The 140,835-nt window shown below is 43.6% G+C and overlaps 2 protein-coding genes and 1 pseudogene across 2 annotated transcripts; 2 read left to right on the forward strand and 1 right to left on the reverse strand.

Moving 5' to 3' along the window:
* The first annotated feature begins 1,166 nt into the window (after positions 1-1,166).
* On the forward strand, positions 1,167-50,095 carry LOC124047676 (annotated as a pseudogene).
* Positions 30,768-41,887, reverse strand: LOC124048831 (zinc-binding protein A33-like). The gene is made up of 6 exons (XM_046369947.1): positions 41,102-41,887; positions 40,600-40,695; positions 40,285-40,518; positions 39,787-39,809; positions 39,562-39,677; positions 30,768-31,812 (listed from the first exon to the last, which is right to left on the reverse strand). The coding sequence occupies exons 1-6, from the start codon at positions 41,732-41,734 to the stop codon at positions 31,268-31,270; spliced, it is 1,647 nt and encodes a 548-aa protein (XP_046225903.1). The 5' UTR covers positions 41,735-41,887; the 3' UTR covers positions 30,768-31,267.
* A 7,636-nt stretch (positions 50,096-57,731) lies between the features above and the next one.
* LOC124048836 (calsenilin-like) lies at positions 57,732-85,493 on the forward strand. The gene is made up of 10 exons (XM_046369953.1): positions 57,732-57,862; positions 76,897-77,077; positions 78,816-78,818; positions 82,772-82,896; positions 83,212-83,281; positions 83,639-83,709; positions 83,875-83,982; positions 84,271-84,375; positions 84,742-84,804; positions 85,096-85,493. The coding sequence occupies exons 1-10, from the start codon at positions 57,740-57,742 to the stop codon at positions 85,141-85,143; spliced, it is 897 nt and encodes a 298-aa protein (XP_046225909.1). The 5' UTR covers positions 57,732-57,739; the 3' UTR covers positions 85,144-85,493.
* Positions 85,494-140,835: the final 55,342 nt, after the last annotated feature.

The raw sequence follows: 140,835 nt of genomic DNA on the forward strand, positions 1-140,835 counted from the left end.
GGGGGAACGTCGCTGCATAGTTATTTTCAGGTGAACCTTCGCCCCCAGTCCGAGGTCCTGAGTGCTCTGGAGCAGGTTTTCATCAGGGATATTTCTGTACTTGTCCCCGTTCGTCTGTAAATTGCATGATATTATTCAATAGGATTTGATATAATTTTTGCCCCCAAAAATGTATTTTTCTGTGGCAGTAAATGTTTATGAATGACTCCTAAGTGTGTAATTACAATGTCAATTGATTCCCTGAGGGACAGTTGAAGATTACTTGCACTTTGGCTAATATATACAGTACCAGTCAAAAGTTTGGACACGCCTTCTCAAGGGTTTTTCTTTATATTTACTATTTTCTACATTGTGGAATAATAGTGAAAACATCAAAACTATGAAATAACACATATGGAATGACGTAGTAACCAAAAAGTGTTAAACATATCAAAATAGATTTTAGATGCTTCAAAATAGCCGTCCTTTGCCTTGATGACAGCTTTGCACACTCTTGGCAAAGCTGGACAGTACCAAAATATATTATCTCATGATTGGATTTCTTCACAGCAAAATCTGCAGAGCTGGGATGGTTGTATCCCCCCATACAGTATATATAACATTATATTTGTTGCAAGAATTTTGTATAATAATGTAAATTGAACATTTTTAAGTTTTGAATCTGATGTTGTTTTGCTTATCAGTTAATAAACTATGTGCCATGGAATTGGTACATCGGAAAACTATTTTGCAATCTATATAGCACAGATGTAATTTTTTTGGTCTTTAAGGGAAATTCCACGAAAACGTAATTATGCTGAGATTTCAAAATGTTACCAAACAAACCTAGTGACTAATTTTAACAATTTCCACTGAACATTTGACAAAAAAAAAACACACATTTACTGGAAGAACTATGCAGATGCAAGGTTTGGTAACAGAATTTAGGTAAAAACATTTTTTTTTTTATGTGACCACATATGTGACCACACACGGCAGACACATTTTCCAAAAACTCTGTTAAATATCTGTTCTGAATTAAGATTCATTTACATCTGCCGAAAGAAATGTGCCATCAGCTATGACTTGACATCTTGACTTTGACAAAAATTGATTTTGGTTATTGAACTATAGTAAGTTAAATGGGTTTACATCCGGTAACAGATTTACTGTAACGGAATTACATCATGGGTACATGATCTGTACCATACAGAAACGCATAATTATGGATATGAATATAATTCTCTTCATGATGTATCCTGAATAGGTAAACAAAGGCAGAAATAAGCAATATATACCATTGAATATTTAGATATTATTATACAAACTGGCTATTATTCTAATGTGCTCTGCCCCCAAACAAAACCACATTTGGTTGGTCTGTACCAAACCAAATCTGAACCAGTCATAGACATGTATGTTTCACAAGTTTTGACATTACAGGTTACACAGCAGGGAACAGTAGAGTTCAGTAGAGTACAGCACAGTAGAGTTCAGAACAGTAAAGTATTATGTTCAGTACAATACAATACAGTACAGTACAGTACATCATACTGTACTCTAATCTAGTATGCTATGTTGTACTGTACTGAACTCTACTGTACTATACTGTGCTGTCCAAACTTGTGAAACATCACCAACGGGTGTGGCTGAAATAGCCAAATCCACTAATTTGAAGGGGTTTTGTATATATAGTGTATTTACACATTAAATATCACACTTCTGTCTACTTCAAGTGTACAGTGTCTACTGTCTACTTCAACTTGTTCCTATATAACTACTGTAAAATTGATAAATACACTGCTCAAAAAAATAAAGGGAACACTAAAATAACACATCCTAGATCTGAATGAATGAAATATTCTTATTAAATACTTTTTTCTTTACATAGTTGAATGTGCTGACAACAAAATCACACAAAAATGATCAACGGAAATCAAATTTATCAACACATGGAGGTCTGGATTTGGAGTCACTCAAAATTAAAGTGGAAAACCACACTACAGGCTGATCCAACTTTGATGTAAGTCCTTAAAACAAGTCAAAATGAGGCTCAGTAGTGTGTGTGGCCTCCACGTGCCTGTATGACCTCCCTACAACGCCTGGGCATGCTTCTGATGAGGTGGCGTATGTTCTCCTGAGGGATCGCCTCCCAGACCTGGACTAAAGCATCCGCCAACTCCTGGACAGTCTGTGGTGCAACGTGGCGTTGGTGGATGGAGCGAGACAGATGTGCTCAATTGGATTCAGGTCTGGGGAACGGGCGGGCCAGTCCATAGCATCAATGCCTTCCTCTTGCAGGAACTGCTGACACAGTCCAGCCACATGAGGTCTAGCATTGTCTTGCATTTGGAGAAACCCAGGGCCAACCGCACCAGCATATGGTCTCACAAGAGGTCTGAGGATCTCATCTCGGTACCTAATGGCAGTCAGGCTACCTCTGGCGAGCACATGGAGGGCTGTGCGGCCCCCCGAAGAAATGCCACCCCACACCATGACTGACCCACCGGCAAACCGGTCATGCTTTTTTCTGTCCAAGAAGGTGTAGCAGTCAGACGTCTTGTCCTGTCGTGTCCCTTGTATATATTCGTTTTTACATATTTGTCTTCGCATATCTTTTAAAATATTTTGATAAACCTCAACATCTAAATACTCTCCTGCAACCCGCCTCACCCAATGTAGCGTGGATCTGCTTTTTTTCTTCTAAAGTATTTATATTTACTTCAGATCTGGAACCCCTCAACTGAAGCTAGCCAGCTAACTACCAGCTATCAGTCAGCAAACCATTGCTAGCGGTCATCAGCTAACCTTTAGCTCGGAAAGCTCTCGCCAGTCGAACAAGGCGACTTTAACCAGAGCATAACGGACCTATTATTTTTATCCCCGGATTCCCACAGCAAACGGAACCGGAACCGCTACCCCGGATGACTACTCCTTGCTAGCGTTTCCATCCACTTAGCTTGAAGCTAGCCCGGCCAGAGCTCCTGTGCTACCACCGAAGCATACTCCTGGGCTACAATATCCGGACCCACACCTGGTCTATCGATGTCACCGCATGAAGAGGCATAAACAGACTTAACCCCATCGTGACGTCCCCCAAAGGCTAACTTTCTAGCCCTTGCTATCTGCTTGCTTGCTAATTAGGCCTGCTAACTGCTAGCCTGCCCCGGTCTACTAACCTCTAGCTTGTTTAGCCCCGGTCTGCTAACTGCTAGCTTGTTTAGCCCCGGCCTACTAACTGTTAGCTTGTTAGCACAGGCCTGCTAACTGTCTGAATCGCTGTGTCCCCAGCTAGCCCAACCACTCACCGGACCCATATTTATTTTCAATCTCTTTTAGATTTTTAATTCGATTATACCTTCCGGTAACCTGCCTCACCCAATGCGATACGGAATAGCTATTATTTTTAATTTTTAGAACACATTCAAGAACCTCCAGAAGCTAACCAGCTAACTAGCTACAATATATTTAGTCATTGTTAGCCACTGCTAGCGGCTTTACCTTCTGCACAGCCAGCCAGTTTTTTTTAGCCTGGATAACTGTCTCTCCACAACAATGCCGGATTCCTGCAGTAATCCCTGGACCACTTCTTCTGATCTTCACAGCTAGCTTGCACGCAGTACTGAAGCTATCCCTGAGGCCCACTTCCCGGCCTACTTAGCTGTTCACCCGAACCACACTCATACACGGCTAGAGCCCAATACTCCACCGGATCCTTGCTGTAAACTTGGCTACATAGCTGATGCCTGCTGGACTGTCCATTAATCACAGTACTCCATTCTGTTTGTTTATGTTTTTATCTGTCAGCCCCAGCCGCACTCAGGCTCTGTGTGTAGTTAATCCAACCCTCTCTGCCTAGTCAACACCATTTTACCTGCTGTTGTTGTGCTAGCTGATTAGCTGTTGTTGTCTCACCTGCTGTTTTAGCTAGCTCTCCCAATCAACACCTGTGATTACTGTATGCCTCGCTGTATGTCTCTCTCAAATGTCAATATGCCTTGTATACTGTTGTTCAGGTTAGTTATCATTGTTTTAGTTTACAATGGAGCCCCTAGTTCCACTCTTCATACCTCTGATACCCTTTGTCCCACCTCCCACACATGCAGTGACCTCACCCATTACAACCAGCATGTCCAGAGATACAGATACAACCTCTCTTATCATCACCCAGTGCCTGGGCTTACCTCCGCTGTACCCGCACCCCACCATACCCCTGTCTGCGCATTATGCCCTGAATATATTCTACCATGCCCAGAAATCTGCTCCTTTTATTCTTTGTCCCCAAACGCTCTAGGCGACCAGTTTTGATAGCCTTTAGCTGCACCTTCATACTACTCCTCCTCTGTTCCGCGGGTGATGTGGAGGTAAACCCAGGCCCTGCATGTCCCCAGGCACCCTCATTCGTTGACTTCTGTGATCGAAAAAGCCTCCTCATTTCCGGTCACAACTTGCAGACTTGTTTACGTGTTGCTGTGCGTTTTGTTGCCAACCAATTTTGCTACCTGACAACTTTATGGTTTTTACTTTTTAATTACCGTTTATATTTTTGTTTTTTCCCTCAACTTTTTCACTCCGGACGCTTTATCTGGACATGGTTGTCAGGACCTCCAACAGCCGAAGCTAAGTAGTAACATTAGCATGATGCCTTCTAATTGCAGTCGCTGTACTCATAATATACAGGAGAACAATCGCCTTACGGCGAGGATAGCTGTGCTACAAGCCCAGCTTCAGACGCAATCGTTAGGCAAGGGTAATTTCAGTGTAGGAAAGGATGAAACAGTGTTTGTGCCACCAGTAAGTACAGATAGTAGTATAAATCCCCTGGCACAGTCCCCGCAGCCGGACAACTTTCTCACGGTTTCTGGAAGGAAATGCTGTAGGAATGCTCAACCGGTGTCGCTCATTCAGCCGACAGACACTTTCAACCGGTTTTCCCCATTAAGCAGCGAGTCGGAGTCAGATGCTTGTTCTAGGTCCCAAGAAACAAAGAGATCTTCTGTTGAATCTGACAATTAATCTTAATGGTTGTACAGTCGTCTCAAATAAAACTGTGAAGGACCTCGGCTTTACTCTGGACCCTGATCTCTCTTTTGAAGAACATATCAAGACCATTTCAAGGACAGCTTTTTTCCATCTACGTAACATTGCATAAATCAGAAACTTTCTGTCCAAAAATGATGCAAAAAAATGAATCCATATTCATGGTGTCCTGTCGTACATACCTACACGTACGCTACGGTCACAAGACGCAGGCCTCCTAATTGTCCCTAGAATTTCTAAGCAAACAGCTGGAGGCAGGGCTTTCTCCTATAGAGCTCCATTTTTATGGAACGGTCTGCCTACCCATAACAGAGACGCAACTCGGCCTCAACCTTTAAGTCTTTACTGAAGACTCATCTCTTCAGTGGGTCATATGATTGAGTGTAGTCTGGCCCAGGAGTGGGAAGGTGAACGGAAAGGCTCTGGAGCAACGAACCGCCCTTGCTGTCTCTGCCTCCTTCCCCTCTTTCCACTGGGATTCTCTGCCTCTAACCCTATTACAGGGGCTGAGTCACTGGCTTACTGGGGCGCTCTCATACCGTCCCTGGGAGGGGGTGCGTCACCTGAGTGGGTTGAGTTACTGATGTGATCATCCTGTCTGGGTTGGCGCCCCCCCCCCCCCCTTGGGTTGTGCCGTGGCGGAGATCTTTGTGAGCTATACTCAGCCTTGTCTCAGGATGGTAAGTTGGTGGTTGAAGATATCCCTCTAGTGGTGTGGGGGCTGTGCTTTGGCAAAGTGGGTGGGGTTATATCCTTCCTGTTTGGCCCTGTCCAGGGGTGTCCTCGGATGGGGCCACAGTGTCTCCTGACCCCTCCTGTCTCAGCCTCCAGTATTTATGCTGCAGTAGTTTATGTGTCGGGGGCTAGGGTCAGTTTGTTATATCTGGAGTACTTCTCCTGTCCTATTCGGTGTCCTGTGTGAATTTAAGTTTGCTCTCTCTAATTCTCTCTTTCTCTCTTTCTTTCTCTCTCTCGGAGGACCTGAGCCCTAGGACCATGCCTCAGGACTAATTGACATGATGACTCCTTGCTGTCCCCAGTCCACCTGGCCGTGCTGCTGCTCCAGTTTCAACTGTTCTGCCTTATTATTATTGGACCATGCTGGTCATTTATGAACATTTGAACATCTTGGCCATGTTCTGTTATAATCTCCACCCGGCACAGCTAGAAAAGGACTGGCCACCCCCCATAGCCTGGTTTCTCTCTAGGTTTCTTCCTAGGTTTTGGCCTTTCTATGGAGTTTTTCCAAGCCACCGTGCTTCTACACCTGCATTGCTTGCTGTTTGGGGTTTTAGGCTGGATTTCTATACAGCACTTTGAGATATCAGCTGATGTACGAAGGGCTATATAAATACATTTGATTTGATTTGGTTTCATGCATGTCAACATCAGAATCCTCCTCCCTAAGTTTGTTTTACTCACTGCTTTAGCACACTCTGCTAACCCTAATGTCCTTGCCGTGTCTGAATCCTGGCTTAGGAAGGCCACCAACTAAAATTCTGAGATTTCCATACCCAACTAAAACATTTTCCATGTCCATCAAGATAAAGAACTCCCAAAATAAGGGGAGGAGATTTGCAGGCTACTTTGTTTTTCACCTGACATGATAGCCTGCAAAGCATCAAATCTTCTAATTGTCATACTTTCCATGTCCATACCCAAAGAAAACAGTTTTCTGATTGTGATTAGAAACAGAAGACTAATTTTGCAAAAATTACTCTTTCTCCCAAAATAAGTCTCTCACTGTTGCTCCACTAAGCCTGGCACAGCATAAAGCCCTCGTTCAGACTGCTCCCCCCTCATTTGTACATTTGATTTAGTCTAACCTTCAGTTGAGTATTGGAACTGTTGTTAATGATGGTGATGTCTAGGATGAATGGTTATTTTCCAGTATTGGAACTGTTGTTAATGATGGTGATGTCTAGGATGAATGGTTATTTTCCAGTATTGGAACTGTTGTTAATGATGGTGATGTCTAGGATGAATGGTTATTTTCCAGTGCTGGAACTGGTGTTAATGATGGTGATGTCTAGGATGAATGGTTATTTTCCAGTATTGGAACTGTTTTTAATGATGGTGATGTCTAGGATGAATGGTTATTTTCTAGTGCTGGAACTGTTGTTAATGATCTAGGATGAATGGTTATTTTCCAGTATTGGAACTGTTGTTAATGATGGTGATGTCTAGGATGAATGGTTATTTTCTAGTGCTGGAACTGTTGTTAATGATCTAGGATGAATGGTTATTTTCCAGTATTGGAACTGTTGTTAATGATGGTGATGTCTAGGATGAATGGTTATTTTCCAGTGATGGAACTGTTGTTAATGATCTAGGATGAATGGTTATTTTCCAGTGATGGAACTGTTGTTAATGATCTAGGATGAACGGTTATTTTCCAGTGATGGAACTGTTGTTAATGATCTAGGATGAACGGTTATTTTCCAGTATTGGAACTGTTGTTAATGATGGTGATGTCTAGGATGAATGGTTATTTTCTAGTGCTGGAACTGTTGTTAATGATCTAGGATGAATGGTTATTTTCCAGTATTGGAACTGTTGTTAATGATGGTGATGTCTAGGATGAATGGTTATTTTCTAGTGCTGGAACTGTTGTTAATGATCTAGGATGAATGGTTATTTTCCAGTGATGGAACTGTTGTTAATGATCTAGGATGAATGGTTATTTTCTAGTGATGGAACTGTTGTTAATGATCTAGGATGAATGGTTATTTTCTAGTGATGGAACTGTTGTTAATGATGGTGATGTCTAGGATGAACGGTTATTTTCCAGTGCTGGAACTGTTGTTAATGATCTAGGATGAACGGTTATTTTCCAGTATTGGAACTGTTGTTAATGATGGTGATGTCTAGGATGAACGGTTATTTTCCAGTGCTGGAACTGTTGTTAATGATCTAGGATGAATGGTTATTTTCCAGTATTGGAACTGTTGTTAATGATGGTGATGTCTAGGATGAACGGTTATTTTCCAGTGCTGGAACTGGTGTTAATGATGGTGATGTCTAGGATGAATGGTTATTTTCCAGTGCTGGAACTGGTGTTAATGATGGTGATATCTAGGATGAATGGTTATTTTCTAGTGATGGAACTGTTGTTAATGATCTAGGATGAATGGTTATTTTCTAGTGATGGAACGGTTGTTAATGATGGTGATGTCTAGGATGAATGGTTGCGTTTTGACAGTACAAAAATGGCTTAAAAATCAGCTGAATACAAATTAAACATTTTGTTTTGCAAAGAGAGAATAGGGAGAGGTCTCTCTTAAAGCTGGATCCGTAATGGCGAATCTACCACATCCATATTACAACAACAAAGAAGTTACTTCAAACAACATACACTTTTTTCCCCTCATTTTTGCACATGTGATAGAACAGCGGAGTACTCTAATTTGCTTTTTTTTACCACGATGCTGGATGCTCCTCTACCTTTCATCAAGTAAACAAAAACCAGAACAAATGCACTGGGGCGACGAGTGGCGCTGTTTCCCTTAATGCAGATTTCAACTTCAGAGGCATCTTCTTAGACACCATTCTGCCTGTTATGATGTCAATGGAGTCAGGCCACCCATTGGGCAGAGGACAAGGCTGAGCAAAGGGGACATCGCACAAGCTCACAAACTCTACAAGTGTACAAGACATATCCAACTTCACAGACCCCCTGACTCATGTAGGCTTTTCACCCCTTGAAATGTCCGAGAGAACATGAGAATAAACCCTGCACAAGATCTGACTACTACCCATTCAAAGGAGATGGATTGATTCTTTAGTTTCCAAAAATTTGAATTCAGTTTATTGTTGTAATCTGGAGAACTCAAGCCCCAGGAACGGGCCACAGTTGTTACAATTCAACAACCAATCAATCAGCAACCATCAAGTGCTTGGTATTGTGCCTCCTTTTTAAGGCTAAGGGAAATCTTAGTTGAGACAGCTGAAACAAAAACTTGTCTTTTGTATCCCAGCAAAGTTTCTCTATTGTAGCTTACTGTATCCATTTCTGTGGTGTGTTTAGAGTGTGTTTCTTTTTCACTGTGTGCTGTGTTGTGTATCGTGGGCAGGGTGTGGGGACCGCTTACAGGACAGTAGTGAAAACTTCTCCTCTCCTGGTTATCCCAATGGATATGCAGCCTATGTCCACTGTATCTGGAGGATCTCTGTCACACCTGAAGAGAAAGTAGGTTGAAAACAGCCACGGGCTAGCCGTCAAACTCAGTTCATATCTGTGCAGTGAGTTTCTCAGTGAGTTCTGTCAGTTCACTTGACAACAAACAAATCGTATCCTACAACCAAAGGAGATGATAGTTCTGGTTGAATTTTCTTGAAGTGCATTGGCTTCAGTCTTCCCTGTTTAGAATTGTTCAGAAATAGCCTCTTAATAGCCTCAGGAGTCTGTGGCTCTGGAGTTGAATCCCTGCCTTGCAGCCAATGGGTTGTAGGTTTAAATCACCATTTTTTTGTGGATTTCTTGGGAGCATCAGGTTTCCTAGCGGTTAAAACCCCTTAGGGCTGAAATCCCGTTAACGGGATCGATATGACAACAGCCAGTGAAAGTGCAGGTCACCAAATTCAAAACAACAGAAATCTCATAATTAAAAATCCTCAAGCATACAAGTATCTTATACCATTTGAAAGGTAATCTTGTTGTTAATCCCATCACAGTGTCCGATTTCAAATAGGCTTTACAGCGAAAGCACCACAAACGATTATGTTAGGTCAGAGCCAAGCCACAGAAAACACAGCCATTTTTCCAGCCAAAGAGAGGAGTCACAAAAAGCACAAATAGAGATAAAATGAATCACTAACCTTTGATGATCTTCATCAGATGACACTCATAGGACTTCATGTTACACAATACATGTATGTTTTGTTCAGTAAAGTTAATATTTATATTTAAAAAATCTCAGTATACATTGGGAGCGTTATGTTCAGCAGTTCCAAAAACATCCAGTGATTTTGCAGAGAGCCACATCAATTTACAGAAATACTTATCATAAATGTTGATGAAAATACAAGTGTTATACATGGAATTAAAGATATACTTCTCCTTAATGCAACTGCTGTGTCAGATTTCAAAAAAGCTTTACGGAAAAAGAAAACCATGCTATAATCTGAGAACAGCGCTCAGAGAACAAATATATGTATCCGCCATGTTGGAGTCAGCAGAAGTCAGAAATAACATTATAAATATTCACTTACCTTTGATGATCTTCATCAGAATGCACTCCCAGGAATCCCCGGTACACAATATATGTTTGATTTGTTCGATAAAATCTTTAATAATATTCCAACCGGAGAATTCCTTTGTCTTCAGAAAAGCAAAGGAACAGGAGATACCTCTCATGTGAAATGCGCGTGACCATGGCGTGACTGCTGCCAGACCTCTGACTCATTCGACTCTCATTCGGCCTCACTTCACAGTAGAAGCCTCAAACAAGTTTCTAAAGGCGGTTGACATCTAGTGGAAGCCTTAGGAAGTGCAAGATGACCAATATCCCACTGTAACTTCAAAAGGGGCTGAGTTGAAATCAACCAATCTCAGATTTCCCACTTCCTGGTTTGATTTTCTCTCAGGTTTTTGCCTGCCATATGAGTTATGTAATACTCACAGACATCATTCAAACTTCAGAGTGTTTTCTATCGAAATATACTAATAATATGTATATATTAGCAACTGGCACTGCGGAGCAGGCAGTTTACTCTGGGAACGTCTGGGCACCTTATTCATCCAAGCTACTCAATACTGCCCCAAAGGCCATAAGAAGTTTTAAGAGCATTGGGCCAGTAACCAAAAAGGTCGCTTGTTTGATTCCCGACTAGCCAAATTGGTGAGAAATCTGTCAATGTGCCCTTCAGCAAGGCACTTAACCCTAATTGCTCCTGTAAGTCGCTCTGGTTGCATCACTACCTGGTACGGAAATTGCTCTACCACCGACCGCAAGGAACTACAGAGTGTAGTGTGTACGGCCCAGCACATCACTGGGTCTAAGCTGCCTGCCATCCAGGACCTCTACACCAGGCAGTGTCAGAGGAAGGCCCTAAAAATTGTCAAAGACCCCAGCCACCCCAGTTATAGACTGTTCTCTCTACTACCGCATGGCAAGCGGTACCGGAGTACCAAGTCTAGGACAAAAAGGCTTCTCAACAGTTTTTACCCCCAAGCCATAAGACTCCTGAACAGGTAATCAAATGGCTACCTGGACTATTTGCATTGTGTGCCACCCCAACCCCTCTTTTTACACTGCTGCTACTCTCTGTTTATCATATATGCATAGTCAATTTAATTATACATTCATGTACATACAACCTCAATTGGGCCGACCAACCAGTGCTCCGGCACATTGGCTACCCGGGCTATCTGCATTGTGTCCCGCCACCCACCACCCGCCAACCCCTCTTTACGCTACTGCTACTCTCTGTTTATCATATATGCATAGTCACTTTAACCACATCTACATGTTCATACTACCTCAATCAGCCTGACTAACCGGTGTCTGTATGTAGTCTCGCTACTTTTATAGCCTCGCTACTGTATATAGCCTGTCATTTTACTGTGATTTTATTTCTTTACTTACCTATTGTTCACTTAATACCTTTTTACACTATTGGTTAGAGCCTGTAAGTAAGCATTTCACTGTAAGGTCTACATCTGTTATATTCGACGCATGTGACAAATAAACTGTCTGTCTGTCTGTCTGTCTGTCTGTCTGTCTGTCTGTCTGTCTGTCTGTCTGTCTGTCTGTCTGTCTGTCTGTCTGTCTGTCTGTCTGTCTGTCTGTCTGTCTGTCTGTCTGTCTGTCTGTCTGTCTGTCTGTCTGTCTGTCTGTCTGTCTGTCTGTCTGTCTGTCTGTCTGTCTGTCTGTCTCTCACAGATCCTTTTGAACCTTACCTCCATGGACCTCTACAGGACTCACTTGTATTGGTATGACCATGTGGAGGACGGAAATGAGTTCTGGAGAAAAACCTCTCTGAAAGGTCTTTACATGGATGAAGATTTAGAGTGGAACCCATCCACAGGGAACTCTTCAGAGAGTCCTGCTGTCTACATCTGCCAATAAGTAATTTAGAAAACATCTGTGCCTAATTTAATGTTCACCTGAGATTTTGAATTCCTAGAGCTGAACAGTTTATGAAAATGTAGAGAATTTCAATAGAATGTACAATATGTTCAGAATAATACACTGATGCATAAAGATCAGACTTCGCCAGCTGTCTGTGTAACTGAGATTAACTAAGACCTGCCCGCCTCAGTGTTGTTATTAGTCATTATCCTGGAGTTGTTGTTGTTGTGTTTTTATTTGTTTATCATTCATATCAGGACGTTACTGTGGGGACAGTCTACCTGGCCTCATTGTTTCCACGGACTGTCGGCTATGGATAGATTCCAGGAGCAGCAGCAACTGGGTGGGCAAGGGTTTCTCAGCCATGTATGAAGGTAACATCAGCCATTTCACCATTGACCATATTGTCTATATATTGTCTAAATGTCCTTCTTTTAGTGTCTGAAAAGCCTTAGTTTTCTGCAATATTCAAATGACGTAAGCGCTATAAACACTAAACACACAACTCATGTTTTGCCACTATATTCCCTTGATTTAAAAAAAGAGGGAAGTTGATATTGTTGTTAGAAGAATTCATGGAAGGTGTACCCCCCCCCCCCCCCCTTCCTCTCTCACCAGCCATCTGTGGGGGAGAGGTGAAGAGGAACAATGGCCAGATCCAGTCACCTAACCATCCGGATGGCTACCGGCCCAGCAAAGAGTGTGTGTGAAAGATCACAGTAGCACAGGATTTCCATGTGGGCCTCTCCTTCCTGTCATTTGAGGTAAAGATTATGATGCAGAAAGGGAGGTGGAATGTCATTTTCACTCAATCATGTACTTGTATGCAGTGCTTGACTTGGACTGAAATAGATGCCGGAAATTATTTTGGGTGACTGTACTGTTTATATTTAGGTTTCCGGTTTATATTTAGGTACTTTTGAGCTAATATTTTAAACTCAGCAAAAAAATAAATGTTCTCTCACTGTCAACTGCGTTTATTTTCAGCAAATATGAGATTTTTATGATGCTTTATTATAAATAACTACACAATTGGTGACTTGTTTTTTAATAAATGGTATTGTATTAAATCATTAATATATGTTTCAGATTAAATCATTTATTGCCAATTCTTATAAACAAGGCTAACCCTCTTCTGCCCTATGCATAATCCCTAAATATGTGCCTAAATAACATATCCATTTTTTTTTTTATCCTGAACTATATGGACTGCGGCATCAATGTGGTACCGACAGAGAACAAGCATATGTGAAACTGCAACTGTAGTGTCAAGACATTATGTGGGCATTCCTGAGTAAGTTCAACAGGAGATAAACCATGGCAGAAAATACTCTGAAACAGTATTTTGCCCATCCCCGGGCAGGCTTGGGTAGAACAGGTTAAGGCAGTTGTCCTTGTGTTTGTTCCCTGTAAACAAAACTCAGAGGTTACACTGCCCCAAGAGCCCAGTGTCGAGCCTTCTTGTGAGCAAACCCATTTATAATGTCTTTCAAGTTTCATTTTCTAGCTAACTGGTTTTCAATTGAAGGATGGCAGGCTGTTCAACCTGTTTTGGCACATTGTAGATCTCCGATAGTTCTTTATAAGTTTCAGCTTACTGAAGGCACGTTCACCTCCAGCAACTGTTACAGGCATTGTACAGAAGATTCACAGTGCAATGCACACCTCTCCATAAATGCTCTGCAGCTGCATCTTGTGGATGTCATTTAGGATCTCTACAGGAGAAAGACCATCCGAAAAAGTGCCACCATATATCGCCTTTAGATGTCACACTTCATTTTCAAATCCATCTGTGAGATCTTTGGAGTACTTGTTTCTCAATTTGTGGCAAGATACACACATTTTGTTTTCAGTAATTTTCCTAAATGTAAGTTTTGGTGAAAACTCCTCGCATATAGTTGCAATCGTGTGGAACCGCATGTCCAAATGATTGTTCATACTATCCAGAGCCACATAAAACACTGTGTTGCGAAATCCAGTGTCTGACTTCTGTTCATCTGCTATGTCATCTTCAGTTTCATCAGGGAAACATTTTCTTTTTTTCTGGCGGCTCCTCTGTTCACTGTGAAACGGAGTTAATTTGCCACCTTGGAGGCTTCTGCCAGAAGAGCGTCCCATTGATTACACAGAGCCTGTATTTCTTCCTGTAGTGCCTTAATGTGAGCTGCTTCAGTGTCCAGAGAAATATTTCCTGACAGAAGAATTAGGCTTCATTCTCAATGCACTGCAAAAACTTTACCCAGATTTGGCTTCGTTTGTCAGGCAGCAGGTAGCAAGAGGCATGTCTAGGGCCTTGATGATAGACGGTAAATGAGTTACCACTGGTTGGACCACAGCAGTATGCTCACTCCATCGCGTGTCTGAAAGGCGTTTAAGACAGGAGCCAGTCTTTTCCTTGTGAATGGCCCAACGTTCTGGGCTAGCACCTGATAGATTGTAAAGACGATTCACACAGCCAAAAAAGACTGATACTTCTGGGCACGACTGAGATGCATGTAATCCCGCAAGATTAAGAGTTGAGAGAGGGGGAGGCACAAGGTGAGTATGTGGACAGTGGATTATTTTGCAGTGTGTTTGCTTGAATTCCCTTCACTTTCCCTGACATATTTGCACCATTATCATAGCCTTTACCACAGCAATCTGCTATGTCAATACCATGCCCTTCCAATATTTCACTGCCTGTCTTTCTAGCAAAATCTTTAAATTCAAGAAAACGTTCAATTATTTCCCAGTCACCTGTTCCCTGAACTTTATCTTTCTGTACATATCTCACCAATAATACATTTTGCTCAGTACGAGAAATGTCGGGAGTTGCATCACATATAACCAAGTAATAGATTACATCTTCTCTTTCATAAAGTATTGTTTACAAAACCCTTTGACCACATATTCCTGAGAACTCGTTTTGGCTCTCAGGGCTGAGGTAATGAGACAGTCGTGCTCCTTTCTTTTTGTCCCTGACTTTCTGTAAGTGCTCACGTAATAGCAGGTCATAATTGGACAACAGTTCGAGTAAGCCTAGGCAATGCCCATGAAGTAAATCAAGATATTTTCTGCCTGGATTTGTTTCTGCAGCTGACTGTCTATACCTGTAGCTGTTGTTACGGTATGCGGCAGATCTTTCCATTTCCAGTAACAGCTCTTGTGAAACACACCCTCCTCATGCTCTGGTAGTTTGTCATACATGACTCTGCCATTACACTGATGATATCTTATAGTCATCTTTACTATTCAGAACTGGGTGATGGTTTACTTTGCTCATGAGAAAAAAAGAACATACGGAATGCAATATAATGCCTTTACACTCTTACTATAAATAAGCCAGTTTCTCTTCTGTTTGCTGACTTACTGTACTGTTAATAGTTGAGGAATGGCTTGCCTTCTGAGTCTGGGGGCATGATTTTATACAGTTTTGTCTCCTCGCCACACCTGTTGGCTTGTCTGTGAACACTTGCTTCTCTTTCATGGTATTGTACTTTCTCTGGCCACAGTGCTGGATCATCTAAAACCTCATCTTCCTCACTTCGAATCTGTCCATACTCTTCCTTTCCATTATTACTTGCTTGTTCAATCTCTTCTGTCACTCCTTCACTGGCACTGCTGCTACGCCTATGTAGATATTCCATAAAAAAGCAGCCGTTTCCAGCTACAATAGTCATTTACAACATTAACAATGTCTACACTGCATTTCTGGTCAATTTGATGTTATTTTAATGGACAAAATGTTTTGCTTTTCTTTCAAAAACAAGGACATTTCTTGGTGACCTCAAACTTTTGAATGATAGTGTATTTACATTTACATTTACATTTAAGTCATTTAGCAGACGCTCTTATCCAGAGCGACTTACGCCAGGACTGTGCAAATGCTGGCCCGGGGGTCGTATGCGACCCGCGACCTGATTCAATATGGCCCGCGGAATCATGCTAAGATCACATAAAGATTTTGTGATAGTAAAGTTTTGAAAAACATATTTGTTATTCAAATTAAAAGCCCAATGAATACTCGCCTATGTGTAATGATTGAACTCCTACCGCTTGTGGGACATTTATTTTCAAGGCACGTATAAATAACTGCACGAGGACAGGCAGTGACTGACAGGTTGATATACACGTCACAGTTACAAATAGTAGCTAGCTAGAAATTGTGCCAACATTAGTTTTTCAAAGATTTCAAAGAAAAGGAAAGTAGACAATTGAATGTAGGGTGTTCCAGCAAGAGTGGACATCAAAATATTTATTTATTGAGGTATCAGGGAAAGCTGTGTGCTTAGTGTGCAAAGAGAGCATCGCTGTCTTGAAAGACTACAACTTGTCCCAACACTTCCAGGCGAAGCATGCAGAGAAATATAGAAATATGTCTTCTGAGCAGAGTGCAAGGACATCGACATAGTTGCATTCTCAATTGAAAAAGCAGCAATGACTTTTCACAATACAATAACGACAAAATTGTGAGAGCTAGCTATGTACTGCCCCACAAAATTGCTAAACATAGCAAGCCATTCGCTGAGGGCGAATTCATGAAAGAATGTTTAATTGACTCTGCAGCAATACTTTGCACCAACAAGAAAGAGCTGTTTGAAAATGTTTCCATGTCAAGACAAACAGTGACATGGTGTGTTGAGGACATTGCAGAGAATATAGAACAACAGTTGAAAGACAAGGTAAAAGATTTCACCTATTTCTCCTTGGCCCTGGATGAGAGCAATGATGCACATGACACGGTGCAGTTGTTGATATTCTTACGAGGCGTAAACCCAGACTTTGACATTACAGAGGAGCTTGCTTCAGTGCAGTCAATGAAGAGCACAACCGCAGGGAAACATTTATTGGAGGAGGTTTTGATGGGTGCCCAAACTTGACAGGAAAAACCGTTGGCCTCTTGAAAAGGATACAAGATCAAGTAGCTGAGCTGATCCCAGATCAGAATTGTTTTTTTTTCCTGCGTTACATTATTCATCAGGAGGTGCTCTGTAAATGTGTTCTGAAAATGAGTCATGTTGTGGATACAGTCACAAAAGTGGTAAACTTCATAAGAGCAAAATCTTTAAACCACAGGCAGTTAAACCACAGGTCATGCAGATCTCCCCTACCACACAAACATGAGATGGCTGCGTTTGGGAAAGGTGCTTAAAAGGGTGTGGGACCTGATGTTATGCAGGTGAATGAGGACCCAAAAGCGACTTGGCGAAAACAGAGTTTTTAATCCAGTAAAGTTACTTTACAAACAAAAGGCATAATACTACTCGTAATGACGAGAACAGACTGGAGACTTGATCAAGAACTGCAGGTTGCCTCGGGAAGGCACTTGAACGTAGCAGACTCAGACACCTGCTCACCACGCAGCATCTGAGGGAAACACGACACGACAGGGCAATACATAGACACAGCACGGTGAACAATAGACAAGGATCCGACAGGACAGGAACGGAAAACAAGGGAAGAAATAGGGACTCTAATCAGGGGAAAAGATAAGGAACAGGTGTGGGAAGACTAAATGATGATTAGGGGAATAGGAACAGCTGGGAGCAGGAACGGAACGATAGAGAGAGGAGAGAGAGGGAGGGGGAGAGAGAGGGATAGAAAAAGGGAACGAACCTAATAAGACCAGCAGGGGGAAACGAACAGAAGGGAAAGCATAATGACAAGACAATCTAAGACAAAACATGACAGTACCCCCCACTCACCGAGCGCCTCCTGGCGCACTCGAGGAGGAATCCTGGCGGCAACGGAGGAAATCATCAATAAGTGAACGGTCCAGCACGTCCCGAGACGGAACCCAACTCCTCTCCTCAGGACCGTAACCCTCCCAATCCACTAAGTATTGGTGACCCCGTCCCCGAGAACGCATGTCCATGATCTTACGTACCTTGTAAATAGGTGCGCTCTCGACAAGGACGGGAGGGGGAGGGAAGACGAACGGGGGTGCGAAGAAAGGGCTTGACACAGGAGACATGGAAGACAGGATGGACGCGACGAAGATGTCGCGGAAGAAGCAGTCGCACAGCGACAGGATTGACGACCTGGGAGACACGGAACGGACCAATGAACCGCGGAGTCAACTTACGAGAAGCTGTCGTAAGAGGAAGGTTGCGAGTGGAAAGCCACACTCTCTGGCCGCAACAATACCTTGGACTCTTAATCCTGCGTTTATTGGCGGCTCTCACAGTCTGTGCCCTGTAACGGCAAAGTGCAGACCTCACCCTCCTCCAGGTGCGCTCACAACGTTGGACAAACGCTTGAGCGGAGGGAACGCTGGACTCGGCAAGCTGGGATGAGAACAGAGGAGGCTGGTAACCCAGACTACTCTGAAACGGAGATAACCCGGTAGCAGACGAAGGAAGCGAGTTGTGAGCGTATTCTGCCCAGGGAGCTGTTCTGCCCAAGACGCAGGGTTTCTGAAAGAAAGGCTGCGTAGTATGCGACCAATCGTCTGATTGGCCCTCTCTGCTTGACCGTTAGACTGGGGATGAAACCCGGAAGAGAGACTGACGGACGCACCAATCAAACGACAGAACTCCCTCCAAAACTGTGACGTGAATTGCGGGCCTCTGTCTGAAACGGCGTCTAACGGGAGGCCATGAATTCTGAACACATTCTCGATGATGATTTGTGCCGTCTCCTTAGCGGAAGGAAGTTTAGCGAGGGGAATGAAATGTGCCGCCTTAGAGAACCTATCGACAACCGTAAGAATCACAGTCTTCCCCGCAGACAAAGGCAGACCGGTAATGAAGTCTAGGGCGATGTGAGACCATGGTCGAGAAGGAATGGGGAGCGGTCTGAGACGACCGGCAGGAGGAGAGTTACCCGACTTAGTCTGCGCACAGTCCGAACAAGCAGCCACGAAACGGCGCGTGTCACGCTCCTGAGTCGGCCACCAAAAGCGCTGGCGAATAGACGCAAGAGTGCTCGAACACCGGGATGACCAGCTAACTTGGCAGAGTGAGCCCACTGAAGAACAGCCAGACGAGTGGAAACAGGAACGAAAAGGAGGTTACTAGGACAAGCGCGCGGCGACGCAGTGTGCGTGAGTGCTTGCTTAACCTGTCTTTCAATTCCCCAGACTGTCAACCCGACAACACGCCCATAAGGAAGAATCCCCTCGGGATCAGTAGAAGCCACAGAAGAACTAAACAGACGGGATAAGGCATCAGGCTTGGTGTTTTTGCTACCCGGACGGTAAGAAATCACAAACTCGAAACGAGCGAAAAACAACGCCCAACGAGCTTGACGGGCATTAAGTCGTTTGGCAGAACGGATGTACTCAAGGTTCTTATGGTCTGTCCAAACGACAAAAGGAACGGTCGCCCCCTCCAACCACTGTCGCCATTCGCCTAGGGCTAAGCGGATGGCGAGCAGTTCACGGTTACCCACATCATAGTTGCGCTCAGATGGCGACAGGCGATGAGAAAAATAAGCGCAAGGATGAACCTTATCGTCAGACTGGAAGCGCTGGGATAGAATGGCTCCCACGCCTACCTCTGAAGCGCCAACCTCGACAATGAATTGTCTAGTGACGTCAGGAGTAACGAGGATAGGAGCGGACGTAAAACGTTCTTTTAGAAGATCAAAAGCTCCCTGGGCGGAACCGGACCACTTAAAACACGTCTTGACAGAAGTAAGAGCTGTGAGAGGGGCAGCAACTTGACCGAAATTACGAATGAAACGCCGATAGAAATTAGCAAAACCTAAAAAGCGCTGCAACTCGACACGTGACCTTGGAACGGGCCAATCACTGACAGCTTGGACCTTAGCGGAATCCATCTGAATGCCTTCAGCGGAAATAACGGAACCGAGAAAAGTAACGGAGGAGACATGAAAAGAGCACTTCTCAGCCTTTACGTAGAGACAATTCTCTAAAAGGCGCTGTAGAACACGTCGAACGTGCTGAACATGAATCTCGAGTGACGGTGAAAAAATCAGGATATCGTCAAGATAGACAAAAACAAAGATGTTCAGCATGTCTCTCAGAACATCATTAACTAATGCCTGAAAAACAGCTGGCGCATTGGCGAGACCAAACGGCAGAACCCGGTACTCAAAATGCCCTAACGGAGTGTTAAACGCCGTTTTCCACTCGTCCCCCTCTCTGATGCGCACGAGATGGTAAGCGTTACGAAGGTCCAACTTAGTAAAGCACCTGGCTCCCTGCAGAATCTCGAAGGCTGATGACATAAGGGGAAGCGGATAACGATTCTTAACCGTTATGTCATTCAGCCTCGATAATCCACGCAGGGGCGCAGAGTACCGTCCTTCTTCTTAACAAAAAGAACCCCGCCCCGGCCGGAGAGGAAGAAGGCACTATGGTACCGGCGTCAAGAGACACAGATAAATAATCCTCGAGAGCCTTACGTTCGGGAGCCGACAGAGAGTATAGTCTACCCCGAGGAGGAGTGGTCCCCGGAAGGAGATCAATACTACAATCATACGACCGGTGAGGAGGAAGGGAGTTGGCTCGGGACCGACTGAAGACCGTGCGCAGATCATGATATTCCTCCGGCACTCCTGTCAAATCGCCAGGTTCCTCCTGAGAAGTAGGGACAGAAGAAACGGGAGGGATGGCAGACATTAAACACTTCACATGACAAGAAACGTTCCAGGATAGGATAGAATTACTAGACCAATTAATAGAAGGATTATGACATACTAGCCAGGGATGACCCAAAACAACAGGTGTAAAAGGTGAACGAAAAATCAAAAAAGAAATAGTCTCACTGTGGTTACCAGATACTGTGAGAGTTAAAGGTAGTGTCTCAAATCTGATACTGGGAAGATGACTACCATCTAAGGCAAACATGGGCGTAGGCTTGTCTAACTGTCTGAAAGGAATGTCATGTTTCCGAGCCCATGCTTCGTCCATGAAACAACCCTCAGCCCCAGAGTCAATCAAGGCACTGCATGTAGCACCCGAACCGGTCCAGCGTAGATGGACCGACATAGTAGTACAGGATCTAGATGAAGAGACCTGAGTAGTAGCGCTCACCAGTAGCCCTCCGCTTACTGATGAGCTCTGGCCTTTTACTGGACATGAATTGACAAAATGTCCATCAAATCCGCAATAGAGGCACAGGCGGTTGGTAATCCTCCGTTCCCTCTCCTTGGTCGAGATGCGAATACCTCCCAGCTGCATGGGCTCAGTCTCTGAGCCAGAGGAGGGAGATGGTTGCGATGCGGAGCAGGGAAACACCGTTGACGCGAGCTCTCTTCCACGAGCTTGGTGACGAAGATCTACCCGTCGTTCTATGCGGATGGCGAGAGCAATCAAAGAGTCCACACTGGAAGGAACCTCCCGAGAGAGAATCTCATCTTTGACCACTGCGTGGAGTCCCTCCAGAAAACGAGCGAGCAGCGCCGGCTCGTTCCAGTCACTAGAGGCAGCAAGAGTGCGAAACTCTATAGAGTAATCCGTTATGGATCGATCACCTTGGCATAGGGAAGCCAGGGCCCTAGAAGCCTCCCTACCAAAAACTGAACGGTCAAAAACCCGAATCATCTCCTCTTTAAAGTTCTGGTAATTGTTAGAACAATCAGCCCTTGCCTCCCAGATAGCTGTGCCCCACTCTCGAGCCCGGCCAGTAAGGAGTGAAATGACGTAAGCAACCCGAGCTCTCTCGCTAGAGTATGTGTTGGGTTGAGAGAGAACACAATATCACACTGGGTGAGAAAGGAGCGGCACTCCGTGGGCTGCCCGGAGTAGCAAGGTGGGTTATTAACCCTAGGTTCCGGAGGCTCGGCAGGCCAGGAAGTAACAGGTGGCACGAGACGAAGACTCTGGAACTGTCCAGAGAGGTCGGAAACCTGAGCGGCCAGGTTCTCCACGGCATGGCGAGCAGCAGACAATTCCTGCTCGTGTCTGCCGAGCATGGCTCCTTGGATCTCGACGGCAGTGTTACGAGCATCTGTAGTCGCTGGGTCCATTCCTTGGTCGGATCCTTCTGTTATGCAGGTGAATGAGGACCCAAAAGCGACTTGGCGAAAACAGAGTTTTTAATCCAGTAAAGTTACTTTACAAACAAAAGGCATAATACTACTCGTAATGACGAGAACAGACTGGAGACTTGATCAAGAACTGCAGGTTGCCTCGGGAAGGCACTTGAACGTAGCAGACTCAGACACCTGCTCACCACGCAGCATCTGAGGGAAACACGACACGACAGGGCAATACATAGACACAGCACGGTGAACAATAGACAAGGATCCGACAGGACAGGAACGGAAAACAAGGGAAGAAATAGGGACTCTAATCAGGGGAAAAGATAAGGAACAGGTGTGGGAAGACTAAATGATGATTAGGGGAATAGGAACAGCTGGGAGCAGGAACGGAACGATAGAGAGAGGAGAGAGAGGGAGGGGGAGAGAGAGGGATAGAAAAAGGGAACGAACCTAATAAGACCAGCAGGGGGAAACGAACAGAAGGGAAAGCATAATGACAAGACAATCTAAGACAAAACATGACACCTGAAGTCAGAGATTGCTGAGTTTTTGCAAATGAAAGGAAAATATGTGGATTTCCCTCAACTGCAAGACAAAGAATGGTTGGCTGACTTTGCCTTCACCATGTACATCATGGCCCTCATGAATGAACTGAATTCCAAACTGCAAGGGAAGGGCCTTTTTGCACATCAGATGTACAGCCTTGTCAAAGCTTTCAAGGGTAAATTACTCCTCCTGACCCGTCAAGTAGAAGCCAATAAATATCACCCACCTTCCCATACTAGTCTGTTCCCTATCAGATGACCAGCAAGTACACATCGCTGCTGTGTGCTTTGAACGGTGAGTTTTCTCGTTGTTTTGAGGATTTCAAAGTGTTGGAAAATGACATGCTGTTGGTTTCCTCTCCTTTCACCTTCAATGTGGATAACGCTCCCAGTGACCTGCAACATGTGCATATTGATGTACAGTCTGATGCAGTGATTGGAGAACTATTCAAAACAATGTCACTGACGAGGTTCTATGCATCTCTCGATTAACAACATTTCCAAAGATTGGGATGTTTGTACATTTTTGGGTCAACCAATGTATGTGAACAGACATTTTCAGTGATGAAATGTAACAAGTCAAGGCACAGATCATCTCTTTCTGACTCTCACCTCTCAGCAATCCGACGCATAGCGACGTCAGACACTATACCTGACTTCGCTGCTCTAGTCAATGCCCATCAGAGACTTCACTCCTCACACTGATTGAATAGTTTACATGTAATGTTGAGCTCTCTCTCTTTCTTGTGTTTTTGTGCATACCCGTTAACAAGAGTTCTGTCCGTGGTGCTGAATGCGCAGTGTACTTTTCCCTGCTGCTACTCACTGCTACTCACGGTTTATTACCTATGCATATTAACTTTACAAATTACGTCGACTAAACTGTACCCACGCACATTGACTCCGCATTGTACCGGTACCCCATGTATATAGTCTCGTTATTATGTCATTTTCTTGTGTTGCTTTTTTATTATTATAATTTTCGATTAAAAAAAAAAACTTTAGTTTATATTAGTAAATATTTTCTTAACTCTATTTATTGAACTGCATTATTGGTTAAGGGCTTTTAAGTAAGCATTTCACATGGTGTATCCGACGCATGTGACAAATACAATTTGATTTGACTTGTGATGGAGACTTCTATGTCAGTTTGAAATAATCATATTTATAACCGACATAGCAGAGTAGATGTGAATTTGTAGGACAGTTGAGCATCCTGTGTCAACATTCTCCATAGTGACTTGCCTGTCTCTACCACAGATTGAGAGGCATGACCGCTGTGCCTATGACTACCTGGAGGGGAGAAACCGGAAGTCAGAGAGCATTCCACTGCTGGGCTGCTTTTGTGACTAAGACAAACCAGATGACATCAAGACCAGCTCCAACCAGCTCTGGATGAAGTATGTGTCTGATGGGTCAGTGAACAAGGCTGGATTTGCTGCAAACTACTTCAAATATCGGAGATCAAGAATAGTGTCCATCTGTGACTAGTGTTAGTGATGATGATGAGATGCCACAGGATTGGGTCATTTTGCACCAAAATCCTTTACAACATTTACTACCAGTGAAGGATTTGTCATAATATATTAGTTCACATGAACATCTGTGGAACCATCTTCTAACATGGCTTACTTATGGAATGAAAGAGTTACGTCTTCCTCCGCATATCAGTTCAGTTGATATTCTTAGTATTTGTGGGCTTTAGATGGAAGGCAGGATGTCCACCTGTGTGTACACAATAAAAGTTTCAATCATTTTACTTTGGCAATTTGCATTATGATTTTGTGGTTAGTGTGCACTCCTTCAATGGGAGGGAAGTCTGAGGGTTTCTTAGAAATGTTAACTCCGTTTTCTCTTTTTCCTTCATGTGATTTCACAACGGCCTTTCTGGATGAAAGAGATGGAGTATATTATGAACTCTTTATTTCCGTCGACTGGAAATACTATGTGAAGGGAGTGAAAGTATTAATACAATGTGCAGCAGAAGTGATGGCTTCCTCTGGTTCCTTTCTTCTTAATGGTATATCCTGACAGCTTCTGTGGGTGGTGGAGATGGACGAGTGTTCCACGTCTGAAATTGGGCTCTGTGAGCAGCGCTGTGTGAATACCCTGGGCAGCTGCCGATGCGCCTCTGGCCCTGGCTTTGAGCTCGCCTCAGACAGGCACAGCTGTGAGGGTGAGTGCAAGGGGTGCTTACTTATCCATCTCCTAAAAACACCGCCAACGTAGTATGAATCACACAACTTCATCATCACTGGACAGTCTCATGGTGATAAACAACTCAAGCCACAGTCTAACATCACCAAATAACCATCTGAGCAATTGTCCTAATGAAATAATGAGCTTCTCAGGAGATAAATATCCCAATAGTGACATCATTGTAGTTTAAAAAAAAACACTAATCAGTCCCTGTCTTCTGACTAAATGTTGATGTTCTTTATCACTTGGACATCAATTAGACAGAAACTTATTCAGGAACTCAGTGTCTGCCACCTCAACGATCCTCCTTTATCCGAGGGAACAGTGTGTTTTTAGAACAGTCATAGCACTTCATCACAGTTGTATTATCAACGATGCACTAAATGGATTTTGTAAAAAGCTAGGATACATGCAAAGAGCCTTTTCACATATTCCAGAGCAACAAGACCTGATTCAAAGTCAATTATGAAAAGTATTCCATCAAGCTTTGATTGGCATCTGAGGATACATTCGTTTTTAATTTTTTAACTTTATTTTGCATCAAGAGGACATAATTGCACTTTGCGTAGTATACATTTTCCATTGCTAGCGCTAAAGTTATTTTTCTTTCCTAATGCCACTCAAAATATGGTATTCAAAATTACTCTACTTAACGATAATGGATGCTTATTTATTTTGTAGAGCTGTAGTCTACACCCTAGTGCATATTGATTAACTGAACAACACACAGTTCCAGTCAAAAGTTTGGAGACACCTACTCATTCAAGGGTTTTCCTTTATTGTTGCTATTTTCTACATTGTAGAATAATAGTGAAGACATCAAAACTATGAAATAACACATTTGTAATCATGTAACCAAAAAAGTGTTAAACAAATCAAAATACATTTTATATTTGAGATTCTTCAAAGTAGCTACCCTTTGCCTTGATGACAGCTTTGCACACTCTTGGCATTCTCTCAACCGGCTTCATGATGTAGTCACCTGGAATGCATTTCCATTAACAGGTGTGCCTTGTTATAAGTTAATTTGTGGAATTTCTTTCCTTCTTAAATGTGTTTGAGCCAATCAGTTGTGTTGTGTCAAAGTAGAGGTGGTATACAGAAGATAGCCCTATTTGGTAGAAGACCAAGTCCATATTATGGCAAGAACAGCTCAAATAAATAAAGAGAAATGACAGTCCATCATTACTTTTAAGACATGAAGGTCAGTCACTACTAAAGGACACCAATAATGCCTGGGCCAAGAAACACGAGCAATGGACATTAGACTGGTGGAAATCTGTCCTTTGGTTTGACGTGTCCAAATTTGAGATTTTTGGTTCCAACCACCTTGTCTTTGTGAGACGCAGAGTAGGTAAACGGATGATCTCCATATGTCTGGTTCCCACCGTGAAGTATGGAGGAGGAGGAGGAGGTGTGATGATGTGGGTGTGCTTTGCTGGTGACACTGTCTGTCTAACCAGAATGGCTACCACAGCATTCTTCAGAGATACGCCATCATATCAGGTTTGCGCTTAGTGGGACTATCATTTGTTTTTCAATGGGACAATGACCCAACACAGCTCTCGGTTGTGTAAGGGCTATTTTACCAACAAGGAGTGTGATGGAGTGCTGCATCAGATGACCTGGCATCCACAATCACCCGGCATCAACCCAATTGAGATAGTTTGGGATGAGTTGGACCGCAGAGTGAAGGAAAAGCAGCAAACAAGTGCTCAGCATATGTGAGAACTCCTTCAAGACTGTTGGAAAAGCATTCCAGATGAAGCTGGTTGAGAGAATGTCTAGAGTGTGCAAAGTTGTTATCAAGGCAAAGGGTGGCTACTTTGAAGAATAAAAAAAAAATGAATTAATAAGTACCACTTTTGACTGGTACTGTAGGTGGGGCCTGACGTTCTCATTAACTTCACTTACTGTAGCAGTTTGCAAAGAGTAGTAAAGAATATCAACATTTTATTAGAAGTCAATGATTGATGACAGCTTTTTAAATACAATGGTCTCAATATTGGGATACTTATTTCCTGAGAAGCTCATTATTCAATGAAAAACCTTGAGACTGTCCTGTGAGTGGGATGGTGAAGTTGTGATTCATTCCACATTGATGGTGTTTTAGGAGAACTAGGGTCAGATGCATATTGGTAGCTGTCCAGGGTATTCACACAGCGCTGCTCACAACGCCCAATATCAGGCTTGATATTGAAAGGCCGTATCACCCAGAAAGGCTGTATCACCCAGAAAGGCCGTATCCATCCATCCAGGAATTACATAAAGCCCTTGACATCCTACTTTACATGGCTCATGAAATCAAAGAGCTGGGGATATGATCTGTCCTCTTGGATTACTGAGCTGTTTGGCGATGTTTCTTTTCCAGCCGGTTGTGATCATGTGGTAAGGAGTGTGTCCAGGCCTCTCCGCCAGCCCCAACTGGCCTGAAAAGTACCCCAGCAAGAAGGTCTGTACCTGGGCCCTCTCTACCACCCCAGGCCACATCATCAAACTTCTATGTTTACTGCTAGTATCATGACAAGATTGGCATTGTTTTAATAGCACCTATTATTTCATGCTTGTAATTTACATTGTAACAGTACATAGACATGATCAGAATAAGGTTAATGTAGATTCTTACCACCTACCTCGCTGAATCTTCATACAATTTTCAGGTTTTCAAAGAGATCGACATGGAGGCTCATTCTGAGTGAACCACCTGGCGATCTACAATGGGAGTGACGGTTGGGCCCCCAGTCTAGGATGCTTCCGTGGCACCAAGAAACCCTCGCCAGTCATCTCCAGCGGCAACAAGATGTTCCTGAGCTTCTTCTCTGACAACTTTGTCCAGAAGAGAGGCTTTGAGACAGTGCAGGTGGGTGACACGTACACTGGCATTTGGATTTTGTGACACCAGAAAGGAAAGGACTGAAATGGATCCTTCTTATTTGTGCACGGGGAGATGTGCGAACTTCTATCATGGTTTTTTTGATTTCAGAGAAATTTGAATAATCAACTAATATTGATTGTATAATCATTTATTCAACCTTTTTCATTTAGGTCTGGTCAATCCACTGCCATAGCCTATTTAAAATATTGATAATAATAATAAATAATCCATCAATCTCAGCCGACCAGTTAAGAGGTATTCATTGATCTTAGCAAGGCCTTTGATCCAGGTGGGTTCATTTTGTCTCTCAAATGAATCAAAAAGGCGTTATCCCAAAGACAACTCCAATTACGGGTGGTTGAAAAGGATGGGCCACAAGGATTTGATCCTGGGACCATTGTTAACCTCCTTCATCATTAATGATCGGCTTTGTGTCCACTGATGCAAATTTCTTCTTGTATGCTGATGGCAATATTTCTGTTTTTTGTTTTGTTTGTATTATATTATCACTAAAGTACAGTACATTATGTTAGTAATGCATGAACAACATATGTGGTTTTGTCAGGACCCCTGAATAATGAGAGGATTCATCTCAAGGAATTAATCCTGCATAAATTGAGCGTTACAATGTCCATGTTGCCATCTGGTTCTGTGATTAGTGGTCTCTTTCAACTCACGCGTATAAAGTTACACAATACCACAGGGAATGTAGTGGAATTTTTTGGGGGAAAATAACTGGCTCTCAGAGAATTATGTGTTGCTAAATTGTACATTCCATATCTGAATGAGTTCCTTCTCTAAGCCTCAGTCTCTCATTTTGTGGCTGTGCGTTCTCAGAGTGTGGAGGAAGCATTAAAGCTGAGGTCAAGACCAAAGATCTTTACTCCCACGCCCAGTTTGGGGATAACAACTACCCAAGGGTGTCTGACTGTCAATGGGTGGTCTCTGCTGAGAAGGGCTACAGAGTAGAGCTCATATTCCAAACCTTTGAGATTGAGGAAAAGGCAGGCTGCGGCTACGACTACGTGGAGCTATTTGACAGTGCTGATATCAAGGCCCCAAGGCTTGGCTGTTACTGTGGATCTGGGGTAAGGACGACCAAAGGTTTCAGTACACCTACTAGACTGTAACAGCTACTGTACATATTTTCACAAAATGCCAGGGGTGTTTGATACTTTTAAAATGTAGAAGTGTAAGATTATTTCTCTCTCTCTGAGTCTCTCTCCTCTCCCTCTCCAACTCTCTCTCTCTCTCTCCGACTCTCCCCGACTCTCTCTGACTCTCTTTCTCCTCCCTCTCTCTCCTCTCTCTCTCTGACTCACTTTCTCCTCTCTCTCTGACTCTTTCTTCTCTCTCTCTGACTCTCTCTCCTCTCTCTCTCTCTCTGACTCTCTCTTTCTCGCTCACTTTCTTTCATCCCCCTGGGGAGATCCTACTCTGTTGGGGATGCCATCGTTATATAGTTCTGATGTCACCAGCCATAAGAAGGGATTCCAGGTACGGTACACCAGTGCAAGGTTCAAAGACCCTTTGCACATGAACCCCTCTTCCCCAGACTTACGAGGAGAATGTGCACCCCAATGTTTTGATACACCCAGTTCCCTACGAGCAGAAGGGGCTTGGATAGCTGTCCCCCCACACTCCACCCGCCACCCACCGCCCAAAGCCTTACCCTCCAATCACAACTGTAAGGAGTGAAGTCATGCAGCAATAGACCGTGTTTTCAAGTTTGTATCATTTAGATTAGGGAGGGTGGATGACAGGGTGGATATGTGGGGGAGACTTTAATTTAATTCCCCCCAAAGATTTTCATTTTCTCAACTAAAAAGATCCCATAGGCCTGTAAGGAACAGTGGGGTGGTGGTATTACTGTACAGGATACACAATGGTCAGGGTACATATCTGACTCAGTTGGTAGAGCATGGCAATGTTAAACACCAGGGTTGTTGGTTTGACACCCACAGGGGACCAGTATCGGTTAAAAAAATTTGATCCGCTCAATACTGTAAGTCGCTCTGGATAAGACTGTCTGCTAAATGACTCAAATGTAACATGTTATAGGGACTAGGCCCCAGTTCCCCGGCCACCTCCTAACTTGAAGCTCAGCTGAGCGTGATCTTCTTGGGTAGCTAACCTTGCCTTGGTGTGGCTTTGATAAAAGGTTGATTCCTAAATATGACAATTGACTCTTGACTTTCATTCTTGGCACTGAAATTACTGTATATCATTTCGGGTGCACGTGAATGATAAGGAAAGACAGAGAGAACCAGGGAAATGTGTTTTGAGCACACAGTTGTAATTTGTATGGTCCTCCACTGCAGAACAGGGATGATCCTCCCCCCCCCCCAACAAGAAAAACAAACATTTGTTGTTCTTTTCAAGGGCTAAGTTAATAAACATAGTGTAAGCTGGTGGTCTGTTCTTTTCCATTTGTTTCGATGATTTGGCCCAAATATATACTTCACAGTAGGACCAACATATTCATAAGTCCCATACTGTCCTCAATAACTGTTCCTAATGTTTGTTTCACTGTTCAGTTTTTAACCCAGTGTTCTTCTCTTTCTCTCTCTCTCCCTCTCTCTCTCCCTCTCTCCTCCCTCGCTCTCTCTCTCTTTATTAATCCAATTACTGATTTATGTTTTTGTGTCAGCCTGCATGTTGGAATGACAATACTTTCCTTAAAGTGCTACTAATGGAATACAACATTTCCATGTGCTTGTTTGAACTGCTCGCTCTCTCTCTCTCTCTCTCGTTCCACTGATAATAGCTTAGGCCTATGCCATTACGTTGAGTGCAGTTACCTTCCGAAAATAACTTTCGAATAATACCGTTTTTTTTTTTAAATTAGGTAAAGGCAAAGGGAATGGGAGGGAAGAAAAAGCGTATGAAATGTACTTTTGTGGAGATTGTACAGACATGTAACTTCAAAGGATCTTAATAACTTTGACCCATTACTCAGCTCAGTAAGAAAAGGACACAATCACACAGAAAACTATTCAAATGACATCTTAATGAGCTTTTTCTTTCCTGTGCTCTGATATTCACAAACAGAAGTGTGTTCATGCTTGTTGCTGTTTTTTGCTAAGACTGTTCATATCAAAAAATTGTTATATTTTAACACTGAGACACAAAACAAGTTAGTGTTTATTTTGAACGATATCTTGCAGTGTACTGACGATATCCAACATTTACATGAAAAGTATAATCATGCATTGAAAATTACTCATCCAAATCATTGGCGCACCTTTGTCTCAAAATACTGAACTGCCGTACATTGTAGACAATAAGGCAATTTTGTATTCATCGTTCAGTTAACACCAGGCCCGTACAAATTAACGCTGTAATATTGCAAAAGGTTATTGTGGATTAATAATAATGATGACAAAAACATTAAACAAACCTTGATGCTGAAGCTCACTGACCCCCATCAAGATGACTTCAGTAAGATATTGAGACATTTCTGAAGTTGAACAGTTGGCCTACTTACTCGTTAACATCTCAAAACAATATGGTAGTATTTTGTGTCCGTTTTGTAATGTTGCATATTATCTGACGGTTATACTCTGAGGGAGGTTTAGCACCAGTATAAGGCTCGCCTCAGGCTTTGCGATGTGTAGATGCGGCTGTCAGATTTTGGGAAGGAAAACTTTGAGGGGCTCGTTCTCATGCACTTTATCCAGGAATCCCAGATTGAAGTAGGGGTACAACGTCTCTGTGAAGGTTTCACGGAACGTATAGAGATGAGTCATGCTCTCTGCATTGTAGAAGGACACCAGACCCCTCTTATAATCCAGATACACCCCTATCCTAGCCAGAGGCTCCTCCAGTGACAGGACAGTAGGGGGCGATGTACAGGCCATGTACTGTATTCCATAGGACAAGGACAGGGTCCAGAAGCCATTGGCTGGCAGGGCTTTGATGACCCCCTTCCTGGATACAGACTCTCTGGCTACCCCCACGGTCCACACAGTGCTGCTGTAGACCTCTATCTCCCAGTAGTGGCGGCCATGGGTGAAGCCCTGACTGCCCAGTAGAGACAGGGCAGCGTTGAAGCGGTGAGGGTTGTCCTGGACAGAGTGGTTGAAGGTCTGGTAGCGGACACAGGTGAGGGATGAGGTCAGGCTGAGCCACGGGTTGGCCGTGCTTGAGTTTAAGGTGATGGCAGCTGGAACTGAGAGCAAGGAAACCAAGTATAACATTCCATAATACAGATAAAAGTGGTACAGCAGTATCATTCTCAATGAAACAGTTTAACCTTCTGTCTAAAATAAGTAAACAACAATTAAATTGTCAATTCTGTGTAGTAAAGTAGTGCATTCTGTGAAAATCACCAGTGTTGTGTTGGAGACCAGCTGAAGCGAGACCGATTCAAGCACAAGATCGGAGCAAATCGAATCCGAGTCAAGACTAAGACCAGAGGGGGGAGGGTGAGACCGAGTCATGACCGAGACCAGAGGGGGGAGGGTGAGACCGAGTCATGACCGAGACCAGAGGGGGAGGGTGAGACCGAGTCATGACCGAGACCAGAGGGGGAGGGTGAGACCGAGTCAAGACCGAGACCAGAGGGGGAGGGTGAGACCGAGTCATGACCGAGACCAGAGGGGGAGGGTGAGACCGAGTCATGACCGAGACCAGAGGGGGAGGGTGAGGTCAAGACCGAGACCAGAGGGGGAGGGTCAAGACCGAGACCAGAGGGGGAGGGTGAGACCGAGTCATGACCGAGACCAGAGGGGGAGGGTGAGACCGAGTCATGACCGAGACCAGAGGGGGGAGGGTGAGACCGAGTCAAGACCGAGACCAGAGGGGGGAGGGTGAGACCGAGTCATGACCGAGACCAGAGGGGGGAGGGTGAGACCGAGTCATGACCGAGACCAGAGGGGGGAGGGTGAGACCGAGTCATGACCGAGACCAGAGGGGGGAGGGTGAGACCGAGTCATGACCAAGACTAGCAAAATAAGAGTCCAATTAAAGACCATGATTGTAATTTTGTCATATCACCACAACAATAAGAGTTGAAAATGTCCAGTATTTCTGTGTTCATATTACAGGACAACATATGGAATCTTTAGCCATTCAGAATAGTAAATAATTCATGCTGAGGGAAAATAGAGCCACTCCACCAATGATTACTAACCCAAACACAGTGGGGAACAATTGGCCTTCTACGCCTTCAGAGAAGGTTTAAGGATTTATAAAATAATGATTATAATAATAATAATAATTATATTATTATTTTCAAAGACAGTTCTGATTTAATCTCTTCAGTTTTTGTAAAGGAAAGAGTTAACACTGAAGAGAATTCCAGATGTTTTTGCTGGTCTCTGGGGGAGATAAATCTAGATAGCTAAGTCAGCCGTTGGCTAGGACATCAGAAGCTGGCTAAAGGCATCTGCCATTTAACTGTATTAAGGCAACATTTTGGAGTGACAGTGGAATAGACCAATCACATTTTGACTTAATGACTGGGACCGTTTTTACAACAGTCCCACTCATTAAAGTCCAACAGGTCACTGCGCAATAGCGAGCAGTTGTTTCCCCACAGTCTAGCTGACTAGGTTTTGCTGTCGGCTAGTTTGCGGCGGTTGCAGCAGGTGTTATCAAAGAGGATGTTGTTGATCATTCGTTAGCTCCTCCCTTTTCAAAAATAACTTTTAACAAGAAGTTAAGTTTTAAATTATCATTATCTTGTGAGTGGAACTGTTGTTAGCCACCTATTTGAAAATAATTTATGTGTGTGAAACATTGTTGTACTTAAAGTGGAACAGACAGCATTTTAGAAACATGAAATCTTATTCAAATCTGTTCATATACACCCCCAGGAATAATTAAAAAATAAACATTCAAGCGACCACTTAGATATGTTCATGTTTTCATCAATTCTTAGAATGTTTGGGAAAATATAGAGCGGGAAAGTATAAGTGCGTTTGGGTAATTTGGGTTCCCGAGTGGCGCAGTGGTCTAAGATCACAGCTGCATCACATCTGGCTGTGATTGGGAGTCCCATAGGGACGGCACACAATTGGCCCAGCATCGTCCGGGTTTGGCTGGGGTTGGTCGTCATTGTAAATAAGAATTTCTTCTTGACTGGCTTTCCGAGTTAAATGAAGGTACTAACATTTTTAAAAAAGCATAGACACTGCAGTATATAAAAACATCTGTTTTGTCCATACAGAGTCTACACAGACCGGTGCGACGTAGCCAATCAGAGCTGAGGTTGACCTTTATACAAACAAGCCATTTACCACACCGGCCGCCATCATTCACGTTGAACTGGACTGTGCGTTCACAGGCAGTTGCAACAGCCCGACTTTAGATCATTAGAACCCATTCGCCAAAAGCCACAAAATACACCCGAATGGGTTTCTGGATTTGGGAACTGTTGATCAAACAACCATGAAAATGTAGGCTCTCTCTCACTCAGTTATGTGCATGAACAACAACAACAACAAGATCAACAACTATTGCTAGCCAAAGCAAAATTAGCTCATACTTTTTCAGCAAGTTGGCTGTCAAAATTGCACTCATAAACAATGGGGAATGTCTAGCCTCCTCGTCCTTCTGCAGCTTGCCTGCCAATTCATGCTTGTTGACTAGCTTTCTAGCTAACTACTTCCAGACATAAATGTATCTCACTCTGACCATTTTACTCACCGTAGCAGAGCTGGTTAGGCTGTTTACATGTTATCTAGAGCATTCTTCACTAAATATTACTTGTTTTGCCTATGTTTATTCAGCAGGTGTTGCGCGTTTGTAAATTCATCAGTTGTTTTGAATTTGTGAACGCAAGGGATATGTTCATTTTATAACAGTCGCTCAAGTTCTTGCGAGCTAACAAAATGACACCTGCATCTCTAGCTGTGTACGGTGCATACGGAAAGTATTCAGACCCCTTGACTTTTTCTCCATTTTGTTATGTTACAGCCTTATTCTAAAATTGATTAAATATATTTTTTCCTTCATCAATCTACACACAAAACAGGTTTCAGACATGTTTGCAAATGTATTTAAAAAAAATTAAATATCAACATGGTTTACTCCAGACGTGACGCTTGGCCTTCAGGCCAAAGAGTTCAATCTTGGTTTCATCAGACCAGAGAATCTTGTTTCTAATGGTCTGATAGTCTTTAGGTGCCTTTTGACAAACTCCAAGCGGGCTGTCATGTGCCTTTTACTGAGGAGTGGCTTCTGTCTGGCCACTCTACCATAAAGGCCTGATTGGTGGAGTGCTGCAGAGATGGTTGCCCTTCTAGAAAGTTCTCCCATCTCTACAGAGGAACTCTGGAGCTCTGTTAGAGTGACCATCGGATTCTTCCTCACCTCCCTGACCAAAGACCTTCTCCCCCAATTGCTCAATTTGGCTGGGCGGCCAGCTCTAGAAAGAGTCTTGGTGGTTGCAAACTTCTTCCATTTTAGAATGATGGAGGCCACTGTGTTCTTGGGGACCTTCAGTACTGCAGAAACATCTCAAGGATGATCAATGGAAACAGGATGCACCTGAGCTCAATTTAGAGTCTCATAGCAAAGGGTCTGAATACTTATGTGAATAAGATATTTCTCTTTTTATTTTTAATAAATTAGCAAAAATGTCAACAAAAAATGTGCTTTGTCATTATGGCGTGTTGTGTGTAGATTGATGTTTTTATTTAATACATTTTAGAATAATGCTGTAACGTAACAAATGTGGAAAAAGTCAAGGAGCCTGAATCCTTTCCGAATGTACCGTATAACCCCTGAAAAACGATATGAGGGGAAAAAGTCAGTCACTCACCCACTTATGACTGACTTGTGATCGTTGCCCTTGCTAGTTTGATTGTATTGACATTCCCAGCCTTAGTTACATTTGTCAGTTTTTGTCCAGAATATTGAGTAATCGAAACTGAAACAGTGGACCCAGAATGGAGCAAACAATGTACATCGCCAGCTGTGATTTAAAACCTGATAGCAATATTTTTGGGACTGTCAAGAAATGTATTTGTGTTATATTAATCATTCCTTTTAACTGCATCCGTCTATTCTGCCAACAATGCCTTAATGTACATCATGGAATGTTGAGTCAAATATAAATAATTTATATATATATATATATATTTTTTTTTTGACAGATATATGATTGTTATGATCAAATATAACCTATTTTTTATATATATATTTTTGACAGATATTATGATTGATTTCATATCTCCAAAGTAGTTAAAACACTCAGTTCCAATATAAACTTTATTTTACCGGTTATATGATGTGTTAAAAATGCGATGGGAAGTAATAGTTGTACATTTCGATTGGGAAATGCTTAATGGTTGTGTTTTTGTATTTTTATGATTGGGACCTACTAGCTTACTGTGTCCTAGTTTATGGACGGCTTATCCTTTAATATCATTCTGTGTGTGACTGCTGTCTTTCCATCGGCCCTATGCAGTGGTGTAGTTGTGCCTTGAGAAGTGGGTATACTCTAATTTTGCCAAAAAGTTCCTAAATGGCCCGCCCAGAGAAGGAAAGGCACCCTGTTTGAAAAATCCTGTTTTCCTTCGTTTTTTAATGAGTTTTCAAATAGATTTGTCTGATTTTTACACTCAAAATCACAGAAAAAAAAATAGAAAAAAAATAAATTCCCACTACAATCCTCCCTCCTTTAAAAATGTTTGCTCCATCAGTCAGCCTAATAATAAGTAGACTTATACAGAACAGGATGAGGTATAAACAAACAATATTCATTGAATATAATATTTTCTATAGAATCTTAAGATAAGTGAATATTAACATTAACATAAAGAAGAAATTATAGAAAATATAAAATGTAAAAAATAATAAAATGTAACATTGAGCTTTGGCTCTGCTGCCTGGTAATGAGTCCAGTCCTCACAATATTATACAATTAGCTTTGTCTATACAATGTAAACATAAGCCTGTAGGCTATGGCTGCAGCTATATGTCTCAAAATAGTCAAATAAAACCTATACAGCTGTGTGATTAGCTTTGGCTCCCTCTACAGCCTGGGCATTTTCAGCATCAGCATGGACACCAGTCTATCTGGGCACCAGTCTGTCTGGGCACCAGTCTATCTGGGCACCAGTCTGTCTGGGCACCAGTCTATCTGGGCACCAGTCTGTCTGGGCACCAGTCTATCTGGGCACCAGTCTATCTGGGCACCAGTCTATCTGGACTGTCTGGAAGAAATTGAGAAAGTGTGTCACATAGTTAAGCAGTAATTTACACAAATGCACTTCTGCCACACAATCTTAAATGTTACTAAGTGTGTAAATATTTGATGTTTGAATTGACGTCTTACCGTCAAAATATTCCTTCTCTGCACTTTCTTGAGGAAGAATCATCAATGATGTCATCATAGGACATGTGTTTCTCCACGTCATGTTTTATGCTCATGATGGACAGACCACTCAAACCTTCCTGTGACATGGAAGACCTCAGGTAGCTTTTGATGAGCTTTCATTTTGAAAAGCTCCTTTCTGCCGATGTTACTGGTAGGATGACTGTAATTCCTAGGGCTGCCCAACGGTTAGGATAGAATTCCTTCAGGTTTTTCTCACAGAGAAATGAAAGCAGCTCAAAGGCAGTCATTTTATCTGATGGCAGATCAGGTCAATTCTAAATCCCCTGTGCCAGATCCATTCCACTGATGTCACAGTCATTTCTGAAGGTTAGTGTTTTCAACTTTCATGCAGTGAGCCTTTAAATATTCACTGGACACCTGGATGAGTGTTTCAAATCTTTCATCCATGGATATCACAGCAGAGTCGACCACAATGTTGAAGCAGTTGACTTCAAGGTTTTTCATTGCATCAGTCACTGGTTCATCACGAGCCTCCTAGCTGAAATGCCTTTTGCTGTTTCTCAGTCTCTTCTCTTTCAGAACAGCCTCCACATTAATTTCTTCACAAATGCTTTTGGATGTTTTCTGGGCCTCAGAGAATCCAGTTTCCCGGTATGTAGTGAGGGAGGCCTTTGCATTTGAGATTAAATTCACTGCGATATCCAACTGCATTGAGGCGGATTGGAGGAGCTTGTTCACCTTGTTTTGCCAATGTATCTGATGCTGGCTGTACACCTCTGGTTGTACTAGTACTGGCTGAGGCTGCCTATCCTTCACCTGGGTCTGTGTTAGTACTTGTTGAAGCCAGCTGTATTGGGTCTGTGTTAGTACTTGCTGAAGATGCCAGTACTGGGGTCTGTGTTAGTTATCTTTTCTGAGCTGCAGTTTATAAACACCGTTGGCTTTTATCAAACGTAATACATTGTTTTATATCAGTCTCACTTTTGTCAGGCACAAAGTCACAGAACACAGCCCTAGAAGTGGCTGGCAAGCAAGCAAGACACAAACAGACCAAGAAATGCACTGCCCAGCTAGGTTAGCAAGACAGACAGACTAGAGAGAGATGCACTGCCCAGCTAGGTTAGCAAGACAGACAGACTAGAGAGAGATGCACTGCACAGCTAGGTTAGCAAGACAGACAGACTAGAGAGAGATGCACTGCCCAGCTAGGTTAGCAAGACAGACAGACTAGAGAGAGATGCACTGCACAGCTAGGTTAGCAAGACAGACAGACTAGAGAGATGCACTGCCCAGCTAGATTAGCAAGACAGACAGACTAGAGAGAGATGCACTGCACAGCTAGGTTAGCAAGACAGACAGACTAGAGAGAGATACACTGCGAGCTAGCACATCAACTTAACTTTACTGTTATTTGCTGGCATCAAACTTGGAGAGGAGAGAACACAAGTTTACCTGATTTTGTAACCAGAAGGATAGTTCCGCTTCATCCTCTCATACAAGTTGTAAACATTGACACCTGCTTTGACACAAGGGGGAAGCGGGGCCCTTGCGTAATTTGCAGGGCCCTACGCAACTTGCGTTGTGAGCGTATAGGGCCGCCCGGCTCTGACCACATTAATCTGTCAGGGTCAGCCTCCCCAGTGGGTGGCCTCTATCCACCCAGGCTTAGCCGTGTCTACACCCCTGATGCAAATAGTGCATGATGACAATTGCCATCACAAATAGACTACTAACCAAAACTTCGGACTAAACATTTTCAATACCTGGTTTGCGTACCCATTGTTGCTTTAGTTAAGCATTTACTGGTAGATATCATGATTTGAAAGGTCTTTCCTACCCTACAGGGTACCGATGTCATTCTTCTGTGAGCTGCTCCATTCCAAAACCAGATGACAGCTGCTACACTCTTGCTGCCTGCAGATGATCTTCCTCTGAAACTGGGCTGGGTGTGCTGCGAGCATGTGAATATATTTCATGTGCCTTGCGAATGTGTAGGCTACTTTGTGCAATGATTTCTCTATTATACTACATAATCGATAAGTCGTATACCTCCACTACACTACTTTGATATGCATCAGTAGGGTTTAAAAAGTGAGTATAAGCAATGCCAACTGAAACAAAACGGCATATATTCTCCACTACACCACTGGCCCTTTGTGTTTTACCAAAAGTCTTCTCTCCTACATGAGTGCGCTGGTATTATGGTTGCTGTCCTTTCAGAATCATGAACCTGTCACACACTGAAGGCCTATAGGTTTGCCACTGCGCAAACATGTCTATAATAGATATAAGGGCTGATAAGATATTGTTTCAAAAAAGGAGTGTATATATTTGGCATGGAAAAACGGTTTTATGCGCTGACTGAATGGAAGCTGATAATTGAGATTTTTTTACTCCATTGGTCTCAAGAAGAAATTGTGAGTCCTCGCTGTCCGAGACCAAGTCAAGACCTAGTACAAATGTATCAGACACAGAGACAAGACCTAGACCAAGTCTGGAGACCGTACTACAACACTGCAAATCACATACATTGCAGAGCAAGAATAGTAGCTGAAAGCTCCTGAATTGCAACTCCTGCATGCTGTAATTGACATTCACTCTATTCAAGATGAGTTATTTAAATTACAGTACCTGGGTAGATGCTTCCTTTCAGTGATTTCCACACTCGGTACTGCAGGGGCCCTGCGAACCGCCCCTCACACAGACTGGGAGCCGTGAGGGTAGGCTTCTCAAACTTCGGAGAAGGCCTGCCAAAGACAACACAAGCTTTAGACAATACATATCAGAAACAGGAAAACCCCATTATGGAATAACATGGTGAAAGCTAAAACGGCCCACGTCACGCCATGCTCTCACCTCTGGAGCAGGGTCTTGATATTCTGGGACGAGACAGGAAAAACAGAGGGGAGAGAGAGATAATCAGCTTTGGCAGTGGTTAACAAGTGGAAAAGCAGTGTTCCATATGACATCATATGAGTCTGAGCTAATGCTGTCCCACCCTTTGGGATCTCCCCGTAGTTGGGGGAAAGTCCCTGGGTCTGAGCCTGTCCCTATAATCTCCTTATCCTCACCATCGACCAGGAGTGAGGTCATGGGCCCACATTCTGCCTGTGTTCCACCCTAAAGTGTTCCTCCCTCACTCTGGGGTCCTTCTGTAGAATGTCTAGAATAGATACTTACTACATTATTATAGCAGATATAAATGTCTAGAAGTGTGCAAGCTAGGTTTGTCCTCACATCCATATTTTTGTTCAAACAGCACATGCAAATAATCCAAATCTAACCGAAACATTGTTCAGTGTAGTCGTTCAAGAATAACTCCAGTAGGTAAACAGTAGCCCTGTCCTGTCTCACCCGCAGCAGTGTAAAGGGGTCCTGCACCCTCAGATTGTCCTCGATCTCGTTCAGGGCCCTCTGCAGACGGCAGACCTCCACACAGAGCAGGGCCTTGTGTTCGTCTAGTCTGATCAGCTCCATGCGCTCCACTGTCTTCAGCTTCACCTGCAGCAGCTTCTCCTCCTGGTAAAGGAACTGGTGCAGGTCGCTGAACTGGGCCTCGATGCGCTGCTTCAGGTCCGCTGTGTGCTCCTAGTTTGAGAAGATCAAGGTTTAAGCGCAATATATAGATTGTTATCAGGTGTAGGTATGAGATACTATAGTTTTTCTTACCTTGAGCTTCTTGACCTCCTCCTCAGTCTCTCTCTCACACTGCAGGGCCATGTTCAGTTCCCCTTTCAGAGAGTCCATGGAGCTGTTGAGAGAAGCCTGCATAGCCAGAACAAAGCAGCAGCATTACTGTAAGTAGTCATCAGCCTTGTGTTCTCTACAGTTCACCAGAGCTCATCCACGGTAAATACAGTAATCTGCCCTGGGAGTGAGGCTGGCACAAACAATGTTACGGGAAAAGAGCCGGATGCAACTTGAAAACAGACGAACAGCAGAGGATAATGAGCGGTTTACAAAAATAAAGGGGCACCTGAAGTGGTATGACAAATCATTGACATTTTAGTTGTTGATGCCAAGGCACTTTTTCTGTGCTATATTTCCCCTGCATCTGTGACCCTTTGGCTTATTGCACATATTTTGCCCTGTACTAAGCCTTTTACAAGCATTCTTTGTGAAATTTAGCAGTGTAAAAAGGCAACAGAAATCCATTTGAATTTGGATTTACCCTGTATCTCTGCTGTGCCTCCTGGACACACACCATGGTGTGGTTCCTGTGCTCCTGAGAGAGTCCACACACCAGACACACCAGCTCCTGGTCCTCCTCACAGTAGAGCTTCAGTTCCTCTCGGTGCCGGCCACAGCGTGGGGCAGGAGCAGGGCCAGAGCTCCTCTCTGGTACCCCCATGTCCCCCAGCAGCCCCCCGCTCTCCTCCAGGCCCTGGCAGTAGCTCTCCACTATGTTGGCCACAATGCGATTGGGCCGGTAGCTCTGGCCAGGGAATACCTTCCTGCACTGTGGACAGGATCCAGACCCCCCCTGGACCTGGCCTCTGGGGCCCCCCCAGTAGCCAGCGATGCATGCCTGGCAGAAGGTATGGTCGCAGGGCAGAAAGACAGGCTGCTTGAAGAGATCCAGGCAGATAGAACAGGTCAGGTCTCGGCTGAGTCGCTGTGCTGAGCTCTTGGATACTTGCCCAGCCATAGTAGACTGCCTAGGCTTTTCCTTTGTCGTTTGCTTTGAATGCTCCCCCTCTCTATATTTAAAACTTTTCTTAGCGGATTTCTCCACCTCAAAGGTGTATTGAGACGTTAACTGGAGTTTCTCCACCTCTCTGTGATTCTTACTCCGTATGTTCATTCCTTTTGTCAGACTTCTCTTTTGTTTATGCTGGATTTGCAGCTATTTAGACATCCTCCTTCTCCTGAGTGTTTGGCTCCTCTCTCTGGTCTCCGGTCTGACTTGGCTCAGTCTTCCTGTTTACTGTGGGAAAGGAAGGGGCTGGTGAGGAGGCGGCCTCTGTCTCTTGTTCCATCCCAAAAAGGCAGGGGTGATTTTTGTGCCCCCTTCTAAACTCCCACTCCGACGTCAGAAGTTAGGGTGGTGTGGGTGTGTGTCTGGTGTTGTGTGTGTGTTTAGGCCTACGTTGTGCAAATTGTGAGTCAAAACAGATGTGCCCTATTTTCTCTTTAGCTGTCTGGAAAAACTCAATGGTTGAAAAAGAAACTAGCAATACACCAATTACTGCAAATGGTTATTGACAGGGCTCGGACAATGGCAAGATAACAGGGCTGGGTAACTTCCTGGAGAATGCAGCTACAGCCAACTCCTGCACAATGAGATTGTAGAGAAAACAGCCATCACTGTTCCAGGAAAAATATGAAGAAGTTTTAAGTCTGGATTGCCCTCTAGCAAACAGGTTTCCGTAATGTACGTTTCCAATAGAAGTGTATGACATTATTAGTCTAGTTCAAGCAATTATGTTCATTATAGTACCAGTACAGTGTCAGCCTGTGCCAGCTACTACTTTCTATTAAAGGCCCAATGCAGCCATTTATACTGTAAGTAACTTATTTCTCAAGCGGGAATTTAGCTAGGACTGTTTGTTGGGAGTGGTGAGGGGAAACAGAAAACTAGCTGTTATTGACAGAGGTCTGAAACTCTTAATCAATTTACATTTGGACATTTGGTGATGTCAAGATGGAATGCAGTGAGCGTCTGCTAAATGACTTAAATGTAAATGTGTATGTGCAAAGTTTTAGACTGATCCAATGAGCCATTGTATTTCTGTTTAAAATGTATCAAGACTGCCCAAATGTGCCTAAATGTTTTATTAATTCATTTTCAAGTTCATAACGGTGCACTCTTCTCAAACAATAGCATGGTATTATTTCACTGTAAAAGCAACTGTAAATTAGACAGTGCAGTTAGATTAACAAGAATGTAAGCTTTCTGCCCATATCAGATCTGTTTATGTCCTGGGAAATGCTCTTGTTACTTACAACCTCATGCTAATCACATTAGCCTATGACAACTGGGGGGGACGTCCCGCGGGGGGGACACTCTACATCCTGTAGAGGTTTTAAACTGAGTGTCTGACTCTTAACCCTTAAACTGTCAGTTAGTGTTACATTGCGTGTTCATACTGGTCTCTCTGGGGCTGACATAATAACGTAATAACAATGCGGGACCTGACCATACAGACTACTGTGTACTTACATACTAGGTCACTCACTGCGTACTAGTTCACTCTCTGTGGCTGACGTGATGAAAATGATAGACTATAGTGTGTACTGGTCTTGCATACCAGGTCACTGCAGTTAAAGAAGAACAAATATGTCAGCAACCTTAGGAGACAGTGTAAACAGTTTTGGACAGTTTCAACTCAGTTTTACTCTGTTATAGGTCCTTTACTGTCGATGACACTGGAGAAACGCAAGAGTTCAGGTTGGCAGTGCATTCATGCAAGTTATTGTCCTACATTGCAGAGGCATGCAGCCATCTCATAGGCTTTATGGTTGAGGACTCCACTGCTGATGCCTCTGTTGCCGAGGAGAACCAGAAGGAGATAGCGTGTCCGGCGTACGGCCACACCCCGGCTGGGCCTCTGTTTGGTGCGTAGCTCCATGGACCTCTCCCCTGGGGTGACCAATGTTGTTCCTCACCAGAGCACAGCGCAGCCCCCCTGGCTTATCCCCAGGGTCTGGATGGCCTCTCTCTCTCCCTGGCCAGCAGCCTCCTAATCTCACACTGGGTCAGATGTTCCAGTGATCCCCTGTGGTGGCCGCCATCACCTTGCGGGTACAGACTTTCATCAACCCATAGTCTGCACACTGGCCCTCGAACATCACTCTGTCCACATAGTGCTGCAAGTGCAGCAATGCCATTCTGGAGAGGGGGTTGTGGGATGTGTCCTTGAAAATAAATTTTTATTTTAGCCTGAGATGAAAGTAGGGACTGCAGAATGGTGATAAAGTATGGAGATAATTGATTATCTACCAATTATGAGTTCATATTGGGAAAGTGCTATACAGGAACCCAGCCTAAAACCCCAAACAGCAAGCAATACAGATGTAGAAGCACGGTGGCTAGGAAAAACTCCCTAGAAAGGCAGGAACCTAAGAAGAAACCTAGAGAGAAACCAGGCTCGGAAGGGTGGCCAGTCCTCTTCTGGCTGTGCCTGTGGAGATTTTTAAGAGTACATGGCCATTTAAGGTCAGATTGTTCTTCAAGATATTCAAATGTTCATAGATGACCAGCAGAGAGAGAGAGAATTAGAGGGAGCATACTTAAATTCACACAAGACACCAGATAAGACAGGAGAATTACTCCAGATAAAACAGACTGACCCTAGCCCCCCGGCACGTAGACAATTGCAACGTAGATACTGCGTCAACTGAAGTGTGTCAGCCTTGTCTCAGCCTTGTCACAAAGGATAACTTAGGTGCATTCGTAAATTCCCTCTGGCTATCTACTCCGATTTCAGAGCACTCTTGTCTGTGTGCCAGAGCGCAGAATAACTGATGAATTTACGAACACGCAACACCCGTTGAGTATGACCGGTGTCAGTAAACTTTGCCAATTTAGAAAATAAATGACATTTTTGCCAGCAGCACAGTTAGTCAAGAACACTGGAGATACATTGAAAACAGCATAATCAGCTCTGCTAGGGCAAGTAAAATGGTCAGTGAGGTGTTCTCTTATTTGTGTCTGAATGTAGCTAGCAAGCTAGCCAACTTTAGCCAGTTAGCTTGGGTGCTTGACTGACGTTGTGAGGTCCGAAGGCTAGGATCAACCCTACTCCTTGGCCTGAACGTCCAGTTTGCGCTCTGAACGCTCCGAGAGCGAAACTCTCTGAATTTATGAACAGACAATCTGACAAGAGTCTGACTTTTTAACACCCAGAGTGCACTCTGAGCACACTCTGGCTTCCCAGAGTGAATTTAAAACACACCCTCCATCCCTTTTGTTCCGCGTAGCCTACCACTGAAATAGCCTACCACTGAATCAGAAGCAGAATACCGACATCTAGTGGTCAACGTGCATGTTATCATGTAGTGCACACACAGGACCCAGGAATGGAAGGAGATGGACATTTACTACACATGGAAATACTGAACTGGGGTGGAGAGAATAAGAAAATAAATAAATCCAGAATTAATTTAAATCCAGAACGTGTTTATGTTTGATTCAATTCATAATTTCAGGAACAACCCGTCAAACAAAATGTTAGTTTTAAACAAAATATCTGATTTATTGCTGAAAACAAAATTATCCAGTACCATACAATTATGAATTGTAATCAACACAAGACCTCTCACACATCACTGTACCTTCTATCAGTTGGCAGGATGGCCATCCTTAACTGTAAGTCGACAGACTCGCTGGTACATGGTTGTCTATAAATAATAATAATAATAATAATAATATATGCCATTTAGCAGACGCTTTTATCCAAAGTGACTTACAGCCATGTGTGCATACATTCTACGTATGAAGCCATCTAATGGCAGCTGCCAATAAATTGAAGCACTTTACTCACCCTACAGAGTAATTGACATTACCATCTAAGATCACAGAACTGTATTTTATATCATGTTCCCAACACAATACCTTAGTTTGGTAAAAAGCCTTTAGCTTTGCTGCCCCATCATCTTGGAACACTTCGCAAAAGGACATAAAACTAGATCATTTTATTCTGCTTGATGATTTGAAATCCCAGATTGGATGGCTGTTGACCACAGATTGCACATGTTTTAAACCTTTTAAATGATCGTATGCACTGTTTTAACTTGCATTCATTGTTGTGTTGTCTCATGTGTAACTTAATGTATGCTGCTTTCTTGGCTAGGGCTCACTTGAAAAATATATTTAAATCTCATTGTGACTTCTATGATTAAATAAAGGATAAATAAATACAATTAAAAACAATTCTTACACCAAGTACCTCACATCATGCCAGAATATTCATGTGGTTTTACTTGTGCAACAGGACTGCTTTGTAGACGGTCTGGAACGCGGCCTACATTTAATTGTGGGAATAACATTAGGAGGGCTCCTTACGCATTATCTCTACACAGGGAGAGCAGAGACATTGGGTTAGTAGTAAATTATTTAACCGGTGGTGGACGGTGTGGGAAGGCTTGTGAACTATACTGCCATTGATTCGGAGTGGAGGAGAGACAGTTTAAAACCTATGATGTCATTTTTAGTTTTTAACCTGTTGTGAATTGTACCATGACCAGTACTCCCGAATAAACGCTGGTGATTGATTTTGAGACTGGTCTCTGTCTATTTTATGCAAATAAGTATCTTACAAATCCTTTAGAAATGGGCAGAGTGTTTTAATTGAATTGGTTGATGAACATATAGGTATCAAATTCCTTTGACACTCTCTCTCTATGAATTCAAATTGTCATCGATAAAATACGTTAGTTAGTTGTTAGTTGTCCGTAGCTTAAGCCTGCCCATACTGTAACCCCACCGCCACCATGGGGAACACTGTTAACAACAGTCAACAGCAAACCACTCACCCACACGACGCCATACAAACCAAATCAAATCAAATCAAATTGTATTTGTCACATACACATGGTTAGCAGATGTTAATGCGAGTGTAGCGAAATGCTTGTGCTTCTAGTTCCGACAATGCAGTGATAACCAACAAGTAATCTAACTAATATTCAAAAACTACTGTCTTATACACAGTGTAAGGGGATAAAGAATATGTACATAAGGATATATGAATGAGTGATGGTACAGAGCAGCATACAGTAGATGGTATCGAGTACAGTATATACATATTAGATGAGTATGTAGACAAAGTAAACAAAGTGGCATAGTTAAAGTGGCTAGTGATACATGTATTACATAAGGATGCAGTCGATGATGTAGAGTACAGGGTAAGTAACATTATATAAGGTAGCATTGTTTAAAGTGGCTAGTGATATATTTACATCATTTCCCATCAATTCCCATTATTAGAGTGGCTGGAGTTGGGTCAGTGTCAATGACAGTGTGTTGGCAGCAGCCACTCAATGTTAGTGGTGGCTGTTTAACAGTCTGATGGCCTTGAGATAGAAGCTGTTTTTCAGTCTCTCGGTCCCAGCTTTGATGCACCTGTACTGACCTCGCCTTCTGGATGATAGCGGGGTGAACAGGCAGTGGCTCGGGTGGTTGATGTCCTTGATGATCTTTATGGCCTTCCTGTAACATCGGGTGGTGTAGGTGTCCTGGAGGGCAAGTAGTTTGCACCCGGTGATGCGTTGTGCAGACCTCACTACCCTCTGGAGAGCTTTATGGTTGAGGGCGGAGCAGTTGCCGTACCAGGCGGTGATACAGCCCGCCAGGATGCTCTCGATTGTGCATCTGTAGAAGTTTGTGAGTGCTTTTGGTGACAAGCCGAATTTCTTCAGCCTCCTGAGGTTGAAGAGGCGCTGCTGCGCCTTCTTCACGACGCTGTCAGTGTGAGTGGACCAATTCAGTTTGTCTGTGATGTGTATGCCGAGGAACTTAAAACTTGCTACCCTCTCCACTACTGTTCCATCGAAGTGGTTGTTAGGCCGGTTGAACATGCTGTCAAAATCTCTAACACGACTTTGGAGGCGGCTTTTGGTAGAGAAATTAACATTCAATTGTCTGGCAACAGCTCTGGTCAACATTCCTGCAGTCAGCATGCCAATTGCATGACATTTGTGGCATTGTGTTGTGTGACAAAACGGCACATTTTTAGAGTGGCCTTTTATTGTCCCCAGCACAAGGTGCACCTGTGTTATGATCATGCTTTTTAATAAGCTTCTTAATATGCCACACCTGTCAGGTGGATGGATTATTTTGGCAAAGGAGAAAGGCTAACTAACAGGGATGTAAACAAATTTGTGCACAACATTTGAGAGAAATATTATTTTGTGTACATATGGACAATTTCTGGGAAATGTTATTTCAGCTCATGAAACATGGGACCAGCACTTTACATCTTGTGTTTGTATTTTTGTTCAGTGTAGTATGATATGTCATGTTTCGTATGGTATATATTGTGGACGTCCATCACCCATTTCGTATGATATGTTACAAATTACAATTGGTATTACATGTTACGAATTTGCTAAACGTACAGTATGTTATGAATTAGCAAAACATACAATGTTACAAATCTGCTAAACTTATGAATTGTTACGAATTCTAGCTAGGTGGCTAATGTTAGCTAGGCTAGGGGTTAGGGTTAAGTTTAGAAGTAAGGTTAAATGGTTAGGGTTAGGGGAAGGGTTTGCTAAAATGGTTATGGTTAGGGGAAGTGTTAGCTAAAAGGGTTAGGGGAAGGGTTAGTCAAAAGGGTTATGGTTAGGGAAAGGGTTAGCTAAAAGGGTTATGGTTAGGGGAAGGGTTAGCTAAAAGGGTTATGGTTAGGGGAAGGGTTAGCTAAAAGGGTTATGGTTAGGGAAGGGTTAGCTAAAAGGGTTATGGTTAGGGGAAGGGTTAAAAGGGTTATGGTTAGGGGAAGGGTTAGCTAAAGGGTTAAAAGGGGGTTAGGGGAAGGGTTAGCTAAAAGGGTTAAAAGGGTTATGGTTAGGGGAAGGGTTAGCTAAAAGGGTTATGGTTAGGGGAAGGGTTAGCTCAAATGGTTATGGTTAGGGGAAGGGTTAGCTAAAAGGGTTATGGGGGAAGGGTTAGCTAAAAGGGTTATGGTTAGGGGAAGGGTTAGCTAAAAGGGTTATGGTTAGGGGAAGGGTTAGCTAAAATGGTTATGGTTAGGGGAAGGGTTAGCTAAAAGGGTTAGGGGAAGGGTAGGTTATGAAACTTGGTCCAGGGCCCCCCGGGTGCAGATTTAGTTTTTTTGCCCTAGCACTACACAGCAGATTCAAATAATCAAAGCTTGAGGATGACTTGGTTATTTGAATCAGCTGTGTATTGCTAGGGCAAAAGCCAAAACGTGCACCCGGGTGTGAGAGTGCCCAGGACCTGGGTTAGGGGAAGGGTTAGCTAACATTATAAGTAGCTAAAAAGTAGTAAGTAGTTGAAAAGTTGCTAATTAGTTCAAATACTAAAGTTGTACGTGATGAGATTCGGGTTGCTAGATGTTCGTGTTATATGCCTACCCACCCACCCCGGCCAACCACTCCTACTTTTGTTTTTGCCTCAGCCCTTTGCTGCAGTCAATGACAAAAAGCATCGTCTTTGGCCTCTTGGGTGGAATGTTATTCATATTTTTCATAATACTTATTTTTTATTTACAATGAAAACTCGGTTTCTACGGTATGTCAAACAGTTTTGATATACTTCAGTCTTCTGTGATGAATATAAAGTGTAATATTGGGATGCAAACTCAAGATTGAATACATTTCAACTCTATATCTAACATGCTACATAAGCCCATAACCATGTGTGTGAGGTGGATGCTTTTGTTTCAAAGTAGATTTGTTCAAGACTACCAAGAATCACTCTGTGTGACCCTGATTTAGCCCGCTGCAGTAAAAAGGATATTAAGTAACTGTCTTATGTAACCATACCAAACTTAACAAATAATTTGTCCCCGATTTACATTTACTATGTTATGTTTAGTCTATGAGACCAGGCTGGCCACATACACACACTCTTTGTAAACACCTGCTGAGTGACCTGTTCCAAGTATGAAGGTCATATATTTTCTGGGGCATGTCCTAATGTATAACCTTGTGTCTGTGTTGTTAGCTCAGGAGAAAGTCTCTGACTATGAGACTAAGTTGATGGACTTGGATGTGGAACAGCTCCGTATTCCAGTAGCAATCTTTATTCCTTATTCACAATCGGTTCAGTGCAATTTAGATGTGATCTTTTCAATGTCCATTGATGTACAGTGAAAGTGGAGGAGCTGGCAAAATGTTTAGCTCGCACCATATCCTGTTCTCTCTTTAGGAACAAGAGCACAATTGTGTGGTGAAAATGCCGTCTGGCAAATTCTCACGGATTTGTAGAAACCTGTCCCAAATCAGGGATGCTGTCATGATCACTTGTGCGGAAGGCGGGGTCCAGTTCTCAGCCAGTGGGGAGTTGGGCACTGGCAACATCAAGCTGTCCCAGACCAACATTGTGGACAATGAGGATGAGTCAGTGAGAGAGGCCTGACTGCCTCCACACACATACTCACACGCCCTGACAATCAAATCAACAGACACAGGACATAATTTGTAGTCAGGCAACTAACCACTAGGCCGACCACTTCAATAGCAATTACTGTAGTTGTTTGGATTGTTGACTTGAGCCAAGTGCACTGCACACTTAATAATTAGATGGGTGCTTACATTTATTTCACATGTACAAGTGTGTATTATACACATGTGTGAACTGGAAATGTGTTTTTTGCATATCCCACTCCCCTTGAAAGCGGGATCAGGGCCAGGGATCATCCATTATTATCCAGTGACCCTGAAGCAATTAAGGCTAAGTGCCTTGCTCAAGATCACATCAACATATTTTTCACCGAGTTGACTCGGGAATTCGAACCAGCGACTTTTCGGTTACTGGCCTAAGACTCTTAATTGCGAGGCTACCTGTTACCCCGACTTACATGACCTTTTAAATCAATCTCTCAAAAGGCTCAGCACAAGTACTATTTTAACAGAGAACTTTGCATAATAAAACCATTTTGCAGAAAAATGCCTAATTCCTCATTTTGCTCCACCCTCTGGGTTATTTGAGGCTGATTACATTTAAATGGGTCAAGCTGAAGAAAGCGAGAGCCATAATTCCAAAGTGACCCATTTTTGATTCTGTCTCCTACAGGTGAACATTGAGATCAAAGAACCAGTACGGCTGATCTTTACCCTCAACTACCTGAACTTCTTCTCCAGAGCTACTCCTCTCTCTCCAACACGGTCACCCTCTGCATGTCAGCTGGCGTCCCTCTAGGTACACTACATGCCCAGAGACTACAGAGGGAAGACTTCACAGAGAGTCACACCACTTACTTATTCCTTTTTAATTGCAACTCTCAAAGCCAACCAAGGCCGTCCTTTACTCACGCTGCCTATGAGTAAGTAGCGGTACAGAACGGATTGAAGTGGTAATAGTATGGTAACAAGTTAGCTGTTGATAACTTCCATGATCACTGTTGGCCCTGAAAACTCAGGTTTCTGTTCAAGGGTAACGTGTGTAAGACCGTCTCAACCTGTTTGCTCTTTCCCTCCAGTGATGGAGTACAGGATTGCAGACATCGGCCACATCAAGTACTACCTGGCACCTAAAAATTGACGAGGATGCATCCTAATCGTCAACCTGACCTAAAGCACGTCTGACAACACCTGGACTGAACCCTTTTAAGAAGACTGTCTGGTGCTAGTGGAAGGTTACCTCTAAAGACGTTTGGCGGTTCTGCACTTCCCAATATGTTACAGATGTCAGTTAAATCCTGTAGGAATGGTGTGTACTATATCATGGTTAATGACAACATAACTAGAGCGAGGTTTTATGTGTTATGTAAGAAACAAAGTTGTCTGGTGGATACAGTATGTTTGCCACGGATTGTTTATCCTCATCATACTGCTCTTCTCAATAATGTACTCTAGGCTAACTGTTTATTTCTATTTTACCCACATACTTAGTAAATATACTGTTTTGTTACACACAAATAAAGTTCTATAGAAGCTTAATTCATTATGGAACAGTGTTATATCCCTCATGTTGTTCATCAGAGTATTGAACTAGAGACACTGTGCTATTGCCATGTATGGCCACTTGATGGCAGTCAAGACCAAGCAAAAATTGTCTAATACATGTAAAATTGACTCCAGTCCAACTTTTCTCTGCTTTCTATCCTCTGAGGTTATCTGGTAAATTGAAGTGAGCACAGTCACACTCTTGGTATTAAGAGTAATTAAGCTGTAAGCTTTGTTAATGTCTGATTAAAAACCACAACATAGCCTGCTGCTTAACTGCTCAGTGCTCAGCCCTCAAGTATTTAACTACTTAGGATGGAGTTCATTAGAGTGAAATGGCATTTCAGTATTACTCTGTCTACTCTATGGGTCAAGTGTTTTAAAGAGGAACTCCAGCACAATTTATTCCTACCTGGTCCTTTACTTTCTGATGAAAACCTGAAATCAGTTGCTCAATATTAGTTGCTCATTTTTGGCTGTGTAAATTTTGCAAATACATACAAATAGGCTATATTGTTTTGACATACTCATACAATGCCTTCAGAAAGTATTCACACAGCTTAACTTTTTCAACATTTTGTTGTGTTATCAAATTGGGATTCAAATGGATTTAACTGTCATGTGTTTGTCAATGATCTACACAAAATGCTCTGTAATGTAAAAGTGGAAGAAAAAAAGATATATCTTGATGACATAAGTATTCAACCCCCTGAGTCAATACATGTCAGAATCTCCTTAGGCATTGATTACAGCTGTGAGTCTTTCTGGCCAGGTCCAAGAGCTTTGCACACCTAGATTGTACAGTATTTGCACATTATTATTATTATTTAATTCTTCAAGCTTTGTCAAGTTGGTAGCTGATCATTGCTAAACAGCCATTTTCAAGTCTTGCCATAGATATTCAAACCGTAAGTCAAAACGGTAACTAGGCCACTCACAAACATTCAGTGTTGTCTTGGTAAGCAAAAGCAACTCCGGTGTATATTTGGCCTTGTGTTTTAGGTTATTGTCCTGATGAAAGGTGAATTTGTCTCCTAGTGTCTGTTTTAAAACGGACTGAACCTCCTTTTCCTGTAAGGGGTTCGTACTGGCGGCAGGGAAGTCAGACGCAGGAGAGAAAAAACTGTGTTTCCAACGGCGCAGTTTCGTAATAAAACCCACCGGAAAACAGAACAATCAATGAATGGGTACATAACCCGACGCACACCAGACATAATGTGCACAAGCACTTACAATACACAATACCAGACAAGGACATGGGGGGAACAGAGGGTTAAATACACAACATGTAATTGATGGAATTGAAACCAGGTTTGTGGGAAGACAAGACAAAACAAATGGAAAATAAAAAGTGGATCGGCGTTGGCTAGAAGACTGGTGACGTCGACCGCCGAACATCGCCCGAACAAGGAGAGGGACCGATTTCGAAGGAAGTCGTGACATTTCCTCTAGGATTTTGCCTGTTTTATCCCCCCCCCAAAAATCCCTAGTTCTTGCCGATGACAAGCATACCCATAACATGATGCAGCCACCACCATGCTTGAAAATATGAGTGTTATTCAGGGATGTGTTGGATTTGCCCCAAACATAGCGTTTTGTATTAACATAACGTTAATTTCTTTGCCACATTTTTTTTGCAGTTTTACTTCACTGCCTGTGGAATATTTATAGACTTATAGACTATGCAAACTTCCTTCTTGCCACTGTCATTTCTGCCAAATCTACACTGGAGTTGCTTATCAAGAAGACAGTGAATGTTCCTGAGTGGTCAAGGTACAGTTTTGATTTAAATCTACTTGAAAACCTATGGCAAGACCTGAAAATGGCTGTCTAGCAATGATCAATAACCAATTTGACAGAGTTTGAAGAATTTTCAAAAGAATAATTGACAAATGTTGCACAATCCAGGTGTAGAAAGCTCTTAGAGACTTCCCAAGAAATACTCACAGCTGTAATTGTTGCCAAAGTTGTTTCTACAAAGTATTGGCTCATTGGTGTGAATACTTATGTAAATGAGATATTTCTGTATTTCATTTTGAATAACATACTTTCACTTTGTCATTATGGGGTATTGTGTGTCGATGGGTTAGAAAAATCTATATGTTTAATTTTGAATTCAGGCTGTACCACAACAACATGTGTAATAAGTCAAAGGTTATGAATACCTTCTGAAGGCACACTAACTACAATGTTGTTGATCCATCATCGGTTTTCTATCACAGCAATTCAATTGAGTTAGGAAGGACGCCTGTATTTTTGTAGTGACTGGGTGTATTGATACACCATCCAAAGTGCAATTTATAACTTCACCATGCTCATAGGGATATTCAATGTCTGCTTTAAAAATAAAAAAATATATCCGTCAACCAATAGGTGCCCTTCTTTGTGGACATGGAAACCTCCCTGATCTGTGGCTATAAATTCACTGCTCGACTGAGGGAACTGTGAGGTATAGACATGAGGTAGTCATTAAAAAATCATGTTAAACACTATTGTTGCTCAAAGAGTGAGTCCATGCAACTTATTATGTGACTTGTTATGCAAATTTTCACCCCTGAACGTATTTAGACTTGCCAGAACAAAGGGGTTGAATACTTATTGACTCAAGACATTTCAGCTTTTTGTGTGTTCCCTTGAGATGGTCAGATCCTTTTTTTTGTCGAACATAGTGTGTCCCAAATAATGCATGATGTGAACTTCTGACATGATTTGTACATGGGTACACAACATGTGCCTCTGTTACGTATATGGTACCTGTATGGTGACGTTGACTTGTTTTCCCATTCGTCTCCCTTTTCCCAAGCACTCTGAATCCTAGCATTGGGATTTTCAATACTGTATCACCCTAAATTAGTGAGGTATACATTTTCATTTCCTCAAAATCTCCAATACTTATATGTTGACGTCTGCTATTATACTTCATGCATATTATCAATGCATAATAGATTTTTTGAATCTGCTTAACATCACATGATAGTCAGTATGTAAGCAACAAAAAAAGCGATACTGGATTGAATCTGCAGGCTGGCAGGAAGGGGTATGGATGGGATGACAGAGAGGAGGTGTGTGGCAAGTAAAGCAAGCAGAGAAAAGATGACAGAGAGTAGGAGTGAGATTGCAGAGAGGAAAAACGAGAGAGGACAGAGAAGGAGTGCAAGAAACAGGCTGAAGGATGAAAGTATAGAGAGAGGAGAAAGGGACGGATAGAGTAGATGAAATAACGTGGCAAAGACCGAGGGGTTATTGTGTGTGTGATTGCATGCACGTTTGCATGGTCCAACAGCATCCATTGTTGGAGAAGATATGATGAAAAAGTAAACACACACACTCGCATTCTCAATTAGACTCACCATTGGTGTGTAATCACCAGGGACACCAAGCGCTAGCTGGAGCGCACTAGTCACTAGGCTAAAAATAGCCATCGTGTCTGCAGGAATGAGATCGACCTGTAGGGAGATAAAGAACCCAGAGGCACACAGGGACAGACTCATGGAAATATGGAATCTTTTTTAGCTTGGTCCCTGTAACAGAAATTACAGTTGAATTGAATACATGTAGTGTAACGAAATACCAAAGAAATGAATCACATTAAAGAGTGTAAGCCTTACTTGGTAGATCGTTGTGTGACACTAATTGATTGGCTCTTAAAACATAATGACTTATTACTCTATTATTATTTAATGATTTAAAGAGACATCCGCACCTGCTTATACCTTCCCTTTCTCTCAGAGAAGATGCGTTTTTGGATAGCTGAGATGGCTGAGAGAACATGTTTGCATTGGTCATTTTAATTTCTACCTACAGTATGTCGATTTCAACCCCTTGGGATCATTGAGTTCGAGTCTTCCCTTTATGCTGCTATCTGCTTGCTCTCTACTTCTTTTTCTTCATTCAAAATGTTCTTCTCATCACTTTGTCCACCTCCCCCTTATGTCTGTTTAACTTTATTCTCTCCTTATGTTCTAAGCCTCCTAAACACTGCTTAGCAACAGTTCCCACAGCAACAAACTGAAAAACGTGTCTGTCTGTCTGTCTGTCTGTCTGTCTGTCTGTCTGTCTGTCTGTCTGTCTGTCTGTCTGTCTGTCTGTCTGTCTGTCTGTCTGTCTGTCTGTCTGTCTGTCTGTCTGTCTGTCTGTCTGTCTGTCTGTCTGTCTGTCTGTCTGTATATATATGTATATATATATATATCTTCTTTCTTCTTTCCCTTGCCTATACCTTGCTCATTATAAAGTCACACAGTTCCACAGAAGTATAACAAATTGACAGTTCTCAACAATAATAGCATCCCCAGGTGAAGAAACGAGGGGGGGGAGCCGGCTATTCCTGCTAGAGTCTATTGATCTGACTGTAATTTGAAAGTGATTTAATGGATTGATATATGATAGCACATACAGTAGACTCCGTTTTTACAAAGTAACAAGAACTGCTTCTTATAAAATTGCAAGTGACACCATTGGTTTGCGGTGATAAGATAAGTAAAGCAGTGAATGGAATGACATTCAGATATTTGACAAGCAATGTGATCAAATGGCTTTGCTTTCCAGTTCACATTCTGAATGAAACCCTACTTTCTGTAGGAAAGAAGCAGGAGAGGCTTTGAACACCTCATTAAGTCTGCCTATGCAGCAGGGAGATCAGTGCAAACAAAAATGCTCTGTCATTAATCAAATGATTTCGGAAGGTAACTAGAAACAAGGTCTTTGGGTGGAAATCTTAAGCACTCTTCAGGAGAGACCTCTGTGATTAGCATTGTGTGTTCTGTTATCTTGATTGAGTTCAATAGGAAATTAACCTCCTAATTGACTCTTGGGAGAAACGACATGAGAGGTCAAAGAGGACCAATCTCTAGTCAATCATCTGTCTATAGAAAAGCAAAGAGAAAGGACCCAGATCACTGTTTAAATAGGGAAAATACAACAGTGCAGGCTAATTTTAGAGGCAGGATTGTGTAAACATTGGTGACATGGCAATTCCCATAAAATATATGGCAATACCATCAGCTTTGTATTAATTTCAAATGGGTACTTTATATGCTTTTATAACATCTATTAATGTCCAGTATAATATACAATCACAGGTTCCTAAGGGATATTTGTACCTTGACCTTGCCACACATTCATCCTGTGTTCACTCTATCGTAACTGATAGAAAAACATCATGAACTGCTAATAGCTAGCCTGAGTAGCCTCTGAGTACAAGCCAAAACAGTGAGAAGTCATTCATCTCCTCATCCTCTCTTCTTCTGCTTGGCTTGTGCAATACTTCCAAGCCAAGCCACTCTTTTCAGTGCAGCACTGCTGTCTTTAATACTGCTGGTTTTCTTTGGATATATTTTTATATATATTTCAACACTATGAGTTTGGAATAATACTGTGAAATTGTGAAAAGTATTATAATTCCCTTTTCATGTTAGAGCTGTTTGAAAAGGCTGCCTGAAATTGCAGCCTGTTTTGGTGGGATGGTGTTTTGGTCTGCCTGGTGATAGCAGGAATTTGGTTAATAGGCCAATAAGAAAGAGAGTTCCAAACCTCTCTGCCAATAACAGCTAGTTTTCCGTTTTTTTCTCCCAACTCAGACCACTCCCAGACAGTCCTAGCAGAACTCTTGCTTGAGAAATTGCTCTTTGCTAAGAAGCTATTTTTGTTTCTTTTTGACCATTTAATTGTAAACAATCACAGTAAGTTACTTAATTGTTACCCAGAAATGACTTGATATTGAGATAAAATGGCTGCATTGGACATTTAAATCCTGGTGATGTGTAAATTGAACATGTGCCCAATTGCACATAGTTTAACTCATCCACAGATTTAGGGATCTCAAGCTCAAATGTATCTTGCTCAAATAAATAATTGTTTAATCTGCTACAGGCTCTGTATTCCGTTGTTTAGCCATAACAGTCTACAATTTACATTTAACTGTCCTACTTGCTTATCACAATGACCAGCAAAATGCGCAAAAGTCTACAGAAAGAACATCAAAGTAAGATATCCCCAATGGGCTCAATACAAATGTAGCTCCCTGTGGGATCAGTTTAATTGGGGATCCGATAGTTGGCCAGGTTCGTGACTGTCTTGTGCTAGATTGGGAAAGACATTCTGCCAGCGGTCAGAATCCCGACCAGGAAAACACCACAGCATGTTCAGAACCACGGACAGCACGTGGAAGAAGGCATACTGGTGGTGCTCTCCCTGTCTCTCTCTCTCTCTGGTGCGGTGCTTTGAAATGAGCGAGTTTATGCCTCACAGGTTACGGTTTACATCAGGATTCTCAGAACAGAAAGTGCGCGCGACTAGACGAACGCCTCAGAGCGGTTTACTGCAAAAAGCAAGAAATCAACATAACATCAACATCATGCAGGTAAATAAAAAAAATATGACATGTATATTCTGATGTGTTGTTTTAATTGTTGGAACAACCTAAACAAACTGCTCAGGCACATTCACTCTCAAGTTTGAGTTCAGTACGAGGCATATCTGCCAAATCCGTCATTCGTGCAATAAATTACCACAGAAAAAAAAATAATAATTGAGATATTGAGTGTCTCATAAAGTGGAAGCACGTGAGTGTTGTTGAATCAATCAAATGCAACAGTAACCAAACTGCTTGTTGATGCCATGGAAAAGTTGTCATGTAAGCTGCTTGGTGTATGAAAATGTATGCACTCTGGATAAGAACATCCGCTAAATTACCTAAATATAAATGTCAAATGTGTCACTGATATTGTACCTGCTCTGATAATGACTTTATTCTATGCCATGTTGTGAAAATGTCTAGGGTCAACTTAATTATATTGATTCTTACCATCTGTAGTATTGTGTGTCAGTAGCTTAATTGTGTTGTAACCATGTACTACTCAATTAATTATGAGTATCAAAATCAAACAGGCGATTACTATTTCATTCAGTTAAGACATTGTCCAAAGGCAGGCATTCAGATATCATTTAATGTATTTAATCAAGTAATGGTGTGCATATTGATATATAGAGTGACTGACTGTTGTTCAAACCATTGTAGAAATTGTGCTAGACAGAAGTCTAGTAGCTGCAACAAGCTATTTAATAATACAATAGTTGAGCTTGTTGCTGAAGTTGTAAGGTATATGGGGGGATTCTTTCTCTCTTGAAGGTGCTCAAGCATTCGGTCAGATACAGTATGTAGACATCACTCATTGCAGCTGCAGCTGGAGTTTCATTCTTGTTTTCAGCAGTTGCCTTGCTGTTTGGAGCCATATGTTGAGATTTGACATGAAAACTATTTTGGTTATGACAACTCCCTGTAGAAGCTCAATGTGTTTACTTGTGAATGTGCGAAAGGCTAATTGGGAAAACAAACGGAAAAATATGGAGCTGAAATGTCATCTTGCTTTGAGGGAGAAACAGGTCAAGAAGTAGTTGCAAGTGCCCTCCAGTTAATACACTGTAAATAATGTATAATACACAACCCCCCTGCATTATACAACACACACACACACACACACACACACACACACACACACACACACACACACACACACACACACACACACACACACACACACACACACACACACACACACACACACACACACACACACACACACACACACACACACACACACTGGGATGTTTAACTGTGATTTTTGATAATTTAACACATTTTGGTTGTTGTCTTCAAAGCAAATGCACACATTTGAATTTAGACAAGATTCCGTAAGTCAGGCATGCATCTTCCAGATGTGTGAAGGGACAGACATGCATAGTGTGACACACAAGAACAGTGCGATGTTGAACCACAACTAAAAGCATTATCCCCTTGGCTTGTGTAACAGTGACCTCATGTGATGTCCTTTTCCATCACTCATCTTTCAGCAGCTGTCCTATGCGGTGTGTCTACTAATGCATTACTGCACTTACTGAACAATATCACTTCCTCTCTTGGACAAAATGTTGACTGTGTTACAAATCAGCCATTCTTTAGGGAGTGAAAAGGACAGAAAGCTCCACAGAAAGTGGTTGTTGAATAAGACCTTAAGAATCCACTCAACAAGTTTGACTGGCAGTTTCACTAACTCCCCAATTGTAATTAAACTGTGTTCCTTGCGAGATTCACATTGGGAAACAGAGAGGAGCCCTTGATCTTTGTGACCGGAGTGGAGGTAACAACAGAGAGAAAAATTGATGAAGGGGAAACAAGGAGGGAGGACATTATCATCAGCCCAGGGATTAGGAGCACTGTGTTCTTTTTTGTTTCCTCTCTGTCTCTCTCTTTCTCTCACTCTCTCTCACTCTCACTCTCTCTCACTCTCTCTCACTCTCTCTCACTCTCTCTCACTCTCTCGGGTTGTTTGTTTCCACTGGCACTTTGTGGCACTTTAAATAGAGCCTATGGTGAGAGGCGTCTACTTTTGTACAGAGCTTGTGGAACTAGCTCTGCGATGGATTCAGGGTCCATTAGTCCATTTGAATTTGGTTGATGGTCAGGAAAGTATCCAATGCTCATGTTAATAATAGCGTATTTGTGAGGGGGAGGTTTCACACACCTAAATGTGAGCTGAAGAAAAGTAGTTGCATAATGAACATAAAGACACACTCCATTACTCTAAGCAATGTCTTCTGCACAATGACGTATAGAACTGCAAGGCAAGCCTCTGTACAGCCTCCCTTTTGTATGTACAGCATGCCTTCAAGACTTGCAGTCCACCCCCAAAGAAATGTCATACACTTTTACACTGCCTTCAGACAGTATTCACACCCCTTGACTTTTTCCATATTTTGTTGTGTTACAAAGAGAGATTACAATGGATTGAATTTTTTTTTTTTGTCAACAATATACATAAAATACTCTAATGTATATATATATTTATATTTATATATAAAGATCTTGATTAAATAAGTATTCAATACCCTGAGTCAATACATGTTAGAATCCCCTTTGGCAGCGATTACAGCTGTGAGTCTTTCTGGGTAAGTCTCTAAAAGATTTCCACACCTGGATTGTGCAACATTTGCCCGTTAATCTTTTCAAAATTCTTCAAGATCTGTCATTGGTTGTTGACCATTGCTAGACAACTATTTTCATGTATTCCCGTAGATTTTCAAGCAGATTTAAGTCAAAACTTTTTCAAAAACACTCAGGAACTGTCTTCTTGGAAAGCAACTCCAGTGTAGATTTGGCCTTGTGTTTTAGGTTAATGTTCTGCTGAAAGGTGAATTCATCTCCCAGTGTCTGGTGGAAAGACTGAACCTGGTTTTCCTCTAGGATTTTGCCTGAGCTTAGCTCCATTCCATTTATTTTTTATCCTGAAAAACTCCCCAGTCCTTAACGATTACAAGCATACCCATAACATGATGCAGCCACCACTATGCTTGAAAATATGGAGAGTGGTACTCAGTAGTGTGTTCCATTGGATTTGCCCCAGGCATAACACTTTGTATTCAGGACAAAAGTAAATTGCTATGCCACATGTTTTGCAATATTACTTTAGTGTTTGTTTGCAAACAGGATGCTTTTCTTTATTTTTATATTTGTATTCTGGACAGGCTTCATTCTTTTCACTCTGTAAATTAGGTTAGTATTGTCGTGTAACTACAATGTTGTTGATTCTTCCTACATTTTTTCATATCACAGCCATTAAACTATGTAACTGTTTTAAAGTCACCATTGGCCTCATGGTGAAATCCCTAAGTTGTTTCCTTCTTCTCTGGCAACTGAGTTAGGAAGGAGGCCTGTATCTTTGTAGTGACTGGGCGAATTGATACGCCATCCAAAGTGTAATGAATAACTTCACCATGCTCAAAGGGATATTCAATTCCCTTTTTTTACCCATCTACCAATAGGTGCCCTTCTTTACGAGGCGTTGAAAAACCTCCTTGGTCTATGTGGTTGAATCTGTGTTTGAAATTCACTGCTCGTCTGAGGGACATTGCAGATAATTGTAAGTCTGGGTTACAGAGATGAGGTAGTCATTAAAAAATCATGTTAAACACTATTATTGCACAACTTATTATGTGACTTTTTAAGCACATTCTTACTCCTGAATTTATTTAGGCTAACAAATGGGTTGAATACTTATTGACTCAACACATTTCAGCTTTTCGTTTTTAATTAATTGGTAAATACATAATTCCACTTTTACATTATAGGGTATTGTGTGTAGGCCAGTGACACAACATCTAAACGTAATCCATTTTAAATTTAGGCTGTAACGCATCAAAATGTGGGAAAAGTTAAGGGGTGTGAACCCTTTCTGAAGGCACTATCTTGGGACCGTATCTTGGGACCGTCCACAAAAGCAACGAGGGAGCGTTATGTAAATGATATAACCATTTCCACTGTAGTTGTGCCACTCAACTGTATTTTGACTGTGAGAGAGAGACACAGTGCACAGAGATTATATTAAATACAACATAATAACAGTGTTCTGAGTTACAGTGCATCCCTCTGTGACAATAATCAGCTGATCCCAGCTGTTCCATGCAGCCAGGCATTATGAGTACAACGGAAGCCTAGAGGGGTTTGAGGGGTTTGTCTCTATGACAGAAGCTGAGCTTCTATCATCTACAGTTGAGGAGCCAAAGAAATTGGACTTTGTTAGGAAGTGATCTTACGTGGGACTCATTTGATCTGTTCACTTTCTGTAAAATAAAATATGTAGAATTAAATGGAGGGTTCATATTAATTATCATAATAAAAACATATGTAGTAGCGGAATAACATTTGGGGAAATCGGGTCCAGACAGTTTCCTTATCCATTATCATTATTATTATTATTAAATATACTATCTAAACTATGTCAGGAGTCTTTTTAAACTAAGTAGAATTATAGGAAATTAGCTTTAAAACCCTCAAATTAAACAACATCAAGTTGGTGGTGTATCTAATATAGGCTATCTCAATAGACAATAATAATACAAAAGGGGGTGGGGCTTTGGCGTGTGAAAATGTGAAAAAGGGGGCACTTGGTGAAAAAATGTTTTGCAACGCCCTGCCCTAAAGGATCTGCGATTTACCAGCCAGTAGCACTGTACCCTGAAGCTTCTCAACTGCTGGCCCCTTTCTAACCAAACTATACAAAATTGGAATAAATAGTTACAATTGCTTAGGAAATATGTAAAATGAGCTCTTTCCCAAAAGGTCACAGTAGTTGAGGAACCCCTCAGGCTTGTAGATCTAAACAGAAAGAATTTCATACATTGCGATTTCAGACTCAAGGGACATGTTGACAAGATTCAAAAGTAACCACACTGTTGTTTCTATTGGATTGTTCATTGAACAATTCATACAGGCAAATCAAATATATTTGTCGCGAAATCTGCTTTAGCTCGCCAATAGGAGAAAGGAAGCAGGATTGATTGAGAGAGGAAGAGTCATCTTGGAGGAGTGTATGGGGACTATGGAGACTATTTGAAGTATTTCTGTAAAAAAGCGAAAATGTATTTGCTTGACCAAGTATGTATTATGTAGTATATAAACATTTCTCTTTGGAATATTTCTCCCACAAGAAAATGTCCTTTGTGCATTGTCTTTAGCTAAAGGCCAAAAAGTTACCTTTAACTGTACTGTAGTGATCCAGGTCAGGGCAGGGAAAGTTCATCTTTAGGGATTGTATACAGACAATCTGTATTTAGCAGTCCTGTTATGGGCCAGTTCTACTGGAGTGGTGAGTGTACCACCTGACTGTGATCCATGGCAAGAGAAGAAGGGGAAGGATGCTGTATCTGTGTTGCATGTCAATGAGCTCTGTGTACACTGTGTTCTCCTACTCTGTCAGGACCAAGGGAGATGCTACAAACTCCACACACACGGGGCGAAAGAGGGGCTGACAATGAAGAGGGCATGTGTTGGTGACGTGTGGTGATCAGCGGATGGTGCAGTCTCCCGCAGTGTGCATGATGAGTTGGATTATTAAGGGAGGATAGTTCTACCATGCTGCATCTCCCACATGTCAGGCTAAACGTTAATAATGTAGTACTGCGGATGCCAGGGCCTACATGTATGTATGTATGTATGTATGTATGTATGTATGTATGTATGTATGTATGTATGTATGTATGTATGTATGTATGTATGTATGTATGTATGTATGTATGTATGTATGTATGTATGTATGTATGTATGTATGTATGTATGTATGTATGTATGTATGTATGTATGTATGTATGTATGTGTATGTATGTGTGTGTGTGTGTGTGTGTGTGTGTGTGTGTGTGTGTGTGTGTGTGTGTGTGTGTGTGTGTGTGTGTGTGTGTGTGTGTGTGTGTGTGTGTGTGTGTGTGTGTGTGTGTGTGTGTGTGTGTGTGTGTGTGTGTGTGTGTGTGTGTGTGTGTGTGTGTGTGTGCGTTTGGGTTGGTAGGGGATGGTCTCTCTTGTCCTTGTGTTTAACACATGGCTGGTACTCAGTGTTTAACACATGGCTGGTACTCAGTGTTTAACACATGGCTGGTACTCAGTGTTTAACACATGGCTGATAATCAGTGTTTAACACATGGCTGGTAAATAGTGTTTAACACATGGCTGGTAAACAGTGTTTAACACATGGCTGATACTCAGTGTTTAACACATGGCTGGTAAATAGTGTTTAACACATGGCTGGTAAACAGTGTTTAACACATGGCTGGTACTCAGTGTTTAACACATGGCTGGTAAATAGTGTTTAACACATGGCTGGTACTCAGTGTTTAACACATGGCTGATACTCAGTGTTTAACACATGGCTGGTAAACAGTGTTTAACACATGGCTGGTAATCAGTGTTTAACACATGGCTGGTAATCAGTGTTTAACACATGGCTGGTAATCAGTGTTTAGCACATGGCTGGTAATCAGTGTTTAACACATGGCTGGTACTCAGTGTTTAGCACATGGCTGGTAATCAGTGTTTAACACATGGCTGGTAAATAGTGTTTAACACATGGCTGGTAAACAGTGTTTAACACATGGCTGGTACTCAGTGTTTAGCACATGGCTGGTAATCAGTGTTTAACACATGGCTGGTACTCAGTGTTTAACACATGGCTGGTAATCAGTGTTTAACACATGGCTGGTAATCAGTGTTTAACACATGGCTGGTAATCAGTGTTTAACACATGGCTGGTACTCAGTGTTTAACACATGGCTGGTAATCAGTGTTTAACACATGGCTGGTAATCAGTGTTTAACACATGGCTGGTAATCAGTGTTTAGCACATGGCTGGTAATCAGTGTTTAACACATGGCTGGTAAATAGTGTTTAACACATGGCTGGTAAACAGTGTTTAACACATGGCTGGTACTCAGTGTTTAGCACATGGCTGGTAATCAGTGTTTAACACATGGCTGGTACTCAGTGTTTAACACATGGCTGGTAATCAGTGTTTAACACATGGCTGATACTCAGTGTTTAACACATGGCTGGTAATCAGTGTTTAACACATGGCTGGTAATCAGTGTTTTGCACATGGCTGGTAATCAGTGTTTAACACATGGCTGGTAAATAGTGTTTAACACATGGCTGATAATCAGGGTTTAACACATGGCTGGTAATCAGTGTTTAGCACATGGCTGGTAATCAGTGTTTAACACATGGCTGATACTCAGTGTTTAACACATGGCTGGTACTCAGTGTTTAGCACATGGCTGGTAATCAGTGTTTAACACATGGCTGGTACTCAGTGTTTAACACATGGCTGGTAATCAGTGTTTAACACATGGCTGGTAAATAGTGTTTAACACATGGCTGGTAATCAGTGTTTAACACATGGCTGGTACTCAGTGTTTAACACATGGCTGGTAGTCAGTGTTTAACACATGGCTGGTACTCAGTGTTTAGCACATGGCTGGTAATCAGTGTTTAACACATGGCTGGTACTCAGTGTTTAACACATGGCTGGTAATCAGTGTTTAACACATGGCTGGTAATCAGTGTTTAGCACATGGCTGGTAATCAGTGTTTAACACATGGCTGGTAAATAGTGTTTAACACATGGCTGGTAAACAGTGTTTAACACATGGCTGGTACTCAGTGTTTAGCACATGGCTGGTAATCAGTGTTTAACACATGGCTGGTACTCAGTGTTTAACACATGGCTGGTAATCAGTGTTTAACACATGGCTGATACTCAGTGTTTAACACATGGCTGGTAATCAGTGTTTAACACATGGCTGGTAATCAGTGTTTTGCACATGGCTGGTAATCATTGTTTAACACATGGCTGGTAATCAGTGTTTAACACATGGCTGGTAATCAGTGTTTAGCACATGGCTGGTAATCAGTGTTTAACACATGGCTGGTACTCAGTGTTTAACACATGGCTGGTAATCAGTGTTTAACACATGGCTGGTAATCAGTGTTTAACACATGGCTGGTAATCAGTGTTTAACACATGGCTGGTAATCAGTGTTTAACACATGGCTGGTAAACAGTGTTTAACACATGGCTGGTAATCAGTGTTTAACACATGGCTGGTAATCAGTGTTTAGCACATGGCTGGTAATCAGTGTTTAACACATGGCTGGTAATCAGTGTTTAACACATGGCTGGTAATCAGTGTTTAACACATGGCTGGTACTCAGTGTTTAACACATGGCTGGTAATCAGTGTTTAACACATGGCTGGTAATCAGTGTTTGCACATGGCTGGTAATCATTGTTTAACACATGGCTGGTAATCAGTGTTTAACACATGGCTGATAATCAGTGTTTAACACATGGCTGGTAATCAGTGTTTAGCACATGGCTGGTAATCAGTGTTTAGCACATGGCTGGTAATCAGTGTTTAACACATGGCTGGTACTCAGTGTTTAACACATGGCTGGTAATCAGTGTTTAACACATGGCTGGTAATCAGTGTTTAACACATGGCTGGTAATCAGTGTTTAACACATGGCTGGTAATCAGTGTTTAGCACATGGCTGGTAATCAGTGTTTAACACATGGCTGGTAAATAGTGTTTAACACATGGCTGGTAATCAGTGTTTAACACATGGCTGGTACTCAGTGTTTAACACATGGCTGGTAATCAGTGTTTAACACATGGCTGGTACTCAGTGTTTAACACATGGCTGGTAATCAGTGTTTAACACATGGCTGGTACTCAGTGTTTAACACATGGCTGGTAATCAGTGTTTAACACATGGCTGGTAATCAGTGTTTAGCACATGGCTGGTAATCAGTGTTTAACACATGGCTGGTAAATAGTGTTTAACACATGGCTGGTAATCAGTGTTTAACACATGGCTGGTACTCAGTGTTTAGCACATGGCTGGTAATCAGTGTTTAACACATGGCTGGTACTCAGTGTTTAACACATGGCTGGTAATCAGTGTTTAACACATGGCTGGTAAATCAGTGTTTAACACATGGCTGGTAAACAGTGTTTAACACATGGCTGGTAATCAGTGTTTAACACATGGCTGGTAAATCAGTGTTTAACACATGGCTGGTAAACAGTGTTTAACACATGGCTGGTAATCAGTGTTTAACACATGGCTGGTAAATCAGTGTTTAACACATGGCTGGTAATCAGTGTTTAACACATGGCTGGTACTCAGTGTTTAACACATGGCTGGTAATCAGTGTTTAACACATGGCTGGTAATCAGTGTTTAACACATGGCTGGTAATCAGTGTTTAACACATGGCTGGTAATCAGTGTTTAGCACATGGCTGGTAATCAGTGTTTAACACATGGCTGGTACTCAGTGTTTAGCACATGGCTGGTAATCAGTGTTTAACACATGGCTGGTAAATCAGTGTTTACACATGGCTGGTAAACAGTGTTTAACACATGGCTGGTAATCAGTGTTTAACACATGGCTGGTACTCAGTGTTTAACACATGGCTGGTAAATAGTGTTTAACACATGGCTGGTACTCAGTGTTTAACACATGGCTGATACTCAGTGTTTAACACATGGCTGGTAAACAGTGTTTAACACATGGCTGGTAATCAGTGTTTAACACATGGCTGGTAATCAGTGTTTAACACATGGCTGGTAATCAGTGTTTAACACATGGCTGGTAATCAGTGTTTAACACATGGCTGGTACTCAGTGTTTAGCACATGGCTGGTAATCAGTGTTTAACACATGGCTGGTAATCAGTGTTTAACACATGGCTGGTAATCAGTGTTTAACACATGGCTGGTACTCAGTGTTTAGCACATGGCTGGTAATCAGTGTTTAACACATGGCTGGTACTCAGTGTTTAACACATGGCTGGTAATCAGTGTTTAACACATGGCTGGTAATCAGTGTTTAACACATGGCTGGTAATCAGTGTTTAACACATGGCTGGTACTCAGTGTTTAACACATGGCTGGTAATCAGTGTTTAACACATGGCTGGTAATCAGTGTTTAACACATGGCTGGTAATCAGTGTTTAGCACATGGCTGGTAATCAGTGTTTAACACATGGCTGGTAAATAGTGTTTAACACATGGCTGGTAAACAGTGTTTAACACATGGCTGGTACTCAGTGTTTAGCACATGGCTGGTAATCAGTGTTTAACACATGGCTGGTACTCAGTGTTTAACACATGGCTGGTAATCAGTGTTTAACACATGGCTGATACTCAGTGTTTAACACATGGCTGGTAATCAGTGTTTAACACATGGCTGGTAATCAGTGTTTTGCACATGGCTGGTAATCAGTGTTTAACACATGGCTGGTAAATAGTGTTTAACACATGGCTGATAATCAGTGTTTAACACATGGCTGGTAATCAGTGTTTAGCACATGGCTGGTACTCAGTGTTTAGCACATGGCTGGTAATCAGTGTTTAACACATGGCTGGTACTCAGTGTTTAACACATGGCTGGTAATCAGTGTTTAACACATGGCTGGTACTCAGTGTTTAACACATGGCTGGTAATCAGTGTTTAACACATGGCTGGTAATCAGTGTTTAGCACATGGCTGGTAATCAGTGTTTAACACATGGCTGGTAATCAGTGTTTAACACATGGCTGGTAATCAGTGTTTAACACATGGCTGGTAGTCAGTGTTTAACACATGGCTGGTACTCAGTGTTTAGCACATGGCTGGTAATCAGTGTTTAACACATGGCTGGTACTCAGTGTTTAACACATGGCTGGTAATCAGTGTTTAACACATGGCTGGTAATCAGTGTTTAGCACATGGCTGGTAATCAGTGTTTAACACATGGCTGGTAAATAGTGTTTAACACATGGCTGGTAAACAGTGTTTAACACATGGCTGGTACTCAGTGTTTAGCACATGGCTGGTAATCAGTGTTTAACACATGGCTGGTACTCAGTGTTTAACACATGGCTGGTAATCAGTGTTTAACACATGGCTGATACTCAGTGTTTAACACATGGCTGGTAATCAGTGTTTAACACATGGCTGGTAATCAGTGTTTTGCACATGGCTGGTAATCATTGTTTAACACATGGCTGGTAATCAGTGTTTAACACATGGCTGGTAATCAGTGTTTAGCACATGGCTGGTAATCAGTGTTTAACACATGGCTGGTACTCAGTGTTTAACACATGGCTGGTAATCAGTGTTTAACACATGGCTGGTAATCAGTGTTTAGCACATGGCTGGTAATCAGTGTTTAACACATGGCTGGTAAATAGTGTTTAACACATGGCTGGTAAACAGTGTTTAACACATGGCTGGTACTCAGTGTTTAGCACATGGCTGGTAATCAGTGTTTAACACATGGCTGGTACTCAGTGTTTAACACATGGCTGGTAATCAGTGTTTAACACATGGCTGATACTCAGTGTTTAACACATGGCTGGTAATCAGTGTTTAACACATGGCTGGTAATCAGTGTTTTGCACATGGCTGGTAATCATTGTTTAACACATGGCTGGTAAATAGTGTTTAACACATGGCTGATAATCAGTGTTTAACACATGGCTGGTAATCAGTGTTTAGCACATGGCTGGTACTCAGTGTTTAGCACATGGCTGGTAATCAGTGTTTAACACATGGCTGGTACTCAGTGTTTAACACATGGCTGGTAATCAGTGTTTAACACATGGCTGGTAATCAGTGTTTAACACATGGCTGGTAATCAGTGTTTAACACATGGCTGGTAATCAGTGTTTAGCACATGGCTGGTAATCAGTGTTTAACACATGGCTGGTAAATAGTGTTTAACACATGGCTGGTAATCAGTGTTTAACACATGGCTGGTACTCAGTGTTTAACACATGGCTGGTAGTCAGTGTTTAACACATGGCTGGTATCAGTGTTTAACACATGGCTGGTAATCAGTGTTTAACACATGGCTGGTACTCAGTGTTTAACACATGGCTGGTAATCAGTGTTTAACACATGGCTGGTAATCAGTGTTTAGCACATGGCTGGTAATCAGTGTTTAACACATGGCTGGTAAATAGTGTTTAACACATGGCTGGTAAACAGTGTTTAACACATGGCTGGTACTCAGTGTTTAGCACATGGCTGGTAATCAGTGTTTAACACATGGCTGGTACTCAGTGTTTAACACATGGCTGATAATCAGTGTTTAACACATGGCTGGTAAATCAGTGTTTAACACATGGCTGATAATCAGTGTTTAACACATGGCTGATAATCAGTGTTTAACACATGGCTGGTAATCAGTGTTTAACACATGGCTGGTACTCAGTGTTTAACACATGGCTGGTAAATCAGTGTTTAACACATGGCTGGTAAACAGTGTTTAACACATGGCTGGTACTCAGTGTTTAACACATGGCTGGTAAATAGTGTTTAACACATGGCTGGTACTCAGTGTTTAACACATGGCTGATACTCAGTGTTTAACACATGGCTGGTAAACAGTGTTTAACACATGGCTGGTAATCAGTGTTTAACACATGGCTGGTAATCAGTGTTTAACACATGGCTGGTAATCAGTGTTTAGCACATGGCTGGTAATCAGTGTTTAACACATGGCTGGTACTCAGTGTTTAGCACATGGCTGGTAATCAGTGTTTAACACATGGCTGGTAAATAGTGTTTAACACATGGCTGGTAAACAGTGTTTAACACATGGCTGGTAAATAGTGTTTAACACATGGCTGGTAATCAGTGTTTAACACATGGCTGGTACTCAGTGTTTAACACATGGCTGGTAATCAGTGTTTAACACATGGCTGGTAATCAGTGTTTAACACATGGCTGGTAATCAGTGTTTAGCACATGGCTGGTAATCAGTGTTTAACACATGGCTGGTAAATAGTGTTTAACACATGGCTGGTAAACAGTGTTTAACACATGGCTGGTACTCAGTGTTTAGCACATGGCTGGTAATCAGTGTTTAACACATGGCTGGTACTCAGTGTTTAACACATGGCTGGTAATCAGTGTTTAACACATGGCTGATACTCAGTGTTTAACACATGGCTGGTAATCAGTGTTTAACACATGGCTGGTAATCAGTGTTTTGCACATGGCTGGTAATCAGTGTTTAACACATGGCTGGTAAATAGTGTTTAACACATGGCTGATAATCAGTGTTTAACACATGGCTGGTAATCAGTGTTTAGCACATGGCTGGTAATCAGTGTTTAACACATGGCTGATACTCAGTGTTTAACACATGGCTGGTACTCAGTGTTTAGCACATGGCTGGTAATCAGTGTTTAACACATGGCTGGTACTCAGTGTTTAACACATGGCTGGTAATCAGTGTTTAACACATGGCTGGTAATCAGTGTTTAACACATGGCTGGTAATCAGTGTTTAACACATGGCTGGTAATCAGTGTTTAGCACATGGCTGGTAATCAGTGTTTAACACATGGCTGGTAAATAGTGTTTAACACATGGCTGGTAATCAGTGTTTAACACATGGCTGGTACTCAGTGTTTAACACATGGCTGGTAGTCAGTGTTTAACACATGGCTGGTACTCAGTGTTTAGCACATGGCTGGTAATCAGTGTTTAACACATGGCTGGTACTCAGTGTTTAACACATGGCTGGTAATCAGTGTTTAACACATGGCTGGTAATCAGTGTTTAGCACATGGCTGGTAATCAGTGTTTAACACATGGCTGGTAAATAGTGTTTAACACATGGCTGGTAAACAGTGTTTAACACATGGCTGGTACTCAGTGTTTAGCACATGGCTGGTAATCAGTGTTTAACACATGGCTGGTACTCAGTGTTTAACACATGGCTGGTAATCAGTGTTTAACACATGGCTGATACTCAGTGTTTAACACATGGCTGGTAATCAGTGTTTAACACATGGCTGGTAATCAGTGTTTTGCACATGGCTGGTAATCATTGTTTAACACATGGCTGGTAAATAGTGTTTAACACATGGCTGATAATCAGTGTTTAACACATGGCTGGTAATCAGTGTTTAGCACATGGCTGGTAATCAGTGTTTAACACATGGCTGATACTCAGTGTTTAACACATGGCTGGTACTCAGTGTTTAGCACATGGCTGGTAATCAGTGTTTAACACATGGCTGGTACTCAGTGTTTAACACATGGCTGGTAAATAGTGTTTAACACATGGCTGGTAATCAGTGTTTAACACATGGCTGGTACTCAGTGTTTAACACATGGCTGGTAGTCAGTGTTTAACACATGGCTGGTACTCAGTGTTTAGCACATGGCTGGTAATCAGTGTTTAACACATGGCTGGTACTCAGTGTTTAACACATGGCTGGTAATCAGTGTTTAACACATGGCTGGTAATCAGTGTTTAGCACATGGCTGGTAATCAGTGTTTAACACATGGCTGATAATCAGTGTTTAACACATGGCTGGTAAATAGTGTTTAACACATGGCTGGTAAACAGTGTTTAACACATGGCTGATACTCAGTGTTTAACACATGGCTGGTAAATAGTGTTTAACACATGGCTGGTAAACAGTGTTTAACACATGGCTGGTACTCAGTGTTTAACACATGGCTGGTAAATAGTGTTTAACACATGGCTGGTAATCAGTGTTTAACACATGGCTGGTACTCAGTGTTTAGCACATGGCTGGTAATCAGTGTTTAACACATGGCTGGTAAATAGTGTTTAACACATGGCTGGTAAACAGTGTTTAACACATGGCTGGTACTCAGTGTTTAGCACATGGCTGGTAATCAGTGTTTAACACATGGCTGGTACTCAGTGTTTAACACATGGCTGGTAATCAGTGTTTAACACATGGCTGGTAATCAGTGTTTAACACATGGCTGGTAATCAGTGTTTAGCACATGGCTGGTAATCAGTGTTTAACACATGGCTGGTAAATCAGTGTTTAACACATGGCTGGTAAACAGTGTTTAACACATGGCTGGTACTCAGTGTTTAGCACATGGCTGGTAATCAGTGTTTAACACATGGCTGGTACTCAGTGTTTAACACATGGCTGGTAATCAGTGTTTAACACATGGCTGATACTCAGTGTTTAACACATGGCTGGTAATCAGTGTTTAACACATGGCTGGTAATCAGTGTTTTGCACATGGCTGGTAATCATTGTTTAACACATGGCTGGTAAATAGTGTTTAACACATGGCTGATAATCAGTGTTTAACACATGGCTGATAATCAGTGTTTAACACATGGCTGGTAATCAGTGTTTAGCACATGGCTGGTAATCAGTGTTTAACACATGGCTGATACTCAGTGTTTAACACATGGCTGGTACTCAGTGTTTAGCACATGGCTGGTAATCAGTGTTTAACACATGGCTGGTACTCAGTGTTTAACACATGGCTGGTAATCAGTGTTTAACACATGGCTGGTAATCAGTGTTTAACACATGGCTGGTAATCAGTGTTTAACACATGGCTGGTAATCAGTGTTTAGCACATGGCTGGTAATCAGTGTTTAACACATGGCTGGTAAATAGTGTTTAACACATGGCTGGTAATCAGTGTTTAACACATGGCTGGTAGTCAGTGTTTAACACATGGCTGGTAGTCAGTGTTTAACACATGGCTGGTACTCAGTGTTTAGCACATGGCTGGTACTCAGTGTTTAACACATGGCTGGTAATCAGTGTTTAACACATGGCTGGTAATCAGTGTTTAGCACATGGCTGGTAATCAGTGTTTAACACATGGCTGGTAAATAGTGTTTAACACATGGCTGGTAAACAGTGTTTAACACATGGCTGGTACTCAGTGTTTAGCACATGGCTGGTAATCAGTGTTTAACACATGGCTGGTACTCAGTGTTTAACACATGGCTGGTAATCAGTGTTTAACACATGGCTGATACTCAGTGTTTAACACATGGCTGGTAATCAGTGTTTAACACATGGCTGGTAATCAGTGTTTTGCACATGGCTGGTAATCAGTGTTTAACACATGGCTGGTAAATATTGTTTAACACATGGCTGGTAATCAGTGTTTAACACATGGCTGGTACTCAGTGTTTAACACATGGCTGGTACTCAGTGTTTAACACATGGCTGGTAATCAGTGTTTAACACATGGCTGATAATCAGTGTTTAACACATGGCTGGTAAATAGTGTTTAACACATGGCTGGTAAACAGTGTTTAACACATGGCTGGTAATCAGTGTTTAACACATGGCTGGTACTCAGTGTTTAACACATGGCTGGTAATCAGTGTTTAACACATGGCTGGTACTCAGTGTTTAACACATGGCTGGTACTCAGTGTTTAACACATGGCTGGTAATCAGTGTTTAACACATGGCTGGTAATCAGTGTTTAACACATGGCTGATAATCAGTGTTTAACACATGGCTGGTAATCAGTGTTTAACACATGGCTGATACTCAGTGTTTAACACATGGCTGGTACTCAGTGTTTAACACATGGCTGGTAATCAGTGTTTAACACATGGCTGATAATCAGTGTTTAACACATGGCTGGTAAATCAGTGTTTAACACATGGCTGGTAATCAGTGTTTAACACATGGCTGGTAATCAGTGTTTAACAGATGGCTGGTAATCAGTGTTTAACACATGGCTGGTAATCAGTGTTTAACACATGGCTGATAATCAGTGTTTAACACATGGCTGGTACTCAGTGTTTAACACATGGCTGGTAATCAGTGTTTAACACATGGCTGGTACTCAGTGTTTAACACATGGCTGGTAATCAGTGTTTAACACATGGCTGATAGTCAGTGTTTATCACATGGCTGGTACTCAGTGTTTAGCACGTGGCTGGTAATCAGTGTTTAACACATGGCTGGTAAATAGTGTTTAACACATGGCTGGTAATCAGTGTTTAACACATGGCTGATAATCAGTGTTTAACACATGGCTGGTAATCAGTGTTTAACACATGGCTGATAATCAGTGTTTAACACATGGCTGGTAATCAGTGTTTAACACATGGCTGATAATCAGTGTTTAACACATGGCTGATAATCAGTGTTTAACACATGGCTGGTAATCAGTGTTTAACACATGGCTGATAGTCAGTGTTTATCACATGGCTGGTACTCAGTGTTTAGCACGTGGCTGGTAATCAGTGTTTAACACATGGCTGGTAAATAGTGTTTAACACATGGCTGGTAATCCGTGTTTAACACATGGCTGATAATCAGTGTTTAACACATGGCTGGTAATCAGTGTTTAACACATGGCTGATAATCAGTGTTTAACACATGGCTGATAATCAGTGTTTAACACATGGCTGGTACTCAGTGTTTAACACATGGCTGGGACTCAGTGTTTAACCCATGGCTGGTACTCATCCCCACCATGGCAGCTGACTCTGATCTTTTATTCATGCTGTTTTAAGGAGTGTGAATTATTGAGTGAGTTCCTCAGTGCTCTGTACGCCTTGGCTTCCTTTCATATTCAAATAGGAGATGAGGAGTTTACGAGGGGGCTGGGAATCTCCCCCGATATTTTGCTCCATTCTCTCCTCAAATAATGTAACAAAACAAGAACGCATGTGTCCCGATTTGCGCATGCATACATACAAATACACACGCATACATACACACGCATACACAAACACACGCATACACACACACACACACACACACACACACACACACACACACACACACACACACACACACACACACACACACACACACACACACACACACACACACACACACACACACACACACACACACACACACACACACACACACACACACACACACGTTAACAGAGAATATCTTTTACATAGTCACACACATACAGTACTCTGCCATGCACACCCATACATACTAGTGGGCCTTCCCTTCCCCATCAATCCAGGGGTGATAAAGCTTCCTCTCTCCTTATCTATTATTTTCTTCATCCATGTCATCCTACAGCCCATTCTCCTCTTATCTTCAGTCACAGCATCCTGCATGTCTTCAGCCTCGGTGAACTGACTGAACTGACTAACTATGATATGTAATGCGTAGGTGGCAAGTTGAAAGAATTGACCACTTTAAAGGATTTTTTTTCATTTTGTTGTATTGAAAATAAAATTCAGAAATGTTTCATTTACATTAGTATTCACACCGCTGAGTCAATACTTTGTAGCAGCACCTTTGGCAGCGATTACAGCTGTGAGTCTTTTCTTATTAAGTCTCTTTGAGTATCCACACCTGGAACATTTGCCCATTTATTCTTTTAAAAAACTCTTCAAGCTCTGTCAAATTGGTTGTAGATCATTGCTAGACAACCATTTTCAGGTCTTGCCATATATGTTCAAGTAGATTTATGTCAAAACTATAACATGGCCACTCAGGAGCATTCACTGTCTTCTCCTGAACTTTTTTAGGCTTGTCATAACAAAAGGGTACCATCTCAGCGGTCTTCGAGTGTCCACCCTGACATTGGAAGGTTGGGAGGTCGATCCCCGGCCGAGTCATACCAAAGGCTGTATAAATGGGACCTGATGTGTCTCTGCTGCTTGATACTCAGCATTAAGGAGATAGATTGTTTGATATTGAAAGAAAATGAAGGCCCTGCAATAGATTAGCGTCCTGTCCAGGGAGTGTATTTGTACATCACTTGCCAAGGCTCGTGCAAGGCTACAAAGTGGTTGAATACTTATTGACGCAAGACATTTCAACTTTTAATTTTTAATTCATTTAAAAAAAACATAGTTCCACTTTGACATTATGGGTATTGACAAAAACATCTCTAAGCCATTTTAAATTCAGGCTGTAACACAACCAAATGTGGAAAAAGTCCAGGGGTGTGAATAATTTCTGAAGGCACTGTATAACTTTCGAAATACAGCCGCTATGATGCATTTTGCAAAAACGCACAATCATACAGTATGATGCAAAATGCATGGACAAAAATAGATTAATGAAACAAAAAGTGGAATAGGGATGGCTTATGGATGGCTTTTTTGTACACATTTTCCGTAATATCATGTTCTTTCTCTTCCTCCCCCTCTCTGTCCAGCCTATACATTCTTCTCTGTGGATCCTCTAACCCTTCTGTACCAGCAGTCTTCTCTGTAGTGTCCTTACCCCTCTCTCTGTCATCTGTTAACCAAGTTAGTTCTGTGTCCCCCAGGCTGATGGAAAAGGAGTGGACGGTGGCTTGCTGCCTGATGCCAACGGGAAGGAGCCCAGCCCAGGAGGACAGAGGGAAGACAGAGGAAAATGGCAGAAGCCCCGAATCACTCGTAAATCTCTGATGAAGTGCTGCCTCGTCAAATGGATCATTGACAGCACCACAAACACTCAGGGGCCAGGTAGGTCAGGGACAGTGCCAAACTTACATGAGGCTCAGTCATCCCAGCTACAGAGTTGTATGTGTTCTTTCCTGTGTGGGATAGCTGGGGTGGAGTGAAGACGAAGGCAGAGGAGAGGGGGAGGGGATGCAGGTAAGATTCATTTGAATGCGTCTACCCCCATTTTATAGGACTATATTTTAACTCTGTCATCTCTCTTACTGTCTCTCAGTGGACTTCTACTGTGCTAGCCACTCATCCTTTTGTGTCACTTCAATATACTATCAATAAATCTCTATTCGTTCTCCACAATGAGACTTGCCCTGTAAACTCTCCTCCTGTAAACTCTCCTGTAAACTCCCCTGTAAACTCTCCTTTAAACTCCCCTGTAAACTCCTTTAAACTCCCCTGTACACTCTCCTGTAAACTCTCCTTTAAACTCCCCTGTAAACTCTCCTTTAAACTCCCCTGTAAACTCTCCTTTAAACTCTCCTGTAAACTCCCCTGTAAACTCTCCTTTAAACTCTCCTTTAAACTCCCCTGTAAACTATCCTTTAAACTCTCATTTAAACTCCCCTGTAAACTATCCTTTAAACTCTCCTTTAAACTCCCCTGTAAACTATCCTTTAAACTCTCCTGTAAACTCTCCTTTCCTTTAAACTCCCTGTAAACTATCCTTTAAACTCCCCTGTAAACTCTCCTTTAAACTCCCCTGTAAACTCTCCTCCTGTAAACTCTCCTGTAAACTCCCCTGTAAACTCTCCTTTAAACTCTCCTTTAAACTCCCCTGTAAACTATCCTTTAAACTCTCATTTAAACTCCCCTGTAAACTATCCTTTAAACTCTCCTTTAAACTCCCCTGTAAACTATCCTTTAAACTCTCCTGTAAACTCTCCTTTAAACTCTCCTTTAAACTCCCCTGTAAACTATCCTTTAAACTCTCCTGTAAACTCTCCTTTAAACTCCCCTGTAAACTATCCTTTAAACTCTCCTGTAAACTCTCCTTTAAACTCTCCTTTAAACTCCCCTGTAAACTATCCTTTAAACTCTCCTGTAAACTCTCCCACTCTCTCCCTTTTCTCTTCTTTCCTTTTCCTTCAGTTATTTTATTAGGGATTTAGAAAGCTTAAAATGATCATTGAAATAAAAGTCCCAGTGTTGACAGTAATGTACCAGTCATCTCTTAGTGGAGGGAAGCTGCCTCCAGAAAGAAACTATGGCCATTCATTTTGTCAAATTGGTAATGATCAATGACTTTTGTTTCAAAGCCTTTGTGGATGACTTGCTATACCCTTTTTTCAGGAACATGTACAACACATGCAAAAATATATTGTTAAGTAAATAAGGGTGTTGTTGAAAGAGTACATTATTTGTTTTTTTCTGTCCAGCCCCTGAACTAGTTTGATATTTGTAATTTTTTTATGGGTGGGAGTATGAGCTGAATATGGAGGGAGTAGCAGAGTGTCTGTTACTGCTTGTACCCCCGGTATGCCCTTGTTTTCTCTATCTATCTAAATTATTGACATTGCCCTTCTGTGTATGCAGACTGGGGCTAACATGTACATGTGCACTCACCAGAGCGAAGAGACCCCCAACCACCCCCCCCCCCCCATGTTAACCCCTCCACTGCCCTGCCCTGCGTCAACTCTAAGCCCTTTCCAGTAAGGAACCACCAATACAACCATGTCTAGGCATTGCCATCTGCTGGATAGTATTAATCATTACATGACACAATATAAGTACTCTCTATGTACACCAGATGGTAGTCACACACTCTGGCAGTCTTAGAACCTTTCATAGGGAGGGAGGGAGGGAGGGAGGGGGAGGGAGGGAGGGAGGGGGAGGGAGGGAGGGAGGGAGGGAGGGAGGGAGGGAGGGAGGGAGGGAGGGAGGGAGGGAGGGAGGGAGGGAGGGAGGGAGGGAGGGAGGGAGGGAGGGAGGGAGGGAGGGAGGGAGGGAGGGGGCTGGGTTGTACTGTAAGCAGATGGTTGTGTTTTTGTGAGTTGCTGTCGTATGATTGATATTCTGGGGCTATGGGCCTTCATGACGTTCTCATTACTGTTTACATTTACATTTAAGTCATTTAGCAGACGCTCTTATCCAGAGCGACTTACAAATTGGTGCATTCACCTTATGACATCCAGTGGAACAGCCACTTTACAATAGTGTATCTACATATTTTAAGGGGGGTGAGAAGGATTACTTTATCCTATCCTAGGTATTCCTTAAAGAGGTGGGGTTTCAGGTGTCTCCGGAAGGTGGTGATTGACTCCGCTGTCCTGGCGTCGTGAGGGAGTTTGTTCCACCATTGGGGAGCCAGAGCAGCGAACAGTTTTGACTGGGCTGAGCGGGAACTGTACTTCCTCAGTGGTAGGGAGGCGAGCAGGCCAGAGGTGGATGAACGCAGTGCCCTTATTTGGGTGTAGGGCCTGATCAGAGCCTGGAGGTACTGAGGTGCCGTTCCCTCACAGCTCCGTAGGCAAGCACCATGGTCTTGTAGCGGATGCGAGCTTCAACTGGAAGCCAGTGGAGAGAGCGGAGGAGCGGGGTGCGTGAGAGAACTTGGGAAGGTTGAACACTAGAGCTGCGGCGTTCTGGATGAGTTGTAGGGGTTTAATGGCACAGGCAGGGAGCCCAGCCAACAGCGAGTTGCAGTAATCCAGACGGGAGATGACAAGTGCCTGGATTAGGACCTGCGCCGCTTCCTGTGTGAGGCAGGGTCGTACTCTGCGGATGTTGTAGAGCATGAACCTACAGGAACGGGCCACCGCCTTGATGTTAGTTGAGAACGACAGGGTGTTGTCCAGGATCACGCCAAGGTTCTTAGCGCTCTGGGAGGAGGACACAATGGAGTTGTCAACCGTGATGGCGAGATCATGGAACGGGCAGTCCTTCCCCGGGAGGAAGAGCAGCTCCGTCTTGACGAAGTTCAGCTTGAGGTGGTGATCCGTCATCCACACTGTTGTTATTACTGTTTGCTCTGAAGAGTGCAGAAATGCCGATATGCCAGCATTAAGCCTTGTCCGTCTTTAATGAAAGAGATAGATCAGCATTTATAGGGAGCATGTACATTTTGTTGCTGTCTTCGTTTTCAATGGTTTATTACAAGAGCTAACCTTGTACTGTATGCATGGACACAAGGCTCTGCCTGACACTGTTGTGGCAGTACATACGGTTATAGAGACATCAGTGGATTAAAAACGCTCTGTGATCATTCTGATGGTAGTGGTTTGGTCACCTGTGCTTGCTCTTTGTAGGAATGGAGTTGAAAGTGAGGATACTGTTATCTTTAAAACACAAATGTTTGACATTTATGTGTTTGCAAAGTAGTACTCGGAAATTATGAACAGGGGCTCATTTGTGGGACTGTGTTCCCGGTGCATTGGTGCAGCTGTGCTTCAGTGGTTTCCCTACAGTGTCCACAAGGTGCAGCACCTTGATGTGCAGCATAAAGAAGATTGCGTCCAGTGGCTAACTCCATCTAAATCTCTCTCTGGTAAAAATGCATTTCTGGCCTGTTCCCATTCCAGTCCTAAGACCAGTATTTTGCATCTCATTGATTTATCCTCCCCTGCTCCCTCTCTCAGCTCCTGCTTAAACTCTCTCCAATAAGATGTGCACACTCACCAGTTATGAACTCTACCTCTATTCGTATTTTTTACAGCCTCACACTCACCAGTTATGAACTCTAAGATTTTTTACTGCCTCACACTCACCAGTTATGAACTCTACCTCTATTCGTATTTTTTACTGCCTCACACTCACCAGTTATGAACTCTACCTCTATTCGTATTTTTTACTGCCTCACACTCACCAGTTATGAACTCTACCTCTATTCGTATTTTTTACTGCCTCACACTCACCAGTTATGAACTCTACCTCTATTCGTATTTTTTACTGCCTCACACTCACCAGTTATGAACTCTACCTCTATTCGTATTTTTTACTGCCTCACACTCACCAGCTATGAACTCTACCTTTAACTCTACCTCTTTATAAGGAAAAATAATTAGGGCACTATGTCTACCTCCACTATTCATCTTGTTTAAGGTCCCTTAATAAACTTAATTGAAATATCAGTTTGTTGAATTAGAACCACAATGTGAGGTTTCTTTTTGAATCCAGTGTTATGTTGGCTGTGTGAATGGGGAGATAGACACAGGCAGCGCCACACAGGGCAGGGCAGACTCCTTCACTCTAAGTGCTGCTGGTCATATTCCAGCCATCAGTGGATGTGGATCAATGCCTGGTTTACAGCTTTACATCATCCTTGAAATGCCTGGGAAAACAAGGAAACGCTCAGACCGTCAATTAGAAACTATTAGTAAAAAAAACACATAATCTCTCCGGTCTCGCCCTACTCCCCTCTCTCATCTTCCTCTCTCGCTCCAACTGGAGAATGCACTAGAGGGATAATTCCTTTCTTGATGGACCTGTAGGACATACTTACCCAAAAAGGGAGACACAGGGGGTTCAGCCCTTAACTGGTGCAGAGTGTGTACTAAGGAAGATACTTCACAGAGGATGGAGATATTTGGGAGATGAGGAATCAAGTGGTATATGTTTGTTTTCAACTCAATACCATGCACTGGACATGGATTTAGAGGGACTTTTTGAAGACAAGAAGATATTATCATCAAACTCACCTTTTTGCTTTTGCTGGATATCAAGGGGTTAAATGAAGGGCACCTGGAACAGAGTGACTGTTAATGGATCTCTACCTTCACTGGATCTTCACCGTCTTCATCACGAGGAGCATCGTCACCTGAGAGTTCACTTCCTTTAACACTGAGTGTGGGTGGGAAAATGGGGGGAGTAAAGTGTGACCAATAGATTTCAGGGTTCGCAGCTATTTTTCAGACATCTTGTTCAATTGTTTGTTTTGATGTTTTCTTAGACACACACATCCAGCAGCAAATATTTGTTAAGTTGTGGAAAACGCATCCAATATGTTCAGAGCTGGCCAATAGCAAGCTGATAAAGGTTCTTATTCAAACAAGTCAGCCATGGTGCTGGAAGGCATGGAACTGATTGCAATTACTGTAGTCATTGGCCTGTTTTTTGTAGTGTTCAAGCAGTTTGGTGTCTGGGAGCCCTTGACATTAGATGGTAAGTAACAAGGAGAGACTCTATAGTGCCCTGTTCTTTTCAAGGCCATTATATTCCTCACAGATAGACAGAAGCTTCTTGTACTGTGTTGGTGATAGTTGAAGATATACATGGATTTCAGTGTTGTCACTTTATGAGAGAAGACGGGTTTCCACTGCAACTCTAGATAAACTGCCTCAAGACAACGAAGGTTTCATGTCTTATTACTGGTTTATAGAGAAAGAAATGACTTAAACCAAAATACTGTGACTGTCTGGCTTAATCTGATTGTATGTGTTCCCCCCTTCTCACTTCCCTACACTTCAATTTCTCCCCTGTCTTCCTCTCCCCATTCCTCGCTCTGTTTGTTTGTATTTCATAGATGGTGAGCACACACACAGTAGTAACTCCCTGTATTCGTCATTTCCTTTTGTCATTCATTCATCATCCTCTCCCACTTTATTGTTCACATGTCCACCTTCTTTTTGCCAAAATATTGTACACCATTTTCATCAAATCCACATTCTTCCCTCCCTTTCACCTTTCACCTCTCCCCTTCTCCCGACTCTCCTTCATTTCCCTGGGTTCTCCTCCTCTCTCTCTCTTTCCCTCTCCTCTCTCAAACAGAGAGTAGCGACTGTGAATTGGAGCTTTCTACTGTTCGTCACCAGCCTGAAGGCTTGGAACAGCTCCAGGTCCAGACCCAGTTCACCAAGAAGGAGTTGCAGTCACTCTACAGAGGCTTTAAAAACGTGCGACTGGGACTTGGCTGGGCGTAGAGCACCGAGTGGGAGTGGGATAGAGGTTAAACACACACTGTCAGGGACTTGAAGGACTGCAAAGATATCATCTTACAATATGTTTGATACACTCGCATAGCTACACACATTTATTTACACAGATATTTACACTCACTCACTACGAGCTGTTACACATATATTAGCCGATAACAAACCGTTAGATATATCTATTTTCATAGATATTTAACTACATTTATAAATACATACAGCGCATACAAGTTAAGCACTTAGTACTTATTAAATGTATTTTAATTTCCCTCTGAACAGGAGTGTCCCAGCGGGCTGGTGGATGAGGAGACTTTCAAGAACATCTACTCACAGTTCTTCCCCCAGGGAGGTAGGAGTCTGCCCTCAAGTGATGTAAGGGAGGCACAATGGAATAGTACTGCAGATAGGTAGTACTGCAGATAGGTGGGAGACTCCCTTTCAACTGCTGCTACGTTGTCAGCTCTTTCAATGGGCTGTGATTTAACAGAGAGCATTATCATACTGTTTTGTAATCAACATTTGATAAGAAATTGAAGATTCTGACAACTCGGAACCTCACCTATTGATTTATATATGCTATAAAGACTGACCCATTTCACCCAGAGCGACCGTCAAAGTGGATAAAAGTGGAAAGAGAATAAATAACCAGCTGTCACCCACTGTATACCTGCCTAATGTGAACTACATTATCGGTATCCCTTCTCAGATGCCACCACATATGCACATTTCCTGTTCAACGCATTTGACATGGACAGAAATGGCTCTATCCGTTTCGAGGTAAGCAAAGCTCCTCTTAAATTAGGTCAGTTGTCCTCCGCGTATAAAACCTTCTAGAACAATCAACGTTTGCCATCCCGATAACATGCTCAATCTAAAAAACAAATTGCCTTCAGTAGATGAAATACTTCGACAGTCAGTAAGGTTTTCTATGTTTTTTTGCAGGACTTTGTGATTGGACTATCTGTACTGCTCAGAGGTTCAGAAACAGAGAAACTCCGGTGGGCCTTCAATCTGTATGATATCAACAAGGATGGCTACATCACCAAGGAGGTACAGTGTAAGGTCGTGCATTTCCTGTTTGTTGCATAGAGATGCTCTTCTGCTAGACATAACACTCCAAGACCTGGCGCTGACTCATGACTGTATGTGTGTGCGTGTGCGTGTGTGTGCGTGTGTGTGTGTGTGTGTGTGTGTGTGTGTGTGTGTGTGTGTGTGTGTGTGTGTGTGTGTGTGTGTGTGTGTGTGTGTGTGTGTGTGTGTGTGTGTGTGTGTGTGTGTGTGTGTGTGTGTGTGTGTGTGTGTGTGTGTGTGTGTGTGTGTGTGTGTGTGTGTGTACAGGAGATGTTGGCCATAATGACGTCCATCTATGACATGATGGGCAGGTATACCTCTCCTAGTGTACGAGATATTGATCCATCTGAGCATGTGGACAAGTTCTTTCAGGTACATAAGCCCCCAGTGTATGACCCCCTCCCATCTCACCCCATGTCTAACATTTTACCTCGATTAACACCTTCTGTCCTTATGTTTGTGTTGTTTCTGTCCTAAAGATGTATTTTTTGGCTATTGTGTAATAAGAACTCTCGTCTGTTTGAGTTTTCCCAACCTAAAAGCTTAACATTTTGTTACTGTGGAAGCGCACAACCGGCCCAGCGTCGTCCGGGTTAGGGTTTGGCCGGGGTAGGCCGTCATTGTAAATAAGAATTTGTTCTTAACTGACTTGCCTAGTTAAATAAAGGTTAAATAAAATACAAAAACTGTAGTTCTGTATGTAATCGTATGAGATATTTAATGGCTTAGCTTTTTCAGAAAATGGATCGGAACAGAGACGGGGTGGTGACCATTGATGAGTTCATAGAGACTTGTCAGAAGGTAAACACATCCTCCACAATCTTTACTGATGAAAAGATGTACTGTACATCATGTTAGAATGCCCAGACAAGCCACATGCTATTACATGGCTTTAACTCGCCTGGCTAACATTCCAGGTATTCCTGTAGCTGGCAGACAGCAGGTTAACTGACAGGTTTGTCTTACAGAACCTGTTCATGTCAGAGGAACACAAAGCATATGAAGAGCTAAGAACAGTTCTGCCATAAGTAGTGTTCAATTGACATTGTGTCCTAAGCAACTGATTTCTCAACTTTTCATTTCTCTCACCAGGATGAAAATATCATGGCCTCCATGCAGCTCTTTGAGAACGTCATCTAGGTCTAGGAACGGAAGGAGAACATGGATAGAAGTATAAGTCCTGAAGACCTTTTATTGCTTCCGATACCAGACCCTACAAGCCCCTCTACACTTTAACCCCTCACCGTTTGATAATAGAAAAATATTCACACACATCGAGATGAGGACAGTAAACATTTGGCAGGGAGCATAGGGAAATGACATTTTAAACGTTTGATTCCACTACGTACTGTATATGGTAAAATAATCCCTTCAATGGTTCTATTGACAGTAGAGGTCGACCGATTATGATTTTTCGATGCCGATTATTGGAGGACCGAAAAAGCCGATACCGATTAATCGGGCAATTTAAAAAAAACTTTTTGGTAATAATGACAATTACAACAATACTGAATGAACATTTATTTTAACTTAATATAATACATCAATAAAATCAATTTAGCCTAAAATCAATAATGAAACATGTTCAATTTGGTTTAAATAATGCAAAAACAAAGTGTTGGAGAAGAAAGTAAAAGTGCAATATGTGTCATGTAAGAAAGCTAACGTTTAAGTTCCTTGCTCAGAGCATGAGAACATATGAAAGCTGGTGGTTCCTTTTAACATGAGTCTTCAATATTCCCAAGTAAGAAGTTTTAGGTTGTAGTTATTCTAGGAATTATAGGACTATTTCTCTCTATACGATTTGTATTTCATATACTTTTGACTATTGGATGTTCTAATCGGCACTTTAGTATGCCAGTGTAACAGTATATTTTCCATCCCTCTCCTCGCTCCTACCTGGGCTCGAACCAGGGACACATCGACAACAGCCACCCTCGAAGCAGCGTTACCCAAGCAGAGCAAGGGGAACAACTACTCCAAGTCTCAGAGCGAGTGATGTTTGAAACGCTATTAGCACGCAACCTGCTAACTAGCTAGCCATTTCACATCGGTTACACCAGCCTAATCTTGGGAGTTGATAGGCTTGAAGTCATAAACGCTGCTTGCAAACGCACGAAAGTGCTGTTTGAATGAATGCTTATGAGCCTGTTTGTGCCTACCATCGCTCAGTCAGACTGCTCTATCAAATCATAGACTTAGTTTTAACATGATAACACAGAAATACGAGCCTTAGGTCATTAATATGGTCAAATCCGGAAACTGTCATCTCGAAGACAAGACGTTTATTCTTTCAGTGAAATACGGAACCGTTCCGTATTTTATCTAATGGGTGGCATCCATAAGTCTAAATATTCCTGTTACATTGCACAACCTTCAATGTTACGTAAAATTCTGGCAAATTAGTTCGCAACGAGCCAGGCGGCCCAAACTGTTGCATATACCCTGACTCTGCGTGCAATGAACGCAAGAGAAGTGACACAATTTGACCTGTATAATATTGCCTGCTAACCTGGATTTCTTTTAGCTAAACATAAAGGTTTAAAAATATATACTTCTGAGTATTGATTTTAAGAAAGGCATTGATGTTTATGGTTAGGTACGGTCGTGCAACGATTTTGCTTTTTTCGTAAATGCGCTTTTGTTAAAACATCCCTTGTTTGGCGAAGTTGGCTGTCTTTGTTAGGAAGAAATAGTCTTCACACAGTTCGCAACGAGCCAGGCGGCCAAAACTGCTGCATATACCCTGACTCTGTTGCAAGAGAAGTGACACATTTTCCCTAGTTAAAATAAATTAATGTTAGCAGGCAATATTAACTAAATATGCAGGTTTAAAAATATATACTTGTGTATTGATTTTAAGAAAGGCATTGATGTTTATGGTTAGGTACACGTTGGAGCAACGACAGTCCTTTTTCGCAAATGCGCACCGCATCGATTATATGCAACACAGGACACACTAGATAAACTAGTACTATCATCAACCATGTGTAGTTAACTAGTGATTATGATTGATTGATTGACTGTTTTTTATAAGATAAGTTTAATGCTAGCTAGCAACTTACCTTGGCTTCTTACTGCATTCGCGTAACAGGCAGGCTCCTCATGGAGTGCAATGTGAGGCTGGTGGTTAGAGAATTGGACTAGTTAACTGTAGGGTTACAAGATTGAATCCCTGAGCTGACAAGGTAAAAATCTGTCATTCTTTATTTGTATTTCTATTTTATTTATTTCACCTTTATTTAACCAGGTAGGCTAGTTGAGAACAATGTCTCATTTACAATTGCGACCTGGCCAAGAAAAAGCAAAGCAGTTCGACACATACAACAACAGAGTTACACATGGAGTAAAACAAACATACAGTCAATAATACAGTAGAAAAATATGTCTATATACGATGTGAGCAAATGAGGTGAGATAAGGGAGATAAAGGCAAAAAAAAGGCCATGGTGGCAAAGTAAATACAATATAGCAAGTAAAACACTGGAATGGTAGATTTGCTGTGGAAGAATGTGCAAAGTAGAAATAAAAATAATGGGGTGCAAAGGAGCAAAATAAATAAATAGAGTGAGGGAGTGTTTCCAGTTTCAGAGATTTTTGTAGTTCGTTCCAGGCGCCTCTCCTTCCAGCAGAGAACTGGAAGGAGAGGCGCCCAAAGGAAGAATTGGTTTTGGGGATGACCAGAGAGATATACCTGCTGTAGAGTGTGCTACAGGTGGGTGCTGCTACCTTTACCTAGCAGGGTCTTGTAGATGGCCTGGAGCCAGTGGGTTTGGCGACGAGTATGAAGTGAGGGCCAGCCAACGACAGCATACAGGTCGCAGTGGTGGGTAATATATGGGGCTTTAGTGACAAAACAGATGGCACTGTGATAGACTGCATCCAATTTATTGAGTAGGGTATTGGAGGCTATTTTATAAATGACATCGCCGAAGTCGAGGATCGGTAGGATGGTCAGTTTTACGAGGGTATGTTTGGCAGCATGAGTGAAGGATGCTTTGTTGCGAAATAGGAAGCCAATTCTAGATTTAACCTTGGATTGGAGATGTGTGATGTGAGTCTGGAAGGAGAGTTTACAGTCTAACCAGACACCTAGGTATTTGTAGTTGTCCACATATTCTAAGTCAGAACCGTCCAGAGTAGTGATGCTGGACAGTCGGGCAGGTGCAGGCAGCGATCGGTTGAAGAGCATGCATTTAGTTTTACTTGTATTTAAGAGCAGTTAGAGGCCATGGAAGGAGAGTTGTATGGCATTGAAGCTTGTCTGGAGGGTTGTTAACACAGTATCCAAAGAAGGGCCAGAAGTATACAGAATGGTGTCGTCTGCGTAGAGGTGGATCAGAGACTCACCACCAGCAAGAGCTACATCATTGTTGAGAAGAGAGTCGTCCCAATAATTGAACCCTGTGGCACCCCCATAGAGACTGCCAGAGGCTGGGACAACAGGCCCTCCGATTTGACACACTGAACTCTATCAGAGAAGTAGTTGGTGAACCAGGCGAGGCAATAATTTGAGAAACCAAGGCTATCAAGTCTGCCGATGAGGATGTGGTGTTTGACAGAGTCGAAAGCCTTGGCCAGGTTAATGAATGCGGCTGCACAGTATTGTTTCTTATCGATGGCGGTAGGATAGATATAGGTCTGTAGCAGTTTGGGTCTAGAGTGTCCCCCCCTTTGAAGAGGGGGATGACCGCAGCTGCTTTCCAATCTTTGGGAATCTCAGACGACACGAAAGAGAGGTTGAACAGGCTAGTACTAGGGCTTGCAACAATTTCGGCAGATCATTTTAGAAAGAGAGGGTCCAGATTGTCTAGCCCGGCTGATTTGTAGGGGTCCAGATTTTGAAACTCTTTCAGAGCATCAGCTGACTGGATTTGGGAGAACGAGAAATGGGGAAGGCTTGGGCGAGTTGCTGTGGGGGGTACAGTGCAGTTGACCGGGGTAGGGGTAGCCAGGTGGAAAGCATGGCCAGCCGTAGAAAAATGCTTATTGACATTTTCAATTATAGTGGATTTATCGGTGGTGACAGAGTTTCCAAATCCTCAGTGCAGTGGGCAGCTGGGAGGAGGTGTTCTTGTTCTCCATGGACTTTACAGTGTCCCAGAACTTTTTTGAGTTTTTGTTGCAGGAAGCAAATTTCTGCTTGATAAAGCTAGCCTTGGCTTTTCTAACTGCCTGTGTGTATTGGTTTCTGACTTCCCTGAAAAGTATCATATCACGGGGGCTGTTCGATGCTAATGCAGAACGCCATAGGATGTTTTTGTGTTGGTTAAGTGCAGTCAGGTCTGGAGAGAACCAAGCGCTATATCTGTTCCTGGTTCTAAATTTCTTCAATGGGGCATGCTTATTTAAGATGGTGAGGAAGGCATTGTTTTAGTAACCAGGCACCCTCTACTGACGGGTTGAGGTCAATATCCTTCCAGGATACCCGGGCCAGGTCGATTAGATAGGCCTGCTCGCTGAAGTGTTTCAGGGAGCGTTTGACAGTGATGAGTGGAGGTCGCTTTACCGCTGACCCATTACGGATGCAGGCAATGAGGCAGTGATTGCTGAGATCTTGGTTGAAAACAGCAGAGGTGTATTTAGAGGGCAAGTTGGTTAGGATGATATCTAGGATGTGGTCTATAGCAGGCGGCAACGGTGAGAGACTTGTTTCTAGAGAGATGGATTTTTAAAAGTAGAAGATGAAATTGTTTGGCTACAGACCTGGATAGTAGGACAGAACTCTGCAGGCTCTCTCTGCAGTAGATTGCAACACTGCCCCCTTTGGCCGTTCTATCTTGTCTGAAAATGTTGTGGTCAGGGATGGAGATTTCAGAGTTTTTGGTGGTCTTCCTAAGCCAGGATTCAGACACGGCTAGAACATCCGGGTTAGCAGAGTGTGCTAAAGCAGTGAATAAACAGTTAATCCACCATTCCTAGGCCGTCATTGAAAATAGGAATGTGTTCTTAACTGACTTGCCTAGTTAAATAAAGGTGTAAATAAATAAATCGGCCAGATCGGTGTCCAAAAATACCGATTTCCGATTGTTATGAAAACTTGAAATCGGCTCTAATTAATCGGCCATTCCGATTAATCGGTCGACCTCTAATTGACAGTTCTACTTTCCTTACCATGGACACCCAGGGAATGGCAACATAAAAATGGAAATGTTAGTACATTGTACAGTACTGTCCATGCCTGAACAGATTATGATCCTTTGCATGTTTGCCTGAGACTAGTGTAAGTTCATGATAACACAGTGGAATGCAAATATGAAAATATTTATTGAGTAGGCTGAAACCTGATATTGTGTGTGTGTGTGTGTGTGTGTGTGTGTGTGTGTGTGTGTGTGTGTGTGTGTGTGTGTGTGTGTGTGTGTGTGTGTGTGTGTGTGTGTGTGTGTGTGTGTGTGTGTGTGTGTGTGTGTGTGTGTGTGTGTGTTTGGGGTCACAAAACTGGATAACTAGGATAAGTTGATATTCACACAATAGCTTGGGAACGTAAAAGCTTTTTACATTGCACCCCCCCACCCACCCGGGTATAGCTCATCAGCATCATGATGGGAAGGTGGGATTTATTCATGTTGCCATATCATATATCATGCCGCCATACGTCCCAGCCGTCCCGGCACCTACAGCCTACATCATCTACTCATTGCATACCCGGAGAGAGAATGTATTTTAAAATGTTGTTGAATATCACTTTCATTCTTGAATGAATTTGCACTTTTAATATAAAATGACCTGTACATTGCATGACATTTTTCAATGGCATTTTATGTAATTTTCCCAAAAAGTGGTTATTTTCCTGTGGCAGTAAATGTTTATGAATGACCCCCGGGTGTGTAATTACAATGTCAATTGATTCCATGAGGGACAGTTGATTACTTGCACCTTGACTATATATATATATATATATATATATATATATATATATATATATATATATATATATATATATATATATATATATATATATATATATATATATACACTACCATTCAAAAGTTTGGGGTCACTTAGAAATGTCCTTGTTTTTGAAAGGAAATCAATTTTGTTGTCCATTAAATAACATCAAATTGATCAGAAATACAGTGTAGACATTGCTAATGTTGTAAATGACTATTATAGCTGGAAACTGCAGATTTTTTTATGGAATATGTACATAGGCATACAGATGCCAATTATCAGCAACCATCACTCCTGTGTTCCAATGGCAGGTTGTGTTAGCTAATCCAAGTTTATAATTTAAAAAATCTAATTGATCATTAGAAAACCCTTTTGCAATTATGTTAGCACAGCTGAATTTTCTTGTCCTGATTAAAGAATCAATAAAACTGTCCTTCTTTAGACAAGTATCTGGAACATCGGCTTTTGTGGGTTCGATTACAGTCTCAAAATGGCCAGAAACAATGACCTTTCTTCTTAAACTCGTCAGTTTATTCTCGTTCTGAGAAATGAAGGCTATTCCATGCGAGAAATTGCCAAGAAACTGAAGATCTGGTACAATGCTGTGTACTACTCCCTTCACAGAACAGCACAAACTGGCCCTAACCAGAATAGAAGAGGAGTGGGAGGCTCCGGTGCACAACTGAGCAAGAGTACAAGTACATGATATTGTCTAGTTTGAGAAACAGACGCCTCACAAGTCCTCAACTGGCAACTTCATTAAATAGTACCCGCAAAACACCAGTCTCAGCGTCAACAGTGAAGAGGCGAATCCAGGATGCTGGCCTTCTAGGCAGATTTGCAAAGAAATAGCCATTTCTCAGACTGGCCAATAAAATAAAAGATTAAGATGGGCAAAAGAACACAGACACGGGGGAACAAAATGGCGCCGTAGAGAGAACACGGTGTTTCAGCGAGCTCTCGTGGCATTCGTAAATTTATATTCTTACATTAATCTCCTAGCTTTTTAAAGTGGTAGAATTGGCTAAATAAGTTACCATAGTTAATGAGTCTTGACGACTATTTCGCAAAAATCTCAGACAACATGCCCAATAGAACTACTAAGAAGTCGACCAAAACCACCACCCCTGTGGATGTGCACGAGGAGCTAGCTAACGTTAGCGAAGCTAACACCATTGCGGACCCATGCACAATGGACCTGATAATTCAAAAGATGACTGATAACATTACTAAAGTGATCGATGCTAAGATAAGAACGGTCTTGGAAGCAATAGCAAGCCATTCAGCTGAAATACAGAGCGTTGTGAAACGTGTTGTTGAGGCGGAAGGAAGAATTGCTGCAGTGGAAACTTCAACTACATCTATGGACGCTAAGATAAAAGCACTTGAGAAACAGGTGCGCGAAATGGCGGAGCACATTGACGACTTGGATAATCGAGGACGCAGATGCAATATTCGTGTTGTGGAAAATTCTGAAGGGACACGTTCAGTAAAATTCTTTGAGGAATGGATCCCTGGCTACCTACAAATGGACACTAAGGCTGGTCGTGTGAAGCTGGACAGAGCCCATCGCTCTCAAGCACCGATACCGGGCCCCAATCAGCGCCCACGGCCGGTGGTTATAAAGTTCCACAACTTCACCGACAAGCAGCGCGTCATGGATGCGGCTAGAAACATCGGTTCTGTTGGTAGTCAACATAAAAGTCCAAAGGTCTCATTCTTCAATGATTACTCCACAGCGGTTGTACGAAGACGCAAAGCGTTTGATGAGGCGAAGGCTCGACTCAGGAGAATGAAGATGGACTATGCACAGTTGTACCCGGCCACATTGAAGATTATGGTCAACGGATCACCTAAAAAGCTCTACACACCTGAAGAGGCTGCTGCGTGTATTGACTCTCTCGGGTAAATAACTCTAAGCTGCGCCTCCACAGCATTGAATAATTTTGCTTATTTTTGGTTGAATCTGATCATGAAACAGTGGTGTGAGTCCTCACGTACTCCAGCTCAGTAATATTAGTATCTTTATTATTTTTCTTGCTAAAGTAATAGCCGCTATAGCTCAGGCTGAGATATGTGTGAATCCATATTGGTGCCCAGGCTTGGTTTTAGGTGGAATAGCCTCAATCTTCTTCTATTGATTTTATTTTCCATATATATAAAGGATGAGGCTATTGAGCGGCAATGCGGACTTAAGAGTCTACATTGGAGAGTTGAAATCCCCTGTATGTTAGCTAGTGGGAAAACCCCCTTTTGGATTTTTACATGTTTAATTTTTGGGTTCAGTATAGTTCGAGTTCAGGGTTCATATTTTTTGTTTATGCTCAGTGAGATGGAGGAGAGTTCAACACATGGAAAAAGGTACCACCCCACTTTTACAGTAGGATCCAGTCTGAATATTGAATGGTCAAGATGCAATGACAGATAACAGACTGCGTGTATGCACGTGGAACATTAGAGGGAGCCATAACCCCATTAAGAGGAAGAAAGTATTGTCTTTTTTGAAAAAATAAAATATTGATATTGCCCTGTTACAAGAAACCCATTTGGATGATAAGGAGCACTTGAAATTACAACAAGGAGGGTTTGGTCAAGTGTTTTTCTCGTCATTTACATCCAGAAGTAGAGGGGTAGCAATTCTGGTGAAAAATAACTTACCACTTAAGGTCTTGAATTGTGTGAAAGATAGATTTGGTCGCTTTGTTATAATTAATGGTACTTTACAAGGGCAGAACATTTCCATAATGAATATTTACTTCCCCCCTGCTCACCCCCCTGATTTCCTCACTAAAGCATTTCTAGACTTTTCAGAATTAAACTCAGACACTGCAGTGGTTGGAGGAGATTTTAACTGCTTGTTGAACCCCCTTATTGATAAGTCTCCCAGCGGTATAGCTTCACTCTCTCCTCAAGCTAAGTCACTTAAAGTTATTTGTGATGATCTGGGGTATGCGGATGTCTGGAGAGCTTTCCATCCCTCCAACAGAGAGTTCACTTTTTTCTCTGCACCTCATGGATGTCAGACTAGAATAGACTATTTTTTATGCCCAGGACGTCTTTGCAGTCTGTTTTATCTGCTAGGATAGGAAGCATAGTCATATCTGATCATGCTGAGGTGATCCTGGACATAAAACTCAACGGGGCATTCAATCGGTCAAGACATTGGAGGTTGAACACAACCATTCTTAAAGACCATACATTCACATCATATTTTATAACAGAGTTTAAAGCATTTTTCTCTATTAACTCTCAATCAACAGATAACCCCTCGCTCCTTTGGGAGACCTGTAAAGCGTATGCCAGGGGTCTGATTATGTCATACACAGCTACTAAGAGACGGAAAAAGCGGGAAAAGCAAAAAATGTTAGAGGGTGAATTAGGAACTAAAGAGAAGGACTACATTAAAACGCCCACTTCTGCCCTATTAAAGGAAATATCAGTCATTAGATCAACGTTAGACTCTCTCCTAACACAGGACGCTGAAAAGAAAATGAGATTTGTCAGGCAAAAGCTATATGAACATGGCGATAAGCCAGGAAAGTACTTGGCATACCTAGCTAAAAAGAGGGCTGACTCTCAGTCAATTGCTACTATTACTGATTCTGATGGTAATCATTTATATGAAAATAAATTGATAAGTGACTCATTTAAGAAATTTTATACAAACCTTTATGCCTCAGAACTGCCAAAGGATGCACCCAAATTAATGGAGAACTTCTTTGGTAAGATTGAGCTCCCTACTATCTCCGAAGAACAGAGGTCCCTCCTCAATGCCCCTATTACCAAGGAAGAGATAATGTTCGCAATTAAGAATCTGCAAAATGGTAAGGCCCCAGGACCAGATGGGTTTTGTAGTGAGTTCTATAAAGAGTTCCATGGCCTGATCCTTGAGCCATTGCGTGATATGTTTAACCACTCATTTTCAAATGACCAACTCCCTCAAACGCTGAGAGAAGCCAACATTTCACTTATTCTCAAAAAGGGAAAATGTCCAGAGTCTTGTTCCTCGTACAGACCAATTTCCCTTCTGAATGTGGATAGAAAATTGCTTTCTAAAATTCTAGCCACAAGATTAGAGGACTCATTGCCACTAATTGTGAAAGGAGACCAAACTGGCTTCATTAGGGGCCGTAAGTCATGCAACAACGTCAGGCGGCTTCTTAATGTAATTCAAGCCTACCAACAAAGTGCTGTGGATGGTCTTGTGCTCTCCCTAGATGCTGAGAAGGCATTTGATCGGGTGGAGTGGTCTTACCTATTATTTGCTCTAAATAAATTTGGTCTGGGGGACAACTTTATAAAATGGGTGAAAGTTTTATATGATGATCCTCAGGCCGCTGTCCTTACTAATGGGCTACGGTCAAATAGCTTATCTATACACAGAGGTACCAGACAGGGCTGTCCTTTATCCCCCCTCCTCTTTGCACTCGTTATGGAACCACTGGCCGAGGCCATCAGGGTAACGCCTGCTATACAGGGGCTGCTCATTGGTGATGTTCACCATAAAATAAGCTTGTATTCTGATGATGTCCTGATATTCATCTCTAGTCCCGAGACTTCAATTACACCTCTTATTAATATTATTGAATTATTCAGCGGATTCTCAGGCTACAAGATTAACCTTACTAAGTCAGAGGCTATGCCACTTGGTAGCCTGCATTCTGTACCTAATACTTCTCCCCCCTTCCCTTTTAAATGGTCTCCCTCAGGTTTCATGTATCTGGGTATATTTGTAACTCCTAAATTCCAGCTAATGTACAAAGCCAATTTTGTTCCTTTGTTTGATACAATAAGACAGGATCTGGAGCGCTGGAACTCCCTCCCCATTTCTTGGTTGGGTAGAATATCCCTCTTGAAAATGAACGTTTTACCTAGACTACTTTACCCAATCCAAATGATCCCAGTATTACTCTCCAATAAGGTAATAAAGGATGTAAATGGATGGCTAAGTTCCTTTATATGGAGTAAGCGCAAGCCAAGACTTAAGATGGCAATATTGCAGCTGCCAAGTTCTATGGGCGGCTTGGACCTGCCCAATATCAAGTTCTATCAATGGTGTGCCCACCTTTGTTATATTTCTGACTGGATCACAAATGATGACTCCTCTATTTGGTTAGACATTGAGACTTCTCTTTCAAAATACCCCTTACAGGATCTTTTATTTTTCAGAAGTTTCAAGTCTGTAGAAGAACACTGCAATAATCCAGTTACACTTAACACACTCAAAGTATGGAGGTCAGTTCAACGCTTCCTGCGAAGGTCCAAACTAACCTCTGCTCTTACCCCAATTCTTAACAACCCAGATTTCAGCCCAGGATTGCTGGATGCTGGCTTTAACTTATGGCTTAATAAGGGCATACGCAGGCTAAACGACTTATTTGCTGATAAGATTTTGTTGTCATTTGAGCAGATGGTCGAGAAATATCGACTCCCAAAGCAGGACTTTTTCCGCTTCCTACAAGTAAGACATTATATTCTGGAGAGCACCACCTTAATTGGTAACCCTGATGTGTCTGTCATTGAAAGAATGCTTTTTTTCCCACAAAGGAAGATGTCTGTAAGTCTGTTGTATGATACTTTAAGGTCCTTTTCTGCTGTCAACACACAGAGGGTGAAACAAGTGTGGGAGAAAGAATTGTCTGTTACTATTGATGAAGAGATGTGGGAGGACATTTGGAGATATGCAAAAACAATATCTATATGTAACCGTACTAGAGCAATCCAATTAAGAATAATACACAGATTGCATATATCCCCAAATCGCAGACATGCTTTTAGCCCCACTTCCTCTTCCCCTCAGTGTCTTAAATACAAAACGGATACAGGCACCCTAACACATTGTTTATGGTCATGTACCAAAATACAAAGATACTGGTCTGGTGTCCTGCAAGAAATTGAAAAGATCCTAGGGGTTGATCTAGAATTGGACCCAGTTTCTTTACTGTTAGGTCTCCCTAGTAGGCATGTTACTTCTGTCTGTAAAAGGAGGCTTTACAACATCCTTACCTTCGCAGCGAGGAAAAACATCATTTTACAGTGGATTAGTGATAAGGTTCCTTCTATTAAAGACTGGCATAAGATACTATTTGAATGGGTGCCTCTGGAATATCTGACATGTACATTGCATTCTAAAACAGACCAGTTCTACAAAGTATGGGAACCTTATCTAAATTATCTAGAACCTGAGGTATCAACTATTATGCTGCAAGGATTCTCTTAGAATGGCGGGGATCTATGTATTTCAGAACCACACTGTACGTTCCATGTGTGGAACCTAACCTCTTGGTTTAAACTGAGCTTTTTTGTTTAATTTCTGTTTGTAAGTTTGTTTAAAATGTATGTATTGAGAGACTCAATGATGGTGATGGGGTGAGAGAGGCACAGAGCGGGAAGAGAAATGGTGTACGTATGTATGGGTGTGTATAGGTGGGTGCGTGCGTGCGTGTATGTATGCATAGGTGTGTGTATATGCATGGGTATATGTATATGTGTGTATGTATGTGTATGTATGTATGTATGTGTATATATATGCACGTAGATATGGGTAAGTGGGGGCTGTTTTTCTTTTTGTTCTGTGTGCTTTGTCTCTGTATCTCTTAATATGGGTGAAAATTGTGAAATTTCAATAAAAATACTGTTACAAAAAAGAACACAGACACTGGACAGAGGAACTCCAGTCTTGCTTCAATTCATAAACTTTTGTATTCTTGTTGCTTTTTACTAGTTCATTAATACTTTGTGAACTATATACATTTTACATTTGTATAAATGCTCCATAGGCAATAATAGATCCCCAAATGCTGTTGAACTGTTTAAATTACAAACACCAAGCCAACATTGACATGAGCAGAATGATTTAGCCAGACTGATCTGAAAGCATTCCTGTCAGAAACAGTCAGAGGGACAAGATACACAAAGCAGCACATGGAGAAGGGTGAAAGGTGAAACTACATTTACATATTTCAGGATGAATACTGTACATTTGTGGTTACGAACATGAATATTTGGACTACATTTTCTGAGTCGTCTGAAGTAATCTCTGGTGGACATATCTACGTAAACAAAGAAGCTGACTAAATACGTGAGACTTCAGTTCTGGGTTAACCGAATTTACATCTGAAGTAATGATTTGGAGGAGGAGTAACAATGGAAGCAGAACTCAAACCCTGAGTGTCGCTCTGTATTGGAGAGTTGTGAAGCACACACTCAATCATAGAGTACAATGAAGAATAGAAGTGATTGTATTTAATGTATCAAAAAAAACTACATGATAGTGTTTATTTGTTAGTTTTAAAAGGTAAAGATGAATGTAACAGATATTATAGACAATATAGCGTCCTTGCACAATGAGGTTTGTCTTAACTCCAAGCTAAATGTGAAGGAGGAAATGTGAGCCACTCAATAGCCTACAAGGTGTTGAAAAAGGAGGACTCATGGAAGGTGAGAAAGGAAAAGACTCAACTCTATTATTTTGTTATTCTACAGTCTCACTTATTTTGTTCGGTTTTTTAAAACTCTGTAAAAACTGAAGATGGGCCGATCATGATGGATGGAAACGCGTTTCAATTTTAGTCAAGGGAAGGGTTTGGGATTTAAAAAATGTAGTCCAGGGGAGGGTTATGTCATTTGTAATTGACTAAATGTTATATTGCTCAGGATTTGAGATTTAATTGCTGCTGGGATGTTGAATATCAGTGGCAATTTTGGGAGGTTTGCCTGTTTTGCATGTTATTTTGGCATAAATAAGTGTCACATATCAGTTTGCAAACAATGTTAAAAAAATACAAAAAATAAAAAGATATATCATTGAGTTAATAAAGCCGCATACAAACATTGTCTCTTTTTTGTTTTCTTGAGTAAGGTAGCTCCAAAATGCAGGTGTTTCAGCCTAGGTCAGTGCTTTCTATGGTGGTGAGGCAAGCCAGCAGAAAATATGCGCCGTGATTGGCTCATTTTCTGTCACTCATGAGGACACTACTTCATCACCAAGTCTAAGGGTAGACCATGAAAGTTCTAGCCCCTTGGTGCTGTCATAGAGTTACATTAGAAGTGCCAATCCAAGAAGGCTCAAGGTCATTGGCCAAAATGACGTCAACTGACATTATATCAACCGTAGCATTGATTGGACTGATCATGTCAACCTCATACTTTCAAAAACTTAGCGAGCAGTCATCATCATGAATCAAGCCAACAATCTACTGGCAAATCATTTTTAATCCTTGTCATATGAAGAGAAATAATGAAAATAAATTAATGATAAAAACTATCTGTGCTCATCGGCCATAAACATTACCCAACAAGTTGGACATCGCAAATTCAACAATGGGTGGTTTGGAAGGCATCAGTAACAGTGGCTGTGTGTGGGGCTCTTGTCCAAGTTCAAAATTATACACATTCAACATTGGCCATGCTTGCACATGATTTGTGCCGCACCTAAAACAACTGTTAACTCGGAACAGTGAAAACTTGTAAGTCAGGAATAAATCAACTCCAACTGGTAAAATACATTTTGAATGGTCATCCAACTCGGAATTGTAAATCCGGCCTCTTTCAGGAGCTACGACCTGAAGATCAATGAGGTCATCATTACATTTACATTTAAGGCATTTAGCAGAAGCTCTTATCCAGAGCATGATTCAACCTTGTTTTTTTCAGAGTTCCCAGTTGTTTTGAAAGCACCATAAATCCAGAGAATGACAGACTTTGATGACCAAATTTGCACACAAAGGACCAGAATGCCACCTTCCTGTTCAAGTGAGCAGAGCACAACAAGTTGAGTCCAAAAATGTTTGTACACTGCTGCATAAATTATGTAATATGCCAGGGAGATATGTACAGTGGGGCAAAAAAGTATTTAGTCAGCCACCAATTGTGTAAGTTCTCCCACTTAAAAAGATGAGAGAGGCCTGTAATTTTCATCATAGGTACACTTCAACTATGACAGACAAAATGATGAAAAGAAATCCAGAAAATCACATTGTAGGATTTTTAATGAATTTATTTGCAAATTATGGTGGAAAATAAGTATTTGGTCTATAAAAGTTTATCTCTATACTTTGTTATACACACTTTGTTGGCAATAACAGAGGTCAAATGTTTTCTGTAAGTCTTCACAAGGTTTTCACACACTGTTACTGGTATTTTGGCCCATTCCTCCATGCAGATCTCCTCTAGAGCAGTGATGTTTTGGGGTTGTTGCTGGGCAACACAGACTTTCAACTCCTCCAAAGATTTTCTATGGGGTTGAGATCTGGAGACTGGCTAGGCCACTCCAGGACCTTGAAATGCTTCTCACAAAGCCACTCCTTCATTGCCCGGGCGGTGTGTTTGGGATCATTGTCATGCTGAAAGACCCAGCTACGTTTCATCTTCAATGCCCTTGCTGATGGAAGGAGATTTTCACTCAAATTCTCACAATACATGGCCCCATTCATTCTTTCCTTTACATGGATCAGTCGTCCTGGTCCCTTTGCAGAAAAACAGCCCCAAAGCATAATGTTTCCACCCCCATGCTTCACAGTAGGTATGGTGTTCTTTGGATGCAACTCAGCATTCTTTGTCCTCCAAACACGACGAGTTGAGTTTTTAACAAAAAGTTATATTTTGGTTTCATCTGACCATATGACATTCTCCCAATCTTCTTCTGGATCATCCAAATGCTCTCTAGCAAACTTCAGACGGGCCTGGACATGTACTGGCTTAAGCAGGGGGACACGTCTGGCACTGCAGGATTTGAGTCCTTGGCGGCGTAGTGTGTTACTGATGGTAGGCTTTATTACTTTGGTCCCAGCTCTCTGCAGGTCATTCACTAGGTCCCCCCGTGTGGTTCTGGGATTTTTGCTCACCGTTCTTGTGATCATTTTGACCCCACGGGGTGAGATCTTGCATGGAGCCCCAGATCGAGGGAGATTATCAGTGGTTTTGTATGTCTTCCATTGCCTAATAATTGCTCCCACAGTTGATTTCTTCAAACCAAGCTGCTTACCTACTGCAGATTCAGTCTTCCCAGCCTGGTACAGGTCTACAATTTGGTTTCTGGTGTCCTTTGACAGCTCTTTTGTCAGGACCCGGTACGAACCTGGGTCTCCGGAGTGAGAAACAGTCACTTAACCAACTGAGCCACGAATAGTTGGCAGAACCCAGAAGATGAGGCAGACACAGCAGTACTTGAGATGGTGTATTTAATGAAGTAAAAAGGTAAGTTCTTCAGGAAAACATGTAACTCCACAACCTCAAAAGGAATTCCACATGAACAAAGGTAATCCTCCAAGACAAAAAGGTAAATCCACAAGGTGGAAGGTATAGCACAAAAAGCCTCAAAAAATACTCCAAAACAAACAAACAAGAACAAAAAACAGAATTCCACAAGAGAGTCCACCGGGATCAACAAGAGTTCACAGAGTACTAGGGCTGGGTGCTAACATACAAACATAAAGCAAAGGACTGAGGAAAACAAAGGGTTTAAATACAATCAGGGGAAACGAGGCACAGGTGCAAATAATAATGGGGATCAAGGGAAAAAAAAAGGTCAAAAGGCACAATGGGGGCATCTAGTGACCAAAAACCGGAACAACCCTGGCCAAATCCTGACAGAATCCCCCCCTAGGAACGGCTCCTGACGTTCCTACCAGCTCTCTCAGGGTGGAGGGCCCTGAACTGACGAATGAGGTCAGGGTCCAGTATGTCTTTGGCAGGAACCCAGGAGCGCTCCTCGGGACCGTAGCCTTCCCAGTCCACCAGATACTGCCAGGACCGCTGCACCCGGCGGGAATCCAGTATCCGATGGACGGTATAAGCCGGCTGGCCTCCAATGACACGAGGCGGAGGGGGAGGTCTGTCTGCCGGGACAAGGGGAGAAAAAACAACAGGTTTTAATAAGGAAATGTGAAATGTGGGATTAAACTTAAGGGATCTGGGTAAGTGTAGGCGATAAGAAAATGGGTTAACTCTCCTGGCAACCTTAAAGGGACCGATGTATTTTTGGGACAGCTTGCGAGACTCCACCCGTAGTGGTAAGTCTCTTGTGGAGAGCCAGACTCTCTGGCCGGGGCGCAGGGTAGGCTCGGGACGGCGACGTCTGTTGGCTTGTTGTTGGTACCTCTGTGAGGAACGCATAAGATTAAGACGGGTTTTCCTCCACATAAGCCGACAGCGTCTGACGAACTTCAAGGCTGAAGGCACTGACTTCTGCCTCCTGGTCCGGGAACAATGGAGGGGCATAGCCAAACTGACACTCGTGCGGGACATACCAGAGGAGGAGGAGCGCAAGGTGTTGTGTGCGTATTCGGCCCAAACAATGAAGGACGACCATGTGGACGGGTTGTTACGAGTCATACATCGGAGGGTGGTTTCCAGCTCTTGATTCATCCTCTCAGTTTGGCCGTTGGACTCCGGATGGTACCCTGAAGATAGACTGGCAGAAGCTCCCATGAGTTGGCAGAAGGCCTTCCACAACCTAGAGGCGAACTGGGGACCTCTGTCAGAAACCATATCTTGAGGAATGCCGAAGACTCGGAACACATGATTAATTACCAACTCAGCCGTTTCCTTGGCAGAAGGTAACTTAGTCAGAGGGACGAACCTGGCCGCCTTTGAAAACCTGTCGATAATGACTAGGATAGTAGTATTGCCATGGGATGGAGGAAGGCCAGTAATAAAGTCCAACGAGATATGGGACCAGGGTCTGTGGGGAACAGGTAAAGGGTGAAGGAGTCCTTGCGGGCGGAGGTGAGAAGATTTGCCCTGGCAGCACACGGGGCAGGCATTGACGAAAGTGGCAACATCTTCTCTTATGGTAGGCCACCAGAACTTACGCTGGATGAACTCCAAGGTGCGACCTACGCCCGGGTGACAGGTGAGGCGAGAGGAGTGCCCCCACAGAAGGACCTGAGTCCTCACTGCCTTGGGGACAAACAACCGATTGGCAGGACCTCCTTTCGGGTCCGGTTCAATAGCTTGAGCTCGTCTCACGGTATCCTCAACTTGCCACGAGATCGGAGCCACGATCTTAGCAGTAGGAAGGACAGGCATGTCCGTGTCATCTCGAATGGCAGGAGCGTAGACTCGGGACAGGGCATCCGGTTTGAGATTCTTCGACCCGGGCCGATAGGTGAGGATAAACTGGAATCGATTGAAGAAAAGAGACCATCTAGCTTGTCTAGAGTTCAACCGCTTCGCATGCTGGATATACTCCAGATCTTTGTGGTCCGTAAGCACTTGAAACGGGTGAGAAGCCCCCTCGAGCCAGTGTCTCCATTCCTTCAATGCCATCTTAACCGCTAGGAGTTCACGATCCCTCACATCGTAGTTTCTCTCAGCCGGGGTAAGCCGGTGTGAGAAGAAAGCGCAGGGATGAAGCTTCTTGTCTTCACCCCTCTGAGACAGGACAGCTCCAACACCAACCTCTGAGGCGTCTACCTCCACCACAAACGGTTCATCCATAGTCGGTAGTATCAGGATGGGAGCAGAGAGGACGCGCTGCTTGAGTCCTTGGAAGGCCGTCTCAACTTCTCTTCCCCACAAAAACCTTGCATTGCCACCCTTGGTTAAAGCTGAGAGAGGGGCTGCCACCAAGCTGAAGTTCTTGATGAACTTGCGGTAAAAGTTAGTGAAGCCCAGGAAACGCTGAACTTCCTTAACGGATTTGGGGGTGGGCCAATCCGCTACCGCCCCTACCTTCCTGGGGTCCATTTGGACTCGACCGGGTTCCACTACAAATCCCAGGAATTGTACTCGGGATGAATGGAATTCACATTTTTCCGGCTTAACGTACAGATGGCTGTCTAGGAAGCGTTTGAGTACTTGTCTGACATGCTTTGTGTGTTCTTGAAGAGAGCTCGAAAAGATGAGGATGTCATCCAAGTAAACGAACACAAATATGTTAAGCATATCCCTAAGCACATCGTTTATGAGCGCTTGGAACACCGCTGGGGCGTTGGTCAGGCCAAAGGGCATCACCAAGTATTCATAGTGACCAGTAGGCGTGTTGAAAGCGGTCTTCCACTCGTCACCAGGTCTGATCCGCACAAGATGGTATGCGTTCCGCAGGTCAAGCTTAGTGAAAACAACTGCTTCCTGGAGCAGCTCGAAGGCTGTGGCCATAAGGGGTAGCGGGTAACGGTTACGGACGGTTATGGCATTGAGTCCCCGGTAGTCGATGCAAGGACGTAATCCACGGTCTTTCTTGGCCACAAAGAAAAACCCTGCTCCCGCCGGGGAGGTGGATGGACGCATGAGGCCTGCTTCCAGAGCGTCCTTGATATAGGTATCCATAGCAGCTCGTTCGGGTGGAGATAGGGAAAAGATCCGACCCCTGGGGGGGCAAGTGCCCGGAAACAGTTCGATGGGGCAATCATAAGGTCTATGGGGTGGTAGCATGGTGGCCCTCTGTTTGCTAAATACCAGTTTGAGGTCATGGTAACACTCGGGAACTCGGGTCAGGTCGATGGATTCTAAAGACTCGGGAGTAGAACTCGGGGAATTCGGGAAAATACAAGTAGCTTGGCACGTAGGACCCCACTGCTTGATAGTGCCCACAGACCAGTCGATGTGAGGGTTATGGCTGTGAAGCCAGGGGTATCCAAGGACGAGAGGGAACTCGGAACAGGAAATCAAATGAAAGTTCATCAATTCCTGGTGTTGTGAAACTCAAAGTCGCAAGGAGGTAGTGACATGAGTGACAAGTCCAGATCCCAAAGGGCTTCCATCCAATGTAGTAACCCTCATGGGGTCACTTAGAGGTTCAGAGGGAACGCTATTCTCCTTCGCCCAGACACCATCCATGAAGTTACCTGCGGCTCCAGAGTCTACCAAGGCTTGAAGGTGAAGCTTGTGGTTGTCCCAGGAAAGGGTGACTGGAATGAGCAGACGGGAGTTGGACGGATGGGAGGAGGTTTCCCGTTACAGTTCCCCCCGGTCTGTACGGGACAGAGCGTTTCCCTGGAGCCCGGGACATGTGGAACGGAAATGGCCCGGTTTGCCGCAATATAGACAGCGTCGCTCCGTCATCCGGCGGTTTCTCTCAGCCTGGGAGATGCGTCCAATCTGCATGGGTTCCGGTGGAGCCAGCGAGGATAAAGGTGGGGACTCGGAGCTGGGACTGATAGGGGCTAGAGGTCTACGGTTGAGTTCTCTCTCTCTCAGACGCTGGTCAATGCGTGAGGCCAACTTGATCAGGGACTCGAGATTGTCCGGTGGTTCCCGAGTGGCCAGTTCATCTTGGATAGTGTCGGAAAGGCCTTTCAGAAAGCACACCGTGAGCGCCTCGTTGTTCCAGCCACTCGCTGCTGCCACCGTGCGGAACTGGATGGCATAGTCCGTCACGCTGCGCCGACCTTGGTGGAGAGTCAGGAGCTGTTTGGCTGAGTCAGGACCACTGCTTGGGCCTTGAAACACTCGTTTGAATTCCTCAGCAAAGGCAGAGTAGCTGGCACAGCAGGAACTATGGGCATCCCACACAGCAGTAGCCCAGGCCAGGGCTTTTTCAGACAGCAGGGTGATGATATATGCGATCTTAGACCGGTCGGTGGGGAACGACGAGGGTTGCAGCTCGAAGGAGAGAGAACATTGGGTGAGAAACCCTTTACAAGCACTTGGATCACCTGAGAACCGTTGGGGATGTGGAAGACGAGGTTCAGCCAGAGGGTTAACTGCCATGGGTACGTGAATCTGAGGTACTGGGACGGGAACTGTTGCCGGGGTAAGTCGATCAGATATCTGCTTTATGGAAGTCAGCATCTCCGACAGAAGATGAGAATGTCTAGCCATTAAGGCCTCTTGCTGAACCAGGGCGGCTTCGTGGCGTTGGACAGTCTCCTGGTGGTGGGACAGCATGGCAACAAGGTCCTGGGAACTGGCTGCCTCTGGGTTAATTTTTGGCTCTGTGTTTCTGTCAGGACCCGGTACGAACCTGGGTCTCCGGAGTGAGAAACAGTCACTTAACCAACTGAGCCACGAATAGTCGGCAGAACCCAGAAGATGAGGCAGACACAGCAGTACTTGAGATGGTGTATTTAATGAAGTAAAAAGTGAAGTTCTTCAGGAAAACATGTAACTCCACAACCTCAAAAGGAATTCCACAAGAACAAAGGTAATCCTCCAAGACAAAAAGGTAAATCCACAAGGTGGAAGGTATAGCACAAAAAGCCTCAAAAAATACTCAAGAACAAACAAACAAGAACAAAAAACAGAATTCCACAAGAGAGTCCACCGAGATCAACAAGAGTTCACAGAGTACTAGGGCTGGGTGCTAACATACAAACACAGAGCAAAGGACTGAGGAAAACAAAGGGTTTAAATACAATCAGGGGAAACGAGGCACAGGTGCAAATAATAATGGGGATCAAGGGAAAACAAAAGGTCAAAAGGCACAATGGGGGCATCTAGTGACCAAAAACCGGAACAACCCTGGCCAAATCCTGACATCTTTGGTCTTGGCCATAGTGGAGTTTGGAGTGTGACTGTTTGAGGTTGTAGACAGGTGTCTTTTATACTGATAACAAGTTCAAACAGGTGCCATTAATACAGGTGTGTGCCTTTCCAAATCACGTCCAAGCAATTTAATTTACCACAGGTGGACTCCAAAGTTGTAGAAACATCTCAAGGATGATCAATGGAAAAAGGATGCACCTGTTTCAAGTGTTCAGGTAAAAATATATTTTACTGAAGGAGAGATCCCATTTTCTCAAGGTATCCCTCATTATAAATAATGTACAGTCCCATAGCAAACTAAAGCAACAAACTCTACAGCTGGAAGGGCAGCAAACGCTCAAGTTTGTTGTCATATTGTAGCTTTTCCATTTACTTTTAATTTGATATATCAATGATAATAATATTGTTGCATGATTTCGCCTAGATCATAAAAGTTCAGCCACAACGCTAAAGGGGTGCGGTGCGTAACTGGTGACAGGGAAGTCAGACGCAGGAGAGCAGAACTAGGTAATAGCCGGAGCAGTTTAATCCAAAATCCAACAGCAATAAAAATACAACAGTCTATGGGTACAAAAACCCGACGCGCACCAGTAACATGTGCACAAGCACTTACAACAAACAATTCCACACAAAGACATGGGGGGAACAGAGGGTTAAATACACAACTATTAATGAGGTAAATGGAAACCAGGTGTTTCGGAAAACAAGACAAAACAAATGGAAAATTAAAAGTGGATCGATGATGGTTAGCAGACCGGTGACGCCGACCGCCGCCCGAACAAGAAGAGGAAACGACTTCGGTGGAAGTTGTGACAATAACATTCTCTGTACAGGAGCGAGATCGAATTCCAAAAGTGTAACATTGTTTCCGAGGTCAGATAGGCAGACAGAAAGGTTTATACAAACCATCACTGTTGGAAATCAAATGCTAACCTAGAAGCAAGATGAAATAATGTGTTAATACATGTCTTATTGCTTATAACATTGTGTGTGTTGGTTGCATCTTATGTTTGTCCGTTATCCCAGGGCTTTGGAATACAAAGGTGAATCCTTAGCCCAGGGCTAAAGCTTAGCCCAGGGTTAACAAATGCTTGCGTGAGCGAGCACAGGCTAAGCTAGCCCAGGGACAGTCTAGCCTGGGGATAAGATAGCCCAGGGACAGTCTAGCCTGGGGCTAGCCCGGGGCTAAGAACAAAGCAGTGTGAAAAGGCCAAAGTTGCTTAGGTCACTAATTTTGCCCATTCTATCGTGAAAGTGAACAGTAACTGAATGCCTTGATGCCTGTCTGCCTGCTTTATATAGCAAGCCACAGCCACTTGACTCACTGTCTGTTGGAGCGATCAATTTTCGTGAACAGTGTGGTGGGCCCGGCCTGGTGTTTGTGGTTTACCCAAAGATCTTCTCCACTATGCCTGTCACCCAGCTGTGGGCCTGTCCCAGTATGAGTGAAGAGGTGTGGAGTCAGGCGCAGAGAGCAAGATGTGGGAAAAACAACACGCTTTAATGTCCCGAAACACAACAAGTACAAAGTGAAAACACAAATGAACAGAAATATAACCGGACAGCGTGTAACCCAAAATACAACAAAATACACTCAACCAACAAAACAGACGAACAAGCCCGCACGAAACAGAAGCGGGCTAAACAGACTATATATACCCTATCCTAACAATCAAACTAGAAACAGGTGCTACCAATTAGACAAAACTAAACGAACACAGAACAACGGATCGGCGATAGCTAGTAGACCGGCGACGACGACCGCCGAGCGCCACCCGAACAAGAAGGGGAGTCACCTTCGGTAATATTTGTGACAGTACCCCCCTCCTGACGCGCAGCTCCTGCAGCACGCCGACGTCGGCCTCGGGGACGACCCGGAGGCCGAAGCGCTGGGCGATCCGGGCGGAGGCGATGAAATTCACTCAACATGGATGGGTATAGAATATCCCTCGCCGGAACCCAGCACCTCTCCTCCGGACCGTACCCCTCCCAGTCGACGAGGTACTGCAAGCCTCTCACCCGGCGTCTCGAGTCCAGAATAGCTCGTATCTTGTACGCCGGGGACACCTCGATGTCCAGAGGGGGTGGAGGAACCTCCGGTACCTCATTCTCCTGCATGGGACCAGCTACCACCGGCCTGAGAAGAGACACATGAAATGAGGGGTTAATACGATAATACGAAGGAAGTGATAATCGATAACAAACCTCATTTATTCTCCTCAGGACTTTAAATGGCCCTATACACTGCGGACCCAGCTTCCGGCAGGGCAAGTGGAGAGGCAGGTTACGGGTCGAGAGCCAGACCCTGTCCCCAGGTGCAAACACGGGGGCCTCACTGCGGTGACGGTCAGCGCTCTTCTTCTGCCTTATACTAGCTTGGCGTAATGACTCCTGGACTGCCCTCCAGGTCTCCTTAGAGCGCTGTACCCACTCCTCCACCGCAGGAGCCTCAGTCTGGCTCTGATGCCACGGTGCCAAGACCGGCTGGTACCCGAACACGCACTCAAATGGTGACATGTTGGTAGAAGAGTAGCTTAGTGAATTCTGGGCTATTTCTGCCCAGGGAATATATCTTGCCCACTCGCCTGGCCGGTCCTGGCAATACGACCGCAGAAACCTACCCACCTCCTGGTTGACTCTCTCCACCTGACCATTACTCTCCGGGTGATACCCTGAGGTAAGGCTGACCGAGACCCCCAGACGTTCCATAAATGCTCTCCAAACACGGGAGATAAATTGGGGGCCCCGATCAGAAACTATATCCTCGGGCACCCCGTAGTGCCGGAAGACATGGGTGAAAAGAGCTTCCGCAGTCTGTAGGGCCGTAGGGAGACCGGGCAATGGGATAAGACGGCAGGACTTAGAGAACCGATCCACAACGACCAGGATAGTAGTGTTACCCTGAGAGGGGGGAAGGTCAGTAAGAAAATCCACCGAAAGATGGGTCCACGGCCGTTGTGGAATGGGAAGAGGTTGTAATTTACCTCTTGGCAGGTGTCTAGGAGCCTTACTCTGGGCGCACACCGAACAGGAGGAAACATAGAATCGCACATCCCTCCTCAAAGTGGGCCACCAGTACTTCCTCTCAAGACCTCTCACGGTCCTATAAACACCTGGGTGACCCGACGAGGGTAGACAATGAGCCCATCGAATCAATTGATCACGAACAGCCAGCGGCACGTACCTACGACCCTCCGGACACTGTGGAGGCGTAGGTTCCCCCTTAGTGCCCGCTCGATGTCCGCGTCCACATCCCATACTACCGGTGCCACCAGCTTAGCTGCCGGAATGATGGGAGTAGGATCGATGGACCTGTCCTCAGTGTCGTAAAGTCTTGACAGCGCGTCAGCCTTAGTGTTGAGGGAACCTGGTCTATATGAGACAGTGAAATTAAATCTGGTGAAAAACATGGCCCACCTTGCCTGACGAGGATTCATTCTCCTAGCTGATCGGATATACTCCAGGTTACGATGGTCAGTCCAGATAAGGAAAGGGTGCTTAGCCCCCTCAAGCCAGTGTCTCCACACCTTCAGGGCCTTAACCATAGCCAACAACTCCCTATCCCCCACATCATAATTCCGCTCCGCTGGCCCGAGTTTCTTAGAAAAAAAAAAAAAAGCACAGGGGCGGAGCTTCGGTGGCACACCCGAACGCTGTGAGAGCACAGCTCCAACCCCAGCCTCAGATGCGTCCACCTCTACTATAAACGCCAAAGAAGGGTCCGGATGTGCCAACACCGGCGCTTTAGTAAACATCGCCTTCAACTTATGAAAAGCTCCGTTCGCCTCTGCTGACCACTGTAAACGCACCGGTCCCCCCTTCAGCAGTGAGGTAATAGGGGCAGCTATCTGACCAAAACCCCGGATAAACCTCCGGTAGTAATTGGCAAATCCCAAGAACCGCTGCACCTCCTTTACCGTGGTCGGAGTCGGCCAATTACGCACGGCCTTAACGTGATCACCCTCCATTACCAAACCAGAGCTAGAAATACGATAACCCAGGAAGGAAACTGATTGTTTGAAAAACTCACATTTCTCCGCCTTCACATACAGGTCATGCTCCAGCAGTCGTCTAAGAACTTTACGCACAAGAGATACATGCGCAGTGCGTGTAGCGGAGTAGATCAAAATATCATCAATATAAACCACTACACCCTGTCCGTGCAGGTCTCTGAGTATTTCATCCACGAAGGATTGAAATATAGCTGGAGCATTCTTTAAACCGTATGGCATGACGCGATACTCATAATGGCCCGACGTAGTACTAAATGCAGTTTTCCACTCATCTCCCTTCCAAATACGCACCAAATTATAAGCACTCCTGAGATCCAGTTTAGTGAAGAACTGCGCTCTGTGAAATGATTCCACTACCGTAGCAATGAGAGGTAGTGAGTAACTAAAACCCACTGTGATGGAATTTAGACCTCTATAATCAATACACGGACGCAAACCACCATCTTTTTTCTTCACAAAAAAGAAACTCGAAGAGACAGGTGACATGGAGGGCCGAATGTACCCCTGTCCCAGAGCCTCGGTGATATAATTTTCCATACCCACCTTCTCCTCCTGAGACAAAGGATACACATGACTCCTGGGAAGTGCAGCGTTAACCTGGAGATTTATCACGCAATCCCACTGCCTATGGGGTGGTAATTGGGTCGCTTTCTTTTTACTGAAAACGATAGCCAAATCATCATACTCAGCTGGAATGCGCACGGTGGAAACCTGGTCTGGACTCTCCACCGTTGTAGCACCGATGGAAACCCCTACACACCTGCCTGAACACTCATCAGACCACCCCTGTAGAGTTCCCTGTTTCCACGAAATCTTAGGATTATGAATAGCCAACCAGGGAATCCCCAGAATAACTGGAAACGCAGGTGAATCGATAAGGAACAAACTAATTCGCTCCTTGTGATTCCCCTGCGTAATCATCTCCAACGAAATTGTGGCTTTCTTCACCAGCCCTGACCCTAATGGTCGACTATCTAAAGAGTGCACGGGAAAAGGGGGGTTTACTTTAACTAACGGAATCCTCAACCTCTGAGCGAGTCCGCGATCTATAAAGTTTCCAGCTGCGCCTGAATCTACCAGTGCCTTATGCTGGAGAGAAGGAGAATCATTTAGGAAACAAATTAATAGAAACATGTGACCAACAGGAAACTCTGGGAGAGTGTGGTGCTTAATCACCTGGGGTGACCGATGAGTATTCTGCCTGCCCTCATGATTCCCAGATGAATTCCTCCAGCACCGACCAGACGTGTGCCCTCTCCGGCCACAACTGGTACAGGAGGAGCTTCCTCCTCCGATCTCCCTTGATGCGGTACCTCCTAACTCCATCAGAATAGGGGCAGGAGGATCAGGAGGTAGAACTGACAAGACCCTTTCAGAACGTCCACGAGCAGCTAGCAGATGGTCCAACCGGATCGACAGGTCTATCATTCCATCCAGGCCAAGTGTAGTATCCTGACAGGCCAGCTCCCTACGGACGTCCTCTCTCAGAGGGCCCTGTCGTTCCACCCTGCTCCCGCAGCCAAGGTCCGGAACTCCAGCGCGAAGTCCTGCGCGCTCCTCTTCCCCTGTCTCAGATGGAACAATCTCTCACCTGCCGCACGACCCTCTGGGGGGTGATCGAACACGGCCCTGAAACGGCGGATGAACTCTGAGTAGTTGTCTCTTGCCGAGTCGGGCCCGTTCCAGACCGCATTAGCCCACTCCAGGGCTCTACCAGACAGGCAGGTGATGAGGACCCCTACTCTCTCCTCCTCTGAGGGGGCCGGTCGAACGGTGGACAGGTAGAGGTCTAATTGCAGCAGGAATCCCTGGCACCCTGTCGCTGTTCCATCGTATTTCCTCGAAGGCGTCATGAGCAGAGCGCTGGAACCTGATCCAGATGGGGCAGATGGTAGAGTTGCTGGTGGGAGGGTCGGTGGAGTAGTAGGGAAACCATTCCTCTCCCAACGATCCATCCTCTCCATCATCCGTTCCATCACTGATCCTAGGCGATGGAGGATGGATGTGTGATGTTGGACTCTCTCCTCCATAGTGGGAAGAGGAGTGGTCGCTGCTCCTGCTGACTCCATATCGTGGTGCGGGCTTCTGTCACAGTATGAGTGAAGAGGTGTGGAGTCAGGCGCAGAGAGCAAGATGTGGGAAAAACAACACGCTTTAATGTCCCGAAACACAACAAGTACAAAGTGAAAACACAAATGAACAGAAATATAACCGGACAGCGTGTAACCCAAAATACAACAAAATACACTCAACCAACAAAACAGACGAACAAGCCCGCACGAAACAGAAGCGGGCTAAACAGACTATATATACCCTATCCTAACAATCAAACTAGAAACAGGTGCTACCAATTAGACAAAACTAAACGAACACAGAACAACGGATCGGCGATAGCTAGTAGACCGGCGACGACGACCGCCGAGCGCCACCCGAACAAGAAGGGGAGTCAACTTCGGTAATATTCGTGACAGGGCCTTCCTTTTCTTAAAAATCTGTAATATGTTGTATTGTACTATGAGTTTCACAATTATTATTCACCCCACAGTTCAGTGCTAAGGAAAATGTCACAATCAATCTGTTTTCCTGAAAGATTTTGGTTTTGTCATGTCTGTTTGCTCATTTGGAGCTCCTGGTGACTTGCATCATGGATACATTTGGTCCTAACGTTCTTCTGAAGAGTATGGAGCTGGTGGTCTTATTACTGTGCCTTCTGATTTTTCTGCATGGCCTTCCCTGCATTACCCAGGTGTGTGTCAGGGGCGTAGACATGGGTGGGCCTGGGTGGATACAGGGTATACAGTATGATATTACTGATTTTCTCTTTCAAACAGAGAAAATCAAGGAAATGTCTGACAATGACAAACTTTTCCTCAGCTCTCACTGTTTTCACGTAGACATGATGATAATGATGATGATGCAGTTATTCTGTTTGCTTATGTATACTTGATTTTCAGAATTACACCGGCTCTTTATCATGATGACGAGGATTCTGGGACGGCCTCCAAACATCTTCTTTAAAGCCTGCTGGTTGGTGGCCTCCCCACTGCTCATGTTGGTGAGTCTACTAGAGTTTCAGGCATGCACTAACTATCCTAACCACTAACTATCTACAGATAGAAAACAATTTTATTTAGAATTAAGTTGATAAATCATATTTCTTCAACTTTTTTGCCTATGAACAGTAAATATGATTTACTTCTGAATTCTTGGCCATAAAACAAAATCTGAATCGGACTCTTTTACTTGCAGATTATTTTGGTCACGGCCATGGTCCAGTACACTCCACTTCAATAAAGGAAGCCATATCACTAACCAACATGGCATGACATGACGTTTCAAACCGCTGAGGCCCCATTCATAATATCTCCCTACAGTATTTCATGTTGGTTTATTGCAGTAAGATTTCAATATTTATTAGTACCAAAGTCTATTTACTTTTCACTGCTTGTGCCGTATGTGGATCGCAGTAGGAGATTAATATGCACACACTCATGAGACTAACAGTGTAGTTGTCATGTTTTGTCTTATATCATCTTGTCATTTTTGCTTTTCCTTCTGTTCGTTTCCCCCTGCTGGTCTTATTAGGTTCGTTCCCTTTTTCTATCCCTCTCTCTCCCCCTCCCTCTCTCTCCTCTCTCTATCGTTCCGTTCCTGCTCCCAGCTGTTCCTATTCCCCTAATCATCATTTAGTCTTCCCACACCTGTTCCCGATCCTTTCCCCTGATTAGAGTCCCTATTTATTCCTTTGTGTTCCGTTCCTGTCCCGTCGGTTCCTTGTTTTGTATTCACCATGCTGTGATTGTGTTTCGCCCTGTCCTGTCGTGTTTTTTTGCCTTCATCAGATGCTGCGTGTGAGCAGGTGTCTCTGTCTACTACGGCCTGCGCCTACCGAGCGACCTGCAGTCTGTGGCCGCTTCTCTTGTTATTCCCCTCTACAGACTAGAGGATTTCTGTTATTCCCTGTTTGGATTTGAATAAACTCTGTTTCTGTTAAGTCGCTTTTGGGTCCTCTATCACCTGCATGACAGAAGGAACCGACCAAGTAATGGACCCAGCGACTTCAGACGCTCGTTACACTGCCGTCGAGATCCAAGGAGCCATGCTCGGCAGACACGAGCAGGAATTGTCTGCTGCTCGCCATGCCGTGGAGAACCTGGCCGCTCAGGTTTCCGACCTCTCTGGACAGTTCCAGAGTCTACGTCTCGTGCCACCTGTTACTTCCTGGCCTGCCGAGCCTCCAGAACCTAGGGTTAATAACCCACCTTGCTACTCCGGGCAGCCCACTGAGTGCCGCTCCTTTCTCACGCAGTGTGAGATTGTGTTCTCTCTCCAACCCAACACATACTCTAGAGAGAGCTCGGGTTGCTTACGTCATTTCACTCCTTACTGGCCGGGCTCGAGAATGGGGCACAGCTATCTGGGAGGCAAGGGCTGATTGCTCTAACAAGTTCCAGAACTTTAAAGAGGAGATGATTCGGGTTTTTGACCGTTCAGTTTTTGGTAGGGAGGCTTCTAGGGCCCTGGCTTCCTTATGCCAAGGTGAACGGTCCATAACGGATTATTCTATTGAGTTTCGCACTCTTGCTGCCTCTAGTGAGTGGAACGAGCCGGCGCTGCTCGCTCGTTTTCTGGAGGGACTCCACGCAGTGGTTAAGGATGAGATTCTCTCCCGGGAGGTTCCTTCAGATGTGGACTCTTTGATTGCTCTCGCCATCCGCATAGAACGACGGGTAGATCTTCGTCACCGGGCTCGTGGAAGAGAGCTCGCATCAACGGTGTTTCCCTGCTCCGCATCGCAACCATCTCCCTCCTCTGGCTTTGAGACTGAGCCCATGCAGCTGGGAGGGATTCGCATCTCGACTAAGGAGAGGGAACGGAGGATCACCAACCGCCTGTGCCTCTATTGCGGAGTTGCTGGACATTTTGTTAATTCATGTCCAGTAAGAGGCCAGAGCCCATCAGTAAGCGGAGGGCTACTGGTGAGCGCTACTACTCTGGTCTCTTCATCTAGATCTTGTACTACTATGTCGGTCCATCTACGCTGGACCGGTTCGGGTGCTACATGCAGTGCCTTGATTGACTCTGGGGCTGAGGGTTGTTTCATGGACGAAGCATGGGTTCGGAAACATAACATTCCTTTCAGACCGTTAGACAAGCCTACGCCCATGTTTGCCTTAGATGGTAGTCATCTTCCCAGTATCAGATTTGAGACACTACCTTTAACCCTCACAGTATCTGGTAACCACAGTGAGACTATTTCTTTTTGATTTTCCGTTCACTGTTTACACCTGTTGTTTTGGGTCATCCCTGGCTAGTATGTCATAATCCTTCTATTAATTGGTCTAGTAATTCTATCCTATCCTGGAACGTTTCTTGTCATGTGAAGTGTTTAATGTCTGCCATCCCTCCCGTTTCTTCTGTCCCTACTTCCCAGGAGGAACCTGGCGATTTGACAGGAGTGCCGGAGGAATATCATGATCTGCGCACGGTCTTCAGTCGGTCCCGAGCCAACTCCCTTCCTCCTCACCGGTCGTATGATTGTAGTATTGATCTCCTTCCGGGGACCACTCCTCCTCGAGGTAGACTATACTCTCTGTCGGCTCCCGAACGTAAGGCTCTCGAGGATTATTTGTCTGTGTCTCTTGACGCCGGTACCATAGTGCCTTCTTCTTCTCCGGCCGGGGCGGGGTTCTTTTGTTAAGAAGAAGGACGGTACTCTGCGCCCTGCGTGGATTATCGAGGGCTGAATGACATAACGGTTAAGAATCGTTATCCGCTTCCCCTTATGTCATCAGCCTTCGAGATTCTGCAGGAGCCAGGTGCTTTACTAAGTTGGACCTTCGTAACGCTTACCATCTCGTGCGCATCAGAGAGGGGGACGAGTGGAAAACGGCGTTTAACACTCCGTTAGGGCATTTTGAGTACCGGGTTCTGCCGTTCGGTCTCGCCAATGCGCCAGCTGTTTTTCAGGCATTAGTTAATGATGTTCTGAGAGACATGCTGAACATTTTTGTTTTTGTCTATCTTGACGATATCCTGATTTTTTCTCCGTCACTCGAGATTCATGTTCAGCACGTTCGACGTGTTCTACAGCGCCTTTTAGAGAATTGTCTCTACGTAAAGGCTGAGAAGTGCTCTTTTCATGTCTCCTCCGTTACTTTTCTCGGTTCCGTTATTTCCGCTGAAGGCATTCAGATGGATTCCGCTAAGGTCCAAGCTGTCAGTGATTGGCCCGTTCCAAGGTCACGTGTCGAGTTGCAGCGCTTTTTAGGTTTCGCTAATTTCTATCGGCGTTTCATTCGTAATTTCGGTCAAGTTGCTGCCCCTCTCACAGCTCTTACTTCTGTCAAGACGTGTTTTAAGTGGTCCGGTTCCGCCCAGGGAGCTTTTGATCTTCTAAAAGAACGTTTACGTCCGCTCCTATCCTCGTTACTCCTGACGTCACTAGACAATTCATTGTCGAGGTTGACGCTTCAGAGGTAGGCGTGGGAGCCATTCTATCCCAGCGCTTCCAGTCTGACGATAAGGTTCATCCTTGCGCTTATTTTTCTCATCGCCTGTCGCCATCTGAGCGCAACTATGATGTGGGTAACCGTGAACTGCTCGCCATCCGCTTAGCCCTAGGCGAATGGCGACAGTGGTTGGAGGGGGCGACCGTTCCTTTTGTCGTTTGGACAGACCATAAGAACCTTGAGTACATCCGTTCTGCCAAACGACTTAATGCCCGTCAAGCTCGTTGGGCGTTGTTTTTCGCTCGTTTCGAGTTTGTGATTTCTTACCGTCCGGGTAGCAAGAACACCAAGCCTGATGCCTTATCCCGTCTGTTTAGTTCTTCTGTGGCTTCTACTGATCTCGAGGGATTCTTCCTTATGGGCGTGTTGTCGGGTTGACAGTCTGGGGAATTGAAAGACAGGTTAAGCAAGCACTCACGCACACTGCGTCGCCGCGCGCTTGTCCTAGTAACCTCCTTTTCGTTCCTGTTTCCACTCGTCTGGCTGTTCTTCAGTGGGCTCACTCTGCCAAGTTAGCTGGTCATCCCGGTGTTCGAGGCACTCTTGCGTCTATTCGCCAGCGCTTTTGGTGGCCGACTCAGGAGCGTGACACGCGCCGTTTCGTGGCTGCGTGTTCAGACTGCGCGCAGAAGAAGTCTGGTAATTTTTTTTTCTGCTTCTGCTCCTGGTCTTGCTGGGTCTCAGTCTGTTCCCTGCCATCGCATCTCTCCTGTTCTTGTTCCTGCCCTTGCTGTGTCTCAGTCTGTCCCTAGTTCTCATTTTTTTTTTAGAGTAGTACCCTAGTTTCCCTTTTTATCGTTTTTCGTTACGGTCCTGAGGAGAGGAGTTGGGTTCTTTCTCGGGACGTGCTGGACCGTTTGATCTATGATTTCCTCCGTTGCCGCCAGTGTTCCTCCTCGAGAGCGCCAGGAGGCGCTCGGTGAGTGGGGGGGTACTGTCATGTTTTGTCTTATATCATCTTGTCATTTTTGCTTTTCCTTCTGTTCGTTTCCCCCTGCTGGTCTTATTAGGTTCGTTCCCTTTTTCTATCCCTCTCTCTCCCCCTCCCTCTCTCTCCTCTCTCTATCGTTCCGTTCCTGCTCCCAGCTGTTCCTATTCCCCTAATCATCATTTAGTCTTCCCACACCTGTTCCCGATCCTTTCCCCTGATTAGAGTCCCTATTTATTCCTTTGTGTTCCGTTCCTGTCCCGTCGGTTCCTTGTTTTGTATTCACCATGCTGTGATTGTGTTTCGCCCTGTCCTGTCGTGTTTTTTTGCCTTCATCAGATGCTGCGTGTGAGCAGGTGTCTCTGTCTACTACGGCCTGCGCCTACCCGAAGCGACCTGCAGTCTGTGGCCGCTTCTCTTGTTATTCCCCTCTACAGACTAGAGGATTTCTGTTATTCCCTGTTTGGATTTGAATAAACTCTGTTTCTGTTAAGTCGCTTTTGGGTCCTCTATCACCTGCATGACAGTAGTTATGTCTGTGATATATGCCTAGTTAAATAAAGGTTAAATAAAATAAAATAAATATAGGGCGCAGGCCCATGTTTATGTAGATTATGTACCTAAGGTACTGTACCTTACAGAAGTCCGTGAGATGTATCTATTCCTACTATATCATGATTGTCTTTTCAATTAATCAATAAAGATAATGAAGAAATCTAATTGAGAGACCTTCAAATGTCACCTCTTCTCTATTCCCTGTTCGGTCACCATGACAACTGCCTGGATGTGTGGGGGTGTGGAACATAGAAGTAGAATGAATTCATAATTTTTCTATGGTGTGGAAGAGAAGGGCAGATCCCAGGCAACTAAGAGCACTGATAGATATGTGGAGCATCATTGAAATAATGACTAAAATTGTACACTGAGATCAAATGCAGACATTGCATTGGTTGAACAAACAGTGAGGGGGAAAGAGGCAGTGGGGGAAAGGAACAAAGAATAATTAACATAAGCAATTCAACTATCAATCATAAGCCAATAGTAAGGGATAAATGTTTTTCTAGGGAGGAGCAACGTTGTCATTATGAGGCTGTTGACTGGATGCTGTGACTGTGAATGGCAGTGTAAGGTAACCATTGGAGACCCAGAGCAGTTCAATGTGAAAACAGACTGATCCACTCCAGCATTACCAAGGAAAGTCTTCTCATTGACCATTCGACCAGGTAGGCTCTAAAATACAAAACCTCTTCCCCCACTGCTTTGACAATTATACAATACCCGATGCACAGGATAAATGTGTCATTTTGTGTTGATTTGTATAACTCTGTTATTACTGTGTTATATAGTACTGCTGTTACTATGATAGAAAATATAATAGGAGAGATCATTACCTTTTCAAAAGATTTTGTAATATACTGTATGTCCAAGTACAGAATCTGTGTACAAAATGTCCCTTACAGTACATAGATATAGATATGTCAGACCTTCAACATGGTAGCCTAATATTCTTGATGGAAACACAAAACAGACTACATGTTTGGAAAGGCTAGAGTGAATAGGATTAGTGTGTGCACTTACAAACGAAAAAAAGGTCAGCACTCACTTGAATATGATTTTCACTTGAAGCTTTGGTAACGCTTAACTTGACACTCATAACACTCGTGACACGTTATGACAAGGCGATAACCATGTCATAATATGTCATAAGAGCTGAAATAACTTGTCATAACCTGTTATCATATGATCATAACACTGTCATGACACATACATTTAGACCTGTTGTGACATATATTGCATTAGTTTAGGGCTAGTTATGACATCTACATAAGAGTGTCAAAACCCACAAAACCAACAACACAAGGCAAAACAATCCATGACACCATAGCTTACATGTCAACAGTATGTTTATGATATATAAAAATACAAAAAGTGTTGTTGTGCACACACTGATGTCAGACATCATGTATTTTCTTAGTCCAAATAAAGTGACACAGGATGGTCATAATGCTTCCTAACTGTGTCATACAGTGTATTTTCTACAAGTTCTATCAAATATGATGAAAAAAAAATGGCTGTAAAGAATTCAGTACAACAACAACAAAGGATTTAAGAAACAAACTTTCAAAATGAAAGGAAACTTCTTGGCAGGGAAAAATGATTTGAATAAATGTGGGTTTTGACACTGGGTGTCAAGTAAAGTGTTACTGAAGCCTTTACTGAATATCATTTGCAAATGAAGCTTCTATTGAATAAGATTTGATTGCAAAGCATGTTGAAGTGAGAGCTGGCCTTTTTATAGGATTTCTGTTGGTTCAAAGCACCCTTATTACTTGTTTATACAAGAGGATTTAGAGTTGTTCTCTTGTATAACCAAGGATGTTCTCTATCTTACTTAGTGTGCACGTGCACCATCCCATGCTATATTCTCATTAGGTAGAATGGTCTTTCATAACCTGTTGATTGGAACTAGGAAAAAGAGGTTACTCATGTATTGTATAGAAGTGCTGGTGTCGGCAGAGCATGGGGCATGTTCTAGACCCCACATTTGATGAGGTGCCACTTGTTTTGTCTTGTTTGTTTGTTGGCAAAAGTGCAGACAATGTTTTTGAAATGTGCTGGGGCGTGTAATCAGCTTTAATGCCTGTCTGAATGACATAGATTACAATTGACTCTTGACCAATGGTATGTTTGGTGCAGGGTGTGTTTTGGTTCCCTACAACTAACAGGTACATTGAATTGGACTGTGCTTTATGGCTGTTAATGTTCCTTCATCTCATTCAGAACATCCCATTGACAAAATGCTAAAACATATTATAATTCCTGTTACCTGGGATGACTTTCTAAAACTTTTTCATAGGTTGTACTTAGGTTTGCTTTCATAACATTTCACCAAATGTTATTCAAGCTTAAGTTTGTTTTGTTTTTGCAGGAACATCCTGTCATGATAGGCCAGCAGAAGCTTCTCCTCCTGTGGGCATGGATGTTGCTGGTGGCAGCACTGTGCCCAGGTGCCCTATGTAAACGTGGGGGTGGATTCAGGGGCTGGGGAAAGGGTACAGGGGTGGGAAGCAAAGGGCCCCCCTCCCAGAGCCATAGCTCCTCCAAGCAGGGGCTGAAGATGGCAGGGGCAGCAGCCGCTGGGGCACTGGGTGGGGCTGCCATTGGCTACGGGCTGGGGTCACTCGGTAGGCCAAGACATGGCTACAGGGGAAGTGGGTATGGCTACGACACAGACCAGAGATTCCATTATCCTGAAGGTCAAGGGTTTCACAATCAGTCTGACTGGCGTCGCTACAGAAACGCTGCTGGCCCCAGACCTGGAGCCATGAGCAGCATCCTCCTCACACTGGGATCAATGGTGCCTTTCTTCTTAGGGGACTGGATAAGGGGAATCTAGTCAAAAACCATTTCCTTGGAAGAAGATTTTATCTGAATTTCCGGGCCAAAAGACTAGAGTGGACCGCTTTTAAATTCAAATAAACATTGAATAAGCCCTGATCTTGTTGTCCTTTGGGTTAGTCCCACCACCACCTTTACAAAGCTATATTCAGTCAAACCTCATTACCTCTGGAAAAAGAGATGTAAGAGAGGGGATTTGTATGTTATTGTGTTGTAAAATCATGTGTCACAGACTGTCAAACTGGACTGTGCTAGATCCTTTTCAGCTTTATAAACTGTAATAGCTGGATGAAATTAGGTAGGATGCTGCTGTTTCTATTAACATCTACTTGCTGTGATTTTAATCAAATAAGTCATATTTTGCCTTTGCAATAAATTTGTGATTATTCACTAGCTTTGTATCTGCAAATAGCAAACATACATTTTTGTAACCCATATTAAAGTAATTTCAAACTATTTAATATTATTTTCTATGGAAATCTTAAAATCTCACTTGGCACAATTCAATGTCTATTCCACGTTGGTTCAAAGTAATTTTGTTGAAATGATGTGGAAATAACATTGATTCAACCAGTGTTCCCAGTGGGATGGGATTGCAGAACTACCTTATATTACTTATCATAAGGAAACTTGTTTTATTCACAACGCTTGGTTAATCTACTCTGGTCCACTATAGTTGAATTTAATAAAATATATATTTATGTTTTTGTGAGTTGCTTTATTATGTTAATGTTAATTATTATGCAGTTATCCTTGCAGAGAAAGGATAACTGCAAACTGCCAACACTATAGTCCAAAAAGAAGACATTCTAATGACAAATATCTCAAATAAGCATTATTATGTAAATCTTATCTATGTTACCCAACTAATTCTGATTAATCCCCATCAATATCTAGTTGACCGGGGTGCATGTGGTGGAAGTCGGCAATGAGGGCTGGGTCCAGCATGTCACTAGCGGGGTCCCAGCACCTCTCCTCAGGGCCATAACCATCCCAGTCAACTAGGTACTGGAAACCCCTGCCCCATGGTCGAATCCTCAGGAGGGGTCTCACCTCAGGAGGGGTCTCACCGAGGGATGGGCCTGGAAATGGAAGACAAGGGACTGTGAGACACGGGCTTGATATGGGACACATGAAAGGTGGGGTGTATAAGGGTACGGGGCAACAGAAGATAAACAGCAGAGGGGCTAATAACCTTGGAGATGGAGAAAGGGACGATGAACCGGTGGGACAACCGGCAAGACTCCACCAGGAGGGGAATATCCCGGGTGGAGAGCCATACCTTCTGCCAGAGACTATACCAAGGAGCCAGGGTCCGATGGCAATCCACTTGTCGTAGATACCTGGAGGTGGTCTTGAGGAGATAGGCCTGTGGCAGAGCAGGGAAGGGTGTTGCGGGAATATTCGACCCACACAAGCTGCTGGCTCCAGGTGGTGGGGTTGGCGGAGACCAGGTCTCGAGGTCCTGGTGGGCTCACTCTGACTGGCCGTTGGACTGGGGTGGAACCTGGAGGGTAGGCTGGCCGACAACCCAATGAGGGTGCAGAACGCCTTCCAGAACGCCTTCCAGAACCTGGACGAGAACTGAGGACCCCGGTCGGAGACCAGGTCCAAGGGCAGTCCATGGATCCGGAAGATGTGCTGCATCATGAGCTGGGCCGTCTCTTTGGCAGAGGGTAGTTTGGGGAGAGGAATGAAGTGTACGGCTTTACAGAACCGATCCACCGTGGTCAGGAGGGTGTGTTGCCTTCAGATGGGGGAAGACCTGTGACAAAGTCCAGGGAGATGTGGTAGGCCATCAAAAACGCTGTCGCACAAAGGCCAGGGTCCAACGGGGGCCCAGGTGGCAGACCAGCCTGGAGTAGTGGGCCCACTTCAGGACTGCGTAATGGACGGTGTCAGGAACAAACATTCGATAATCAGGGCCACCCCCTTGGGTTTTGCTGGGAACGCTGTGCCTCATGGACCTGCTTCCCTATTTTCCAGCTGAGTGCCATCACCAGGCATGAGGTGGGAAGGATGGTATCGGGTTCCAGGGTAGTAGTCGTGGGGCTATAGTAGCGGGACAGTGCACCTTCTCGGCCGGAACGAGAGAGAGAAGCTGAACCGTGTGAACAGCAGGGCCCATATGGTATGGCTTGCCTGGTGTTGAGGTGCTTGATGGTGCGGAGATACTCCAGGTTCTTGTGGTCAGTCCACATGATGAACAGATGTTCTGCCCCCTCCAAACAATGCCTCCATTCCTCCAACGCCATCTTCACTGCGAGAAGCTCCCGATTCCCCACATCGTAGTTCCATTCCATGGTATTGAGGTGATGGGAGAAGAAGGCACAGGGATGTAGCTTGAAGTCAAGGACAGTATGCTGGAACAGGACAGCCCCCACACCGACGTCCAAAGCATTGGCCTCCACCACGAATTGACGAGATGGGTCTTGATGAAACAGGATGGGGGCTGTGGTGAAGCGATGTTTGAGGTCCCGGAACACCCGATCAGCAGCTGGGGACCACGTGAACGGAACCTTGGGCGAGGTGAGTGCTGACAGGGGGGAAGTCAGGGTGCTGTAACCATGGGTAAAGCGGTGATAGAAATTTGGCAACCCCAGGAAATGTTGCAGCTGCACCCTGGATGTAGGCTGAAGACAATCCATCACTGCTCTCACCTTCCCGGGATCCTTCCACCAGGAAGGGGATGGTGGAGCGATGGAACTCGCATCTCTCTGCCTTCACAAACAGCTGATTCTCCAGAAGGCGTTGAAAGACCTGCCAGAAGTGGAGCACGTGTTCTTGAGGAGAGCAGGAGAAGACGAGGATGTCATCAATGTAGACAAGATGGACAGTTCAACATGTCGCGGAGAACATCATTCACCAGAGCCTGGAACACAGCGGGGGTGTTGGTGAAGCCAAAGGGCATGACCAGATACTCATAGTGGCCAGGTGGAAGGCGTTCCATAGATCCAGCTTGGAAAACCCATTGGCCCCCTGGAGCGGCTCGAAGGCTGAGGAGATGAGTGGTAGCGGGTAATGGTTCTTGCGGGTAACAGGAATGTCGTTGAGTCCCCGGTAGTCAATGCATAGGCGCAGGGTCTTATCCTTTTTCTCCACGAAGAAGAAGCCTGCGCTAGCGGGAGAGGAAGAGGGTCGGATAAATCCAGCAGCTAGGAAGTCCCCAATATAGGTATCCATAGCCTTGGTCTCCAGTCCCGACAGAGAGTATAGACGTCCCTGGGGCGGCATGGTCCTAGGCAGAAGGTAAATCCCACAGTCATAGGGTTGGTGCACGGAAGCGACATGGCCCAGGCTTTGCTGAACACCTCCCGGAGGCCCTGGTACTCCGGGGAATGGCAGAGAGGTCTGGGACACCTTCTGTCCACAGGAAAACATCCCGGGCAGGTCGTTCTGACTTCAGGCAATGGGCGTGGCGGTCTCCAGCCCATGATGGCACCAGTAGACCAGTTCATGAGGGGATTGTGTCGTTGGAGCCAGGAGAATCCCAATACCACGGGAATCAGAGGGGACTTGATGCGCAGGAACTGGATAGCCTCGCTGTGGTTCCCTGACACCCGTAGGTGGACGGGAGTGATGTTGTGGGTGACTCGGACTATAGAGCACCCATCCATGGGAATAGAGAGGGGCTGAGTGGGGATGTTCAACTCAGATGCCAGGGTAGAATCCAAAAAACTCGTCGGCCCCAGAGTCAATGAGAACCCGGAAAGATTTGGACTAGTCTCCCCACAGCAGAATGGCATGAAAAGGGTTGCGAGCAGGGGAAGTAGGAACGTTCTCCATATGGCCCACCAGAGTCCTTGCTCCTAACGGTGAGCCTAGCTTCTTTAGAGGACAAGAGGACACAAAGTGACCAAGAGTCCCGCAATACAGACAACTCTTCGTGTCGATCCTGTGCTTCCGTTCCGCTGGTGACAGCCCAGCCCTGCTTAGTGGCATAGACTCAGGAAGCAGTAACTCGGCAACTCGGGTCCTCTCGGCAATGAGACCATCGGGAGCTTCCGGGTTGACACAGAGGCAAGGTGGGATCCCTGGGTGTGCGAGCGGAATCGAATTTCCTCTCCCTCTGTCATTCTCGTAGTCGCCCATCGATTCAGATGGTCAAAGCGATGAGCGAATTGAGATCCGTAGGTAACTCCCGAGCAGCAACCTTGACCTCCTCCAAGACACCGTGCAGGAACATATTGAACAGTGCTTCCTGGTTCCAAGCACTCTCCGCTGCCAATGTGCGGAAATCCACCGCATAGTCAGCGACACTGCAGGAGCCCTGCCGAAGCTGGATTAGCCTCCGGGCAGCTTCTCTCCCAGAGAACGGGGCGTAAAAAAAACTCTTTGCCTCTGTCATGAATCCCTCCAGACTAACTATAATAATAATAATAATATATGCCATTTAGCAGACGCTTTTATCCAAAGCGACTTACAGTCACTCATATGGCCGGCTGCTGTTCCCATACAGCAGTAGCCCAAGTGAGAGCCCTCCTGGACATCAGCGTGATAAGATCTATCTTGGAGTGATCCGAGGGGAAGGAGGAGGGCTGAAGCTTGAAATGAGGGCACACTGAGCTAGAAACGCCCGACAGGTGCTCGACTCTACATTGAAACATTCCGGAGGGGGTAAACGGAGCTCCCGAGAAGGTGGAGTAGCCGCTGAGACGGCACTGCTACCAGCTGGGTTTCTGAGGGGCTGTGAGGTTACCACCGGGGTAGGCTGCCTCCCAGACAACTTGTGGAATTGCTCCAGCAAACCATCCAATGTGTGGTCATGGTGTTCAGCCAACGTTTGGACCCCTCCATAAGGCCACGAAGCAATTCCTCACGCCTCCTGATGGTAGTACCTTGGGAGGAGATGGCGTCGCGCAGCTGGCCCGGGGTCTGCTGGGTCAGGCATGGCCAGTTCGTACTATCAGGATAAGGTAAGACCCAGACGCAGTCTGTGTCGAAGTAACAATGTTTATTACAGCAACAGAGGCAAATGTACAGGACGGCAGGCAGGCTCACGGTCAGGTCAGGCAGACGTGGGAAATCCATAAAGGGGCAAAGGTACAGGCAGGCTTTGGGTCGGGCAGAGTGGTCAGGCAAGTGGGTTCAGGGTCAGGAGAGGCAAGGGTCAAAAACCAGGAGGGCGTGAAAAAGAGAGGCTGTGAAAAGACAGGAGCTGACAGGACAAACGCTGGTAAGCTTGACAAACAAGAAGAACTGCCAACAGACAAACAGAGAACACAGGTATAAATAAACAGGGAATAATGGGGAAGATGGGTGACACCTGGAGGAGGGTGGAGACAATCAGAAAGACAGGTGAACTAGATCAGGGCGTGGCAATTTTTACCTCTTTGTTGATTGATTTCCATTGAATTGTGTCCATTTTCTGTTCTAGAAAGATTTTCACAAATATGAAAAGATAGATGGTATCATCATAAAGCAATATCAATTTAGATCATACAAGGGACAAATCTTAACATTTTTCAGTTAAGTGCCTGCACCTGCCGCCCTTTCAAATTCAAACGTTTCAGTTGAGCAGTTAGGTTCCTGCAAGAACCCCCACCAACTAAAGAGGTTCCTCGATGAACCCTACCTCCTATGGGGTTTTTTGAAGATCCTTTTGGGGGCCATTTTCAGTGCCAAGAACCCTAAGGTTCTTCAAAGAATTTTGAGGATCTTAGAAGAACCCTTGTTGAACTCCTAATTTTTAGAGTGCACTTTGGCAAAAAGACACAGAACCCCTAATCAGATGATAGTACCTTATATGGTGTCAGAAATTGCTGTAATAATGTTTATCTTGTGTATCTGCATTTAATTAAAGTCATATGATGGACTGATGAGACTTGCTTTTAGACTTCCCCTTTGTCTATGTGACTGACTCATGGTTTTGGACTGACAAACAACATGCTGTTATTCCATATTGAGTAGTAGACTGAACTAAGCTAAGAGACGAGCAGGACAAATGGTTTCGGTTTCTTTTAGAAGCAGTGTCGAGACAATTAGCATTGAGAAATGGCCAACATTTCTCGACAAGACCTCACCAAAGGCCAACCTCAGTTTCTTAGTTCCATAATCTTTTGTCACCAACCAGTACTTCCTCACGATATTGTCCTGTTTGTTTGTCACACCACCCAAAGGGCGGCTATACTTTTTCTTTATATAAACTGAGACACAACTCTTCTTTGTTGAGCTCTCAACCATACACCATTGAGGTGATGTTTGACCAGTCTCAGTTTTGCAAATCTTAATAAAAAAAAGGTTGTTTAAAGAATCTACAGTCTCTCTCCTTTCTGGTTAGATTTTCCTCGTCACTTACCTCATGTCCTATCACATAATAACACAAAACAGGTTAAAACTGGATAACATTTTAAGCATTCTATGTACTTGTAGTGTTAGCGTTACATTCATAGATATATCGTAATAGATACACACATACAATATTAAACAGTGGTGTAAAGTACTTCAGTAAAAATACTTGAAAATACTACTTTAGTCTTTTTTGGGGGTATCTGTACTTTGCTATTTATAGTTTTGACAACTTTTACTTTTATTCACTACATTCCTAAAGAAAACGATTTTACTCCATACATTTTCCCTGACACCCAAAAGTAATCATTACATTTTGAGTGCTTAGCAGGAAAATGGTCTAATTCATACACTTATCAAGGGAACATCCCTGGTCATTACAACTGCCTCTGATCTGGCAACTCACTAAACACTTGCTTCATTTATAAATGATGTTTGAGTGTTGGAGCGTGCCCCTGGCTATACGTAAATACTTTTTTTAAAACAAGAAAATGGTGCAGTGTGGTTTGATTAATATAAGGAATTTGAATTGATTTATACTTTTACTTCTACTTTTGATACTTAAGTATATTTTAGTAATTATATTGACTTTTGATACTTAAGTAGATTTAAAACCAAATACTTTTAGACTTTTACTCAAGTAGGATTGTACTGGGCGACATACACTTTTACTTGAGTCAATTTCTATTAAGGTATCTTAACCTTTAGTCAAGTATGACAATTGGGTACTTTTTCCACCACTGATATTGTAAAGCATCATGCATTTGGCATGACCTAACCATAGTGTTTTACAGGACAAAATACAGAGCTCAACGGAGTAGTCTACCAGGAACTACTCTGCAACAAAAAGTGCAATGGAAAAAGAAGTGTGGAAGTACTACAGCAGGTGATCCAGGATGACAGGGGATCATTGCAAATGTTAGAGACACAAAGGAGATTGGCCATTAAAGAAACGGTAAAACAATATTAAAGCTCAAATGTCCCCATAAAATGTGGAGGAAATGTTTCTCATTTTGCTGGAAGTTCTTTTCCACGGGCTTCTTTCCTTCATGACCACAGATTGGTTAAAGGACTGGTTATATCTCCACCTACACCTTACTTAATTAACCTATCTTCACAAGAACTCAAGGGCATAATGAGGAGGGCGTCTAGGAAATGAAGCTATTCCAGACAACTGGGACATGGCTATGTGTTCCTGTCTTACTGCAGCAGAAGAGTGCTGCTCAGGACCATGAGGAGGATGGTTATCAGCTATACCAGCCCCTGGCCGAGGGGGTTTACTGCGACTGTTCTCATACTTGTTGTTGTTGTTGCTGGCGCTGCTGTGTTCAGCTGTCTACTTCTCCAGGAAGTGCTCTGAGTAGTTCAGGTAAAGCTCCACACACCTACGGTTCAATCTTACAATGTATTTTGTTTTTGCAGGAATATTCAGTCATGATAGACCATCAGAAGCTTCTCCTTCTGTGGGCATGAATTTTGCTGGTGGCAGCACTGTGCCCAGGTGCCCTATGTAAACGTGGGGGTGGATTCAGGGGCTGGGGAAAGGGTACAGGGGTGGGAAGCAAAGGGCCCCCTGTTACGTTCCCCAGTTTCTGTGTTGTAGATTGTGTATTTGAGTATGTTTCAGGAGATTGCTTCCTGAAATCCCCCAGCAGCTGATTGGTCGACTCCACGATTAATTGGAGAGCTGACCCCGCCCCCCTCGCCAGGACGCAGCTGTCTCCAATTTCCAATGCCTTCTGAAGCTATAAAAGCCATTGTTCTGTTGTTCAGGGTAGAGATTGAATGTGATATAGATCATAGCTGAGAGAGGAGGTTGATGGCTGAGGGTTATAGCATGTTGGTTATAGCATGTTGGTTATAGCATGTTGGTTATAGCATGTTGGTCATAGCATGTTGGTCATAGCATGTTGGTCGTTGGTATGTACTGTGTTAGTTGTTGCTGGGAGCAGTTGGTATGTTCTGTGTGCGTTTGTTGCTCAGATAGAGATTATTTGATGTCCTTAGTTTGTTTGATAAATTGTTTGTTCTCCTGTTTCATTTGTTCCCAGTTGGGAAGGGGAAGGCACCTAGTGAGTGCGTCGGCAAGAGGCCCGCGGGCATACATATACCTGTAATTTATTCAATGTCTAGGCACACTAGGTAAGACCTGGGCGGACCACCCCCCTGTATTTTGGGTAGTGTACCAGGTGATGCTAAATTAGGTAAGTAGTGGTTAGGCAGGTAAGATAGGAGAGGGGGCTTTGATATTTACTTTCTTTGCTTTGGTTCCGTACAGACCCTTTTCCCCATATTACCGTGTGAAGGAAAAAATTCCTAGTCAACGGTAAATTCTCTGCCTTTTGTCATCCTTACTCACCTACAGTCCATACCTCTTTCACTTCACGGAGAGTTGAGTTGTAGCAGGGTGTTGTGTTCCCTCTTCATAGAGGCGTGCGTAACACCCCCCTCCTGGCTCTTCCAGGCAGGGGCTGAAGATGGCAGGGGCAGCCGCTGCCAGGGCACTGGGTGGGGCTGCCATTGGCTGGGGTCACTCGGTAGGCCAAGAAATTGCTACAGGGGAAGTGGGTATGGCTACGACGCAGACTCATCTTCAGAGGACCAGAGATTCCACTATCCTGAAGGTCAAGGGCTTCACAACCAGTCTGACTGGTGTTGCTACGGAAACGCTGCTGGCCCCAGACCTGGACCCATGAGCAGCATCCTCCTCACACTGGGATCAATGGTGCCTTTCTTCTTAGGGGACTGGATAAGGGGAATCTAGTCATAAACCACTTCCTTGGAAGTGGAGATCATCAGAATTGCTGGGCCAAAAGACTAGAGTGGACTGAATTCAAATAAATGTCAGGAAGGGGGGTTGTATATTAGTATGTTGTAAAATCAGGTGTCACAGACAGTCAAACTGGACTGTGCTAGATCCTTTTTCAGCTTTATCAACTGCAATAGCTGGATGAACTTAAGTAGCGTGCTGGAAATAATTAATTTTACCATTAACATCTACTTTTCTGTGATTTTAATACTTTTATAAGTCATATTTTGCCATTGCAATAAATGTGATTATTGACTACCTTTTCTATCTGCAAATAGCAAACATATGTTTTTGTAACCCATATTAAAGTAATTTAAAACTAGTTAATTTTATTTTCTATGGAATTCTTAATCTCACTGGGCACAATACAATGTCTATTCCACGTTTGTTCAATTTATTTTTGTTGAAATGTGGAAACATTGATTCAACCAGTGTGTTCCCAGTGGGATGGGATTGCAGAACTACCTTATATTACTTATCATAAGGAAACTTGTTTTATTCACAATGCTTGGTTTATCTACTCTGGTCCACTATAGTTTAATTTAATAAAATATATGAAGCTCTGGAAAAGAGACCACTTCAAAATGATCAGTTTCTCTGGTTTTGCTATTTATAGGTACAGAAAGGGCAAAAGTATTTAGTCAGCCACCAATTTGTGCAAGTTCTCCCACTTAAAAATATGAGAGGCCTGTAATTTTCATCATAGGTACATTTCAACTATGACAGACAAAATGAGAAAAAAAATCCAGAAAATCACATTGTATGATTTTTTATGAATTTATTTGCAAATTATGGTGGAAAATAAGTATTTGGTCAACAAGTTTATCTCAATAATTTTATATAACCTTTGTTGGCAATGTCAGAGGTCAAATGTTTTCTGTAAGTCTTCACAAGGTTTTCACACACTGTTGCTGGTATTTTGGCCCATTCCTCCATGCAGATCTCCTCTAGAGCAGTGATGTTTTGGGGCTGTTGCTGGGCAACACAGACTTTCAACTCCCTCCAAAGATTTTCTATGGGGTTGAGATCTGGAGACTGGCTAGGCCACTCCAGGACCTTGAAATGCTTCTTACGAAGCCACTCCTTCGTTTCCCGGGCGGTGTGTTTGGGATCATTGTCATGCTGAAAGACCCAGCCACGTTTCATCTTCAATGCCCTTGCTGATGGGAAGATTATCACTCAAAATCTCACGATACATGGCCCCATTCATTCTTTCCTTTACATGGATCAGTCGTCCTGGTTCCTTTGCAGACAAACAGCCCCAAAAGCATGATGTTTCCACCCCCATGCTTCACAGTAGGTATGGTGTTCTTTGGATGCAACTCAGCATTCTTTGTCCTCCAAACACGACGAGTTGAGTTTTTACCAAAAAGTTATATTTTGGTTTCAGCTGACCATATGACATTCTCTCAATCTTCTTCTGGATCATCCAAATGCTCTCTAGCAAACTTTAGAGGGGCCTGGACATGTACTGGCATAAGCAGACGGACACGTCTGGCACTGCAGGATTTGAGTCCCTGGAGGCGTAGTGTGTTACGTAGTGATGGTAGGCTTTGTTACTTTGGTCCCAGCTCTCTGCAGGTCATTCCCTAGGTCCCCCCGTGTGGTTCTGGGATTTTTTCTCACTGTTCCTGTGATCATTTTGACCCCACGGGTGAGATCTTGCGTGGAGCCCCAGATCGAGGGAGATTATCAGTGGTCTTGTAAGTCTTCCATTTCCTAATAATTGCTCCCACAGTTGATTTCTTCAAACCAAGCTGCTTACCTATTGCAGATTCAGTCTTCCCAGCCTGGTGCAGGTCTACAATTCTGTTTCTGGTGTCCTTTGACAGCTCTTTGGTCTTGGCCATAGTGGAGTGTGACTGTTTGAGGATGTGGACAGGTGTCTTTTATACTGATAAGTTCAAACAGGTGCCATTAATACAGATAATGAGTGGAGGACAGAGGAGCGTCTTAAATAAAAGGTCACAGGTCTGTGAGAGCCAGAAATCTTGCTTGATTGTCGTGTTGGGGATTAATCCGAATTAGTTGGGTAACATAGATAAGATGTTTTATTTTCATGATATGGTTATGAGTTATTTCTCATAAGAATGTTTTTTGTTTTACTATAGTGGTGGCCATTTGCAATTATCTGTTCTCTGTCAGGACTAAGTTGCTTGGGCCGCAGAGATAGGAGAGGTCAAGGTGTCATCATGTGTAAACATATCTTTTAAACCATGTGAAGGGATGATTGATGGGGAACCAATTATCTCTTGGCTCCACTGTGTCTGTGTGCCAGTCACTCCCTACTTTTCCCATCGGGAAGAGGAGGATGGCAGTGTCTGGAAGCATTCTATGTTCCCTCTCTCGTTGCCCCTATCTTGACGTAAAGGCTCACTTTCCTCTCCGTGAGCTTGTCCAGAATTGGTTGTATTTAGGATGGGATATCTAAAATGACAATTTGATATATATCATTGGGTGGGGGTAATGTCTTGGTACCATTTTGTAACAAGGACGAGATAAGAGCTTTGTTTAGGAGACCAAACTGAACGATAAGTTATAGCCAATTCTGTCCGTTTTAAAAAAAGAGGTGAGGTGAGCAAACCACACTTGAAGTTGAGTTGGATAGGACTTAGAGCTTGGTGAAGCCCTAATGGAAGAAGGACCTCATTCTGTGTGTCTGTGTGATTGTCTAAGTGACCCTCAGAGGTGGTGAATTCCAATTATTTTAAATGTGCTAGCCAGGTATGCCCTGGGTTACTCTGTGTGAGTATTTTGCTTCGTTGGAGCGTTCTGTGTGGGCGCGGTAGGTTGACTCTGTGTGGGTTACCTTTTTATGTTCTGATGTTCTGTGTGGACATCTGACCAGTTCTGTGTGAGCATCTGACCAATCCTGTGTGGGTGATCAGTAAAATTCTGTGTGAAGTACTTAAGGAATTCCTGCGTGTGTGTGTGTGTGTGTGTGTGTGTGTGTGTGTGTGTGTGTGTGTGTGTGTGTGTGTGTGTGTGTGTGTGTGTGTGTGTGTGTGTGTGTGTGTGTGTGTGTGTGTGTGTGTGTGTGTGTGTGTGTGTGTGTGTGTGTGTGTGTGTGTGTGTGTGTGTGTGTGTGTGTGTGTGTGTGTGTGTGAGACTAAGGAGCCATGGGCACGCGCGAGTGCAAAGGACCAGGCATTCCGGACCCTCCTACTGGAGCCTTGAAGGTTATGGTAGATAAATGGGGTAGGGATATTCTGGAACAGGTACTTCTATGGCATAGAGAGGGTGGTTTTCCTTTGACAGGGACACTAAGTGTGACGCTGTTAGACGAGATAAGACAGAGATTGGTAGAGAAGGAAGGTAAACTAGGAAAAAATAATCAAATTGACTGTGTGAAATTCAGGAAATGGGAAAAGGATGCTGACAAACGGAAGAAAAGACAGGACACATTTCGGGGAAAACCCTGTCAGAATATGGTAGTTCAGACTGAGGAAGGAGAAAAGAAGGGGAAAGATGAAACAGTGAGAAGGAATAGGAAGGATGATGATGACAGAGACTGTCCCCCTCCCTACTGTACTCCTCAAACTCTCTACCCGGTGTTGCCGGACCTCCCTCCTCCTCAGGCGCCTCCTGCTGATCCGCTGGATGCAAGACCACTACAACTTGCAGCCCCACCCCCTGTCTCTCCCAACACCACGGTGATTGATCGTCTGGCACAGAGCCTGGCTGAAGTCCTGACAGGGTCTGGAGTGACTCCGGCCAGTCTCACTGGAGGCGCAGTGGGGGGAGCACGCCAGAAGGGAAAAAAATCAACAATCCTTTTCTCAAGGCTCCTCCACTCAGCTCCAGTGAGAAAAGTGAGGACGGAGGGGCACCCCAGCTGACTCCCCCATTGAAGGACCGTCTACGGGCCAGGACGGAGAGGCGTGTCTCTACCCACTTCCCATACGACCCAGCATCAGACATGTATCATCAATACCCTCTGATGGCCTGTCCTAACCCTCAGCCTCGACCTGATGATGCTAATGCTGCTGCCGCCGCAGCTTGGAACCCCATTGTGTATGTCCAGAGGACGTGGAGACATGATGAAATCAAAGACATTGTAGAGGACCTACCACACTCAAGTAAGGACGCTGTGAAATATTCAGCCGAGATGAGGGTATTGGTGGGTCAGTACAGACCATCTGCTGCTGAGATCGCCCATATCTGTAAAAAGAAACTGGGACTCAGGTGGGCGGATGTACAGGGACAGTTTGATTGCAACTACCTGTGGGCTGAGAATGGCGCATATCAGGACCAGATAACGGCGCTGCTGGCCAGGATTGTGGAGATGTATCCAACTAAGCCCGATTGGACTGCTATCAGAGAATGCACTATGAAGAAAGATGAGGGCCTGGAGGCTTTCAGAAAGAGACTTGAGAACTGTTTCAGGCTACACAGTGGTATCAGACCAAACGAACATGCATATGGGGATCTGCTTAAAAATGCCCTGGTGAGGGGTCTGACACCGGGCCTGGAGAAAGCTGTGAGGACTACCTGCATCAGTTGGGAGACTGAGCCATTAGCAACGGTGGTACAGCACTGCAAGCATGCTGAGAGAAAACAAAGTACTCAGAAAGAAGAAAAAATAAAGGAAGAAAAAGTAAAGACACAGAAACTACAGGCTGCCCAGATGACGTTTTACCAGGGAGCAGCCCCAGCAGGGACAGGACGAGGGGGTGGAGTGCGCAGGTGCTACAACTGTGGGTAGCCGGGTCATTTTGCTGCTGACTGCTCTGAGCCAACGAATCCACAGAGGAACAAAGGTAGGGGCGGACCGAGAGGAGGGGGCAAGAAGAGGAGGAAAAGGAGCACATGCATGGACAGCCCCATTCCAACAACAGCCGTGGCAGCCACCTCCCAACCAATGGCAGGTCGGGCCACCTCACGGGGTCCAGCAACAGTGGGGACCACAAGGAGTCCCTCCAGGCAGAGGACAAACTGGAGCCTGGCAGACGGGGTCGCCGGCACAGACGACCCTGTACAATCCAGGACAGGGACAGGAGGAGGAGTATTGACATGATGAGAAGACAGGGACAGTTGTGCTAAAATCCTCAGAGCAACAAGAGCATTTGTTTTTAAAGTGTCACATCCTTCCGAGAGTAGAGCCAACAGTGGAGGCTTGCGTCAATGGTGAGTCATTAATATTTCTTGTTGATACTGGGGCTGCTATGTCTGTCATTAACTACAAGGCTATGATAAAACCTCCCATGTCTAATGAAATAGTCAAAACTATAGGGGCTTCAGGCCTCGCACTCAGAGAGCAGGTAACTATGCCTCTGCCTGTCTCCTTTTGTGAGGAGAAGTGTCAACATCAACTTCTCTACTCTGACCACTGTCCTGTCAATCTGATGGGCAGGGACCTCCTGTGTAAACTTGGCATCAACATAACATGTGGCCGAACCGGTTTAACTGTTATTCATGAGGAAGAGGAGGAAGTGGGGGAGCAATTGATGTTAATGTCTGAGTGTTGTGACTGGTATTATGCATGGGATGTTGATGATGAGGTGCCCAATATTGCTCGTGTTTTTTCAATGGCCAAAACCCATTGGGGCCACGAGGGCAGTTTCATGTCTGAAGCAGGCTTACATTGCACCTCCAATTTTTCACCATTGACAAGAGATCTCCATTATGAGAAACAATGGCTGTGTGATACATTACAGAATGAGTCAGTGCAGTGTGAGGGTTTATACTGTAGCAGTGATTTCTGTGCTTTAGGGGTTAATCCCTGCACAGAATGAGCTCTACCTGTTTGAGGATAGCGCACCACATGTGTCCCTGGCAAAATCAGACAGAGTAGAATGGGTGGATACTGGAATTTGGATGAAATGCTTGGTTGATGCTATAGACTGGGAAATGCGCACTGATGGGTCAACTTATTCACACAGCACACTGACAAGTTGTTACCCACTCAGTTGGGGAACACCAACTGAGACGGGTGTGCATGGTGTTGATCAGGTTTCTTTTTCTACCAATATCATGTTGTTGAGTGAAGACTCACCCCTCCTGAGAGGGGTCCCTGAATGCCTATGGGCAAGGGACAAGTATGATTTTGGGAGAATAAAGGGAGCTGAGCCAATGGTAGTCACTCCTAAAGATACCAGGCGCCCGTCTAGAGCACAGTATCCACTCAGTAGGGAGGCATTAGCAGGTATTACACCTGTTCATGCATCCTTGTTTTTTATTTTATTTTATTTATTTCACCTTTATTTAACCAGGTAGGCTAGTTGAGAACAAGTTCTCATTTGCAACTGCGACCTGGCCAAGATAAAGCATAGCAGTGTGAACAGACAACACAGAGTTACACATGGAATAAACAATTAACAAGTCAATAACACAGTAGAAAAAATGGGCAGTCTATATACAATGTGTGCAAAAGGCATGAGGAGGTAGGCGAATAATACAATTTTGCAGATTAACACTGGAGTGATAAATGATCAGATGGTCATGTACAGGTAGAGATATTGGTGTGCAAAAGAGCAGAAAAATAAATAAATAAAAACAGTATAAACAGTATGGGAATGAGGTAGGTGAAAAAGGGTGGGCTATTTTCCTATAGACTATGTACAGCTGCAGCGATCGGTTAGCTGCTCGGATAGCTGATGTTTGAAGTTGGTGAGGGAGATAAAAGTCTCCAACTTCAGCGATTTTTGCAATTCGTTCCAGTCACAGGCAGCAGAGTACTGGAACGAAAGGCGGCCAAATGATTATTAGCTAATGGTGCTTTAATTCCCTGTCCAGAATCACCCTGTAACACCCCTATCTTGCCTGTTAGAAAACCTTCAGGTGATTGGAGATTTGTCCAGGACTTAAGGCCTGTGAACGATGCAGTTTTTGCCCGTGCCCCGGTGGTTCCTAATGTTACTACACTGTTGGGGGCGGTACCACCCACAGCAGAGTGGTTCTCTGTGATTGATTTGACAAATGCATTTTTCAGTATTCCAGTGGCACCAGAATCTCAGTTCTGGTTTGCTTTCACGTTTCTAGTGAAGCGATTTACTTGGACCGTGGCTCCAATGGGTTACGTGGAATCCGCTGCAATTTTTTCAGTGGCTTTAGCACAAAATCTGGAGGGTTTTATACCCCCTGAGGGCAGCACTCTGATTCAGTATGTGGATGATTTGTTGTTGTGCTCCAGCTCAATGGAAACTTGTGAAACTGATACTCGGGCTCTGTTGATATTTCTCGCTGAGAATGGCCACAAAATTTCAAAGAAGAAGTTACAGTTGGTTTCACAGGCAGTGAGGTAGATGGCTCTACTCAGCGATCTGAGAATGGAGAACCATTGGTTGCGTATGCGGTTACTACTGCCTCAACCACACTGGAAAGTCCTAAATTACCCTCCCACTTTTCTGCTCAAGCAGCAGAACTCTTTGCACTCACTAGAGCTTGCATATTAGCTAAAGACCAGTCTGCTACAATCTATACAGATAGCAGATATGCCTTTGGTGTGGTACATGATTTTGGTACTCTGTGGAAACAGCGCGGCTCATGCTAACTCTTCCGACCCTGTATCCAAAGGTAATGCTATGGCTGACTTGGCAGCTAAGGAAGCAGCTGTCTCTTTGGAGGCCCCTGTGTTACAGATGGTTTTACTTCCTGATAATAACCTCTTCTCTCCCACTGATATCTCTGACTTGCAATCCTCTGTAGGTCCTGTTGAGTTGAGGAAGTGGAAACGACTATGTACATATGACCAGGTGCAGAAACTCTGGCTGGGCCCAGCTGGGCTACCAGTCTTACCACGTTCATGTTTCCCCTACTGAGCTAAGTTGTCACATGGAAGGGATCATGTGTCAAAGGGGGGAGTTGTTGATTTTGTAAATACATTTTGGTTTGCACCTGGGTTTTCTGTGTTTGCTGAACAATTTTGTGCAAAATGTGTGATTTATATGACTAACAACATGGGAAGAGGGATTCCCATGCCACTGTCTGCTCATCCGACCCCTGAAGGACCCTTTGAACACATAATGATGGATTTTATTGAACTCTCTCCTTGTCAAGGTTACAAATATTGTCTGGTGATAGTGGATGCTTTCTCCAAGTGGGTAGAGGCATTCCCATGTCGGCATTCCACTGCTATGGCAGTAGCCAAGAATCTCCTTAGGGAGATCATCATCCCAAGGTGGGGGTTACCATCTAAATTAACCAGCGACAATGGCTCCCACTTTGTAAACCTGGTGATACAGAACTTGTCTGCAGATAGACCTCAGGACCCGTTGTAGCTATAGGCCGCAATCTGGTGGTTTAATTGAACGCGCTAATCAAACCCTGAAATCTAAGATGGTGAAACTTATGGCAGAGACGGGGCTTTCTTGGGTCACTGTGATCCCCCTGGCTCTGATGTACATGTGAGGGAGACCCCACAGAACCACTGGACTGGCTCCTCATGAGGTTCTGACAGGTAGACCAATGAGGATGATTAATTCTCCCTTCCCACAGAACAAGCTGACACTGATGGGCTGTGACGATGACATGGTAAGTTATTGTACTGCTCTAAACAATGTTCTGAAGGCTATTTTCCCCAGGGTGAAAGCGTCTCTACCCCAGCCACTGGTGGGGATCCTGCACAAACTGCAACCAGGAGACTGGGTGGTGGTGAAAGACCTGAGACGAAAGCATTGGAACCAGCAGAGGTGGAATGGACCATACCAGGTGATGCTGATTACCTCCACTGCTGTTCGCGGAGAGGTCTACTTGGGTCCATGCCAATCACTGCAGGAAGGTGCCATACTGCCCACCAGACCCTGAGGATGGAGGACCAGAGACGCCGGAAGTCACCGACTAGATGGGAGGATCAGGCCCAGACTTTACACATCATGTTTCTTGCTCTGGTCTTGAGCCTTCTCATTACAGTTGCCATATGGACAGTGACTCAAGGACAACCGGTCCTGGAAGGACAACATGGTACGGTCAGTCCCACTGCGGGACTTAAATAACAGCCACTCCAGCTCGAGTCAACGGCAGGCTCAGGACAGGAGTCCAGCAAATAATAGCCGCTCCCATATCGAAAGAAGAAGAAGGTCGATGCATCCACTGGATGAGCATCACAGTAGGAACCACGAGGGAAACACTTGGTGGTCGCTGTTTGACTATGCACTAGAGGTGCTCTTGTCCAATGAGAACACAGGGGGTCAACACTCACTAGGTCGAACACTGAGGGATAAATGCATTAATGGTCATTTGTCATCAACAAAATATTTACGGGGGGGGATTTGATTGTTCACATTGGTGTAGTAGAATCATCTTAGAACCTAGATCCCGTGTACCAGAACCTATTCAAGTCCAACCCCGGCGAACCCCATTTAGGACCTGTCATTGTCACAACCCAAGCAATATTTCCATACCACAATTGAATGAATCCTATCTGGGAATGTCAACATGTGTCAATTATAGTGTTTTCCCAATAGGATGTAGCTGGAAGAAGGGAACATGCAGCTCTGGATACACCATTAGACTGAGGGTGGGACACACCATTATTGATGCTGAAACTGACGAGCGTTCTCCTCATCAATTTGGCTCGGCAACATTTACTGATCATTATTGGATTTGTGATGATAAAGCTTCTCTACCTACCCACAAATTGGACAGGGTGCTGTATTTTTGGTAAACTAAACATTTCCCTTGTGGTAATGCATAAAACTAATTCCTCTATTCCAAGCAGGTTAAGACTAATTAAGAGAGACATCTCGCAATACAATAATGTCCCTAGTGACTCTCGACGATCCTCGAAATTGGAAAGGTTCTGGCGTGGTTTAATCCCCTGGTATTGGGCATCGGAGAATACACATGAGTTGGATAGGCTAGGATATAATTTGGAATCCCTGGTAAATTTGACCACTGCAGGGTTTTCTATGATAAGACCAGAATTACAAGCCACTCAACTCATGGCAACACAAAATAGGGTGGCACTTGACATGTTGCTAGCACGTGAAGGAGGGGTGTGTCAAATTATAGGAGATCACTGTTGTACATTTATACCCCAGGGAGATGACAATTTGACTATTGTAGTGGAACATTTGAAAGAGCTTAGGGGTGTTCTCGAAAGGGAACACCAGCCTGACATCAACTGGAATCCGTTAGGATGGGTTCAGTCAGTGTTTGGTGCTTGGGCTGCGACCATTTTCCACTGGTTCATCTATGGTCTAATATTACTGATTGCTCTGTTGCTAATTATCATTTGTGTGAAGAAATTGTTTAATAAAGTGGTTGATGTTGTTCTTACTATGCCCTTGCTTGCAAATGAAGTAGATGTAGATGAGGAATCTGAGATTGATGGACAACAATCAGGTGAACACAGTGAAATATTCTCACTGGACAGTGTAGATAGAGAGGGTTCACTGTATATGAATGATTTCCCTGACCCATTCCCTATTCCTGACTATATCTCTGATAGTGGGGAACCCAATTCTAAGCATGAGGACTTAGAGGGATGACTGTCCTATAGGTTATAATGAGGCCTGTGTTTAGACACTGGTTCTCTTGTAATTTTGGGAGCATTTATATGTTTTGTTATTTCTATTTTTTTTACTCAACAAATGTATTATTCTGTATGATTAAACAGGTGTA

This window comes from Oncorhynchus gorbuscha, linkage group LG11, assembly GCF_021184085.1.
Source record: "Oncorhynchus gorbuscha isolate QuinsamMale2020 ecotype Even-year linkage group LG11, OgorEven_v1.0, whole genome shotgun sequence".
In the NCBI taxonomy this organism is placed as follows: domain Eukaryota; kingdom Metazoa; phylum Chordata; class Actinopteri; order Salmoniformes; family Salmonidae; genus Oncorhynchus; species Oncorhynchus gorbuscha.

Excerpts from the sequence above, each read along its gene's own strand:
- LOC124048831 (XM_046369947.1), bottom strand. The coding sequence starts at position 41,734 with ATGAACATACGGAGTAAGAATCACAGAGAGGTGGAGAAACTCCAGTTA. Across the intron at positions 39,678-39,786 it reads ATCAAGACCCTGCTCCAGAG|GCCTTCTCCGAAGTTTGAGA; the intron begins GTGAGAGCATGG and ends TGTCTTTGGCAG. Across the intron at positions 31,813-39,561 it reads GAAAGGAAGCATCTACCCAG|TTCCAGCTGCCATCACCTTA; the intron begins GTACTGTAATTT and ends CCTTGCTCTCAG.
- LOC124048836 (XM_046369953.1), top strand. The coding sequence starts at position 57,740 with ATGCCTCACAGGTTACGGTTTACATCAGGATTCTCAGAACAGAAAGTG. Across the intron at positions 83,983-84,270 it reads ATGGCTACATCACCAAGGAG|GAGATGTTGGCCATAATGAC; the intron begins GTACAGTGTAAG and ends GTGTGTGTACAG. Across the intron at positions 84,805-85,095 it reads TCATAGAGACTTGTCAGAAG|GATGAAAATATCATGGCCTC; the intron begins GTAAACACATCC and ends TTCTCTCACCAG.